General features: G+C 38.1%; 2 protein-coding genes across 4 annotated transcripts; both read left to right on the top strand.

Annotated features, from left to right (window-relative positions):
• Window positions 1–19,520: 19,520 nt before the first annotated feature.
• Window positions 19,521–58,704, top strand: SLC17A6 (solute carrier family 17 member 6). 3 transcript variants are annotated; one of them, XM_004585449.3, is made up of 12 exons: window positions 19,521–19,762; window positions 22,379–22,631; window positions 24,129–24,247; window positions 40,700–40,814; window positions 41,377–41,464; window positions 42,507–42,593; window positions 45,272–45,414; window positions 49,538–49,687; window positions 56,162–56,294; window positions 56,675–56,785; window positions 57,458–57,585; window positions 58,262–58,704. In XM_004585449.3, exons 1-12 carry the CDS (start codon window positions 19,677–19,679, stop codon window positions 58,595–58,597), a joined length of 1,749 nt encoding a protein of 582 aa, XP_004585506.1. In that variant the 5' UTR covers window positions 19,521–19,676; the 3' UTR covers window positions 58,598–58,704. The 3 variants fall into 3 exon arrangements, with proteins under 3 accessions (XP_004585506.1, XP_058518456.1, XP_058518457.1); XM_058662473.1 differs by having other exon boundaries at window positions 19,686–19,762; window positions 49,541–49,687; window positions 58,262–58,597; XM_058662474.1 differs by lacking the exon at window positions 49,538–49,687 and having other exon boundaries at window positions 19,686–19,762; window positions 58,262–58,597.
• Window positions 58,705–87,493: 28,789 nt separating this feature from the next.
• On the top strand, window positions 87,494–88,153 carry LOC131479988 (transforming acidic coiled-coil-containing protein 3-like). The gene has a single exon (XM_058662278.1). It carries the CDS (start codon window positions 87,758–87,760, stop codon window positions 88,151–88,153), a length of 396 nt encoding a protein of 131 aa, XP_058518261.1. The 5' UTR covers window positions 87,494–87,757.
• Window positions 88,154–121,896: the final 33,743 nt, after the last annotated feature.

The raw sequence follows: 121,896 nt of genomic DNA, 5'->3' as shown, positions 1-121,896 counted from the left end.
TGCCATGTAATTCATATTTTTTATGTTGCTATTGCTCTGTAAAAATATGTAAGAAATGTTTTCCTATCATATATAAAGAAAATGGGACTCACAGACACGAAGCAACTTTCCAAGTATATAACATTAGACTGATGGTGCCTTTCTAAAGCTGCTCAAAATGAATATAACTGTGCAGATTGGTAGTATACATTTTTTTTTTTTTTGGAATTTCAACTGCAATGCCCATTATTTGTAAAGGCTACCCTGGAAGATTTGTATTAAATGTTGACATGTTATTCAAACACAGTGAATTTGTATTCCCACAGTGTATAAGCCACAGGAGGGATACTAGAGAAAGTTGAGGGAAAACAAAGGTACAGAAAAGGGTAGCTCCACATTGCTGCTGCTTGTGGACACATTTCTGTTTTGTCAGCTGCAAGTCCACCTGGTAAGCCTTTCCAAAGGAGGAATTTCCCAGAAGCCCATATTTACCATAAATGAGTTTATGGTCAAACCGGAGAATGAATTGCCAAGATTCCTAACCCTCTGATAAAAGGCCACATGGAGAGGAATGCATCCTAAATGGCCGTGGAGGAGTCAGTCAAGAAGTTCTGCAGCAATATTCCTAAGTGAACTTTTCTACATTGACATAATTTTGGTGTTGTTTCTTTTCTTCCATCAAGGTGTTATACACGGATGATCAATAATGGAATTCAGTCAAATTTTTAAAGTCTCCTTATATTTCAAGAATAGACTGCTAAACACATCTTCAATAAACTGCCACAGCCCCTGGGGTATGAGGGTATGAAGATGGGGTATGAGGAATTTATGGTGTAGCAAAATTTTTAAAATATTTGCTTTAAATAAATAAATTGTTATAGAGTTACAAAGAAGAGTGATTCCTCAAAATGTATGTAATATTTGTATCTACGTTGCAAGGTTTTAGGTAAACTCAACATTTTATTTTTTTGTACCACTGTTTCAGCTTTTAGGTTAAGCAAGAAAGATTTTTAAAGTTTCTATTATTTATTTTAAAAAAAGATCTGTTCATTTGTATTTGAAAGGAATATATAGAGAGAGGAAGGGAGAGGCAGTGACAGAGATCTACTTTCTGGTTCTCTCCAAATGACCACAAGGGCCAGACCTGGGCTGGTCCAAAGCTGGGAGCCAGAGCACCCCCAGGGTTGTTCACACCGGCCACCAACATTTATTTATCAACTCATTCACTGACTGACATTACATTGATTTCACATCTCAGTTACACTGAATACTGTTGCAGTGAAAGTTGAAGCACGGTTAGCTCTTCAGAGTGCTGATTTCATCACATATCTTGAAGTGGTAATGTTGAGTCTTGCGGTTGCATGGTTAATCATGTGTGTGTGTGTGTGTGTGTGTGTATGTATGTGTGTGTGTGAGTGCTTTATCAACAACAGCAAATAAGACTTCCATTTTTTCCACATTCTCACCAATAGCTGCTATTGTTATACCTTTCAATAACAGCTATTCTTATTGGAGTGAGAAAATATGTTTTGATCTACATTTCCCTTATGGCTAGTGGTAATAGGGGTTTTTACACATATTTGTTGGCCATATTATTTCTTCTTCATAGATCCTTTACTCATTTTTAAAGTTGTGTTGGATGTTACTTAGTGTGGTTTTATTAGTTCCTTAAATAAGCAAGATATTAATCTCTTCTTAGATGAATACTTCAAAATATTTCTCCCACTCTAGCAGTTAACTCTTCATTTTATTGGTTATTTCCATTGCTGCAAAAAAGATTCTTTGATATATTCCATTTGTCTATTTTTACAATTGTTATTTATACTCTTTGAGATATTTTTAAGGTTGCTGCATATTAACAGTGCCATGAAGTGTTTCCCTTTAGATTCTTCTAAGAATTTCACAGTTTCAGGTGTTACATTTAGGCCTTCAGTTGATGTTGACTTAATTTTTTTCACAGAATGAGAACTGGAGGGAGCACATCTTGTTTTAGTGTTTAAGAATGTGGTTTCCTCAGCACTGTTTATTGAAGAGACTTTACCATTTTTGTCAAAGTTGGTTGTGGATTGATGAATTCATTTTACTCTGTTCCACAGTAAATGTATTTATTTTGCATGTATTTTTTTATCTGCACGTATCATGGCATTTCAGTTGAAATATCTCTATAAAATGTTTTGAAATGCAGTTGTTATCGTTCAAGTTTGCTTTGGCTATGAAGGGTGCTTGGTACTTCAGTAGCAGTATTAGAATTCATTTCTTTTTAGTTTTGTGAAGAATTACCTGGAATTTTGGTGGTGATTTCCTGGAATTTCTAAATTGCTTTGATAGTACGAACATTTTAAACAATACTGATTCTTCTAATCCATGAACACCACAGGCATTTTCTGTATATCTTACTCACTTTCTAGCTTAAATGTTCTGTAATTTTCATTGTAAATAATCTTCTAATCCTTGATTACATTTATTCCAAGGTATTTCATATTATGTATAGCTATTTTCAATGAGATTTATCTTCTTTTTTCTAAAAACCTCATTATTTGTGTATAAAAGTGTTAGCAATTCGTACACATTGATGTTGTATCCTGTAACTTCATCAAATTCTTCAGTTCTTGTTGTTGGAGTTTTTCAGTTTCTGTCTATATGGAATCAAGTCATCTATGAATAAGAATAGCTTGATTTCTTTCTTTCCTATTTATATGCCTTTGATTTATTTTCTTTGTTTGGTTACTGTAGATAAAACTAGCATTACTGTGCCAAATGAGAGTGTAGACATCCCTGTTTGATTTCAGATCTTACAAGAAATTCTTTCAGAATTTATCTATTCAATAAGATGTCTACTGTGAGATTTTCATGTGTAACTTTAAAGTTGTTGCCTATGTAGTATCTATACCAACACTATTGAGATAATTTTTTAATTCTGCTGACATGTCTTTAATTAATTGTGTTTATTAATTTATATATGTTCAATCACTAACAATTTATCTCTCACATAGGAATCGGTCCGATGTTATCAAGGTGAATCAACTTTTTCACCAATTTGCTGGTATTTTGTTGTCAATTTCTGCAACTTCGTTTATCACAAATATTGGTCTATGGTAGGTGTCATTTTTCTTATGGTTTGGTTTTGAAAGCAAGTTAATTCTGATCTTATAGAATGAGTCTGCAAGGGTTGTCTCTCTTAAATTTTTTTGGAATAATTTGAAAAGAATTGATATTAGTTATCCTATAAATATTTGATAGACTTTTCCATGAAGATATCCATTCTTGGCTTTTCTTCACCAGAGTGCTTCCAATTATTGTCACGTCTTAACTTCAGATGAAACACTCTTCCTAATAGGTAAGTTAAAATGGGAAGGATGAGGACTCTTGGTGCACAGAGACCCAATATGGTTCCAAACTTGTATCCCACACAACGCTGAAATGTAACTCTGGACAGATCTTCTAACCTCTCTTCTCTTCAAGATTATCACTGGTGACTAAGGGCTTTGCATTAAATGATCGTTAAGTTCTAAAATTATGTAGTTTAGCAAATTACCTTTTTTTCAAAAAAGATTTATTTATTTTATTACAAAGTCAGATATACAGAGAGGAGGAGAGACAGAGAGGAAGATCTTCCGTCCGATGATTCACTCCCCAAGTGAGCCGCAATGGCCGATGCGCATTGATCCGAAGCCAGGAACCAGGAACCTCTTCCGGGTTTCCCACGCGGGTGCAAGGTCCCAAAGCTTTGGGCCGTCCTCGACTGCTTTCCCAGGCCACAAGCAGGGAGCTGGATGGGAAGTGAAGCTGCTGGGATTAGAACTTGCGTACATATGGGATCCCGGAGCGTTCAAGGCGAGGACTTTAGCAGCTAGGCCACATCGCCGGGCCCTGCAAATTAACTTTTAAAAAAAGATTTATTTACTTTTATTAGAAGGGAGGATATACAGAAAGAAGGAGGTACAGAGAGAAAGAGCTTCTATCCACTGGTTCACTCCCCAAGTAGCTGCAATGGCCAGAACTGAGCTGATCTGAAGTCAGGAGCTTCTCCCCGGTCTCCCTCATGGATGCAGGGACCCAAGGCTTTGGGCCATCCTCCACTGCTTTCGCAGGTCACAGGCAAGGTGCTGGATTGGATGGGAATCAGAGCAGCAGGGACACACAAGTCAGTGCCCATAAGGAAACCCAGTGGGTGCAAGGTGAAGAGTTTAGCCACTAGGTTACCACACTGGGCCAACAAGTTACCATTTTTTAAACTGTATTTAAGGAAACAGAGAAGACTTCTACAAGGAAACTCACTGCCCTCCAAATATGATATTCAAAATATGTGTGACATGACTCAGTTTAAAAGGAGAGTAAGAGGGCCTGAATCGTGGCATGTTAATTCACCACCTGCAATGCTGGCATCCCATACAGACACTTATGTGTACCCCAACTACTCCACTTCCAATCTAGTATCCTGGGAAAGCAGTAGAAGATTGTCCAAGTCTTGGGCTCCTTCACCCTCAGGGGAGACTTGAATGAAGCTCCTGGCTCCTGACTTCAGCCTGCCCTAGCTCTCGTTGCTGTGGCCATTTGCAGAATGAACCCGAACATCGAAGATATTCTATCTCTCCCTCCCTCTCAATCTAACTCTGTGTTTCACAAAAGATCAATTAGTCTTTTTTTATATACTAGGAGAGGTACATTGCGAGTATAGTTTGAAACTAAGACCATGTGAGAGCAAAACTGTATCACACTAAGTTGTCTCTGCTACTATGAAGGTGATGCAGAGATAAAAATGATCCTCAATAGGCATACTTACTATAAAACACCAATTTACTCCTAGAGTAGTAAAGTGGTTTTTTTCTGTTTCAAAGCTGCCTTTTTCATGTTCACCCTAAAGTGATTTTTCCTAAGCAGCTAAGTTCTAATGAGTTTTCCATTTACCTTACACCCATATGCTGTTGCCTCAAGTCACACTTCACCTTCTCAGGACCTAGGCTGGCCTCTGCCTGACACTTCTCATTACCTTCATTTATCTGTTTCTATATGACCACCCTGAGGCTAGACACAAATTGGATTCTCAGAATTTCAAAAATTCTAGTTCTAAATGGGATTGTAGAGACTTTAATGGAGAAAATTATTTGAGGGCATTAGTGTTAAGCAGCGATTCCCTTGGGTTTCCCAGTTCCTTTAGTTAAAGAAAATCTCTAAGGAGGACAAGGTCACTGGAACCTATTGAATCATCACAATTTCCTTTGGCACAGGTTACATTTCTAGATTTGTCTAATGCTCTGTTTCATTTGTTCAGTATTAATTTATTGATTTAATTGACTTGAAACCTGGCACTGAAAAAATCTATTCTAATCATCATAGAATGATAAAGTTTGCTGTTGTCTGTACAGACACTCTTGGAACATTTACTACAAAAATTCATGCAGCCTTCTGAGAACCAAGTCACCTGTTGGTTACTGATCTCAAAGATGACCACTAGCCTCTCACAGGAATGATTCATGGGGTCATGTCTGATCTCCAAATCTACAGAGATCTTAAATAGATTGGAGGAAAAAAGGAATACACTGCCAGTTGAAATGTTTTAACCAAGAAGGAATTTCAGATTGTAAGGACTGGTCTAGGTACTGTGACTACTACTCTTCAACTTGAGGTTACAGCATACTCTGAAAATGCACAGGTGACTTCTATTCCTGTTCAGAAGTTCCTGAGTAATAACTTAGGTGCTCAGCCTGCCACTAAAAACTGATTTGGAGTTCCACTGCTCAGGCCATTGATGTAGTCTCAAACTGTCATTCCAAAGACCTGACCAAAAATAAACAATTTCTTTTGGAGAAAAACAAAGGCATCAGGCAATACCTTCATAGCAGAAAATTTTATAGGTATTGAGAAAAGAATTTTGAGCGTGATAGGCAGAATGTCTACCATTGAGGAGTATCCCCTTGTTGGCTTAGAAAGACAAGACACAAAAGAAACAGAGCACAAACTGATACCATGGTAAGCAGAATAACAGCACACCAAAGATTTTTTTTTTCTTTCCTAAATCCCTAGAACAAAGGAGAGAGGGTGGGGGAGTTGCTTGGCTTAGAAATAAAGACACAGGTTAAGACACTTGCATTCCAGTCCTTGCTCTGATCCTAACTTCCTTTGAACACAGACCCTGAGAAATACTGATGCAATTCCTGCCATTCAGGTGGCATTTCCCACCTTTTGACTTTAGGATTCAAGCCAACATAGGCTATTGAGGATTTTAGGGAATGACCAGTGGTTAGGGCACACGCATACACGTGTGTGTGTGTGTGTGTGTGTGTGTGTGTGTGTTGTCTTTCTACCCTGTCCATGCCACTAAAACAAATAAATTCTTTATAAAAAAAATACTAAAACCTTTGAATTTATGACCTTTTGTGGTAAAGGGGACTACACAAATATAACTAAAACTCTTGAGATATTTAATTTTCCTGGAATATATAGCTGGGCTTAGTATAATCATAATGGTTCTCACAGATGGAGTGAAGAAGCAAAGTCAGTAATGAAGAGTTAATAAAGAAAGCTGAGTTTGAGTGTTTTGATTGTTGGCTGGGACCTCAACCACAGAATGCAGTCAGCCACTACATGCTGGAACCAGAAAGGCTGCCCACTCGGATACTAAAGAAGAATGCAGTCTTGCTGACTCCGTACAGTCTGGTGAGATTTATATCATAAATATATATATATATATTATGTAGTGATGTGGCCTAGAATTAAGAAACAAAGGGTGAGTGTAGGGAGTATGATACTGACCCAACACAAAGGCCCTAACACACACATACAATATCTGGCTGTGTTTCATGGAAGAACAAGAATGAGACTATTTAGAGTGAACATGGAGAAAGGAACTATTTTATGTATATATTTAAAAGAAATAAAGATCCTTTATGCCCTTGCTCATTTCCCTTGATTGCCAGGGTGAAGATGGGAATGGGGAACTCAATCCCCAGTGTGGGTGGCAGAAATCCAACTATTCGAGCGACCATCATGGCATCCTAAGGTCGACATTGACAGCAAACAGAATTCAGGAACTTGAATTCAAGTATTCTGATATGGACTGTGCGTTTCTTAATCAGCATCTTAATTACTAGCCTAAAGCCTTTCCCAGAACACACTTCAAAGCTTTGCATATATATTGATCTAATTTTCGTCAAAATGAGGAAACAATGAATTTATAAGCTCGAATACCATTTTTTAGTGATGGATGCTGTTAAAATTTTTCTGCACCACAAAAGGAGAAACATAGGCCCTATTTCAAGCCTAACAAAGTCAGGTTAGTTTTGCTTTAAATATGAAATGGACACAAATTTTGAGTGAAGTACATATGTTTATGTCTATGTTCTAAGACTTCAGTAAAATGACAGGGAAGAAGTTCTTTAAAAGCTGTAAAGGGGAAAGAGACATGATAGCATTTAGAGAATGATGGCAAGATTTTAGCAGATGTACTGAAATAATAGACAACCAAAAATTGACTTCGATAATGGAGAGAGCGGAAACCCAAAAATCTTTTAGTGTTAAGTAGATTGATTCACACAGAAACACTGGAGGGTTTGCCAAACCCGGGAGTTACCAAGCATATAGGCCTGAGAAAACCATAAGAAGCTTCAACTTAGGTCCATTTCATATTATGACTTCAGGCAAATGGACCTCACCACTCACAGAAGAGGATGGAAATATACCTCGGTTGTTTGAATCATATAGATGCAGACCTCAAGGACAGTAGGCATTGCTGAAGTCTGGAGAGAAATCAGGAAAAAAATCACTTTGAATAGAGACTGGCAAGGCTCTACTCATGGTAACTTTCCTGCTCAATGTCTGACGTGCTGGTTGACAGCTGTTTAATGTTCTCCAGGAAAAAGATTGGAGGACTATCATGTAGGAAAGCTCATTAACTCAACAAAAAGGATATATGAAGGGTCTCCAAAATGCTCATGAAAATGTGTATTATTTTAAAATTTTATTTTCCCATGAATTTTGTGCAGCACTTTAATATTTGTTGCTATCAGATCTTCAACCAAGACTGAGAATAATATCAGCTGAAAACCCCATGCATGAGTAGAGCCTTACACTCAAATACATGGTCCATGAGATACTTTAAAAAGACCTGACAATTATCTAAGAAATAAACAAACAAGAAAATGAAAATTAATAGAAACAAGAAACACAAGAAAATGTGAAATAACGACAACTATGGACAACTACATTTTTATTTTCAGAAAAGTAATAGATGATAATTTTTCCTTAAATCAAGAATAACAAGCTGTCGGATGCATGCGGGAAGCCATGCAGTTGGGGCAGGTGGTGCACAGGTGTAAAGAGGATGGCTCCCCTTTTGGCAAAGCTACGAAGAGCTTCCAGCTGCATGGCAAGGCCTACGGAAAGACACCACATTGCTGCCTCTCCTATTGTATGGACACGCAATCACCTCTCTGCTATTTCATGGAATTCTCTTGAAGGTGTTGCTGTTTTTCTGCAGTGATTTCTGTAACTGGTACAATACCTAAAACCGATTTTATCAATCTTGTTATGATAAAAGGGTTTTTAGCATCTTGAGACAATGACATGCAGCTAAAGGCATAAAACAGTACAATTGAACCTTTGTTGTTTCCAAATGTCTTATTATGTACCAACCTTTGTCCTGGAACTTACCCTAAGATGCATAATGTTTTCCTTAAGAAAAGGCTTGATAATATCTTAGAAACAGCTGGCAATCATGAAGGTACAAAGAGTTTATTTACTGCACAGCCTCGAACTGCTACAACACATGGAATAAAGCAGTCACTTTGCCTTCCTACTGTGCAAAGCATAAAGTATATGGGGTACACTCTAAAAGGGAGATAAATGTTGTGAGCTCCTACAGGAAAATTATTTGAAACTTTTACCTTATATTGGCAATTATATTTAGGGAAAGAAAATAGTTGAAAAGATAAAAAGAAGCTTTTTGTAAAGTCCCTCCAGTCATAGAAGGGCCGTGCTGGCCTGATCCTTCCTACTGCCACAATGAAAGAACAAAAAACAACTGAATCACCACGAGGTAAAGGTGATGGTAGTTAGTGTATGATTGATTATAAGATTTAATAAGAATCTATGACATATGTTTTTATAAATTCCTTTCATTGTTAAGCTTTCTTTTAAATTTTGTATTCTTGATTTTTTAAGTAATATTAATTTAAATTTAGTGAAAATTGATTTTGGATATATGTAAATCACCTGTCAATATGTAACCACATGTGCTGCCAACTGTGAAGTTCCTGGCTTCCACCGGGTACCTGCAAGTTTGAATGAGTAGTGGCTTGCTGAAAATGTTTTTTTTTTTTTAAGTAAAATTATAATAATCTTATTAGAATTGTTTTCTTATCATTCTCTTAACCATGAAGTAAAGATAAAACAATTGGATGTTGTGCAAAAGCTTGTGATGATTTCTATATAAATAAAGAAGACAACTTTTCTGAGTTGTCCATTGTGAGCGTCATGCTGCAGTGGTCCACTTCTCTGCTTGCCTTTTATTCATGCGGATTTACACACCCTTCTTGAGCTCCAAATTCAGCTAGAGCTGGTTTCTGACAGTCAGAAAATCAGGAAAATTAAAGAAATAACAAATGCAATAGTTGAAGCTTTAAAATTAATTAATGCATTGAAATACAAAGGAAAGAAATCTATGAAAATGGCTAATATCCAACTAACAGTGTTTTAAAGCAGAACAGAGAAATTACAGAATAATGAATTATCAAGGCAGATTTAAAAAGCACATTTTTAGCCTCTGTGACAAGCACAAAGATAACAATGCCCCAGTTATTATGTAATAGGGGCCATATCACAATTTAAAAATTCCGATTTGTTTTTCTACATATGATTTTATTTTTCTGTTCATGATCTAAAATGAGGAAGAGACTGTAACATGCAGTTTCAGAGAAGGAATTTTAAAAAGCATATACAGTGACTCAGCAATCAGAATGATTATGCTAACCTGTAAAAAAAATACCAGGAGATGGAAAGAAATGAAAAATGTCACCAAAATTATCAGGTGTACTGTACTGAGAAATCACAGAGGCAAAGCTGTCAAATCAAACATGAATACAGCAGAAAATACATTTTAAGTATGTAAACTTTTAAATAATTCACCAGAAAGTACCCTGTTCAAGAAACATATGTGTGTGTGACTCAGCAAAGATATGGAATATCCAAAACAAGCATGGAGCACAGAAGGAAGGGGAAAGGGTGAGGGAAAGGTAGCCGCTGTGTAGAACTAGAGTATTAGATTCGACAGCAGCAGAGGGTGGAGAGCACCGAGGAAATATATCTAGTGACTAAAAATAAATTTATAGATCAACTGGTTTGATCATGTAAAGCAAACTTTTTAGTTCTGTTGGAGTATTTTGGGATGAGTTCAGACAAGAGCACAGAAAACGACAGCAACAAATCAAAAAGTGCTGCTCCAAATCCCAGGGAAAAGATAAATCTAAATATGACGGGAAATGATAGTAAAGGAGCCCTGTGATTGGCTGTAAACAATACATGAAGATTGCTTGGGTTGCAATTTTAATACTGAACTGAATTAAAATTTTGGAGAATTACTTCCCATTGTTATTATAGTCATTGTATAGACATAGAATTTTGAATGAAATAAAAATTGTAGGAGAATGAGGGTTAGGAAGAGGGGCAAGGATACTCCCTCCAAACCCACAATGGCCGGGATATAGCCAAGACAAAGATGGAAGTAAGGAACTCAATCCAGGTTTCCCATGAGGGTGGCAGAGATCCAATTACTTGAGCCACCACCATGCTCTCCTAGGATGCACCTTGACAGCACACAGATTCTAGAGGACAAATGCTGCAGCCAGGTGCTCTGACATGGGTGATGAGTTTCTTTAGCAGTGTATTAATTATATATGTCTATGTGCTTCTACTCTGGATTTGTAACTCACAATTAGCAAGAACAATGCGTAATAATCCAGTTCTTTTCCTTGGTACTTCAATTGTGTCTGTAATATTTTGTTAATTTAAAAAAATATGACAAACATATCAGCAATGTGATAGAAATAGCCTCAATTAATTTCTTTCTGCTCATAATATATATCCACAGATTTTAACTCAATTGTCTATCTCATTTTATCTTCTCTAAGGTAACTTAGCAAAGTTGTTGGCAAATGAAATAGTCAAAGGATTGTTGTAACAAATGTTTTTAAGGTTGGCTTTTGCCTAGCAGTTGAGATATGCACATGCTTTATGGGAGTGCCTGGGTTCAAGACCAGGCTCTAGTTCCTGACTCCAGCTTCCTGCTAATGAGAACTTGGAGTCGGCAGTGTGGTTCGTGGCAGCCATGAGGGAGACCTGGATTGTACGATCAGATCTGGCTTCAAACCAGCATGGCCCTATCTGTTGTGGGCATTTGGAGCGTGACCAGAGGATGGGATCTCTCTGTCTCTCTGTGACCCACATATAAATAAATAAAACTTTTAAACATAAATGAAGATTTACAATATGAACTTGTACATCAATTTAATAAAACAAATGTTAGATCTATTGTGGATTAGAGAACATTTTATAATTTCTTACAACTTCAGAATAATGGTTTAATTCACATCAATGTTGAAATTTTGCTTTCACATAATATGAGTAAGTTATTCTCTTCTCTCCCTATACCTTTCTTGATATCATGGACTCCTAAGAAGGACAGTAAGAAACTGAGCTCTACTCAATGTAACTGTATGTTTTGTGTGTCTGTTATTGTTTTAAAAACTATTTTAATCTGGAAAGCTTTCACTATAAGAATAATTCAAATGACCAAAAACAGAGGATTGCTCCTTCCAAGGCTCAACTTAATAGCATTAATTTCATCAGATCATTGATGCCTGCATCTATATGGCCAGAGATTTACAGATAGTGAGCATATTCAACCTTGGTCCACGTGTAAGACTGTTGTTTGATAATGTTTGCCTCCAATTTTTTTTATAAAGAATTTTTTTAATTGGAAAGGTGGCTATATAGAGAGGAGGAGAGACAGAGAGGGAGATCTTCCGTCCAATGGTTCACTCTAAAAGGGGCTGCAACGGCTGGAGCTGAGCCAAAGCCAGGAGCCAGGAGCTCTTCCAGGTCTCCCACGTGGGTGCAGGGTCCCAAGGCTTTGGGCTGTCCTCCACTGCTTTCCCAGGCTTGTAAGCTCCCTGCTGGATGGGAAGCGGGGTTGCTGGGATTAGATCCTACGTCCATGTGGGATCCCGGCGAGTTCAAGGCGAGGAGCTTAACCCCTATGCTATTGGGCCAGGCCTCCCTCCAATATTTTTTTCTTGTCTACTCCTTAAATGATTGTGCTTGGTTTTCTTTCTGATCTCTGATGTTGTAACAGTGATCAAAGAGAAGATCAGATCAGGAATAAAGGAAGCATGCTAAATTAAATCTGTCCACAGGCACAATTTATCAATCTCATTAGAGCTGATAATTTTTAGCTGATTTAAGCAAACTATCTGTAACTTGATTGTGGTTCTTGTGAATTGTCTGTGGGTCTGTCAATAATTTTCCTCACCCCTGAGAGTCTTAAGCATGATCATTATCAAGGAAAAAGACTGATTTCCCCCATTCTAAAAATCAGAGAACATGCAGATTATTATGATAGAAGATTCTGAACTGGGAACTCTTTAGGGAATGTATTATTCTGAATGACAGTCGCTCCACCATACTGCGGAACTTCAGAACTTGTTACAACTCATGTTCTGTGCTGATACAACGCCACACTATATTTTCAAGTAAAGAGTAGCTCTAAGTGTCTTAAATACTGATTAGAATGACTTCATTATATCAAACAAAGTAAAAAAGTCTATTCAGAAAAGAGGTGTCAATGTGTTTTGATCTGATTTTCTAAATGTTTGTTCGTAATGAGTGGCAGAAAGACTTGACACTTCATACTCAAAGAAGGGACCAGGTCATCACAGTTGTCATGATGGCAACATGGTGTTTTCATTACTAATACAATTCCGCAGGCAGATCCAAAGAAGTTGTGTAAGAAGGGAAACTCTTTTAACATTAAGAATGTGTTCCTAAGCATTCTAACTCAAAACGTACTCACACAGAGAGCAACAGTTGCGGACAGTTTGTTCCCACACACTTGGTTGTTTACTAATGCCTACAGCAGTGGGGCTCAGACCTTAACAAAGTCAGGATCTGGAGACACAATCCACGTCTCCCACATGTAAAGAAGGAATCCAGTTTCTTGAGCCGTCACTTTTGCCAACTTCACCTTTCCTGATGTGTAGTTGGCAAAAAGGCAGGACTAAAATCTGGGTACTCTGAAGAAGAATCTGGGTGCCACTCGCCAGGCACCCACGCTGTTGGCATGCTTTATAATCATGATTTACCAGTAACCCTGCCTTCTTTTTAACTAAATAAATACATTCACCAATTTAATATTAATATCATTGGAAACATGTTCACCCACTATGTTCAAATAACTTGGGCAATGTTTTTATACAGGTATTTTTGTTCAAAGAAATTTTTTTCCTTCATTTACCACCAGAGGGCAGAAGCTAGAAAGTAGTTAATTCCACTGTAACTTTTTTTGGTGATCTTTTTCAATTTCTCCAAAATTATGAATAGAGAATATTAGCAGCAGCAAGATAACTTTGAGTTTAAATAACAAATCCTGTTATCAAGCTGCATATGCATGTTTTCTTTGAGAACTGTGGAAATCCCCTACGCTCTGCCTACAACAATTTAAGTGACTTTAAAAATCAATGTGAAGTTAAACAGCAAATATCTATCTTGCTTCTAGCTGAGTACTAGATTTCAATATTGCTAAATGCCTACTTTAAAGAGAGGTCTGTGATGACAGACACAGGGAAGTAGAACAGAAGTAGTAGCCTAGGAGGGTGAGAATAACAATGCTTTCTTTGCAGTCACAGGAAGAGAAATGATAACCTCGCAACCTATTTTAATTGGTAAGAATATCAAAATAGGGCATATTTTGTGTCATTCAATCTATTTATTCATTTATAAATTTCTTGAGCAATGATTATCTTTAAAGTGATCTTTCTCATACTGCAATGTGTATTTTTTTATTCTTTCTGAAAATTTTAGTTTGCTTTTTCTATCCTTATTTTCTTCTGTATTTAATATTGTTGAAAATTTTAAAAATCAATTGTTTCAAAGTCTTTCTGTAATATGCCACATTATTGTAGATGTATAGTGTAGAATTCAAAATTCTTTCCTAATATTAGAAAATATAATTTAGTACTATTACCAAAAACTGGTATTTCTGAAATTGGTGTCCATGAACTTTAAAGTCTATATTTTCCAAACAGGCAGTGGTATGTATTGAACAAGGACTCTTCTTCCTTGAGTACTGAGGAAAAGAACTGGATTATTACACATTGTTCTTGCTAATTGTGAATTACAAATCCAGAATAGTGCACAAACATATATAAGCATATACATATCATTTGATAATTAAAGTATGTACTTAAGGCAACAACGTAAATTTATTTAAAATTCCCTGTGTCCAGGTTTCTAATGAGACAAATAATATAGAAATCAAGAGGTATTTTACACTAGGCTAATTAGTATAGCAGTGTAGAGTAATAGGTGATGGACACAGACATTTTTCTTAAGAATTAAATTGATTTTTTTTCTTTTTCTCAAACTCTCAAGAAACTATATAACCATTAGTGATGTGTGTGGCTAAAGCTGCAAAGTGAAATGAAATAGAGCTAGTATAAGCCTTGTGTACTTGAAAGCCTTTGATAAGAAAAAAAATGAATCTTAAAGCTTATTTATATATATATATAGCTGAAAGATGTGTGTAATTATTAGAGTGAAAGTTTACTTAAGACTTAAAAGTCAAATAAAGCCTTATTATAAAAAAAAAGCTCTTAAAATCACTTTTCTTTAAAGGGACATATCCTTTTCACTTCTAGCATAAAAAGGTTTAAGACTGTTCTGAGTTAATTCTTGAAAGGGACCTAACCCACAGTAGATGCAAATATATGTCAAGTAAACACAAAATAACTGCCAGGAAATATTTCAAGTGAAATTAGTCATGTTGTACATTTGTGGAAATAAATGTCCTAGAAATAATTTATAAATAACCTTAAATATGACATCTTAAGTATCAGATTGGAGCAAATCTTACCAAACCTATTATCATTTTTAAATGTTTGTAAGATTATCACAATCTATTCTATCGGTATGAGAGATGAAACTGTTTTTCCAATGTTGTTACCACATCATTTTTAAATATTCATACAGCAAAGATTCCTCATAGTTAGATTTCACTTTGCTAAGAGGTTCTCATACAATCAACTCAATATATATAAAAATTGTAATACTCAGGCAACTCTAAACGTATTTCTCACAAGGAACTTCATATTTTGAAATCTAAATTTTTAAAGAAATGCCAGGGGAAAAAAAGGGGGGGGGGGTAGGGGGAGGAAGCAAGGATAAACTAATTTTAACTGAGTTCAGAATTGCTCTGTAAATCTTAACATATCCTTCCACTAGAGGGCAACATTTGCAAGACATTTAAATTATCTCAAAAGCATTTCCTCAAACTGGATATAAAGAAATGTAAATGCATTATGTTATTAGGTAGATATCTAAATAATACTATCAAGAATAGTATCTAAAATAGTACTGTCAGTAATAAAATTATTTAAATCCTGCAATGTAAAATTAGATGCATCCATCTACTCAGAGTAAAATGTGAATAGTGAACACACTGTTTAAATATATAAGGAAGCAACATTTTCAGAACACAACTTTTTTTACACATCTCTCTTCAGATAATTTACCGTTTAGCTCAACTATGATGAAAATATTAAGGTGGGACAAACAATGAAATGTGGTCTTGTAAAAGCAAAGTAATGAAAAAATATGAAAACATGTTAAGTGGAAGAAATAAACAGAGTATCTACCATAAACCTTCATTTGAGTTAATAAGAACATAAAAGTTTATTAATGCCATGTGAATGAGCCACACTAAAACAGATACTACTCACTAGAAGCCTGAGCCAAATCCAAGTATACTGAGTTTACATTTCTGGGTGGGGAACCTTTTTTCTGCTAAGGGCCGTGTGAGTATTTATAACATTATTCACAGGACATACAAAGCTATCAACTTAAAAATTAGCCTGTTACTTAGGAGTCCTGCCTGCAATTGCCTTAGCAAGGTCAGATCAAATGATTTAGGGAGCCTTATATGATCTCTGGGCTGGATGATTCCCCACTACTGCATATTGCAAACTAAGGTCCATGGACCAACAATCAAGGAAACAAAACAGAATTGTTGAATTTTTGTCTCCACTCTCTACCTTATAGAACCAGAATCTGTATTTTGACTACGTCTCAAATTGAAAAATGACTTTAGCCCACACAGCTTTTTCAATACTGTTTGCGGGACTTAAGACAATTCTAGTATCTCTTTCTTCCTTAATAAATTAGAAGTAAGGCTATTTTAGACTGTTTAAAGAGTAATTATGAGGAATAGATAATCATGCTAATGAAATCCATTCACAAATTGTACTTTAGAAGAGAGACAATTCTTTCCCTACAGAAAAGCTTGTTTAATGATGTGATTTGAAGCACTGTTTAAAGTGGATGTATGATATTTGAAGCAAGTGAGTGTATCCAGAGGAAAAAAACTTTCTTTGATATCCCTAGATTAGTCCCTAAATTATTCATAATTTGCTTGGAATTACATGAAAATAAAATTGAATATGAGCCTCACAAAGGTAAGTCTTGTATTTCTGGAATTCGGGTTAGTAAATGACATCTAATGGTATGTTTGTTACTGGGAGAGGCTCTTCAGTTAAGGATAACCTAAATGACATTCTCAAGTGGCTTACTAATAGTTCTTGTAATTTTCCATGTATACAATGTTTCCCTTACTTACCACTCTACTAAATATATCCCCTCTGGATGGATTGCCCTCTGTGTACCGCTACTCCTCCCTCTCCATTTCCACAGGGCTGCCATCCTCCTCACGTGACTATGTCTTTCTGAAGCATTAGGACAGACAAGGAGCACCACCTCCTGAGATACTTCCTGTACACTCTCACTTAGTGACTGGGTTCTTTAACTCAATTTCACCCGTGATTATCAATAATTGCATTTATGTGTCTATCTCTCATGTAGCCTGTGAGATATTTCAGGGGGCTTTCCTAGACATGGTATGTTTCTTAACTCTCAATGAATACTTTTAGAATGGATAGATCAATATCAGAGCTACTCTAATTTAAACACTCAACCTGTATTTCAACAGAATGAGGGAAAGAGCTAGATGGCATTTATTTCATTAAAGGTGAATACAATTATCCTTTTCCAGAAATGATGCCTTTGTGCTGAATTTATAATTGCCTAAATATGGATGCTGGTACACTGGTAGTTTAGATCACTTGTAATTTATGAAAAAATTTGAGTAAGAATGCTTAGAAAAATCATTTTTATGTCACTACCGTTATTTTATTGACATTTATTGTAATTTCAATTTTTGCACAATGTTTCAGAATTTCAAAGTCATGGATATTTAAATGAATGAATTGTCATTAGTTCAGTCAGTAAAGATTGTAAATATCTCAGTACTTTGAAAGCATCAAGGTAATGATAGTTTGGATCTTTTATTTTCAAGGAAGTAGTTTAATGATTTCCCCCTCCCTTTGGAAATAGATATTACTTAGTGGAACTCTAGTGTTTTAAAAATTAGGTACACTATTTCATTAAAGATACATATTTTATCATATATTTATCAAGACTGGGGAAATACATATGTCTCCACCATATTTTCCATCAAAACTCAAAATGACACATAATTTGACAGGTTGAACAATGAAAAATCACCTTAGCTACTTTTGATTTTTTAACTACCCATTCAGGGAATACACATGCATGATATTATGTCAAATATTCAACGACTATTCTTGCATGAATCTTTATGTACATCTATACTCCTGAATTTTAGTTCAGGGACCCTAACTGAAATCCCTATATTGGCTTAAATGACACTCAAGATTTTGACCTTGAAATGTATTTCAAGGTCAATCTGTTTTATAAGCATTTGCCTGCATTGCATCTAGGAGATTTATAATCCATAGGAAAGTGTTAATAATTTACATTAATATGCATTGTCTTATTGCTTTGCTTAAAATTGATTCATTGTTATTTTACCGATGTATGCAAAATTGAAAGTTTCACATGAATGTTTCACAAATTAGGCTTTAGAAGAAGGCTATACAGAAAAAAACTGTTATATTTCAATACAACAAAAATATATTAAAATTAATCCTAAAAGCATCATCAAATATAATTTGTTGACAGACACAATCCAAAGCACATTTTGCGACAATGTGTTGATGTTTTAATAGTGTAATATAAATTACACTATTCCTACATCACTAAGCGAAGAAGAAATTTCTAATAAATTTATTTAACCAGATCTAATGTTACAGCTACTTTTTCTCTCCTGTTTTTTCTCCCACTTCTCTTTCTTACCTCTCCCTCGACTTTCTAACTATTTATCATATATTTATACAAACACATAGAAATGCAATTATGTACTTTTGCGTGCATTTCTATTTGTATGCGTATTTGATAATCTAGCAAACGTATGTGCCAAAATGCCACAAACCTATATAAATATGTGGTAAATCTTCCTTCTGTGAAATACTGTAAAAGCTGGCTTCAGTGTGTATGGCAAAAGGCAGCAACCTGGAAGTAACTTGTCAATTTTTAATAATGTCTTTCTTCATTGCAGAGCCAAATGCAGCATTCTTCCTGCGAATTGTGGAAATGATGACATCTCCCACTTGGTTTCCATAGCATCCATTCCCGAGGAGCCCCCCGAGTGGTCTTTGCTCAAGGCGGTCCACCCTTAGCTCCCCTAGAAAGTTGCCAACGCTTCCTTTTTTCCTGAAAGTTACTCTGTCCGTGGTGCTGAATCGTTTGCGGAGACCCGCCCAGTCAGCAGCTGTCAGCAGCACAGGAGAAAAGAAAAAAAAGAAAAAGAAAAAAATCTTTCCTGCTGCTGCCCAAATCAGAACTGTGCATCTATTATTTACTCACGCTTTCAAAAAGCAGCAAACCTTCTCCATCTTAATTCAGCTACCGCACAGCAGATTTACGCCGGCGCGATGGGAAAAGAGCATGGGCAAAGGAAAGCTAATAGTGGGATTGCTCACCTGAGACCTGAGATGCTCCCGTGAGTTTTGAAAGTGTTCTGCTCCTTAGAGCAAAGGCACCATTTTAAAATGTAGTATTCTTTTCATTTTGTTCTCTCACATGGTTTCTGTGATGTCTCTGGCTTCTCCATGAAAACAGCAGGAGATTAGATAGCAACAAGCTTTTAAAAACAGGAATTTGCATTGTTTTTCAGTGAATTGGCTTCCAGCACAAGGACTCATCTGCACCCGCCCAAATACCATGGCACTGCGGGCTCCCTTTGCCACCGGATCCTCCCCTTCCAATGAGACTTTCTGACTGTGTCTACCAACTCTCCTATTAGGAAACCCGTGGGTTGTATGCAGCTATTCTGTTGTATTCTCCTTCTCACTCTCCCTCCCTTCTCTCACTCTCACTCTTGCTGGAGGCACACCAATACCAGTCTGCGGAGAAGAAAAAGCTCAGAACTACCTTAAGGAATTAAGACAACATGCGCAATCCTTGCCTTTCATAGTGATCACTATTTAAACCTGCCAAAAGCACCAGCCTTTGCAAGGATGGAGTCTGTAAAACAAAGGATTTTGGCCCCTGGAAAAGAGGGGCTAAAGAATTTTGCTGGAAAATCCCTCGGCCAGATCTACAGGTAAGAGAAAGCAAACCCATGCTTACCTGGGGCTCAGCATTAGACATTTCCATTTACTCTGGTTATTTACAGAAACTGAAATATGGTCAGAAAGGCTTTCTACTGCTCATTGCCAGATTAGGGCTGCTGTGGAAGCCTTCTTATTAATGCAAGGATTTTGTATTAAGTGAAACTGCTGTCTTTGTGTTTTGTGTTTATGTCTGAGATTTTTTATTTCTTTGTTTAACTACCTGCAGATTCTCATTCTTCCCTGCTTATGACTTATCTTTTTTATAAAATAAGCAGATCTGTTCAAAAAGCATTGCTTTGGGGGCTTATGAAAACCTCAGATTAAATTGCCCTAATGTAGACAAATGCATAAAAAACAAACCCTTTAAACAATTAAGCAATAAATTACAAAGAGAAATTTAGTTCTAGCTTCAAAATCATACTGGAGAATTCCCATTGGAAGCTTTCTTATATAGTGAATGGAAATGAATCAAAATATATCAATAATTGATAACTGAAATATCTCTTCTAGGAACCCAAAACAATGTATATGTATTTTTTAAAATTATTTGCTGTTTCATAGAAATCAAATTTTCTTGGATGAGAAATGTCAAAGTGATTTTAAGGACAGCCATAATGGCAACCAGCAAACATTGCTTTTAAAGTACTAGAAATGGTTTTAGTGTTTATCCTTTCATATTCAACATACAAATTATGCACAACTTTAAATACTTTAAAGCATGCTGCATGAAAAAGATTCTTTTTTTCTTAATATATTAGCAAATTCAAAGAGAAAGGGCAGGTGCCAGATGACAAGTGATTTTAAGTGAACACTAATGTTCACATTTGGAAAGCGGAAGACTTTGTAAATGTGTGAGAACTGTAAAGGAATCAACTAATATGCTCCCCAGATTTCCACATTTCTTGGAATCTGGCGGGTCTCATGTAGGTTCCATCATGCTCCTATGCGGCAGGAGACACTGCAAGGGCCCTGCAGTCCTGCAGCCATCCTGGAAAGTGCTGCTTTTGTTGCACCCAACTGCCACTAGGTACAGTTCACCTGCAGAGTTCAACTTTCTATAGATGAGCATATAAATCTAATATTTTAAGTGACATTTGTTTAAAAAAATTTCCCCTAGAATAAATTATTAGTATTTTTTAAAGCATCTGGATTGTACTCTGGCTACAATCATTAACCTAACAAGAGATGACCTAAGCATCAGGTGAGAATTTGTAGAATTTGACATTCTTCTCCAGCAACTTCAAATTGCCTGGCAGCATCTCCTTCAGCTGTGCGTTCTCAGCACTGTTCTACAAATTCATTTCGCTCCACTCTTGTGTGATAACAAGAAAAAGTGTATATACATGACTTAAAGGTGCATAGATTAACAGAAATAAAGAAAGCCCTGGATGCACTGGAAAATACCTACAAATGGAAATGCCATTTACGTTCTTTTGTTTGGTTATGGAAAGCACCAGTCCCAGGGGATCATGGAGATGCTACCTTTCGCGTTCTTATTTCTTGAACAGAAATCTCAGGGTTAGGGGTTGGCTAACGACACTACCACTTTCAAATACAAGCGCTCCACCACTCCCTGATTCCCTTTCCTTTCCCCACTTCCTCACGGGGGAGACGGGGAGGCCGGAGGAAGCCTGGCAAAGATTTGAGTCAGATGGGTGAAAGCGTGTAATATCGTTGTTGTTAAAAGGGAGATCTTCAACATTGATGTGAAACATATTTCAAAGCTGATTCGAGAGCGCATTTGTATGTTTGGGAATCTCCATTTACATCTTTGGAAATGGGCCCATAAAATTTTTCGCTGCCTGTAGCTGCGAGTAATGACGCAAAATTGTGAATAATTAATTATTCATGCTCTAGCTGTAGGGAGCCTAGGTGTCGGCCATATGCTGCGGAGGCCTTTGTTTCCTTCTTGAGTTAAAAGACGGGGGCAATGTGTAACTGGGGTGTGAGCACTGAGCTGGCACCCTGCGGCTGCAGGAAGGAGAGGCCAAGCAATTGACAAACTCGGAGAGCTTTCTCGGTCCTTCTCCAAAGGGTCAGGGGCCCAGAGCCGCGATTTAGTCACCAAGGGATTGAGCTGGGCGAGGGCAGGAGACAAGATCCCCAGAGTCTTCAACCCGGAAAGGTTAAACTTGGTTAAGAAGGAATGCGGGTGAGAGTTGAGTGTCAGGATAAGATCTAAGGTCTCAGGTGCGACACTGCTGGAGTTGAGGGCAGGTGTGGAGGAGGCTTCATTCCAGAGACCACTCCCCTAGCAAACTTAAGCCCCCCCCCCGGGACAGTTAGGCCGAATGGTCAGTGTGTCTGAATCAAGAGGTTTGGGTAGAATGGGATGGGAGGGGCGGGATTCGGACTGAAAGGAATTACATTTTTTTAGGCCTGAAGGTATTGAAGTTGAAGGGACATAGCCGCGGAGTGGGGAGGCTGGCTGAATTTGGAGAGCAAGGAGGGTTCCTCAGGCTTGGTGGTGGCCCACCACCCTAACCTTAGGGACGCGGAGAGGGCCCTCCCGCTACCCTGGTGAGCTGTGTGAGAGAGGAGTGGGCAGCAGCCTGGAGCTCCTAACCCGAGCTCCCTTGCCTCCCCTCCCTCGCTCTGCCGCGCAGGGTGCTGGAGAAGAAGCAGGAAGCCGGCGAGACCATTGAGCTGACAGAGGATGGGAAGCCGCTGGAGGTGCCAGAGAAGAAGGCGCCCCTGTGCGACTGCACGTGCTTCGGCCTTCCACGTCGTTACATCATCGCCATCATGAGCGGCCTGGGCTTCTGCATCTCCTTCGGCATACGCTGCAATCTTGGCGTGGCCATCGTGGACATGGTCAACAACAGCACCATCCACCGCGGGGGCAAGGTCATCAAGGAGGTGGGCAGCGCTGGGGCCGACCTGGCTCCCGCTCATGGCCTTAGGTCCTTGCCAAGCTACGATCCCTGTTTTCTTTCCCCAACTCCCACTGAAAAACGATGCTCCCGTGCCCGCCTAAGCGCTGCCCCTGGGGTGAGGGTGGGGTGGCAGTATCAACACCCTTTGCTCTGTGGTGTGGGTCCTCCCTTCCTAGCTGCAGATTGGAGAATAGCCCCTAGTCATTAAGGCCTCCCCAACCCCACCTTTTTTTTTCTTAAATGAAAAATGACTAGTAACAAGAAGTCGCTAGCTATTGTCCACTATTTCTAAATAGCAGTATTTTCCCTTTGCAAGGAGGAGTCGAGTAGCCTGTTACTTACGGCTTCCCCTCACTTCCTTCGATCCTCAACAAACACTCTTAATAAATATAATGAAACAAAATCGAAAACTGAAATTCCATTAGCTGTGTTCAAGGATACGGGCGGGGTTCTGAGGATCCGCCTTTAGGAGAGTCGATCCCGCCCAGCCAGGGAGAGTCGCAGGGCCACTGTGAGTCCTGTCCTCACCCTCACCCCCTCTGCCGGTGCCTGTTTAGGTGTCAGCCAGTGATGTCCAGAGCAGAGAGGGCTACTTCAAGGTCACTGGAATCCTTTATTCAGGACATAATAGTACAACATTAGGGGTTGATGGCCATAAATCAAGCTGAGCAAAAACTGGGAGGAGACAGTAGGTTCACTCTGCGGATGGGAAGCGTTTTCCAGGACTGTCTGCAAAATACATTGGGCTTCAACTTTATAGTTAAAGGGAAACTAAAAGGTCCCCCTGTCCTGCAGCCAGAGTAATCCTGATCTGAAAGTTCGCATTCAACAGATCTGCACCTTCTCCAGCAGCCCAGAGGACCGAAAGGCAAATTCCTCCCTTTCACTTGTTAAACCACCCGGAGGGACTACAGCCACTCTCCCAAAGTCGCTGGGTCACTCCAACACTTTCTGACCCAGCCCCATCCCCACCTTGCCAGCACGACAGTGCTCCCGGCCCTTCCGTGTCCTTTTCTGGCTGTGCCAGAATTTTCCTATTTAGGTCGGGAAGGTTTGGTTCCGTTTCCTAAATTGCCCCGCTACATCGCCCTCACTGAGATCTGCCAAGACACCCTGGACCATAGTCTCTAATCCCACACCCATTAACGAATTTTTTTTTTTTTTAACGGGGTGGGGGTTGAGGGGAGAGCTCGAATGCCCAGTATTCCTGCTATTCGGCAGTAATCCAAGCTGCACGACCGGAGCCAGGAAGCAAAAGCGGGGTCCCAGTCTCGCCGTTGCTCACAATCTATTTCGTTAATGCGCGTGGTTTCCTAAGACGAGGCAATCTGGTTAGGAAATGAAAGTTGAGTACCCATCCCCAGAATGCAGAGTGCCCAGCGCGTTGAGGTCCCGGGGTTCAATTCGATGAAAATGCGTCCTCCAACACGGACTCCTCTTTCTCTCTCTATCCATTTTTTCTCCCTACCTCCCCCCATAGAAAGCCAAATTCAACTGGGACCCAGAAACCGTGGGGATGATCCACGGTTCCTTCTTTTGGGGCTACATCATCACTCAGATTCCTGGAGGCTACATCGCGTCTCGGCTGGCGGCCAACAGGTAAGGCGCCCGGCGGGGCCGGGACTTGGGGCGCAGCGTTTGCACCCAGAAAGGCTGGGGAGATCCTGGGTGGGGCCGTCTAGTTCCCACCCGCGCCCTCGGGGCCAGGCTGGTCCGCCTCCCAGCATGAGGTGTACAGGAATTACGCCCTCTCGGGAGGGCTGCAGCGACCACACCGTCGGTGTCGCCGCAGAGGCTGAGTCGGCTTCTGGTGAACTAGCCGGAGAAGAGTTGGAGCTAGGTCTGGATGAGCCCAGCAGGGACCATGAAAAGGGGTGCAAGACAGGGGTGGGGAGCATCACGTGCCTGGCTCCAGTCCCCACGCCCAGCGGGTGCCCCGGCTCCCTGTGGAGCTCAACTCCGGTTTGGAAGGCACTCCAGGCTTGGCGCCAGAACCCGCCCTGATGGTGCTGTGGGTCGGACGGGCTCATTTCTATGGAGGATGCCGGGATCTGAGGCGCGAGAGTCCGACTCCACCTGTTAATGAGCTCAGCTCCTTAGGGGCGGGGTGAGAGGAGGCTCCAGCTGCGTCCAGCCGCCTGAGGCCTCGCCGCGGCGGGTCCAGAGTTCCGGAGGCTGTTCGCAGCAGCACCCTGGGGCTGAGGCAAAAGGACTGGTGGGATTGGGGGGCACAGCTTGGTCTGCCCACAGTGAGCGGCTACCTCGTCTGTGTCGCTGCGACTATTCTGATTATAACGAGCAAACAAAAAAGCAAATGCTGTTTGAGTTGTGGACTTGACATTGAACGCGTAACTCGCCCTGCATCACATCTACCCTGCTTCAAGTATTTGTACCTGGAGCCGCACCCCACGCCCTCCATGCCAACCACATTTTAGAGGAAGGAGTCGGTAGCCCCAAGCAACTCCTAGGTCGTGGTTTTCTCCCTGTGTAACTCCTCCCCACCCTGCTCCCTGCCACCGCCCCCAGAGCCCTGTTCCCTACAACGCCATCTCTAGAGGTGGCTTACTGCGCGAGATGTCTCAGGAAGAATTACTGGACATTTTATTTTACTTTTAATCTTATGCTGGTTTTGGATAGTTCTTAGAAACGCCAAGAGTGTGATAGGTTTGGAACCATGCCTTTGGAATATTTTTAGCTGACAGCGAGAGTGATTAGTTCTGAGAGCCAGCAGGAGATAAATATTCTTTCCTAAAAGGAATCCATTTCAGTTAATATAATTAGTTATGCAGAGAATTTAATTTTACTGACTGGACAAAAGAAATAGATGTCAAAAAATTTGGAGGCAATATTCTGCTAAATGTTACTAATTATGAATATATTACGTTTTTGGCTTTGAATCCCCAATTTATCATTATTTCATTGTTTTCCCCTAAAAAACTATCCTCTCAAACAAGATAAACTTCCCAGAAAAAAAAATTTTAAATGCCAAATGTGATTATATAAGAAATATTTTACCTCAGGAGGAAAAAAAATCACCAATTCACAAAAAAAAAATGGAAATGATAGAAGAAATTAAATGTCATGTCATATAATGGTTGTACCTTAGAGGTTTTTATGGGGATCAAGTTGTCCAGCTTGCCAGAAATTAAATCCTTACCTTTTTCCTGCAGGGCAAAAACACTCGGGATGCTTGACTTTCCTTTGTAAACTAGGTGATCAATAGGCAGGCTGTTCTGATCACACACACCCAAAGAGCAAGGTCAATGTTATCATTTATTATCAGGTTTAGTAATGAATAGATTGATGATGATTCAGGCTCTAATTATTTCAACAGCTTTTTTTCTCAAAGAAATAACTTCCGGATTTTAGAATTCTTGTTTGGGCCCAAATTGATTCATGTTTATAAATGACTCTTCAAAAGGGATACTTTTATATTTTCAGGTGCAGTATCTTGTGTCCCACAAGACTGAGCAAATTAATTTCAAATCTATGATAACATTTTATGAACATATGGAAATTATAGAGGCTGTTTTTTTAATCACAGATGAGTGCTTTGACACAGTTGCTTCATTTGCTTCACAAGAACAATACAATTTTAAGTAACTTAATTAGCTACACCTATTGTTAGCATGTTGGTGAATGTCCAACTAATCCTACAAAGTTACATATACTTTTACATTGGAAGGCTTTTTATAAATACAAAATCAGAGAGATTTTTGGAATTGGTTTGAAAGATGCGTATTTTCTATTGTGATCATTTTAAGAAAATATTGAAAGCAATGCGGTAAAGCCAGTCTCCCTACAAATACCTTTGCCCGTGGAAAGAAGTTTCTCCAAAAGGATCGTTTAATACTAGAATGAGATTTCCTTTGGGTGGGATACTAGGGACAGATTTTTTTCTTTTTCCTCTCTATGTATAGTGAAATTCAGTTTGAAGTGTTTGCCATTACTGTTTGGGCAGAGCTCCAGGAGAGGAGCTGAGGTGTATGAAGAAGGCACCTCCTTAGAGAAGAGCTCCCTGCTACATACACCTCCTGACAAATTTCTCAAGGAAAAAATAACAGTGATCTTGCTCCTCTAGTTCATGGATGTAACAAAGTCTCATTCTCATTCAGACTCTGGGTACAGAAAGAGCTCCCACTCTAAATGTTTTTGCTTTCCTGCTCAGGGAGAGGAGGCACAGGATGAGTCTGTAGGGAATCAGCTCAGTCCCAGAGGAAGGTCCTGGCCTCATTGTTTCCTTTGTCGGCACTTAATTGGTGAAGACCCATGGCTGGGATAGTCAGCTCCACCGATGACTGAGAGGGGAACTCAAAGGATTCCTGAAGGAATTCCTTTCTAAATCTGTGATGTTTGAAGATAGCAACATTTAATGTTATGATTATATATGTAAGAAAAGTAATTGTATCTTCAAATAATTCAGGGCATGAGGTCATACTAATTTCTTTGTCTTTTCAGGGGAAAATGGTAAGTTTGGGCTTTGTCCTACATTTAAATTGCTTAGAGAAATTGGACAAAAGTTTAACAGGCGAAAAAGCAGGCTTGGGTCTATATAGGTATAGATATAGACATAGATACAGATACAGATATAGATATAGCTTTGTTTTGTTTTGTTTTGTAAAAGACATAACTAAAGAAAGTCAAATACTCCAAAGGAGATTTGGCCAACATTTGGTCAACATTCCATTTTGAATGTATTATCCTGTATCCACAGATACTGTATAGAGGAGACCATAATATTTAAGCCTTATTTAGAGATTTTTGCACTCCTCTGTTACCCTGATTTCTTAGCCTTGCACAGTGTATGTTACCTCCTGCTATGTAAATGTCGCACCTATTTATCTGTTTGATGTCATCTATCTCCACTACAATATAAGATTTATGAGTGTAGGTAGTTTTGTCCACATTTTTCTCACAGCTTCATCATTATTTACAAAAGTGCTTGGAATACTATAAATACTTCAAGAAAAACAGGTATTGCAACAAGGTGGTTTGAACTTAAAAAACAAGCAAGCAAGCAAACAAAAAGCCAGTGAATAGATGATCTGAAGCCAAACTTGTAGGTCCATACTCCTGAAGGTGCTGCTTAACTGAATCTTTGTGAGCCACAGTATGTATTTCTTTGAAAAGAGATTGATGATCTTGATTAGAACTCAGGAGACTGATAACACATGATCACATGCTACCTTCACAGAGTCATTTCACATCTCTCATACTGTGTACTTCATTGCTGAGGTCATGCTCGGCAGCAGGCTGAACCATCTGCAATCTCAGCGGATGACTACAATCTATCATGCCCCAAATCCTGCAGAGAAATACATGAATTAGAGATAGAAGTCTTTAGCACACCCAGGGGACCCCTATATTCTTTTTTGGCAACACAAACTATATTTTTGTGCATATGCTAGACCACAACATAGATCATTGCATTTTTTTTTGTGAAAAAGACAAAAAGACTCTATACTTGATCTTGGTTAGGACAAATAGAGTGGTATTCTTCAAAGAAAAAACAATCATGCCAGTTGGGACTATCTCTTCGCACTCAGCTTCTTGGGCAATTTACCCTTTTAGAAGACTGAAACAGGTTTGAATGTTACTGAGGGGGTTTAAATGTGCTGTCTGCAAAAGTGAAGAATTCTTCCTGGGTGTTTGGCTGACACAACTTAATTCACATCATTATGTAGGAGAGAACCCAATATATACAAAAAATGAAGAGACCAAAATGCATGGCTTTAAACTGTTGAGTAATGTGTGTTTATATTTAGAGAAATTAAATTGGCATTATTTTTAGGCAAAATTCTAGATTTCCCAATTATGAAAAAAGTCTGTTGTTAGAATGTTTTTCAGAAACAGAGGAAATATTTTAAATATAAGAGATACATGTTTCAAGCTGAAAAGGGGGCAATTTCACTGGTGGAATTCTTGTTACATCATTGAAAGAAAACAAAAAAAAAATTTTCTTTTTTATTGCAATAAGCCTTGAAATGAACTCATTATCTCTGCCACCATGCATTCACACAAATTTGGTTCTCGCTCTTTCTCAATTGTTCTTGCTCTCTACCTATCTAACTAACCTGTCACTTTCTTTTCCCTGCTTACTTATCCATTAAAAACTCCACTGCAACGAGGGGTTCTTAACTCTTTCTGTGAGAAGTATTTGCAAATTTCCTTTTGTATGAGAAAATAATTCTAACAGTGTGAAGCCTCCTATAACAGCCCACCATTCTGCTGTGGTGGAAATGGTTTATAAATACACAATCTTCTGGGGTAAGAAGTGACTATCTCACCTCGCTGCTTTTCCAATATCTGGCTGCCTTTCTCTATTATGGCCCTATAGGTTAGGTATCTGGGGGAAATGCAGCTTTTCTTTTTCTGACAAAAGAAAATACTCCTTGCCAGGAGATGAATAGATGGACTGGAGGTGGAGAGAGGTCTCCAAGGGCTTGCATGTGCTTGGCTACAAGAGCCTTTCTCTTTTCATTCTCCAATCCCTGCTTGCCTTGTAGCTCTGGCTTTTCTTGCTGCTGCAGCAGCATGCAGCAACCGCAGTGCAGAGGCAGCTTCCACAGGGGAGGGATTTGATTTCGAGGGAGGAGAGTCAGGTGGGCAGCTGGTGGAGTGATTCTCCTATTGCCATATGCCATTCATTGGGGCTGTCTAATTTCTCTGTCGTGAGTGATGAAGTCATTTCTACAACTTAATGATGCATCAGGGGACCCAGAGAGCTGGTTTGTGCCTGTGTTCTCCCTTTATAATACTGGAGCAGGGGCATCAGATGTGACAAAGGGAGGTGCCCATATCCCGATCTGATTAGATTAAATAGATTAAACAGGCTGAATCAGTCCACTGTAGACCCTGCAGAAGAAGATTAGTCTCCCACCTGGGGTGAGAGACACTAGTCCCCTGTTAAGTGACAAGCCACTTCCCAAATGGAAATTGATTGATTGATTAATTGATTTAGCAAAAATGAGTATCAACTCTAGAAGTGATAAGTTGCTGGTGATGCTGGCAAGAATTTCTAGACAAATCTCTCTGGGGTGGATGCATCATCTAGGATCTTTGTGGCTTCTGGTCATAGAAATGCATGTAACTGGGAATTTTACAGTTACACAGAATATAAATTGGCAAATTTGCATTGTAAATTTTCAGTTTTTTCATTTGCTTTTCCAAAATTTTTGGTTTTGGTGATACAAACAATCCTGCTACACACGCATACCAATGTATTTCAAGGGATTACAAAAGCTTATTATTTCATGATGTACAGGAGATGAAAGGAAATTGCATGAATGTATAACGAGCAGAGGAAAAACAAATAGGAACTGACTTCAACTTGAAAATAATCACAGCAAATTCATTTTAGCATGCTATTATTTTCCTCAGAGGAAACTGTGAGAAAAGCAAATTTAAGTGGATTTCTATGGGTTTGCCATTCTGGAAAGCAACTTTAGTAAGCACTCATTTTATTTCACAAAGATTTTAATATAGTTCTTTGAAAAATCACCAGTATCCACCAGTTTCTAATCTTTTTATTAAGTAACAATACATTTAGGATAGTATAAATTACTTTGTACATTTCTTTGCCTTTTTCCTCCAGTTAAGTTATTGATAGTCTATTTCTACTTACATTGACATCATAAATGAGTTTTTAAATTAGCATTTTGGCTGCTAATTATAAGGACTTCAAACAAAAATGGAATACTATTTTGAGTGAGATTCAGCTTACACCCTGGAACTTAAAGTTCAACAATTTAAGACCTACGTGATCTGATTATTTTATCTTTGAAATGGTGTGTTCAGTTTATTGCTGAAAATATTTGTGTGATGTGCTAGAATCCTTCATGGAGAGCATACTGAATACTATTATGTATCAATATTATAGTTTAGCACTGTATCAATAATTTCTATCCTGTATTACATACTACCAATGTTAAATATAATTTATATATTGGTGATATAAATATACTAGATGATCTTATCAATAACTTACCTTACAATTGGTAAAATGAGAGGATCCAAAAAATGTGCAAGTATTTATTTGGAAAAAATTACTCATTTCTAGAAAAAAGCCTTTCTTTACAATGTCCAGTATTTGTTTTGTTATTGATTACTCACTTTTATGCAGAAAACATGATGATCAAACTGTAAGTGAGCCTCTTTATTGAAATGTCTTATAATGCAAAAAGAGAAAAACAAAACAACAAAGCATAAAATATAAACAAGAAATCAAATAATAATTTTGGAAATATACAACTTATTAATGGCACTGAAAAACCACAGTCACTCAAATATTCTCAAATATATTATATTATTTCTTATATTATCAAATACAATAGTCAATTTGTGGAGAAACTTATGCATTGAAAATATTCCTAGAAAAATTTATAATGAGATATCGAAGACATTGTAGAATAAACCTTAAAAAAATCACAATGTTTACTTTAGGTGGAATAAAGTCGGTAGAGATAGAACTGCTTAATTCATGTCATGAATAAGGGGGCTATTTCTCCTGCCCTGAAGCTCAAAAAGCCCAGCCTTCAGTACAGGGTGGAGAAAACCAAAGCCAACTCACCTGAATTTAATGGCAGAAGAGAATCTGCCTATGTGAAAAGGAAAGCAGTGGCTTATTATCAAAAGAGCTTTGCAATCAATGTAGAGCAAAATGTTGAGCAATGAAGTTTCTATTTGTCTCTAAATGGCAGGATCTGAATTATAAATCATCTTCATAATTGTCCTAGCTTTCCATTTGAGGAGGCAGATGGAATTAGAATCTAAAAGAATAATACTTTATGTTTACCATCTTTCATCCTCACAGTGGCACAGTCAGGTTGTAATTCTGATACTTCTTTTACTCATGGGAGGATGGAAGATTGAATAGCAGAGGTATTTTTTTTTTCTATTAGCAGATGGTGAGAGGCGGAGCTGGGTTATCCACTCTAGAATATCTGATTTCAAATGATAAACAAATTCTCATGTTAAATAACTCTCTCTCTCCCTCTCTCTCTCATTCACTCTCTTTACACTTTGTGTGTGTGGGGGGGGTGGAGCAACAGAAAGAGAGAAAGAGATTGAGAGAGAGAGAGCGAGAGAGAGAGAGAGAGATCTGTTTAACAATACTGTAATCCCTATAGTACACACTTATGGACTAGGTCTACAAGAAAAAAACATGGCTGCAGAATAGTTTTTAAATTGATCTAATTACATAGTTTTGCTGGCCAGATGAATCTCTTGGTCAGGAAATGAACTCGAAAATTCTGTAGTGATGGATATTACCTACAGACAAATAGTGCTTTGAAACCGAATCATGTGTGTGCAACTTCAGCTTAGAGATAGGGACAATAACGTTTACTTGAACATTAAATGCTTTCTGGTATATATTCTCATGTTTTTAGAAATATAAAAATTATACTCGGCGTCTGTGTCTTTGTTTTCTAGCATCAAGCCAAACAAAAACATTGATTGTAAATAAGCACAACAACATGACACACACACACACACACACACACACACACACACACCACTAAGCCATTGATAAATGCTGAGGAGCTTTATGCGGGCACTGTCACTGCTGAGGCAATGCCACTTACTTCAATTTTGCAAGCAGAGCTTCTACAATATCAGTTTCAGAGGCTGATGAGGATGCTGTATTAGACAGGTAGTGTTATGACATTTGCTTTCAGGAGACTCCAATATTTGGAGGATTCAAAGAAGAGGCTAGACTGCACCATATACTTCAACTCACCAGCTACCTTTAGCAAGGACTGATCCACAGGTGTACTCTAAACTGCCAATTATGAACCTAACATCCTAAAAGGGAAGTACTCTAATTAGCAGTTTGTTCCTTTAGTGGCTCAAGAACAAATAGTCCATTTATTGAGTAGGATACTGAGACAAATAAAATTCAGGGGAAAAAAGATTTGTTAATATTTGTGAATCCCTTAGAAAAAAGTTATTATTGCCCTCTTCTGAAGGTTTGTGCACACAAGGAATCACATGCAGACTTCCTAAGAATATGTCATGTACAAAACGTTCCACTAGTGCCATGGCACTTCAAGTGATAAAAATCTGGGCTTTTTCTCCAAGAGATACAAGTAAAAGAAGGGATAGGAAATACATAAACTCTTAGGATTTTGAATGAAGAGAGAATCATCTAATCAACCGAGCTGATTTATAAAGATGTTCTTCACTGCTTTAGGAATATCTGAGAGATGAGTTTGTAAAAATAATTGAATGTGGAGGGCTATGGGATAAAGGATGAGAAGGATCCTGCAGAGAAAGTCATACACTTCCTTTTTGCTTCCTATTGGATGTTTTATATGGACTGCTCTGTATGACTTCAGAATGGGAGATAGAGTTTCCATTAATATTTTCATGCACTAGGCACTGTTAGAATTTCAGAATGCCATGGAATATCTTGACATTGGCCATCACAAAAATGGAATTACCTTATCATGGCAAAATCATTCTGCAACAAGAGAATGAGGAATAATAACCATCTAAAATTTTCCCAGATACCATGAAATTTCTCTAATAGAAGTTATGGTGTTTAAATGGCATTTACTATGGACCATACACGGTCACCTTTCATAATTCATTAAATCTTTGTAATATTCCTTTGTAGTATCTAAACACATGCCCATCATTAGATAGAGAAAATAAGGCTAAGAAAATTGAAGTACCAATGACTTGAGCAAGATCATATACCCAGTGAGTAATAGTCCATTCAAACAGCAGTTAAGAATTTGAATTCTCATGAAACTACATTCTTAGCTAGTATTATGTTATAGCATACAAATGTCTCCTAGGAACGATGACGGCTCTTCAGTCACTCTGCTGTATGAGGGTACTCAACTAGGCCAGAGAGGGTCATTTGTGTTGTCAATCTAATGATTTGACTTCAATGTGTGTGTGCTTAAAGATTTATTTATTTTTATTGGAAAATTCAGATATATAGACAGAAGGAGATATAGAGAGGAAGATCTTCCATCCGTTGATTCACTGTCCATGTGCCTATAATGACCAGAGCTGAGCTGATTCAAAGCCAGGAGCTTCCCCCTGGTCTCCCATGTGGGTGCAGGTTCCCAAGGTTTTGGACTATCCATTGCTGCTTTCCCAAGCCACAAGCAGCGAGCTGGATGGCAAGTGGCCCCACTGGGATTGGAACTGGCGCCCACATGGTATCCGTGCATGTGCAAGGTGAGGATCTTACTACTAGGCTACCATGTCGGGCCCTCAATTTGTGCCTTTTAAAGAATGACTTTCTTCCGAGCAGGTTTTGTCATCTCCCTTTCTGCCTCATTTATACAATGAAAAGTTAAGCTACATCTCCTACTCTGCACAGCTGTTTATTGCAGGTTGGCTTTTTTCTCCCCTACATTCATCCATTGTTTGATGGTCCAGGCAAAATAACTTGCATGCTGTTGATAAACCAGTTATTCCCAAAGATGGATCAAACAGCATCAGTACTTACCTGGGAAACTTGTCAGCAATAGACAACCTCAGGTCCCACATAAATCTACCAAATCAGAAACTGATAACCACCGATTTTTATGCCAACAAGCCTCTGAATTACATTTGGTGTCCATGTAGAACTCACTATGCCAGAATGCTTCACATTTTTGAACTTCTTTTCCATACTTATTTCTACTCCTCCTCTAATTTTAATCTAGACTTAATCATTTTAATCTAGACTTAGGCAAAACTACTCATGTAAGCTTCTCTATGGAATTTCAAGTGAGTGGTTGTTTTAGTTTTTCAAAACTTTTCTGCTTCTGTTGGCACTGTTAGTACTAGAATTAAGGCTCTTGCTTACAACCAGGCTGAGTAAACATGAGCCATATTTGTTATTTTACCACTTAAACAACCATGGCAAGCTATATAAATTCATTGGGACTTGGTCATTCAAAGTGTAAATTGGGGACAGTGAGTGGTAGCTATCTAATAGTGCATTAAAGTGAACATCTAGAGAGGAGCACAGTGTTGCAGTAAGTAGGGATGCACTTGTCATGCCCACATCGAGAGCTGGTTTGATTTCCTACTATTTTGTATTTGATCCGGTTCTCTGCTAAGGTGCCAAGGCAACAGCAGATGGTTGCTTACCATATTGAGCCATTTTCACCCACATGGGAGATCCAGGTGAAGTTCCTGGATTCTGACTAGCCTAGCCTGCCCTACTGTGGCTACCTGGGGAGTGAACAGCAAGATGGAAGATCTCTGTGTCTAACTGTTGCTCTCCCTGTCTCTGTCCCTGCCACCCTACCTTTCAAAACTAAGCAAGCAAGTTTTCTTTTTAATGAGAATCCAGAAGTGATGTGAATAAAGAACTCAGAAATTGCTAACTACCACAGCTTATTTCTTACTGGCCCACATTTATTTTTTTATGAATTTACTTTCATGAGCACAAGACTAAGCTTCTTAATGGGTGTATTATTTGCTTGACCCCCATAATAGTCATAGATAATATATTAATGTAATCATTGCATACTTTCTGGTATTCTTCAAAAGCTTAGGATGAGTGAGAACACTCACCTGGACAATTTATGCGTAATAAAAGTCTATTTTTAAGATTTATGGATTTTTGTCTGAAAGGCAGATTTTACAGAGAGAGAAGGAGAGATTGAGAGGGAGGTTTCTCATTTGAGAGTTTACTCCCAAAATGAGCACAATGGTCAGCGCTAAGCTGATACAAGCCAGGAACCAGGAACTTATTCCAGGCCAGAGGCCCAAAGGCTTGGGCCATCCTCTGCTTCTTCCCCCGGTCCTTAGCAGAGAGGTGAATGGGAAACAGAGCAGCTGGGATATGAACTGGTGCCTGAGACAGAGGATTGAGCCATGGTGTCAGCCCCAATTTACCTGTAATAAACAGCTTCCAAGTTTATTAATATTTTAATTTTGGAGAAAAAGAAAGAACAGTGAGTTCAATAAGCTGCTCAAGGTCACATCATAACTGGCAGAGATAAATTTTGAACTCATTGTCTCTTTCTATAATTGATTCTCATAACTATTAACCGCTGTTGCCTTTTTTATGTGTAGGGAATCAGAAACCTAGAAAGGTTAAGTAAATTATCATTCATATGGTCTCTAATAACAAGGACAGATTCCTACAAAATTTTCTGCACATACTTGTATTAATCTTACCTTCTTCTGACAGTGTCAGAAACTTTCTCCTTGCTCTCTAATGAAGTCTTCAAATTGCCTGAACTTGCACACACCTTGAACGCCTGACTTTCTGACTACAGAGATAATGACCCCTTTATGTCAGTAAGTGTCATATTTGCTTTGGAACATACAAGGATGTTTCAAAGATTTTATGCCAAATGAAATTTCAAATGAGTTTTTATGGTGAAAACATGTTTTCACTCATATAATTTTTTGTAACTTGTATTTTCAATTGATTCAGAAAATTACACCAAAATGAACATATGCTTCTAATTTCGTTTTTCATGAAATTTTTGAAGAACCATAATAATTGTCACCCATTCTTTATTACCACCTCAAATTCCATCAGTTCTAAGATTTTGACGACTTCAAACTCCCTTCCACATATATTTCTTCAACCTATTCTCATTTATATCACACTCTGCACTATTTCTCTGACTCACCTGCACTGCCACATCCAGCATTTTCCATAATATACATGATTCAACCTCTCCAATTTCTGAAACTTTATAAGTTTCTTACATTTAGCATTTATTTCTTCCTCTGTACATTCATCTTTGATGGCCCAAATAAGTATTTCTATAAAGTTTATTGCCTGGTCAGCTCTGCAGAATTGCCCCTCCCCCTTTGCTTCCTATTTGTTTCCTTTACACTTATCATTTATTCATTTAAGAAGCAAAAGGGAAGAGAATTAGAAGCCAAGATAGAGATAAAGATCTCTACTTTGTTTTTAAATGTCACAGCAACATGGGTTGGGCTCAAGTACAGGTCCTGCATAAGTGTGGCTAGCCATCACTTACTGCTTCCCATTATATGCATGAACAAGAAGCTGGAAACAGTTTCAAGCCAAGGTACATGCGGGCATCTTAACAAGTCGCTCACGCACTACACCTTGCATTAGGCTTGCTGTATTTGCATTTCTGCCATATTCTTGTAAAATGAGAGCAAAATCTAGTTTAGGAGTGCTGTGAGAATTCAATCAGCAAACACAGGTAGAAGTAAAGCAGCTGCTCTGTAATGATAACCTCCTCCTCAGCGAAACATTCTATCCTGTGCACTGTAGCACTCAGAGTGGGCATTTGCTAGGGCGAATGACATAGTGCTTGGGTCAGATGACCCCTGATGTCAGAGTGCCTGGTTTTAGGTCCTGGATACACTTCCAAGTGTAGCTTTCTGTTAGTTTACACTGTGGGAACAGGTGATGGTTCAAGTGTTGCTTGCGTGCCTACCACCCGTGTGAGACTCTGACAGCAGTCTGGCTTCCTGGGCATACATTCGCAGACTGAACCAGTAAAAGGAAGCCCTCCCCTCTCCTCCTTACTTTCTAATGAATAAAAGTAAATAATAAATCAAAAATAAGTAAACCATATTCTCACAAAGAAAGTGTTATTGTATGAGTGGCTATTGAATGGAGAGGCTGCCCCAGTTTCTGTTGTATGACAGAGAAAAATGTAAAGTTCTGCCCCCATTAAGGGCAATAATTTTTATAATAAAACTCCAACTACTAGACTATCAATATGCATAACAATTATATTAAATTAGAGATGATGTGGTTATGTAAACTCTTGATGGATTTTGTTTTCACCCAGAAAGTCAGTGGATTTTAAGATGCCATGACCTCCCGTCAGGGAGTCATGGTGAGGCTAAGACCCAGGAGCACTCAAGATTCAGCTTCACCTGTAATGCACCACCATGCACCATGGCACAAGGAAGGTATAGCTGCTTGTGGTGCAATTGGTGTTATATTGTTTTGCAAGAAGTGCTAAAGACCACGCTTTTCCATGATGCCCCAAAACATGGAATCCATTAAGCTGTCAATTCCTAGACATACAACAAGCCTTTCTTTTTGTGCTGGCATCCAAATGTGATGAGCCTATGTAATTCAAATCAGGGAAGCCCTTAGTGCTGAACACCAAATCTACTTCATTAAGGCTGGTAACACCAAGTAATTTGGATGATCAGTAATGAAACTGACCAAGCTGGGAAACTCCATAAAGTAATTGATTGCAGTTGGGTAGTGGCTGAGGACCAAGGCAAAGAATCACAGGCAACAATGTCATGAAACAAACAAACAAAAAAAAACCTCAAATACAAGAAATGAGTTAATCAAAATGTGGCACATGCACACAGAGACACAAGATGCAATGATAACTAATAGGAAAAAGGAGGTGGTTCCTGGAATCAGGAATTGAAAATTAAAAGAATATAGACAATGTCATGATATATAATTCCGAAGACTATTCAGGACAAATGTGAAATGTCAGTATTGCAAATAATCATCTGACATTTTCTGAATAGCAGTTTGATTACATGTAACTTCATAAAATTTATTATTTAAATATATTTATGGTTATAATTGTGGCCTTGATTACTAAGTACATATTGTATATGTAATGATATGTGAAACCACAGGCTTTGAAGTAAGACCTGGTTCTAAAAAAAGTCCTTTCTACTTAGGACTGGGCATACATGGAACGGATGATTAACTAACAGATAGCTTAGGCTTAGTTTCCTCATCAATACTGCGGGCATAAGAATACTTGGCATCACTGAGTTCCTAGGTGGTTATAGAGTATATGAGAGTTGTGAAATATGTTTAGCAACTGAAATATGCGCTCACTAACTTTAGCTCTGATTGTAGTGGGCACTCATCACATAGGTCATAATAGGTCAGCTGTACTGGTGGATCATTTTGTCTCCCAAAGGGACAGGTAGAAATTGCTGGAGAAATTTTTAGTTGTCTTCACTTGTTTTCATTGGTGTGCTACTGGTAATGAGGAGATAAAAGCCAGAGCTCTTGTTAGGAATCATATGATACACCAGACAGTGCCTCACAGTAATGTATTACCCAGCCCCAAATGTTAGCTGGATCAAAGTTGAGAAACCCAAAACTAAAGAATGGGTCAAAAACCACCCCCTCATCAATTTATCTACAGACAAAGGTATTTACAAGCTGTGCCAAGAGGGAGATAAAGCAATGATAGAAATTTAAATCCATATAAAATTCACATGTTATGTTTCCAAAATAGTCATAAGAGAAGTAGCACCTGTTAGATACACCTTGGGGAGGAGACAGAAAGGAATGGAGAGAGTGTGGAGGATGGGCACAAAAGACCAGGAGCCAGGAACTTCTCGGTTTCCCACGCAGGTGTAGGATGCCAAGGCTTTGGTCCATCCTTTATTGTTTTCCCAGGCCACAAGCAGTGAACTGGATGGGAAGTGGAGCAGCCAGGATTAGAATGGGCACCCATATGGGATCAAGGTGCATGCAAATTGAGACTTTAGCCACTAAGCTATTCCACCAGGCCCATACACACAAGTTTTTGAATAAGAGTATGGAAAATAGAAAAAAACTATTTTGCTTCAATGCTTCGTAAAGCCATACACCCAAGTTCAGTAGTTCAAAAATAAGGCCCAGTGTTCTTTTTTAAATCTCAGTATTTAGCCATCACATTTACATGTGCCTCAGAAAAATTAGAGCTTCTGTGAGGTGGCTGACCATTGTTGGATTACGTCTTGATAAAACCTGCTCCAGTTCAACAGATTAAAGACATTTCTGCAAGAGAATCTGTCTATAAGGATACTTTGTTAAGAGAGTGTTTTCTTCCTTAGCATTAACTTATGGAAGTTTATTTTTAATGATATAATTTAGTGAGATGTTCACATCAATTAAGACTTCGGGGTCATAAACTATCAGTTTCTTTCTAAATGTAGTTTGTAAACACAGTATTTGAATTGCACCTCAAAACAATCTGCTCACACAACAAGCATGAAGAGAATAATTTGAAGCAGATATGGTAACTATAGCTATTTGCGTGACAAAAACCTGTGCTGTGGGATATAACCATGCGAATCTCTGTGACATTTAAAATCAAGGCCATATAAAAATCTGTATGAATATGAAGCTCCTCAAATAAAGGATGTAAAAGGTAAGATTCAGCTTCAGCACGGTGGCCTAGCGGCTAAAGTCCTCGCCTTGAACGCCCCGGGATCCCATATGGGAGCCGGTTCGGTTCTAATCCCTGCAGCCCCACTTCCCATGCAGCTCCCTGCTTGTGGCCTGAGAAGGCAGTCAAAAATGACCAAAGCCTTGGGACCCTGCACTGGTGTGGGAGACCTAAAGGAAGTTCCTGGATCCTGGCTTCAGATCAGTGCAGTACCGGCCATTGCTGCTGTCTCTTGGGGAGTGAATCATCAGACGGAAGATCTTCCTCTCTGTCTCTCCTCCTATCTGTATATCTGACTTTGTAATAAAAATAAAATAATTTTTTTAAAAATGTAAGTTTCAATCCACTTAGATATTCATTATTTTTTTTAACAACTCGTCAGTGAGTAGCAACTGTATGTCAGACTCTGTGCTAAGTGCTTCTAGCAGTGTATTGCTAAGTAGTTTATGGTAGAATGAGATGTGAGCTCCAAATGCAGTGATTCATTAAATATTTTCAATTTATAACGTACTTATATGAATAAAATAAATATAGATAAATGTAATCAGACCAGGGATGGTCTCCCCAAGAAACTGTTGAATTTATCTGGACAATAAGATGCTGGACTCTATGCATAGTACATGCTTGCAATGAAGGAATCATGACTGGATTTGAACTGTAATACTGCAACAATGTGGAGGAATCCAGCATGGGGGCGGGTATCGGGAGGGGTTGGGGGAATCCCAGAGCCTATGAAACTGTGTCATAAAACAAAATTAAATAAAATAATGAAAAAACATATATAGTTCTTAAATAACTGAAATCTTTATTTCAATAGCTAGGCCATCGAGTCTACACGTCCATATTTCTAGAAAAAAATAATGTATCAGAAAAGTATAGTTGCTGATTATTTTAACTATACAAATTGGGCTGTATATATTTCAATAATGCTACCATGTTTCAATTTTAGGGTTTTTGGAGCTGCCATACTTCTCACCTCTACCCTCAATATGCTAATTCCATCGGCAGCCAGAGTGCACTATGGATGTGTCATCTTTGTGAGAATCTTGCAAGGACTTGTAGAGGTATGGAACTACAGAATGCTATGGTTTCAAGATTGGCATGTCATTGAGAAACTCCTGCTTCTCTTAAGAAATAAGCCTGCACTATTGGTTTGCATTTATGTAATAACAATATAAAAATGAATATTACAGAGACTAGACAATCTGTTGTTTTACCTAAGAATTATACTAAACTATGTCCACCTGCTGTTTTCTAAATTAGACAGGATTAAAGATATTTTAATTGCTTGTAGAAAAGAAAAGCAGCACTGTTTTTCATGTGTTATGATACAAGTTTTGAACCCATGTTTTTCTTGTGATAATCCTGAATTAATATATTGAACATTTTGTGGCAAGTCTGTATTAGTCTGGAATTACTATTTTTCTATGGAAATATTCTTTGGGTCAGGTACTTAGCTCTTTTTTCCATAAACTTGCAGCCTTTTAAAATGAAATTCCAGGGAATTGGTGAGGGCCCTTCCCTGTTAACTTGTTGATTATCCTGCAGGAAACAGCGTTAGGGAAGGGAGTGTGCTTATTTTCCACTGATGCGGGATAATGTTGTTAAATACTGTCCCCATCACAGGGTGTCACCTACCCAGCATGTCATGGCATTTGGAGTAAGTGGGCTCCTCCTCTAGAAAGGAGTAGATTGGCAACCACCTCCTTTTGCGGTGAGTACTGTGTTCAGGTGTAGCTATGATGGGTAAAATCTAAGAAAAACTTGGGTAAAGATTGAAGCTGATAAATTTACTTACTCTTTGGTCGAAGATGAGGAAAAATTTTAAAACACCATTAGAATTCCTTTTGCTCTCATTGGAGTCCTTAAATCTTATATTTCTTTTTGTGTTTTGTTTTTATAAAATGATCCATTTTATATTTTTGTATTTAAAGCACAGTGCCAGAACAGAAAAATTATTGCCTAAAGATGTTGCCAATTTTTCTATGTATACTTCATTGTTTTCACAATAACATTTCAAGTTTTAAAATAAGTCATACAGCCCTACACAAAAGTAAACTGGCATGACTCTTCTACAAGATGTTTACTCCAAGTGTGAAGAATATGTTCACACTATCTGGTTGGTGCGTACACACTCTTGTCCCAGCCAGGTAAATATACACACAGGCACACATCAGCCTGCGTGACTCTTAGTATTTATTTTTTAAAAACTTATTTAATTTTTTTGGAAAACCAGATATACAGAGAGGAGAAGAGACAGAGAGGAAGATCTTCCATCCTATGGTTCACTCCCCAAATGGGCGCAACGGCTGCAGCTCATGCTGAGCCAGAGCAGGAGCCTGGAGCCTCTTCTGAGTCTCCCACGTGGGTGTAGGGTCCAAAAGCTTTTGGCTGTCCTCGACTGCTGTCCCAAACCACAGGCAGGGAGCTGGATGGGCAGCGGGGTCTGCCAAAATTAGAACCTGTGCCTATAGGGGATCCTGGCGCGTTCAAGGAGAGGATTTAGCTGCTAGGCTACTGCGTCAGGCCCAGACTTACTATTTCTAAAACTCGGGCGTGTGTTGGGTAGGTTGATGTGATCACTTGTGTAGTCCTGCGTTGTTTTACATGTTTAGCTATGTCGATGTTTTTTATGGGTGATAGATGTAGTTGTGACTATAGATGCAGGTGTGTTTGCATGAATCAGTCGAAGAATTTGTGAGGAAGTCAAGAGGTTTCAATGACTTTCCTATCTTTCTTCTTCCTTTCTACTTTAGGTTCCTATGCTGGAGCTGTAATAGCAATGCCTTTAGCTGGCATCCTTGTACAGTATACTGGCTGGTCTTCAGTGTTTTATGTATATGGTACGTAGCATTCCTCTACAGTAGGTTAAAGTGAGATGTGCATTGGCTGAATGAAAAAGTATTGCAGACTTTGGGATACATCTGTATCTACTTATTTTCTTTTATTAATAATCCTTCCCTCATCTGGGAACAAGCAAACCGTTTTTATTCTGTGTTACTTTCCCTACATTGGTACTTTTTATTTTAAAAAGATGCCACAGCATGATGGAAACATTGCACAGCATGAAATATTTTATATGTCCTTGATTATGAAGAAAAGCTAATTAGCTCTAATTAAAGGCTTCTGAAGATGAGGATATACACAATGCCCACCTCCCTCTTTCTTTGTCTTTCTTGGGGGTCTCACTTCTCAAGACTGGGTAGGACTGAAATATGAAAAACAGCTATAGTTTCATGATTCAGTTTTGTGGTGAAATATCAGAGTTAGATGTTGCAGCAACACATCTTATGCCTCTTTTTTTTCCAGAATTAAAGACAGTTTTGACCCCATATGAAAATAGCGTCTATATATCCTTTCTGTTTGTTTTCTAACAAGAATATAAAAGTTCTGAGGACTTTAAAGTCTAAAAGACACCTTTCAAAAATTTTTAAGAGGCACCTTTAATCATGAGAAACTGAGAAATGTAAGAGGCTGGATTCTGGTTCTAACTGGTAATGACACTAATTAATATCATCTTTGGGCATAGGCACATAAATCGAAAAGATAATGAAGTCATGCCATAAAACAGTATCTGGCTGCTTCCACATTTGCTCCAATCCATTTTCATTTTTAACAGTTCTAGAAGCAAATTCCTCTGTTTGTAGATATTGCATGGCTATTTTGTTGTAGGAACTCCTTACCTGATTCAAACCTTAAGACTGAGTTTTGGATCCGTGAAGGTCTGAAACTGTAAGCCATCAGTGTATTTACATATTGTTTTTCAAGAAAGATCTTAGGAAAATTTAATCTCTATCTCTAACTAGGTTTTCAAAAGCTCCACATGCAATTCAGAGAAATTTAAGAGCAGTTGTTTATGAGGTGTGTTTAGAACAAGTTAGATATGGTGAAATGCTAAGACCTTGGTGCTGATGTGCTAAACACTAGAGCCCTTGTCAGTAGCATAGTTGAAGATATAACATAATTTTAAAACAAGAATATGAAACAAGCATTTATAAAAAACAATCCCATTATTTTAACATACCTCTCATTTCATATTTTGCATTGAATAATGCAAAATGTAAATATTGGGCAATATGAAAATAGCGTATCATTGTGTTTTTGCTTCGTGCATACATAACATAAATTAGGTCTTTAGGCTGGCATTCAGAACTCAATTTTATAAATTAATGAGGTATAATATATGTCATAAGTTTAAATAATGACAATTCATTTAAAAAAACCAATTTGTACAGACTGCAATGTTAGATTAATTCAGGCAATGGTAATGACAGTTGTTAATAAATTAGAAGAGTTCTCCTCTGTGTATTTTGGACCACCCACTATGCAAGTTAATTTCCACGTTATAATTTTTTTCTTTATATGAAATCCCAGGAAAAAGAATTGGTATCCCATATTATACTCATTTAGAAAGATTAAGTTACTGCTTCAGCCATATTAAACCTACTGAGCTTTACAGCCAGGCTTTCAGTCTGTGAGATCCCTATTCTGTACTCACTATGCTATCATGTCTATCAACACCATTTGAGACCATGTTGTTTACTGCTGTATTCAGTAACTAAGAGGAATACAACACAACTGAAGGTTAGGTGCAGTATTAAGGAGCGACTTTAAAAGATAGAATTTGTCAAAAAAGCATTACAGAGATCGGGGCATTTGGATTACCACTCTAGGTAAAAACAGAAAAAAAGGTGGAAGGGGATGAAATGTTCAACTGCTAGGAAACCAGAAAAAGTAACTTGAAATTTTTTTTATTATTAATGCTTTCAGATTTACATTGTGCAATTAGGACATGTTTAGTGGTGTGAATACAAAGAAAAAGACTTGCAAGCAGTTTTTGGCGTTCAGTTAATAAATTTTATCTGCCTAAAGGATGACCAGTAAGCAATGAATAGAATGTGTTGAGAACAATATGTTATATGGTTACACAAAGTATTAAATGCTACCGAGTTAGTTGCAAGAATCTATTATTCATGTAAAGTAGCCACTCAGCTAAAATGGTTGTGTGGATTTTACTTAATAGTCTGTTCACTTGATGTGGACATGTTAACAAAAGAGGGAATCATTTTCTTTTGAATCTGGAAACAAAATATCTTTTGTAAATGCTAGGCTGGTGAGTAACAAATGAGTTCATTCCCAGAAAATTCTCTTAGGGCATGAAATTTGTTATGTTCATATATTTGCATAAACTAGGAATCACAGTAAATCTTTGTTGGATGTATGCATACCACCTCAACTCCATTATTCAATCACTATTGTGAATTATTTTTTTGATCATTACTCTTTAACAGAGACAAAGAGATAAAACCACAGGATCAGACTTCCGTGAGATGGAAGTCTAGCATCGAAGGACAAGGAGAAATGGATAAAATCAGTTGGATAAAACCTAAGTTCGAATTCTGCATTCCACACAACACATTTCTCATGAGACTGTTTTAGTTTTATCTGAACACAGAACTATTCAATGGAAGTATTTGCGATGGCTTTCTTTAACTTCTATGCTTTGAACTGTTGCTTGCAGGAAGCTTTGGGATGGTCTGGTACATGTTTTGGCTTTTGGTGTCTTATGAGAGCCCTGCAAAACATCCTACTATCACAGATGAAGAACGTAGGTACATAGAAGAAAGCATTGGAGAGAGTGCAAATCTTTTAGGTGCAATGGAAGTAAGAACTTTATTATGGTGTATATTCTTATTCTTTCCCCTCATTTCTCTACCTTTGATGAACCAAATTGTTTTACAAGTTCATATTCGACAAAACTAATTTGGTATTGATCATGACTTTTTGTCCATCCATATCCCCAGACTTTCTTAGGTATGATTTCTGTTTCATTTGTAATTTAATGACTCTTTTATCCTATCTTAAGGACCTTAAGATGTACACAGTATTATAGCCATGACTTCAAAACCAATCAAGATTTTAAAACACTTTAATGTGGTCCATGATTGAAATGGATATACTCTCTATTTGTTAATTTTAAAATGCAGGAAATTTTAAGTCAGTCAGTAAAAGGACTATTTAGTCCTTATTATGTCCTCTGAATGTAGGTTTATATATGCATACTAAATTCACTACACTTTAGGAAATACTGAACCTAGAATGTGAACAGTAAGCTGTAAGAGAAATATTATTAATTTAATATCTTATTATTAAAATGTCATCATGTTTAAGAATTAGTGTAATGAACCAAGTATTATAAAGAATAGTATAAAGCTTTTTGCCAGTGATTGGAGTACTTATTTATCTAGAGACAGAAAGCTAAAGTTTATTTTGATACAGCAAACAATTTTACTGCATCTGTCATTGATAAATGATACCTAGTAATGAATAAGCAACCGTATTACTTTTAAAATATGGTTAATAAAAGTGGAATATTTAGACAGGTTCAGTAATCAGTCTGAATTGATTTTGTGCTGAAAGGGCCCTGTACTAGGTGAGGAACCAACATCCTCACAAATTAAATGTCCGCTCTTCTCTTGCATGCTCTCTCTCCCCATTCTAAGCATCTACTTCACTTGTTAATGAAAGACAGTTTTTAACACTTCATCCTAGGTGGAAGAATCTGTTACATGTTGTCACGAGCATGTTTTACCCTTTCATGAATATGAAAAAAAAATCCCAAGAATGAGTGTTTGATGCAGTGGTTAAATTGCCAGTTGGGACCCACTTCAAAGAGTCTGGGGTTGACCCCCAGGTCTGCTTCGGATTCTGGGTTCCTACGAATGCACAATCTTGGAGGAAGCAGGTGACAGCTCTAGTACTTGGGTTCCTGTCAGCCATGTGGGAGATCCAGCACATAGGGATTTTTTCTGTCTCACTATACCTGTTGAATTTTTTATTGTGAGCAAATTTAGCCTATGGTAAAGCAGAAAGAGTAGCATCAGATTGTTTTTTGTTTTGTTTTTGTTTATTTGTTCATTTGGGTTTTTTTAAAGATTTATTTTATTTTTATTTCGAAATCAGATATACTGAGAGGAGGAGAGATAGAGAGGAAGTGGAGCTGCTGGGATTAGAACCAGCGGCCATATGGGATCAAGGCGAGCACCTTAGCCACTAGGCCACGCTGCCAAGCCCTGTTCATTTGTTTTTGCAGCCAGAAAATTTCAGAGAGGAGGCCCTTCAAAACTGCAGCAAGGGGATACCCAGAGGAGTGTACCCCACATCATCCTGAGGCAGGGCGAGCTGTGAGTTCTAAGGAAGTAGCACTCTGCTCAAATGAAGAGCCCAAAGCATTTATTAGCAGAACTTGGAGAGTGTGGCAGCTGTCCTCAAGCAAACAGTGAGAGAAAGTAGTATCTCACTCAGATATCTCTGCAGAGGAAAAGGGCTTGAAATGCAGTTTACGTAAGAGTTGAAGGAGTCTGATTCAAGGCCAGTGTCAGTTTCTTTCAGAGTTTAAGGCAAGTGTCTAGACACTTTAATCAGCTCCCAAAAGTGTTCAAGCCTTAAACTTAGGGCTCTAGAGCAAAATACACTATCTGTATGACTCAACTTTTCCGTGAGAACACAGAAAGGGGACCAGACTGGAGTCCCACAGAGGAACATCCCTAACCACACCCTCCCCAGAGTTGCAGCAATGCAGATAATAATGAAGCTGCTTGATTCCAGACATAATGAAGACCACGTTTTTCAGTTGCTGTAATGCCTCTTAAATCCTGCTATTCATTTACAATATCTAAATACACAAACTGTAAAATGCATGAGTGGACGTGAATGGCTTCATGAAATTTTGTAAAATAAGCACACCTGTGAACTAAAATCTATCAGTGTCTGCTCAACATACTTCTAGCTTCCGAAGGTTTGTAAAGACATGTAATTAGTTACTTTTCTCTGACATTTAATGGTTTGCTCTTTTACCTAAGGAACAAAGTTCCTAAGAGAGCTGATCCTGGAATATTTTCTTAGCAAGGGGATGCTGTTTACTTCTAAAAAGATTTTGAAATTATTTCTTACACAAACATAATTTAGGCAATCCTGCTATCTGTGAAATAAGTATATTCATCTGGCTCTATTTTCCTAGATTGTATTAACTCTTTTAAAATCTACTTTTTAAAAACTCATTAGATGAAGGTATCACTGGAAATTTTGAATCATAATTTCAGCATTTATTACAAAATACTGGGACAGGTATTGGTTTACTTGTTTTGTGTTTAAATTTTTTAAAAAGAATTATTTTTATTTGAAATTCAGATATACAGAGAGAGAAGATAAAGATATTCTGTCCACTGGTTCATTCTGAAGAGGACAAAACAGCTGGAGCTAAGCGGATCCAAAGCCAGGAATTTCTTACAGGTCTCCCAGGCTAGTGCAGGGACCCAAGGCTGTGGGCTGTGCCCTGCTGCTTACCCAGTCCTCAAGCAGGGAGCTGAATGGAAAGAGGAACAGCCAGAATTCAAACTGGCACCCATATGGGATTCCGGTGCACACAAGGCGAGGGCTTCAGCCACAAGGCTAAGGCGTGGCACCTTGCTTTTTTAACTTTACAAATTATGTGTGTTTAACAATGTAGCATCCTAATATGTAACATTTAAAGAGTTGTTGAAAAACCTTAATATCAGTGACATCAATACTAGCAATTATGATGTTTCATGTCCAGTGGTAATGACTTAACCTGCTTTAAAAAAAAAGTTTGCTTCCTTTTTTGATAATTTTGGTGGTTCAAAGATTCCAACTTCAAACACTCATTAACTGAAGTAAGTGCAGTCTAATGTTTCTTTGCCAAACAGTATTCCAGTGTTCCATGTAACAAATGGAGAAACTAAAACAAAAGATATCATTTTAAATTCTAAAAATGTAGGTCTTGGGGAAGAATTCTTGTTGTGTGCTTGATTTAATTGTGAAGGATATCGAGAACAAAGCCAATCATAATTGGATCATTAATTTTTTAAAAGATTCATTTAATTTTTATTTGAAAGAGAGGAGAGACAGAGAAAAATCTCCCATCAATTGATTTACTCCCCGAGTGAGTACAAAAGGCCAGAGCGGAGCCTATCTGAAGCCAGGAGCCAGAGGCCTCCTTGGGTTCTCTTACAAAAGCAGGAGTCCAAGCAGCTGAGCTATCCTTTGAAGTGAGACTTGAACCAGTGCCCATATGGGATGTCAGCACCAAACATGGAAGCTTAGTATACTATGACATGACACCAGTCCTGATTATTAATTTTGAATGCCTTTCATATCTTATATATTGAGATATTTTGAGCTTGGATTGTGTTGAGTGGCAAATGATTTCATAGAGCTGTGTAACTTATGACATTATAGAACCTTGTACTTCAGGTCATGGCAGTTATATTGATCTCTATTACCTATCAATGGAATTTACTGTTCGTAGTGGAAAATCGATCGCTGGTGTGGGTAAAATCATATAGTCTGTGCTCTTGTCATTTTTTCCAGTTACATTGATGTTCTAATGCTTCAAATAGTTTGGATATCACAAGACCACTGTTTTTGCTATGACTTTCATTTGGGAAAACAAACAAAAACAGCCCCAAACCTTAGAAACCAAAACCTACAACCTTAGAATTAGTTTTTCTTAAAAATAAAAACGTAATTTTGTATATGTAAAGCTGGAACAATCTAATCAGATAAGAGGCTTTCATGTCTTATGTTTTTCTCTTTCAATTCTTTTACCTGTAGCTAAGATTATCCGGGTTATTATAATCACCGATTTGCTAACTGCTACGCTATTATACTCCATCATGCTCATCCTGAAGATGCGAAACATCATATATTCTTGTTTAAGTTGAAAAGCATTTAAGTGGTCAGAATAATTCTTTTTTTGGAATTTCAGAAGTTCAAGACTCCATGGAGGAAATTTTTTACATCTATGCCAGTGTATGCAATAATCGTTGCAAATTTCTGCAGAAGCTGGACTTTTTATCTATTGCTTATTAGTCAGCCAGCATATTTTGAGGAAGTCTTTGGATTTGAAATTAGCAAGGTATGTACAAATTATTTTGTATTCAAATGAATAGTAAATCATATTGTCAAGGTTTTATCTCCTTAATTTTCATAAGTTATACATACATAAATTTCAAAACCAACTGCTGAGGCATAGATGTTAACTAAATGTCTCTAGTGGTGGAAATTCAGGCAGTGCAGAGCTGATCTCTGCCTGCATGATGCTTACATCATGAAGCCCTTTTCATATAAATAAACAGAACTTCCTTTGAATTTAAGATCAGAATTTATTACAGTGTGTTCAACAGAAAAGTATTCTATTTAAATGGAATCATACTTAAATAATTAAAACTATAATCTAGTTCTTTAATATTCTCAAAAGTGTGATCAGCGAAACTTTGTTTTGCCAAAATTTTTTTTAATGAATCCTGTCCTGTATTTTTATTCAGTTTTTTTAGTTGTTTTTTTTAATTTTTTTTTTTTTTTTTTACAATCTTGACATAATTAGGGTACAAAGGTTCAAGCGCTACAGGAAGATGGGAAAGACAATTAGTTCCGTATTGTTTCCTTAATATATCTGATGTCAAAGGGGATTTTAAGGGAGAAGCCCCACCCAGTCTCCCACCCACCCCAGGTCCCGGATGTGGGGCATGCTCCAAGGGCCTTGCTCAAGTGGTTTTGATAGTTCAACAGTTATGAATTGCTGCCACTCCAAGCATAATGAGGTCGTTGAAGAATCCACTGATTGACATAGTCCATCATAGAGTCTCTGTTTGCCCAATATTTTCATTGCCAACATATAGCTGAGGTGGTTGGTTGACTTTTTCTGTCCTCTGTCTTTTGAGAGTTAGGGTTCTGAGTCTGGAAGCTCGATTGGGGGGATCCCCAAAGAGACTTTGTCTGAGGTGTTCCCGGACCAGATTCTTGTATGTGCTAGCAAGCACAGGGCGCGGCACAGTCCATCACCCCGATCAGCTGGTGGTTGCAATTGCTGGGTCAGTTCTGTTTCCAGCGCTGTCTTCCAAGAAAACCAATGAGTGTTGCCGTCCATCCTGATTCTGCCTAGCACACACTCGGCTCTCACATAAACCAGTGGGAGCTGCAGCGTAGTTGTAGTGACCCACAATAACCCCACCAGGCTCGCCCCCTATCCTGGTTTGCCAGTATGTGCAGCGGACTAGTCCAGTCTGCCCCACATCCGCTTCTGCTCTCATACATGTCAATGGAAATTAAAACCTTGTTCCATCTAACCAGCTCAACTATCCAGCCTTCACAAATGTTGTTGTGTGTCTCTTTGTCTAGCCACTCCAGTCCCTGCCCTAGTTTTCATGCCCTCCCATGGGGGTGGTAACCCAAGAGGGAGGAGCCCACTATTTCCCTCCCAAGCCATTCCCACTCCCGGATTATGCACTCTCCAGGTGGTTCTGTGGTTTAACTTGACGGAATTAGTCCCCAGTGCCAGCCTCTGCCAGCTGATGCTGTGGCTAAGTCCCAACAACCCTCACCCACTCCAATTGTAGATTGTACCAGTAGGAATAATCAGCCCAGCCTGGTTTTTCCCTGATCTGGGCCACATGAGGCACACAGGTGTTGTAGCCCTGCCTAGTCTGGTCTGTCCCCATCCCAGCTCATGCTCTCCAGTGGGAGTAGCTGTTCAGCAAGGGAACCATCCCTTATTCCCCTTGCCGGTTCTGCCCCCTCCCTTCCTGGTTCTCACATGTGCTGGTTGAGTACTGCGGTCACATCTGGCACAGGCAACCTCACCTTGGCATTCTGTGTTGTGTACTGCTTTTGCCGTGACCGAACCTGGCTTGACCCACACTCTGTTCTGGTGTTCCGATTTGCCAGTGGATGACGTTAACTGATTCAGCCTGGTCTGCCCCTGACCCGTGACAAATGTATGCCAGTGGGACACTTTCCATGACCTCTTGGCTGTTTCCTTCCATGCTTCCTGCGGTTACCTGCAGGGTCTGTGTCCTGTCAGAGGAGTTGCCCAGGCTCCTCCATCAGAACCCCTCCAAGTGCCAGATTTTGGGCATACCAGGGTAGCCATGAGCCAGCACTACTTAGTTCACCTCCTGTCCTAGCAGAAATAGTGGCCTTTAACCCATTCTGGTTCTTGCTGTTGGATGTATTAATTTTCTTTTACATAGGACTTTAAATTTAGCTTTTTCATGTTCATAAGCATCATGTTTGGTTGATCAGCTGAGAAACTATCATCATTTCCATTTAACTGATGGGGAAATAGAAACTAGAAAAAGTATTGAAGTTCTTTAAAGCTGCACTAATAATTAGTGATAGCAACAAGCTCAGGCTGAAATCTTTTGATTTCTGGTGAATTCTCTTTACTATGTCATTCAGATTCCGGTAAACCATATATCCATTCAAGCACTTAGAAGTGTTTGTTGAATGCCATCCCTGCGCCAAACCCTTCTTGAATCTTGAATATGCTCATCTGTGCTGGCAACAGTCTTGCCATTTGTTCTCATGTCATTATATAAGTCCATCTGGCTGGCTATTCATATTATGTCTCTGCTTGAAAGACTATCTGAGGTCTGGGAATGAAGAAAACCTGAGTTTAGGAGTAGCTATTCTGAGAGCTCTTTTGTTACCCCCGTTTCTAAGGAAACTGCTTCCTCTGTCAGGAGAAGAATTACTGTTTTAGACAGGGCTCTTCCCTCTGGAGCAGATAAAACATTTCAGGGGAGCCTTTGGGAGTGCTCAGACGTGCAACACTTCCCAACAAAGGCTGCTGGAGGTGTGAGTCCATTTTCATAATCTAGGACAAATATGACACTGGGAGGCTATTAATAGTGTCTGATCTCACTGGGGAGAGTAAGGGAAACAACTGACGCTAATAAAGTTGCATGGCCATAATTGAAATAGACTAAAAACAATACCGTTTTGTAAAAATGAATATGATAGTTGAATAGATTGATTTGTATGATTCACCTGCTACGTATTTAACTAAAATTGTGGTTAAACTTTGCACACATATATTGCTTTGAATACTTTGTTTAGACTGCTAAAATAATCAGCTGTTTTATCTAAAAAATGTGTAAAGGCAGTGATGATAAAAGTAGACTTTGGGCTTTGAGTCTAGGGTAAGATGGTTTTGAATTCAAGCCTCACGCTGGAGTTCTAGGATGTAATCTTGGGAATTTTTGAATAATTGTTGTTCTCCATGTCTTTCCTTATAAACAATGGTTAATACTATGTTTCAGAAGTACAGCAAATTCAAATGAAATAAAATATCTGTAGGGAAAGTTATTGTCCCAAATTTTGCTTAAGTAGTATATCCTACACATAAATCCAAAGCCACTGCGTTTATTATTTCCTTACAGATATACTGACTCAATGAAAACAGATCTAAAAAATATGTATTCTGTATCTTTATCTGTATCTTTATCCACAGTTGTAATTACATCTGATTATACCCATATCTGTACCTATATGTGTACTTATCTATAATTTTAACATATACTTACATAATTTTACATATACTTACATAATTTATAAGTATTTAGTAAGGATTTAACTATTTAAAAGGCAGAGTTACAGAGAAAGAGAGAGAGGCAGAGAGAAGAGAAAAAAGAGAAGGGATAGGGGACTGAAAGATCTTTCCTCTGCTGTTTCTTTCCCAAAATGTCTGCAAGACTCAGGATTGTGCCAACCTGAAAGTGGGAGCCATACTGGTCTCCCATATAGGTACAAGGGCTCAACTACTTGGGTTACTCTACTGCTTTTCCATGCACATTAGCAGGTAGCTCTATAGAAAGTAGAGCAGCCAGGACTTCAATCCGTGCCCATTTGGGATGCTGATGCTACATACAGTGGTTTAATCCAGTATGCCACAGTGTAAGCCCTAAACGTTCGAGTAAAATAAAATTTTAAAAATATATGTTTACTTCAGTGGAGTGAAATTCCAAAACCATGCAAAATTTTCTCATGTGCATTTTCCATGACCATCCAGAAGACCACTTGAATATATAGGTTTTAATATTTTTCTTGTGCCAAAATGAGCATATTTTAATTCTCCATAAAATGTTTAGGATAACCCCCCCAAACACACATATATACATATATATGTGTATACAATCTATGTTATGTATTTAAATATCAATTATATTAGTATGATTATCTAAGGTATGTGTTAGAAGTAAAGTGTTTACTGAAATCCCAGGGTCACAGGTAAACATTTTCAGGACCTTGAGAATGGAATATCGGGGGAGATCAGTGCTAGAATTAGCCACATCTTGGAAAGTCAGTTGTAGGGATCAGGCTAATTAGAGCATCCACTCCCTCTTTTCAGTTTCTTCTTTAGAAAAAGAGCAGAGCAGGATTGTTGCTCTTTCCTAGTATGCCACTTGCCAGTTTTTGAACAGAATTTCAATCATTTAGATATATTATTCATTTTTGATTCAGAGAAGGAAGGAGGAAAATTGGACTAGTTTTAATGATCTGAGATTTCTTTTTGTAATTATTATTTTATTTTGCTAATCTTTACATAGTTGATTAGGGCACAAGGGGTCAAGGGATACAGGAAAGTGGGTAAGACCATTATTTCCACGTTTTTTTCCTTCTGTATCTGGGGTAAGGGGGAAGATAAAGGGAGAAGCCCCACCCAGCCTCCCATCCATCCCAGTGCCCCTGATGAGGGGCATGCTCTGAGAGCACTGCTCAAATGGTTTTGAGAGTTTGACAGTTCTGAATTGTTGCCAGTCTCGCCATTCCAAGCACAATGAAATCTCTCCACAATCCATTGATTGACATAGTGCACCTTAGAGTCTTCGTTTGCCCAGATTTTCGCTGCCAACACATGGCTGGGGTAGATGATTGATTTGTTCTGTCCTCCATCGTCTGTTGTGGTACTAGGTATCCTCTGCAGGTTCCAATGGACTGCCATAGCCTCCCTGTGCACCTGGATATGCTGTCCATTGCTCCGTCTGAGCCTCTGAGGAGGCTCAGTTTAAAACATGTACTCCACGGTCAGACCATGGAACCTATACTTTTTCTTCATGGTTGGGGCTCTGAAATCAGCAGTTCAGTTGGAGGGATCCCCAAAGAAACTTTGTCTGAGGTGATCCCAGACCTGATTCTTGTGTACATGCCTGTAGAGGGTCTGGCACAGTTCGTTGCCCCAGTCAGCTTATGTTCATGCTGGTGATTGCAATTGCTGGGTCAATTCTGTTTCCATTCCTGTCTTCTACATGAACCAATGAGTGTTGGAGTTCAGCCTGATCCTGCCCACCACACACTTGGGCCTCATGCAGACCAGTGTGGGAATTGAAGCCTAGTTGGAGCAACCCACAAAAAACCCAACCAGGCTCTCCCCGTGTCCTTGTTTCTGTGCTTGCCAGTATGTGCAGCAGACTGGTCCAGGCTGTCCCACATCCTATTCAGCTCTCATACATGTCAATGGACATTGAAGCCTAGTTCAACCCAACCAGCTCCACTATCCAGCCCACACACATGTTGGTGGGTGTCCTTCTGTCCAGCCACGCCTGCCCCAGTCCTGTTTTTCATGCTTTTCAGTGGGAGTGGTAACCCAAGAGGGAGGAGCCCACTATTTCCCTACTGGGCCCACTCTCTGATCCGGAATTTCAATGACAAATTACTTAGCTACACACTGGAAACATTTAGCCTACTATTGCAAAATTTAAATTAAGTCACAAAGTGGCATGTTATTATCATAATTAATGATCCTCTAAGAAGCTATTTGTTAAAGATTCATTTATTTATTTGAAAGGCAGGTTTACAGAGAGAGACACAAAGAAACACAAAGAGAGATGTCTTCCATCCTCTGGTTCACTCCCAAAATGATCTCAATGGCCAGAGCTGGACCAGTTCAAAACCAGGATCCAGGAGTTTTTACCAGGCTTCCCATGCAGTTATAGGGACTCAGGAACTTGAGCCATCTTTTCCTGAGGAAGCTATTTTATATTATTAAAATTTTATTTATTTGAGAATAAGACACACAGAAAGCAAGAGCTAGAGAGGGACAGAAAGGCGGTGAGACAGGGAAGGAGACAGAAAAAAAAAAGAATATTTGTTGCTCCTTTCCAAAATGATCACAATCATCTGTTAGGGCTGTAACTGGGAACAGGGAATTCAATCCAGTTCTTCCACAGGATCAATAGGAGCTCAGTTATTGATTCATCACCTCTGCCTCCTGGGGTCTGCATTGGCAGGAAGCTAGAGTCACCAGCTAGAACTGCAGGTCAAACCCAGGAACCATGACGGGGGACACTGAGGTTTTAATCACTAGACTAACTGAAATCATTTCCTTTTGCTAGTGGGCAAAAATGTCTCAAAGAGAATTTACTTAGATGTTATCATTGGTTCTGAGGAAGTGAGTGCTTATTTTAGCAATTAGAAAGTGGTCATTTGGAGACTATTTTTTCCTGCTCTTACTGATAAAGAATTGATGACTGATTCATAAAATGAAGGCCATTAAATTACTAATGTTATTTCTGGTCATGTATATTTTCTTCTCCTTTTTGTTTTCCAACAGGTTGGCATGCTGTCTGCTGTGCCACACTTAGTAATGACAATTATCGTGCCTATTGGAGGGCAAATTGCAGATTTTTTGAGAAGCAAGCAAATCCTTTCAACTACAATGGTGAGAAAGATTATGAATTGTGGTGGTGAGTACCTAAGCTTTATCAATTCTTATTGATAAAAATGGATAACTTTTTGTAAATCATATCAAAATGCATTTTTATATAAATAACAAGTGCATTTATACCTTTGTTGTTCATTTAAAAGCATTTTTGACCTTTCCACAAGCTATTTATGAATTCTAATTGTAAATAACTGCATAGATATGTCAGTATATATTGTAGTTATTTTAACTCATATTATTTTGAAACCAGATTATTTTGGCATTTTGTTAAAATACAAGGAAGGATATACTCAAATATAAATTACCAATGCTTAATCATTTTTTAAAAGAGTAGCTAAGGTGCTATTTCTAGGTTAATTTGAAATAATACTAATTTCTAATGTATTTCATTTGCTTTTGAAGGTTTTGGCATGGAAGCCACATTGCTTCTAGTTGTTGGCTATTCTCATACTAGAGGTGTAGCAATCTCTTTCTTGGTCCTTGCAGTGGGATTCAGTGGATTTGCTATATCTGGTAACATACATCTTGTTTCTTTGTATTTGTGACACCCTGATTTGGACTAGTAACAAATAGTGTACACACAGTCACTATATGTAAATATATGCTAAACTAAATATATAAAGATAAATATCTGTATCCATACTTCTATATCTATATGGATACTCTCCAGCCAATAAGTAATGGGTTTCTCAAAACTTATAATATCTCTGATACCCTTGATGTGACAAATGCACTCTCACATGTGAACTTGAGAGGTCAAATAGGTTAAAGATGAAAAAAAAACATACATTTTACTAAAATGTTTCAGTGCAAAATGAATTTTGAAGTTCAGTTGTCCACAAAGTTCTTCAAGTACTCTGATATATAAGCCCACATGTAACAAGCCTTTAACAAATACACATTTTATATGATGAAGTTAAAATAGTCCCACTAAAAATAAAAGTAATGTTTAGAAAGCACAGTTTTTATTTGTTACTACTCAGTTCACCTACCCATCATTTATCTTTGTGGGTATTGCTAAAATGAGCATCACAATTCGGTATTAGACAGTCAATTGTATCATTCCATTATTTCTGAGGTAAATTATTAAAATGCATTTATCAAGCATGCTGCACCGTGATATCTATGGATATTTAATTCTCAGAGATTTGTGACTGTTTGAGTCACAGGTTGTGTGTATTTCAGGTTTCAATGTTAACCATTTGGATATTGCTCCAAGATATGCAAGCATCTTAATGGGTATTTCCAATGGTGTTGGCACATTGTCCGGCATGGTTTGCCCTATCATCGTTGGTGCAATGACCAAGAATAAGGTAAGAGGGAGCAAAACATACATTTGACTGTGGAAGATATTCTTACCTGGCTGCCAAAGGTTAAAATGTTCTTGTTGGCATTAAATTTATGGCTTAGGCAGTAGACATTTCTGTAGGAAGATAATTAAAGCTCAGGAAAAAAATTTTCAGGGAAGTCCAAGTCTATAGGTGATGAGCACTATGCTTCTCAACAGTTTTCCTGACATTCCTGGTGCAATTGAACCTTCCTCCCAGAACTCATACAGACGCTTTCTCGGCATTAGTTACAAACCTCATATTAGCCGCATTTGGAGTTGTCCTTTGAAGAGTATGATGGCAGTGATTTGTCCTCAAATGCATCTGTAGTGAGGGTTTCAAAAGTATGGTTTACTAGAAGAAAATAAACAATGGAATTGGGTGAAAACATAAATAAATCAATGTAAATAAAAAAGAGTATGGATATTTGTAAAGTTTGAAGGTCATAGACATATTTAGAATTTTATTTCAGCGCTTTTAAATTTAAAAAAATTTAGATAATGAAAGTATTATACAAGCTTTCTATCAGAGTATTTTCTTCATGTACACAGGGCATGAATTTTCCCTGTAAGAGACTTATAGGTTTTTAAGTAAAGATCAGAGATTAAGATGACAGACTGTAAGTCATATATTCTCACAGTGCCACTTTTTGTCACTACAGTCACGTGAAGAGTGGCAATATGTCTTTCTCATCGCTGCCCTGGTTCACTATGGTGGAGTTATATTTTATGCGATATTTGCCTCTGGAGAGAAGCAACCCTGGGCAGATCCTGAGGAAACAAGTGAAGAAAAATGTGGATTTATCCATGAAGATGAACTTGATGAAGAAACAGGGGACATTACTCAAAATTATATAAATTATGGTACCACCAAATATTATGGGGCCACCACACAGGCGAATGGAGGTTGGCCCAATGGTTGGGAAAAGAAAGAAGAATTTGTACAGGAAGAGGTACAAGACTCTTATACCTATAAGGACCGAGATGATTATTCATAACAAAACTAATTGCTGGATTTATTTTTGGTGTTTGTGATTAAATTAATTGTGATTGCACAAGAGTTTCAAAAATGTGGTATAAACATATACACATATCAACCAAGCAAATTTTGCTGTAAAAAAATGAAATCAAAACAAACTCATGAAGTTACCATCAAGTGCAATCTGTAGATTTTGTGGTTTCATCTTTTCCAGATCATTCACTCTTGCATTTGTAATTAAGGTTTGACTAATCAAAATTGTAGAAAGAAGTAGCTATTCACTGTGTTCATATGAGTTAAAACCCATCACCATTCAATAAAGCACAACCAGAAAAGTTGGCACGTCTCATCCTACACAGGTTAAGAGGCCAAAGTTACTCGATTATGTAAAAATGCACTTATATATTTGTTACACTATATTGCAAGATATCACAAAGTCCTGTTTTTAAAATGAGGGCAAAATTATCAAGTTGGTTGCATTATTCTGTTGGCAAGAGTTATAAAATGTGAATCATGAAGTTATCTCTTAAATAAAGAAGTATATCGCAGAGTAACAGCTAGCAGATTGTATTAAGTAATTATGATGATAACATAATGTGGGATGTTTTGTTGTTACTCAAAAGGAACATGTTCCAATGTTTTATATGAAATGCTTGGACCCAAACAATTCTCCAAAAGAGAACTTATGAGATGAGGGGTATGCTTCATGTTCTTCCACTCCTTTACCTCACAGTATAAAACACTTCACATTTCAATAAAATACAACTTTTCATGTAGCGTATCACATAACTTTTTTGCAAAAATTAAGAAGAAATAGACTTCGGTGTATTTTTTATTACAACTTTGTACTGGTTGTAACTTGCATTAGGAAAAAAAGATATATACACCTTAAAGAATCTAATGAAAATTTAATATGGATATAAAGCCCTTAAAATGCAATATTAACAAAAAATAGAAAATGATTTAGCTATCTTTATTCTTTAGAATTAAATACTATATGAAACTTGTGCCACAGAGCTATATATATAATACGAAGAGATAAACTTAATAGAGATATTGTAAGTAGGAAATTTTATTATTTAAATTCTCATTTAAGAGATTTGTTTTAAATATATAGGACAGTAGATTATATTGAAATTATAACTATCTATCTATATCTATGTATCTTCTACATTTCCATGCACAGGAACATAATAAATAACCTTCACAACAAACCAAAAATAGCATACACCTAATGTTGGGTTAGGGGACTGTAATTTCTACTTTCATAGAGTCGTAGAATTTTAGATGGGGAAGAGGCATTTTGCTTGTCGTTTCTTGATATAATTCAACAGGAAATGCAACATTTGTGTACCAAGCAATAAGTGCAGAACATAACATTTCCTGTCTGTATATTACCTTCATTTTGCTTGTGGTAGCTGTTTGAGTGATTGGAATGAATTTTTCTTTAAAGAAGTTATCATCAGACCTCCTTATAATGCTCTACAATTATAGTAATGCATTTCTCAACTCAACTGAAAAGATTCTTGGTGTATTTGTCTATTCTGGATATTTTATCTGTTCATTGTACTGTGCTAGGGACTGGGGGCCCTGTTACTGCAAATATAAAGCATAATGTTTGTTTTAGAAAATGCAAACCATCCTTGATCTTAAGAAAATAAAATTACCAATTGCTTTGTGTCTCAAAGTGATGTAATATGATCATAGCTTCCGTTGTGTTGAATGAACAGATGTGGACTGTCATTTTGTTGCAGCAAAAAAGTGTTAATAAAATGCTCTATTTATCCTTTCTAAAAAAATGATTATGCTCATGTGAACTTTCTTGATTAAGTTTGTATCTTTAAGGATAGGTGGATTCCCAAATGAACACTAATATGATCTCAGCAATACAATCTGTTCAGATCTTTTGAGAGTTAATAAACGATTAGGGTGCTGTTAGATCATCTGGGCTGTGTAGGAACAGAATTTTAAATCAAGAACTAGGTCTCTGAGTCAAGCTCTATTTTTCAGTAAAAATTTTCTTATCATCACTGCCAGGTGTTACAAAGATTTTGTATGAAGTTCCAAATCTGTCTAGTGAATTCTGCTACCTAATTTCCATTGCCTTCATATCCTGTACTAGGTATGTTTCAGACATACTTTTTATGGTATCCCATGTAAGTTCACTGTCACCACCCAAAGTAAGCATTGCTTTTATTCTTAGCTTACAAATGATGACATGGACGCTCAGAACATTAAAGTCTTTTCTAGGCAAATAGGGTAAGGGCACCACATTTCAGTCAAACCAATCAGTTGTGAGTAAGGTTTATCAAAGCAGCCAATGAATTGACTTTGTGATTGGAAAGGTGATAATTTAGCTCATATTCTGTTACACAGATATGTGGAAAGGAATGGCATATTCTACACACACACACACACACAATCTGTATCATAGAATCTGAAAATCATAGAACTTCACTGTTGAAAAAAAATCAACAAAATGATTTGGGCATTCATTTAACAAATGAAAACACTAAAAGTCAATAAGGGAAATGACATGATGAAAAGCATTGTTGTGAGTTAAAAAGAAAATTATTATGATTTTCTTTTTATGAAGGTTTTTATTTCTTTTTGTTAGAAAGACAGATTTACAGAGAGAAGGAGAAAAAGAGAGAAAGATCTTCCATCTACTGCTTCACTTCCAAAGTGACCACAGCAGCTGGAGCTGAGCTGATATGAAGCCAGAAGTCAGGAGATTCCTCTGGGTCTCCCAAGTGAGTGCAGGGTCCCGAGGCTTTCAGCTGTCCTTGACTGCTTTCCCAGGCAACAATAAGGGAGCTGGATGGGAAGTGGAGCAGCTGGAATATGAACCCGCACCCATGTGGGATACCAGTGTATGTGAGGCAAGGGCTTTTCACCACTAGGCTACTATGCCCGGGCCTATGATTTTCTTTTTTAACTTCATTTTTTTATTTAAGCAATTAATTAGAGGATACAGCTTAATCCACTACCAACCTTCCTGTCACTCACATAAACTCAGAAGGGGTGTGTGGTGGGAGGTGAGGGAATGTGGTTTCTTTTCTTCCATGCTTCTTCATAAGAACAATGGCTTGAGGCCCTGCCTGATTCCTAAGGAGCTCCCAATATTGTCTCTGAACAAGTTGATGACAGATGTGAAAATATCTTGAAATTCACACTGTAAATTCCTCCAATGTTGTAATATAGAATTTTGTAGTTTCCTTAAGAAAACATTTATAATTGTATTTCTATATATTTATACTCCATTTTTCTTACCTCAATAAGAGAAACTAAACACCTTTTTCTCCTATTTATCATATACTGCTTTGCTTTCCTCCCCATCATTATATAGATCTATTACAAAGTGCTTTCCCAGCCATCACCCCATTTAATCCTTATATCTACCATGTAAAATTGAAAGGCCATAGATCTGTATTAGTACTTTCACTTTCCAAGTAAGGAGATTGAGTCCAAGAGACTGTAATTAGTTTTCTAAAATTTCCCAGGCAAGGATGGAACTAAAATCATCCACTAATTTATTTCTCAAGTGCCCATAGTGATTGCAGCTGAAACAGGATTGCTCCCCAGGAGTTGAGGATGTCATTCAAGTTTCCCAGGTAGATGACAGGAACTCAGTTGAGCTATCATTTGAGTCTCCCAGGATCTGCCTTAGCAGGAAGTTGGAGTCAGGACCAGGTCTGAAACCCAAGAATTTTGATGTGGGACACTGGTACATTAATCGCTGGGACCTGCTCCTTCACATTACTATTATTGAGTAATTCTGCTTCTAGAGAGCATTACTGAAACTGATTCTTCTGGAGTCCTCTTATTTACTCAGCAAGTGTTTCACTGAACACCTACACCATGTGAGGCACTGCGCAGTGAAAAGATAGAACCAGTGCTACATCCTTCCCCTGGCCTGAAGCTGCGCTGTGAGCTGTGTGATGTGACTGAGAGAAGCTCCAGCAGGTAGCGCCTTCATTAACAACCTCAAAACTCCAAAAGTGGGTTGTTTTCAAGGTGTTCTGCTGTTTTCTTGGTTTCAAGAGAGAAGGCATTTTTTTAGCCTTAGAGAGCCACGTGCTGCACGGGGTGGAGACCTTGTGAGAAATGTGTCTAAAGATGATTCAACCTCCAGGTCCCTTTTCCAACATTTATTCTGATTTCTTTCTGTTGTATTCTTTCCCTGGGCTTCTCATGACCTGTGTATTTTCCGGTTTCTTTTTGTCCTTCATCTACCTACACTGCCTCCCTTAGTTTTAATACAAACAGTGGCTACTGAGATTTAATTCTTGTCGTGATTTAATTCACAGTGTTTGTTCTTTTTCTCTCCTTCCTCATTCAAGACATAAAACTTAAATGTTCATTTGACTGCTGTCAGAAATGATTTATTTATGAAGTTCATCTAATACATCCCTTCAAATGGTCAAGTTTCTCCTATTTCTTCTGATTGCAGTCAGGCTCCTAAAAATTGCAGGATCCTGGCATATATTCCTGTCTATTGCCCAAATGCAGAAGCCTTTTAATGAATGAAATCCTTGGCTCTCAACATGAGAAGTGAATATGAAAAAAAATTTCGTTAAACCATGTTCAAAGACACATTTTATTACTTTGCTGAGCATGCATTAGCTAATTTTTTCTTCCATTATTGAGATTCCAAGGGATGTTGTGCATGCTACCTTAGCACGGAATCAATCATCACCTATGAGAACACGAAGAATCCAACACGTTTCTGTCTCCTTTTCTGGGAAATGTAAAATTTGATTTTTACCTCTATCGCTGCTTTACTCTCCCTGTCTCTCTTTTTTTCACTCTCTCTGTCTCATTTATCTCTCATCCATACACACACACACACACACACACACACACACACACACACATTGTGATATATATGAGGGGGCTTCAGAAGTAATGTAAATAAATAATATTAAATTTTAGTATGATTTTTCCATGAATTCTTAAAGCCTTGTTATATTTTAGCTCATTTAATTTTTGCAGTAGTCCTTTGCTGGTAATTAAATTTTATGATTTTTAAATAAAAGAACTTAAGCACAGAGAAGGTAAGGGACTCTGGTCCCAGTTCCTATACTCTCTAACTATGTATTTCATTTCTTACAGACAATTGACTGATAGTGGGAAGTTCCTTCAATATTTTCTGAGCTTCAGTGTTTGTTTTGAAGAGTTCATGGTTTCATTTTTAAATTTTCATTTATATAGGAGACTTAAGAAGAGACAGATCTTACTGGAATGGACTTGAAGCCAGAAGGAACATAATTCATCTTTCAAGGGAAATGCAGCTTCAGCCCTCGTCTGCTAAATGTGCATGTACAGGAAACTGGAATTGGGAGTACATTTCAGTCTTAAATACTACCATCTAGGATGTTGCAACTGGCTAATCCTTCACCCAGCAGTCCTGGTATTCCATATAGATGCAGATTTGTGTTCAGGCTCTTCACTTTTGGTCTTTTCACTTTCCCTGGGCACTACTAATGGCCTGGAAAAGTAATGGAGGATGGCCCAGTTCTCAAGCCCCTGCATGCACATGGGAGACTGGGAGCTCTTGGCTTCCAACTTCGGACCAGCCCAGTTCCGATCATTACAGACATTTGAGGAGTGAATTATCACATGGAAGATCTCTCTTACTGTCTCTTGCTCCAAGACTTTCGAAGTAATATAAATAAATCCTTTTTTAAAAAAAATCCAGCCATTCCGACATGGGGTACTGGTATCTAAACTGTGATCTTAGCTACAAGATCTGCTACACGAACTTCTGTTTTTTTTTCATCTAAATATTCTAAGATTTAATTTTAGCTAATTTTGTGATTAAACCCAGTTTAATCACATAAAACGAGCAGCATATTGCTTTGGGTCTTAGTACATTTCTGTATACCCTTTCTCATGATACTAAGTTAAAATGGAAATTAATTCCTTAAGTGTGGACTTTAATATACCAGGTCTGTCAGAATGGGTCATTTTGGAAATTGACACAGATATTTGCTTTCATTGATAACTAAATAACTCATATTGATTATCTATATCGCTTTTTTATTTATCATTGACGCATTGCGTGACCTAAAACTGTGCAAAACATTAGATACTATAGTTTGTGTTTCAAACGTATAATATGTATTTACAAAAATGTCAAAAGATGAATGTCACAGAGTAGGAATAGAGACAGACTAGAAGGGTACACATGAAAGTGCCCATAGAATGAAGAGAAAGCTCTTGGGAAAACAGTTTTGAATTTGGCATTTTTTTAACAGCCACAATAATTTATTTACAATTCAATTCTTTATAAGATATTTACAAGACAACCAATTTTACACATCAGAAATGTTATCAAAAGTATGACTTACAACACAGACAACAATGTGAAATGGGCATAAAACAAAGCTGAAGTAGACAAACAAATTTGGCATTTTTTGTATTTGAAAGAAGAACTGAAACAAATATGATAAAATGTTGATATCTTGTTTCAATTCATATATAGATTTTATTACACTTTATACTTCCATATTTTAAAATATCTTATATTTAGATAACCTGGACATATGGATTTCCCCCTGGAGTATAGTCTTTTTATTGTTGTTTTATTTAAAAATTTTTGTTTTGACAGAGGGAAGAGACACAGAGAGAGATTTCTCCCTTCTGCTACTAACATAACTGCAATGACCCATGTTGGGCCAGGTGGAAGCCAGGAGCTGGGAGCTTCATCTAGGTTTCCCAGGTGGGTGGCGGGGACCTACGACTCGGGCCATCTCCCACCGGTTTTTGTAGTCCATTAACAGCAAGCAGTAAGGATGGGAACCAGTGCCAATAAGCACTGCCAGCACCACAGGTACCAATTTACCCTCTCTTCCACAATGCTGTCCTCCAGAGCAGTTTTATTGCACTGCAGGTTACTCCCCCTCCCCCATCTGATCTCTGAGCTGCCAATGAAGACATTGAAATAATTTTGAAGATGATTGACAGTTTTCTGAAGCCCAGATCTTGATGAAACAGCTTTGGGTTGATATTTCTATTTTATAAAGTCAAGGTGAAGGAGGCATTATACACTTTTATGAACAGGTTTATGAATCTAAATGAAGTTCTGTTGCACAGAGCCAGCAAAAAATGTGTATGGGAATAAATGTCACAGATGAAAACTATCTTTCTGACAGATCTCATCAGGTCCTGTTTGACTGCTTCTCAAAGACTGAACAAAAAAGAATGTGGGAAGGCACATCTATTTCCACAGAATCAAGGTAATGCTTGGTACGTTTCTGTCATTCTCAGGATACATGAATTCCCTATTTCAGCTGCTTAAGGACCATAGAAAAGGCAGAACTTTAGGATTTTTCAGCTCAAAATCTTCCCTTCTCTCTCATGCATGCAAGGCAAGTACTGACCAATTTCTGGGTCCCTGCTTTTCTAGATGGAAAAGAGAGGAACCAGTTGACTTTAGCTGTTGATAAAAGGAAATTTAAAATCTAGTATGTAAAGTTTCTGAGCTACAGAATTCTCTGACTTTAGTCTCTCTGAAAAATTGCTGAATTTTTCAAGATCATATTAAAGTTTTATAATTTTTTGCAATTCTTTTAAATACTGTACTAAATGCATTTCCTTACCTATATTTTGACCTGTTTTAAAATTAGTCATTTATTTCAGCAACTAACAGGTTGAACATTACTTGAGAGGCTCTGTTCCTTTTGGAAGGTGTGTCTATGTGCCTGACTCTTTGGGGAAGATCTTACACATTTTTACAAAATTTTGAATTTTAGAATTTTGTGAAACCCTCTGTTAATTAAACATCCTGCAGTGAATTGGATGCTTGTGTGAAAAATCACAGGCCTAAGTTCTGTTAAGGGATCACATTAGTTTAATGTACTATATTATGCAGTCCTGCAGTCCTGAATTCTTAACAAGGATGGAAATGTTAAAACTTCATTTCATAGATATGGAGGCCAAAGTCACTCAGTGGCAGGGCAGTAAGTCAAATCAACATCTTGGGACTAATAACAGTGTTTTGGGGATTACGGAAAATTACTTTCGTTGAATAAGTCACTTTGTTGTACACCTGTTTTTTGAGAATATAAATGTGGCAAATACTAGAAATAAACAGGGAAAGAAAACTAAGTGGACTCTGTCTTCTTAAAACACTTAAGGAAGCATTGGTAATATAAAGAAATGAGCAGGTACATCAGTTCCGATTGTCATCAATGATGTGGTAGATAAGTGATTGCTAAATGGAGCATGTGACCTCATCTATGGGAAAACTCCCACACGGTTGGGACATGTAACCTAAGGTCTCAAGGACTAAATATGTGCTCTCTTAATGGGAAAAGTGTGCCAGAAAGATAAATAAACATACTTAAAAACACCAATGTGAGATGATAAGCATTGAAAAATTTTAGTGTAAACTCTGCTCAGATATTACTAAGGCTGTGTATAGAGCAAGTGAGATTTATTTGACCCATAGAAATGGTAATTGATTAAACCTAAATGTAGAATGCTAAAATATTTTTTGCAAAAACTTCATTATTTGCTCATCTCTTTATTCAATGTCTATTAAGCTGAGCACTAGCCTGTTACTGTATTGTGAGAATACAAAAGTAAAAACCCATGATCTCTACCCTATAGGTACTCACAATTCAGTGGAAAAGGCTATGAACTGCGGTAGGAAAAGAATCTCATCAGAGTAAAGCAAAGGAAGGTTCATGGATACAGAATCTTATTTGGGTTGAAAATTCAGCATATCAATAAATTAACATCATTCCTGATATAAATTGACCACATTGCAGTTTTCAAAGCATGATTACCTACTGTTTGGCACAGCACACATTTACATATTTGGAAATTTAACCTGTCTCTCACATGCTCATAGAAATCATGAGGCAGATTTTGGGTGTTGGTTCCCATATTACATCCAAGACCTGATGCAGATTAGGAAGTCATCAAATACTTAATGGGTGGAAGAATGTATGTGATATTGATTTGCATAATAAAGTATGATGGTAGCAGAATGAAAATATCTTCCTCATTAAATTTCTTCTAAAATAATGCAGATCTGAGAGACACAGAAGATGATGAACAAGATAGAAAGGAAACAGAAGCAGATGCATGACTTTCTTGTTATTTCTATTTCTAATATCCATTGGAAGTGGAGAAATGTCATTGAGGCAGAGGCCACATCATGAACAAGCTGAGGCAGTGTCAACCATCCTTTGGAGAAGACTTTGGTAGTGTGATTGCTGTCTCAAGTGTGTGCAGAAGCAGACACCAGCTTAGTGCCAGACAAAATGGTGAAGACTGATCTAGTTATTGAAGGGCTTTTCCATGAAACTTAAGGTCAACAACCAGGTTTTATACAATGCAGAACAGGAGTGAAGAGGCCATGGAAGCAGGTTCTGCAGAACAGTGTCAAGGACCACATGGAGAGGGAAGACAGTGCATCCTGAGGATGCTGGTGTCCTTCCAGATGTCAAGGCAAACACTCAATATATTCACTACTTCATGCCTACCCACTTATAAGACAAAACCCAGAGCTTTATGTGATATATAAAATGTCACAAAAGCAAGATTCATGTGTATTGCATCTTACGTAATGTTTTCAAGGCAGAGTTATCCACTTGTCCCTGACTTCTATAACTCTGGACACCAAGACTCAAATACATAATATTTGTTAGGAAAGTACTTTTCATTTTCTCTCCAAAATCCAATCTCAAACACCAAGGTCACATGTAAGAAGAGAATGTGCAAATATTAACATTGGTTTTTCTCTACTTTTAAGAGACGCTAAGGGACAAACCAGTCTTAATCTCTTTTTTCCTTCTAAAATCAATGCATTGAATCTAAGCAGCATTAGACCCTTACTAATGGTACATCCAAATTAAGGTTCTGATACATTCCCATTATTTTTGTGTACCCTTTTCAGTTTATTTATTTGTTTTCTCTTGACAGCACATACTTCTCCATGACACACCAAAACATATATGAAGATTTGGTGACTGGAGAGCTCTCAAGGTCAAATTTTCATTTTTCATCAGTAATACTACATGTCATTGTTGTCTAAAGTAAATATTTATTCACAAACCACAGAAAGTCCTGGGTGATCCCCAATATTCTTCTCATAAGAGCTTGTTAAATGGCATGAGTGGACTATTAAACTCAACGTTACTTCTTTGGCTACTTATGAGCTTACTATTTAGTTTCTTTAATGTTCAGTACTCTCATCTGCATGCATGACTAAACTGAACTAAAAGTTCAATGAGATTATTTAAATTTCAAGCTTTGTACCTATTCTTTTTATGGAAAAAAGATATTTATTTTCAGAGCCAGCATTATAGTACCACAGGTTAAGCTGCTGCTTGGAACACCAGTATCCGTATGGGAGCCTGTTTGTGTCTCAGCTGCTCCACTACAGATCCAGCTCCTTGCTAACACACCTGGGGAAGCAGTAGAGGACTGCCCACATAGCTGGACACCTGAAACTCATGTGGGAGCCTTGTATGGAATTCCTGACTCTTGGCTTCTATGATTTCAGCCATTTGGGGAGTGAACCAAAAAATAGAAGTTCTCTCTTTCTGTCTCTCTGTCTCTCTCTCTGCCTTTGCCTTCTCCCTAACTCTACCTTTCAAATTTACTTGAGATTTATTTATTTTGCTGTAAAGGCAGAGTTGCAGATGCAGAAAGAGATGCACATACTGCACACACAGGGGAAGAGAGAGATTGTCCACCAACTGGTTCACTCCCCGAATGGCTGGAGCAGCCTGGATCTGCATTTGGTCTCCCTGTTGGATGCAAAGATCCAAGTACTAGGTCCATCTCAAGAATATCAACAGGGAGCTGAATCAGAAGTGAATATACCATGACAATAATCAGCATCCATATAGGTTGCCAGGGTGGCAAGTAGCAGCTTAACTTGCTGCATCCCAGTATTGTAACTCTTTCTAAAATACTGAACAAGGGCCCAGCGGCGTGGCCTAGCTGCGAAAGTCCTCGCCTTGAAAGCCCCGGGATCCCATATGGGTGCCGGTTCTAATCCCTGCAGTTCCACTTCCCATCCAGCTCCCTGCCTGTGGCCTGGGAAAGCAGTTGAGGACGGCCCAATGCATTGGGACCCTGCACCCGTGTGGGAGACCCGGAAGAGGTTCCTGGTTCCCGGCTTCAGATCGGCGCGCATCAGCCCGTTGCGGCTCACTTGGGGAGTGAATCATAGGATGGAAGATTTTCCTCTTTGTCTCTCCTCCTCTCTGTATATCTGGCTGTAATAAAATAAATAAATCTTTAAAAAAATAAAATAAAATACTAAACAAATGCAGGGATGTTCAACATTTCCATTTGATTGAAAGTTTAAGATTTCTTAAGCCCTTCATATAAGTGAAAAATATTTAATGGGATGAACATCTTAGACTACTAATGAGTACAATTATATTACATATATTGTAAGTTTCCAGATTGCCTCTTAATGTTTTTCTTTACTTTGTCCTCATCCAAATGTTTTGAGATAGAAAGTAAAGAAATTATTATTACATGTTCAAAATTAAAAAAAAAAAGATTCAGAGAGATTCCTGAAATTTTCACTCTGGGTATGAATAGCCAGATTAGTGCTCAATCAGATGTAGCACAGTGCTCCCTCTCAGATGGCACAGATCCACATGAAATGAAACTCTAGAACAGTGTTACCTGAAAAGAGATATTCTCTTGGAAATGTGGGATGAGCAGGAAGTCTCCTTAAGGAGATAGGACACTGACAGGCCTGTGAATGCTAGGAAAGTGTGTATGTGGAGAGGAAAAAATCTCCATTAAGAGGAAGGGAAAGGATCTGGAACACTGTGCTTCTCTCTGCTCACTGATAGAAAGTGACTACTTTTATTCTATTTATTACCTTGTTATTTTCACTCAAGTCTGTGCTCTCCAGAAAGCCCACTGAAGGTGAAATCATGTCATATTTCCTGCGGTGCCAAAAATCATGCGTCCCACCTGGTAAATGTACATTTGAACAGATGGAAATAGTGCCCAGTTCAAAATCTAAAAGCTATGGTTGTCTTCAAAAAGCATCATAAACTGGATGTTTCAGAACAACAGACATATTATCTCACAATTCTGGAGATCAGATAGCTGGCATGAGTGTACCAGGAAGGTCATGTTCCTGCACTGAGTTCTAGGAAGAAACTGTTTTGGGCCTCTATTCTCATTTTCAGAAGTTCTTTGTCCACGGCAGCCTAACACCAATATTAACATGATATTATGCTTGTGCAAGTATCTGTTCACAAGACTTTCTGTTGATAAAAATAGTCTTGATCCCCTTATTTTAACTTTGAAGTTTGCAATCTGAGTAGAGCTTAAGGACATTAACAGATGAATTGTTGGAAAATGTAATTCAGCACATAACAATCTGCTTCTGATCTCAGGAGAATGTACCAATCTCTCAGTCCATTATTATTATTATTTTCATGATTATCAGCATCTTTCATTATTATTAAATTGACAGCTACTTCTAATAAGTTTACTCAACTTCTAAAAAGGTAGATTTGTTTATTTATTTATGAGACTGACTTAAAGAAAAGGAGACTCACACAGAGCAAGCGAGAGATTTCCATATGTTGGGGACTCCCCAAATGGAATCAACAGACAAGGTTGGGCTAGGCTGAAATTAGGATCCAGGAATTCTGCTTAGACCATCTTTCACCACTTTTCTAGGTACATTAATAGATAGATGGAAAGGAAGTGGAGCAACCAGACCTGAGACCAGTGGCCCTGATGACATTGCGATACAATTCTACTTCTCAGTTTTTAAGATCTTGTTAAATAATTTCCCCCAATTTATTGTGCTAATAATATCCCCGAGTTGATTTAGTGTGGCACTGGCTTCCTGGAATTTTGTCCCAGATCAAAAGGAATGTGTCGTGTGGTTTCCCATTAACAGCAACTTGAATGTGGAAAGTGAAATAGGGTCTAGCAATGGAAAACAGAACACAAATTTCAGGCAGTGGAGAAAGACATCAAGGAAACACAGTGCTGTCATTCTGCTGACAAGAAGTCTGTCTGAAACAACATGTTGTTGATTCTTTCTAGGATCAGATGGCAAAGTTCTATATCAAAGGGCAAGAAATAATATGAGCACAGGAGACAAGGACATCAAACAAGTGTACTTGGCTGTGTGATGGTATCTTAAATCAGTCAAGTGACTGATTTCCACTTGCCATTGTGTATATTAATCTGTGTTTAACATCTTTCACAAATTTCAGTGAAGGTCATCAGCTTAAAAACATCATTCACTGCAGGAAACAGAGGCATCATTGAAGTAATGTCTTTGGAACCAACAACTGCATGCTCTTACACCTCAATGTGAGATTGATGAAATCTGTGAAACGGAAATGTTTCTGAACTGCAGATAGAACCAGACTCTCCTGAAGTCACTCTGCTTCTGCATTCGAAGTTGTCTTGACAGTTAAACTTAGAAGTCTCCACATATTTCCACATTCATATTTCCTCAGTGGGAGCTTTTCTTGGGATTTCATATCCATCAGATCACTGGAAGAGTCTGTGCTCTCTCGGGTGTTGGAGAGGTGATGCACCCACTGTTCTGCCTGTGTTACTATTGGAGTTCCACAAAGGACCTCATGTTCCACCACAATGACTCTCAAATGGTCACACTTATGCAAGGATGCATGCAGAGTTTGGTTCTTTCCCTCCATCATATTTATTTTCCATGCACTTGTTGGATATGTGTCACATTTAATTTTTGCCCCCAAAGAAAGTTGTTTTAATTCAACTTTCCATGAACTGTTCAAAATACACTGATATAACAACCAATCTGTTACAAAAAGAAGCAGGTGTGGTTTAGAGGGAACATTGCTCATTTCTGGGTGAAGTTGGCTTGCTCCAGAGTACATTACTTGGTAGGACTTTTGCTCCAGGTGGCTCTCTTAAACTCGACACTTTTTGTAAGATACACAGTACATGATGCTGACAAAAAAAAAATAACCCAGTGCTCAGGATATAGACTTGCTTAATGTGAAAGCAAGACCAAAACATGAGGGCTTACTTGGCTTTTCCAGAATCAAGGTTTACCTTTCTCACATCTAAAAGGGAATCCAAAGCATGACAGCACCAAGCATTGCAGCTGGTTCATTTTGTTGCCCTCCTATGTTGGGCGTATTACTCTCATTCCCATGTTTATCGATGGATCTCCTCTACTTCTACATTCTCCTCTACACAAACTGGAATGATTCAGAATTCTAACACACTGCTCTGTTCATACTGCATTTGTCCATACACATCTTCAAAGAAGGCCAGAAAGCACAGCCTTATCTGAGCAACCAAATATGCAGTTAAAACTTCTCTTATTTGATTAAACAGAGAGAGAGAGAGAGAGAGAGAGAGAGAGAGAGAGAAAGAAAGAAACAATGGGCATAATGTTAATCAGAATCATGTCACCTATAGAGAAGGACATAGGGTAATCAGAGAACATCAGTGACCAGAAGAGCCAGGTAAGTCAAATCTGAATAAAATAGAGATGGAAAAAATAACATGGGATCTGTGTGTTATAAATAATTTATTTTAAATATAGTGTTAAAATGATCTCCTGTTACAAAATTAATGAACCATTCACAATGTGTATTACATATGTTTCAAACTCCAGAGTAAGTGAAGGCAATTTTGCCAAGTGATAAATCGAGTCACTAGACTACATTGAGTGTTATCTTGAATTCAAGAAAAATTACTTACTGTGCAGGCAGAGCTTTGGACAGGTAGAGGAGCTGACTCCACTGTGGTCAAAATGTCTGAAGGAAATGTCACTAGCTAAAAATAAATAATGGAAAAATAAATAATAGAAAAGGAAGTAAAGAAAATCAGCAAGGAAAATATTTCAATTCTAAGAATGCTGCTTCCCAACCTCAGTAGCCTTGCTTCAAACCTTCTCATCCGGGTAACACGTTCTTTCCAGACAAAACCTTGAGCAGTAAGTGGCGAATAAATTTGTGAGGATAATGCAGTGCTTTTGGGCTAAGGTTTTTCCTGGATGCTTTGAGATTCTTCTTTGGAAGCCCTGGGTTTTGTATCTTAATACGGACATCTACAGGATTGAGATTAGTTTCCTCCTTATCTTCATCCACCTTGACAGTGCCACACTAATCCAAATGTCATCCATCCAGGTCTGCCATTCTGTGCTACAAATCCCCACTCTTTCCCATGCCATTTTGCACTCCTAACTTATTTTACTGTGACCTTTTTGATAAGCTCAAGAACCACAGAAGTACGTGTTCTTCAAACATGAGAGAAGAGTATGTATTTAAAAGAAAGTTTTGATTAAGCTAGATGGTTTAAATTTCAGTCATTTTTCAAACCAATGTTATATGAATATCTTTGTGTATAAAACCATGACCTGGAGAAATGTATAAATGATCTTTTAGCTCACATTATGTTTGGGTATTCCCTACAAAAGGCAACTGGAAATGAGAAACATGACCCATATTGGAACAGAGGCTATTTTCTAGCTAAAAGTTTCCATCAATTTCTCCAAGGTTACACTGGTAAGTGCTGTTCAGATTTATGCATTAAGTACCTCCTAATGAAAATGAGACAACCCAAAACTTAAGTGCATAATCTCTATGTGAAACAGATCTATTTTCCTGTAACATCTCAGTCTCTAAAAGGTTGGGTAATTTGAGTAAAGAACTTGTTTGGTGCCTGAATTCTCAACTACAGAGCAGGAATAAAACTACATCATTAGATGGGAAGATTTAAAAAAAAGCATGTGGGCCCAGCATGGTTGCCTAAAGGCTAAAGTCCTTGCCTTGCACATGCCAGGATCCAATATGAGTGCCGATTCTTATCCCTCCTGCCCCACTTCCCATCCAGCTTCCTGCTTGTGGCCTGGAAAAGCAGTAGAGGATGGCCCATGGGACCCTGCACCCATGTGGAAGACCTGGAAGAGGTTCCGGGCTCCTGGCTTCAGATCCGCTCAGCTCTGGCTGTTGTGGCCACTTGGGGAGTGAATGAGTGGATGAAAGATCTTCCTTTGTCTCGCCTCCTCACTGTATGTCTGACTTTGCAATAAAAATGAAATAAATCTTTTAAAAAAAGTATATGTTTGAAATTCAGGGTCAGGGCTTGGGATATAAGTATGTACTCAATAAGTAAATGAAGATTATTAGTATAAAAATGTTATATGTGTTAAAGATTCAATGATATATGATATGATCGTTGGTTTTGAGGATGTTTAAAGTATTTATATTTATTTTTACAGATTTGATATTTATATATCACATATATATTTGATATTTACTATTCTGCTATATATCATAAATGCTATATGTCAAACATATATATATGTGATAATTTTTTAAAAATAGGCTTATTGTTTAAGGCATTAAACAAAATGAGATGAGGATTGGAAACAAAGAACAGAAAAATGTCAATAAACACAGAGTTCAAAAGAAATATACAAAGCTAATATCTGAAAATATAATTCAAATGGAGAATAGTACTTTAATAAACTTGCCTGTTGAACATACAGCCAAACAAGAGGACATGACATTTTAGACTGTGTTGTTACACTACTCAGGCCTTTTTCCTCCATTTTGGTTTGTGCAGAGGGAGAAAAACAGTGAATAGGGGACAACAGAGGAATAGGCTCCTCTGACTTCCTCTGCTGAAGCCATTGCTGCAGTCAAGCAGGCTTTCCCATGCTGAGCCTCCTCCCACACCTTCAGGTTCAGTTATGACTGTAGTTGTCTTCCCCAGTTCACTTCAGTGTTCCTCAGTTTGTTCTTTTTGTCTCCATAAAGTTACAAATCCAGGCATATTTCACGATCTGCTGGGGATTTTTTTAAAGCAAGTTTACATCTTCTAGTTAGTCTCATGTAAATGGATTAAACCATTATGATTTTCATTAGTTTAGTATACAACTACATGATGAAAGTCCATCATTTAAAAGATATGTTTGTTTTTATTTGAAAGGGGGAGTTCCCAAAAGAGAAGGAGAGATACAGAGAACTTCCATTCATCGGTTCACTGCCCAAGTGGCTGTAATGGGCTGATCTAATACCAGGAACCAGGAGCTTCTTCCTGATACCTCATAAGGGTGCAAGAGCTCTCCTCTGCTGCCTTCCCAGGTCATTAGCAGGGAGTGGGATTGGAAGCAGAGCAGCTGGCGCTGGAACTAGTGCCCCTGTGAGATGCTGGCACTGCAGGTTGAGGCTTGTTGTGTATGTTGCACCATGGCACCTGCCCTCTGTAAACATGCATTTTCAGTGTAGACATATATATCAAATATAAAACGTTTAAAATGCCAAACTGATCATTTGATTGTAGTTTTTTTATTTATTAAAGCAAATTTTCCCCCAAAGTTCAAAGAACAAATATATTACTGAGTCAAATTATTATTGATAGTGTCTGCATAACAGGGGGAAAAAGTGTGAATGTGAGAAAAATGCCATACCCAGACTGAGGTTTGGCCTCAGCAATGTTGCTATTTTTTCATATTTTTAAAAAGATTTATTTATTTTTATTGGAAAGGCAGATTTACAAAGAGAAGAAGATAGAGAAAAAACTGTCCACTGGTTCACTCTGCAAGCAGCTACAATGGCAGGAGTCGAGGCAATCTCACATGGGTGCAGGGTCCCAAGGTTTTGTACCATCCTCAACTGCTCTCTCTGGCCACAAGTAGTGAGTTGGATGGGAATTTGAGCTACTGCAGTACCAACTGGCACTCAAATGGATTCAAAGGCAGGCAAGATTGAGGATTTAGCCAGGAAAAACTGCAAGATATATGATCCTGCCTTGGAATACAAATATCAGGAGTTGCCAATGCCCATACAGTGGATAACATTCCCAGGCACACTCAGAAAACATGACTCGTAGCTCATCCAAGCCAACAGAGGATATCGAGTACCTCATAAAAAAAAAAATAGAAAGCAGAACAGGTTTTACAGGTCTCCTGGGCAGGCAATGCAACAAATGTCTAGGTCTGTGGACACACTGAAGTAGATCTGGTCAGCCAATAGACCTTAGAAATATTTTCTCAACCCTGGCGCAAAGAAGTGATGATGTCTCAGAACTGTCAAAATCACCCAAGTAGCAACTTTGGAACATTCTTTCCCATATTGAGGTCTCTAAAGGGGAAAATGATGTGAGGGGTAAAATGTGGGTGAGGCGGGGAATCCCTACACCTACAAAACTGTATCATGGAAAATAATAACAATAAAAAATGTTGAAGGAAAAAATCAGAGCTATCTTAGCAAATCTACTGCACATGTCTATTACCCTCCTTCTGAGACCTGCAACTGATGGTGATGGAAATCTTGTAATGCATTGCGTCTCATTGTCTGGACAAATGTTAAGGCCTCATATATCTAATAAAAATTCATTGACAATGCAATTCATATAGCTGAACCCAATGATGAAGGAAGTATGAACTTCAGAATATAGTGGAATTTAGCATGTATGCAGGAAAGGATGAAGAATAATATACAATAATTCAGTCTTTCAATCTTACAGTTTTTGCAAGCTTTATACAAATAATTCAAGAAAGATAAGAGGCCAACATTGGGGTGTAATGTGTTAAGCTGCCTCCAAGCCAGATCATTGTTCCATATGGACAAAAGTTCAATTCCTAGATGCTCCATCTCTGTTATAGCTCTCTGGTTAAGTCCTTGGGACAGCAGAAGAAGTTGACCCAGGTACTTGGATTGTTGTACCACATAGGAGACCCAGATGAACCTTCTCCCCATGCTTTCAGTGTGACCCAGCTCTGGCTGTTGTGGTCACTTGAAAAATGAACCAGTGGATGGAAAGATCTCTCTCTCTCTCTCCCTCTCTCTCTCTCTCTCTGTCTCTCTCTCTCTCTCTGTCTCTCTCTCTCTCTCTGTCTCTCTCTCTCTCTGTGTGTGTGTGTGTGTGTGTTTCTGTTTGCAACTGCCTCTCAAATAAATACTTTAAAAAGCCAAATTATGAATCCTACAACAAATTTCTTCCTGCAAAGAATTTCTGAATTTTCAAGGATCGGTTGACAAGTTAGGTAAAACATTGTACATCAAGTTAAAATGTGGTATTAGGCCTTGGCTTCAATTAACTTTATTAACAAGTTTTAAATAAAAAGGAAAGCAACTGATTGATGCTTGAAAATGGTCATTCTGGCTACTAGAAAGGAGAGAGGAGCAGAAATAATTTTTATAGTGCAGCTTCAGCATTGGAATAACACTGCAGGTAGAGAATGGGAGGATAATGAAGACACACATACATATATAACACACACATGTAATACAGATTGTACTTAATTTAGGGTAGCTTGGCTTATGATGTTTTACATTAATGGTGTGAAAGAGATCCATGTTCATCAGAAATCATGCTGTGAAATTTTCTTTTCCTGGGCTACTGATATATGGTATGATAAATTCTCCCATGATGTTGGGTAGCCAGAGCAAGCTGCAGCCCCTAATTCACCATGTGATCAGGAGAGCAAATAACTGATGCTTCACAGCACTCTATGTTGCTAAGTATTGAAGTTTGATTGATTAGGAGCATTAGATGCAATTTTGAGCTACATGATTTGGAACTAGCAGTGACTAAAGCAGGATGTAAATCTGTCCTAGATCAAGCAGCAGATGAGTAAAAAAATGTATAATATTTCATGAAATAATTAGGAATAGAGAGCAAAAGTTGATGCATAGGACCATGACTTTTTAAATGTGCTGTGCTTTTAGGCAACATTTTTACCTGCCAGATAAACACCTTAGTACACTGAGCAGTTCATATTCTTCTTATGTGAAGTATGTGCAAAAAGTGAATGATTGTTGGGTGGTGATCACAATAATTTAGTTTTCCCTGTGACTGAGCGTCCGGGAAACAAACCGTGTATCATACCATCTTCTGTAGCTAGCTTATATGCTTAGTCTTAGGTAAGAGAAATTTACACCAATTTTTTAATGTACCAGTGGCTCATCCTTTTTTAATCATTATATAGTATTTCTCTGTATTGATTGTTTTTTGAGTTTATCTGCTCTGTTATCTGTGAATATATGTATTTTTACCAATTTGGAGGAATTTGGATGATTCAAGGAGTTCTTTTATTATGGCTGCAATTTTTATGGACATTCGTATTGGAAATATCTTCATCCTGTTTATGACTTCAATACAATTTTTAAATCTGGCTTAAATGAAATAAAATATTTTATTGATGCATTGAAAAATGATAATATTTAAATGTCCATTCCGTTCAAACAACTCTGTAAATAGGATGGAAAATTAGTTATAATATCTTCAGATTTTTCTAAACATTAGTAAGCTTGTTTTACACAAAAATTCAAAGAATTTAGAAAAGAAAAACTAAGGCAAATTTAGAAGAAGGAAACTGGAGCTTGGACACAAGCAGATGCAAATATTTTTAATAAAGATAGAGTAGTTACGACAGAGTAATGATGACACAGCAATAGACATAATAATAAAACAGAGCAGAATATTTAATAACATCAATATCTATACAGTCACCTGGTTTATTATAAATTCACCAACTTCCATTCAGGAGAGAAAAGATTGTCTTTTCATCAAGAAAATCTGATCAAATTGCCTATCATACTGGAAAATATCATGAAATAAAATTTCCAGAAAATATATCTCAACAGAAAATATACCTTACACTGGATATCAAAATAAGTTAATCTAGAGCAACACATTTCTCCATTGGACATATTCTGCTTGAAAAAAATTAACCGAAATTTGTGATAACAGAGTCAAGTGCTAGAGATTTCAGTTATAAAAGACCAAGTTCTGCAGAAGTAAAGTGCAAGGACTGATATTTAAATATATTGCATTGTATGTTTAAGTTGTTAAGGGGATAGATCTCAAATTAAAACTTCATAACAAACACACATATACAATGCAGCTTTGTACAGGTTAACTTGTTGGAATGTGGTGATGATATTACAGCATATACAAATAGAAAAATATGAAATTGCACACCTAAAACACTAATTTAATGTTAATTATATCTCAGGAAAGTTACTAAATTGTTTCAAAAGCATAATTATCTGCAAAGGCTAGTGACATGGCATAAGCTTCTGCCTGCAGCACTGGTATTCCAGGTGGATACTGGTTCCAGTCCTGGCTACTCTACCTCTAATCCAGCTCCCTGCTAATAGCCTGGGAAATCAGCAAATCATGGCCTGAGTCCTTGTGTCCTGCCCCAATGTGGGAGACCCAGAAGAATCTCCTGGCTTTAGTTTCTGGCTTCAGACTGACCCATTTCCAGTCACTGTAGTCGTTTGGAGAGTGAACCACCAAATGCCTTTCCTTCTCTCTGTTTTGTAATTCTACCTTTCAAATAAATAAATAAATAAATAAATAAATAAATCTGTCTTTTCAATAAAATTACTTTCACATTTCTGGCAAAAGAAATCATTTAGATAAAGGTCCGTTATTGATATGGGAATGCTTAAGGGTGAAATATTTGATGGAAAGATTATTATTGCCTTCTGATAGTCTGTGCTTATTTTTATGTCCTTTTTTTTTAGTTTTTAAGATTTATTCTATTTATTTGAAAAGCAATGTTAGAGGAAAAGACAGACATTTGGAAATCTTCCACTAGCCAGTTTTCTATCCAAACAGACACAACATCCAGGGCTGGGCCAGGCCAAGTCCAGAAGTCCGGAACTTCTCCCAGGAACTTCTCCCAGGTCTCCCATGTGGATGCCAGGGGCAAAAGTACTTGGGCCATGTTTTGTTGCTCTTCCAGGTGCACCAACACTGAGCAAGGTCAGAAATGGTGCAGCTGGTTCTGGTACTAACTTCCTTACAGGAAACTGACACTGAGGCTTTGCTTGCTATACTACAACATCAGCCCCAATCTCTGGTTTGAAAGCAGAGAGAAAAAAAAAGTAGGTAGAGATTCTTAAAATCTTTCTTTTTTGTTTATTTTTTGAAGCCAGAAATATATAAGGTAGATATCAAAAAGCACAGCTACAATTCTGAGCAATATCCAAGGGGACAAGAGATTCCAGGAACCCTGATGCAATGGAAAAACCCCAATCAATTGTCGGCTTAAATCCAATGATATGTAAAAGACTCAAAGAAGGCAAATGTTATCAGATGAAATCATCCAAATCAAACATAAACACGCATTCATCTTTTATATTGAAAATAGTCCCTTTTCCCGCCCAGCGCAGTGCCTAGCGGCTAAAGTCCTTGCTTTGAACGTGCCAGGATCCCATATGGGCGCCAGTTCTAATCCCGGCAGCTCCAATTCCCATCCAGCTTCCTGCTTGTGACCTGGGAGAGCAGTCGAGGACGGCCCAAAGCCTTGGGACCCTGCACCTGCATGGGAGACCCGGAAGAATTTCCTGGCTCATCTTGATGAACATAGATGCAAAGATCTTCAATAAAATATTAGCCAACAGGATCCAACAATACATTAGGCAGATTATTCACCCGGACCAGGTGGGATTCATCCCAGGTATGCAAGGATGGTTCAACATTCACAAAACAATAAATGTGATACATCACATCAACAAATTGACTCATAAAAACCATATGATCCTCTCAATAGATGCAGAGAAGGCATTTGATAAAATCCAACACCACTTCATGTTAAAAACCCTAAATAAGATAGCCATAGAAAGAACATTCTACAACATAATCAAAGCAATTTATGATAAACCCAATGCCAATATCATACTAAATGGGGAAAGACTAGAAGCCTTCCCGTTAAAATCTGAAACTAGACAGGGATGTCCACTCTCACCGCTTCTCTTCAATATAGTTTTGGAAGTTCTTGCCAGAGCTATTAGACAAGAAAAAGCAATTAAAGGAATACAAATTGGAAATGAGGAATTAAAATTATCGCTATTCGCAGATGACATGATTCTCTATATAGGAGAACCAAAAGACTCAGTCAAAAGACTATTGGAACTCATAAGAGACTTTTGCAAAGTAGCAGGATACAAAATTAATGAACACAAATCAATGGCATTCGTGTATACAAATAATTCTGCCACTGAGGAAGAAATTGTAAGTACAGTTCCCTTTAAAATAGAGGAAAAGAATCCATTAAATACCTAGGAATTAAGTTAACTAAAGATGTGAAAGACCTCTACGATGAAAACTATAATCATTTAAAAAAGAAATAGAAGAAGATCTTGAAAAATGGAGAACCTTACCATGTTCTTGGATTGGCAGGACCAACAGCATCAAAATGGCCATATTACCGAAAGCAATATATAGATTCAATGCAATCCCAATCAAAATCCCAGCAATATTCTTCTCAGAAATAGAAAAGATGATACAGAAGTTCATCCGGAACCACAAAAGACCACGAATAGCTAAAGCTGTCTTGAAAAACAGAAATCAAACCGGAGGAATCACAATTCCAGACCTCAAGACATACTATAGAGCAGTGGTTATCAAAACAGTCTGGTACTGGTACAGAAACAGAGAAGAAGATCAGTGGAACAGAATAGAAATACCAGAAGGGGATCCACACATGTATAGTCAACTAATCTTTGACAAGAAAACAGAAAACAATCCAGGTAAAAAACCTGGTCTATTCAATAAAAACTGTTGGGACAACTGGATAGCAGCTTGCAGAATAAAGAAGCAGGACTCGTACCTGTCGCACTATACAAAAATCAGCTCTAATTGGCTCAAGGACTTAAATTTACACCCAGAAACTATTAAACTACTAAAGAAAAACATAGGAAGCACACTCCAAGATATAGGAACAGGGAAAGACTTTTTAGAAAAGACGCCTAAAGCAACGGCGATCAAATCCAAAATGAACAAATGGGACTATATGAAACTAAAAAGTTTCTTTACAGCAAAAGAAACAATTAAAAAAGTGAAGAAACAACCTACAGAATGGGAAAAAATTTTTGCATTCTACACAAGTGACAGGGGACTAATATCTAGGATCTACAAAGAGCTTCAGAAACCCAAGGATAGTGAAAAAATAAACCCTGTAGCAAAATGGGCAAAGGAAATGAACAGACGTTTCTCAAAAGAACAGATACAAATAGCTAATAAATATATGAAAAGATGCTCAGGCTCTCTAGCCATCAGAGAGAAACAAATGAAAACCACCTTGAGGTACCACCTAACTCCTGTGAGACCGGCCTACATTCAGAATTCGAAAAACAACACATGCTGGCGTGGATGTGGGGAAAAAGGTACCCTCCTTCACTGCTGGTGGGAGTGTAGGCTAGTACAATCATTGTGGAAATCCATATGGAGAGTGCTTGGAAAATTGCAAATAAACCTGCCATATGACCCAGCAATCCCGCTCTTAGGAATATACCCAACAGAAGTGAAATCTGCATACGAGAAGGGGATCTGTAATCCTATATTCACAGCAGCACAATCCACAATAGCAATGTCATGGAAACAAACCAGATGTGCGTCTAAGGAAGAACGGTTAAAAAAACTGTGGTACATCTATTCAATGGAATATTATTCAGCTGTCAAGAAGAACGATATTATTCTATTCAAAACCAGGTGGTCCCAACTAGAAACTATTATGCTCAGCGAAATGAGTCAATCACAAAAGAATAAATACCATATATTCTCTCTCATATAAGAAAGCCAACATGGAAAGGTAGAGTTCATCAAGTGCCCATGGAGTTCTGATCTAAATATAGATTGCTGCAAATCAGGTCCCACGGCAAGAGATGGTGAAAATTCTCTGTTCTAGGCATGTTGGCATTTCATGGATGAAGTAACAGCAGAATATATTTAGCATGTTGTGAACATGAATATGGCAAATTGGCAGTTTCTGTCAGTTGCTGGCAATAGTTTAGAGTGATGACAAATATTATTTTGATTTTTTTGTTATTTAGTTATGAGGAAAGTGTATGGTAAACAGTCCATTTGATGGTTTACTAATTTCCTTGTTGTTGAGAAGTCCGAGTTGATTATGATTTAATTTGATAGCAATTTGTGTGCTGTGAATTGCATTAAGAGTTATGTAGGGCAGAGATGATGCTTACTAAATGTACAAAATGGATTGATGAGATTAGCCAGTTAAATCCTTTCACCAGTAAGGCACTCAACAGCCCATGAGATATTTATTAAAAATGTCAAGTAAATCCTCTTATTTTTGTATCATAGTGTCAAATAGCAGTAAAATAAACATGTTAAGATCCTTAATCTATTGCTATGTTTCACTGTAAAATTTACCTTTGTTAAAATTTGCTTCTGTTCAAATTTGTTGAGATCGCACGTAAAAGTATCCTAATATTACTTTGGCTGGTATTTTCTAATTACTGTATAATATTTTGGGAATGTAAATTTTATTTGAATATCAACTACAGTTAAGCATGTGCCGTTTGTTTTTCTTGCTCAGGTTTTGTAATTTGATCGAATGTTTTTATTATGGTTTAATAAATGTTTGCTTTATTAAAAAAAAAAAAAGAATTTCCTGGCTCCTGGCATTGGATCAGTGCAGCTCCGGCCAATGTAGTCATTTGGGGAGTGAATCATCGGACGGAAGATCCTCCTCTCTGTCTCTCTTCCTCTCTGTATATCTGACTTTACAATAAAAATAAATAAATCTTTAAAAAAAGAAAAGAAAAAAGACAATAGTTCCTTTTCCATAATGTAAGCAGCATGCCTAAATTTGAAAAGGACAAAGTCATATCTTAACTGCAGAAATAAAACTAGACTCACTTCAATGAACTTCACATTTTCTAAGATGTTGGCACCTTAAATTTTGGCAGCCTGAGCAGTTCACTTTTGCCTTCAGACAAATGTGCTTCTGTTTTTCATTTAGTTGTTCCCGGTATGACAAAGGCAAAAATGGAATACTCCCTAGCCTGTTTTCTTAAATACTATCAGCTTAGTATGTGAGGAGCTAGAGTGGCAAGGATCAATTATGAGAGAGTAACGTTTTATAGAGTAGGCAGGGAAGTCCTGCTTTTTGTAGAAGATCCAGGTGATTCTCAACTGTGTACTTACAGTTAAAGCCCTGTGTAAGAAATCAGATGATGCCCTGGGTAAACTTTACCCAAATCCCAATGGAGTCAGAGCAGACTTATTAAGGCTTTGTTTCTTTCAGATCTAATCATAATCCCTTTATCCATGTACAATGATTGCAAGGATCCTTCTGAAAATGAGTACATAAAAGGCTTCAAGGTAGCATAGTATTTGGGTTACAATCTGGATTATATCATTTGGCTTCAATCCAACCAATTATTTTAGATAGAATTTTGTTGTCTGTGTTGAGCAACAACCTAATTGTCACTGTTGAATGTAATATAATAAACTATTTATTTCCTTGTTTATAGTCTACCCCTCTTGTGTGAATGCAGTTATATGTGCCAGATATTTCTATTTACTTTACTGAACAAGCTCTAGCATTTAGAATAATTGCTAAAACATAGTTGATTGTCAGTATTGAATGATGTATCTGTATGTATTACTAATGTTCTAATCTTTTTGCTTAGTCCAGACGTTATTTCATCAATAATCAATTGAGTACCTGTGTGCCTAATTTGTACAGCAGGTGTAGCAAGCATCGAAACACTATGCTTGCTTTTTTTTTTTTAACTATTTATTTGTTTTTATTAGAAAGGCAAATAAGACTTACAGAGAGAAGCAGAGACAGGGAGAGAGACCTTCCATCCGTTGGTCCATTCCCCACATGGCTTAAAAGACTTGAGCTGAACTGATGCAAAATGGGGAGTCAGGAGCTTATTCTATGTTTCCTACATGGGTGTAGGTTCCCAAGGTTTTGGGCCATCATCATCCTCTGCTTTCTTCCCAGACCACAAGTAATGAGCTGGATGGGAAGTGGAACAGCCAAGACATGAATGATGGCTGAATGGGATCCTGGTGCTTGGAGTTGGAGGATTTAGGCATTGACCCTTGCTTGGCGTGGGGCCTGATTATCAGGCGTTCAACAGACAGCATTTCTGTCTTCCCAGTTTCTTTCATTATTGTTCCTATAGTGATCCTCCAGTTTGACTTTGCAGATTTGTGCCAAAATTGAGCGTTAACGATAACACAGAATTCTTTCTCCGTTGTTCTTTACCAAATTTCTTGCTGAAATTCACTACAACCACAGAACATTTGGAAGCAAGGTACCTGAACAACAAAATTTGCACCACATGACCTTACCATCTTAGACAAAACCGAAAGGATTGGAAAGGATATCTCACTCAGGGGAAATTCAGCATAGCACTCATTTTCTTTCCTTTTTTTCTCTTTAATTCCTTCTTGCTCCTCAATTTAGATTAAGTTATTTATATGGTGATAGGCACTAACATTAATGGAGTCAATGAAACTTATGGTTCCAGAGCTTAGAAAGGAAGCAGATTCTCAAAAGAGTTAATTGCAAAGATATGTAAAAATAATCTGAAATCACAGAGTATTTGGGGCCAGTAGAAGAGAAACAATGTCATAAAGATCGTGCCATATTTTTGATGAGTCACAGGTGAAATCTTTCGAAACTGTCCCTTCTTTCTACCTCTTTTTGCCACTTTCTTTACCCCACATTTTGTCAAGGCAGTGATCTGTTTCTAGTACTTAATTATTGAAACTCACCAATCAGATTCAAAACAGCTCAGTGACTAAGAATTTTAAGATGTTTTTAATGAAATATTTTTTGTTGTTACCTTAAGGGTACCCAGAAAGATACAGCTTGGGTTGATTATTTTGATTTTGTTCCTTATATGTAGGTATATATTTTGGAATGTTTTTGAAGTTTTTATAACTCTACCAAAATTTCTTACAGTTTATACCTCAACAGAACAGGGATATTTTAAATCATGGAATAACTGCAGAGAAACTGGAGCAATACTATTGTGAATAATTTTTGTTTTTCGTTTCGGATTTTGTTTGCCTTATGACTAAATTGTTAATATAGTAGTAAAGAAGCAACAGAGTTTGTGTGAGCTTTTTCCAAAGTTCAATACATTTGTCCAGATTTTAGGCTTCTCAAAATAAATGTTTTTCAGAAATGCAAAAAATAAAGCTGATTTTAAAAAGTGGTACAACTGGATATACTGTCTTCCATAATGTTGTTGCCAGCAATCAAATCACCACAACCTCCAAAACCAATCAGCCTTCTCTCCAGTTGATTCTGGTTTTGCTTGAGTGCTTAATTTTGGTTTTGCCCGGTGAATAATTGTTTTGAAAATCTTTTGGTTCTATTCGTGGAATCTCCAGTTTCGAAATCTGAATCAAATTTTGGACAGGAGTCCTAGCATCTTTAATGAGGTGGCACAACAAAGAGAGAGAAAGGGAGATAGGGAAAACGGGAGAAGAAGGCAAGAGAGAGGGGTAGGAATGACACAGGAAGAAGTAGACATGGAAAAGAGAGAAAACTGTGAATCTTATGTTTTCAGCATTATAATTATGGGTCTTTATAGGCCCCATTTTTTATTCTTGGGTGATTGTGAGATTGTTTCTGCTATCAGTATTGTAAACTCTGTTGCATCTACATTAGCTTTACTGGACTTCAGTTCTTAGCAAACAAATAATCGCTGATGATGACACCTGATGCCTCTGTTCCCCCAAGCCACAGAGGTTGTAGTAAATGCATACTTACCACAGGTCATAAAAATAGTCTTCAGGGATTTTGTTTAATTGACTTTAATTCTGAAATGCCTAGGAATGACTATTCTCTAAAATGAATCAACTCATTATTGTAAATTACAAAAAGAACAATGGTGTAGAGTATAAGTTGTGCTTAGTCACAGGAAATACATTCTTAAGATACCAGAGCAAAGAGTGTTAAAAATGTCGTGAGCATGTCAGTGGGAAGAAAGAAAGAGCATAGCTCCCCTCCCAAAGAAACCCGGGTAGACTCTATTCCTTCTGATTGTCAGAGCTGCTGTTGAATTTGTTTGCAATCGCCAGCAGAGTGCAGGAATACATATAAGGATGAATTATTGATTTTCACTTGCATTATGATTGGAACAGTTTCGCAGCTTATTTTCAAGTGCCTGTGGGGCCCGTTGTGGACGTGCTGCAGTATAGCCAGCAGGAACTGGATGCTGCGGTGGAAGCGGCACACAGGGAGAGCCAGGAACTGAGGCGCAGGTGTGAGGAGCTGCAAGCCAAGAACCTGGAGATGGGGAAGATCATGGATGGGTTTGAGGCAATGGTCTACCAGGCAATGGAGGAGGGGCAGAAGCAGAAGGAGCTCGCCTAGGCTGAGGTGCAGAAGGTTCTGAAGGAGAAGGCCTTGCTCACAGCCGACCTGAGCTCCATGGAAAAGTCCTTCTCCGACCTCTTCAGGTGCTTTGAAAAGCAGAAGGAGGCGATCGAGGGCTACCACAAGAACGAGGAGGTGCTGAAAAAGTGCGTGCAGGATTACCTGGCGAGGATCGAGAAGGAGGCGCAGAGCTACCAGGCGCTGAAGGCCCAGGCCAGTGAGAAGCTGCAGCTGGTCAATGAGGAGCTGGCGCAGGTGTGCAGCAAGGCCCAGGCAGAGGCCCTGGCCTTCCAGGCCAGCCTGCGCAAGGCCCAGATGCAGATCGAGTCCCTGGAGAAGGCTGTGGAGCAGAAGGGGCGAGAGAACGAGGAGCTGACCCGCATCTACGTCGGCCTCATCTCCAAGATGGAGAAGATCTCGGGTGCTGCTGCTGGGCAGGATGCTGAATAAAGCTCCCTGAAGTCACAAAACAAACAAACAAACAAACAAACAAAAAATACTCTTTTTATTTTCATGGCAATAAATGCAAACATCGGTTTAATTTATCTCTTCAAGTGAGTGAGTCCATGATAAATTGTGTTTAGAAGAAAACTAACACATTACTCATTAAAATCAGCAAATGAAGAGCTATTGATTGAATAGATTCTTCCAACATGTCACAACTTAAAAATAATATTTTCCAGTGAAACAAATAAAAAAATGATTTATAGAACATGAACAAAACTTGTAGAATATTTAAAATACAATAAATCTTTTAAAATTGACAATAAACAAACCTCCTGGAAAATATTATTGACAGTGATTGAGGGATATATTTTTTTCATTGAAATTCTACTTGCATCATTATGAGAATTTTGGCTTAATGATATTAAACTCTTTGCTTCTGTGACCTCTCCCCGTTTCACCATTCCTGTCACGTAAGAAAAAAGCGACATCCCACAGTGTCCTCAGCTAAGCTGCGATACTCTAAAAGCACTCACCCTACCTACCTTTTTGTCTGCGGTATCCTCTGTAGTGCTGAAGAGCTCTTGTACCTTCCTTCTACTGCTTAGGAGACAATACTTTCAAAGAGTAACTAGGATAGCTATTGGCCACAAAGTAGACCCCTCAGGGTTGGGCAGCTGTTTGAAACCTTCTGGTCCCAACCTGCAGGAGGATTTGATCTTTGGGGATTTTATTTAATGAGGATGCTGAAAGGCTTACAGCTTTAGAAATTCACCTGTCCAAAATAGGCACATTTTTACCAGAGTGCTAAATCAAAACTATTTCAGTATGCTCTCCCTAGAAAAAAGACATGCTTTCTTTTTCATCCAGCTGAGAGATGAGGCTCACCAACTTGGAAACACACACTTAGAGAAAGGCTAATATCTGACAACTCATTTTATCAGCAATGCCAGCAACTCTCTTTTTTCTGGGATGAAAGGATTAATTGGATACAGACCACACTTAATAAAAAAATCTGTCTATTCAAATGTAAGTCCTACTGGTAAAGTAAGTGCGTGATCAAATTCATCACACCCTAATACAATAAAGATGGTATGCAATTTGTTTATATCTTCACTGTGCAGGCTAAAATGAATGATTCAAAAGTATAGCTATCTTCTGAAGTGATACACAGTATGAAAAGGTATAAATAATGAGGGATGCTATAAAACATGGTTAGCCTTTTTTATGATCAACGTTAAGTTATTATGAGGTTAAAATGTACCAATGTAACTAACCAATACTTTATGTAATACTTTATGATAATCATAAAGCAAAACTTTGGAAGAGATAAAAATGTAGAATATCAAAGTGTAAGACTGCAGAAAGAATTCTGATCACCAGAAAGAGAAAAAAGAAATCAACAGTAAGTGAAGAGTCAAAAGTAAAGGCTGGAAGCCAAATTCCATACAAATGGAATACAAAAATGGAGCAGGCCTAGATACGTTTACAGTTGAAAATACAATTGAAAGTTGTACAAGAAGAAAGCACACAGAAATTAAATATGTAATGCAATAACCAATGGATTAAAGATTGAGAAATTTTAAAAATCTTAAGACAAAAATAGAAAGAATATATCAAATCTTAAGAAATTCAGAAAAAGTAGTTTTAAGAGGGAGTTTGTAGCAATAAATGTCAAAACACACACACCAAGGGAGAAGGAAGATGCAGAGAAGGTGAAGCATTTCAAATAGAGTCTGATTGTGCAACTTCAAAAAACTAGAAAATGAACAAACTAAATCCAAAAGGAAATAATAAATATCAGAACAAAAACGTGAGCAGAAAAAATTAGAAAAGAACAATGTAATTAATAATTGGATTTTTGGAAAAAATGTGCAAAACTGGACAAATCTTTAGCTAGACTAACAAAAAGTATAGACAATGTAAGATCAGAAATGGAGGAGAAAATATTAATCTTTATATCACATCAAAACAAAGAATCGTGGATAGTTGTTATAGCTAATATATTTCAGCAAATGATATAGCCCTTAAAATTTTTTCTTAAACGTGTAAAATCTGCCAAATATGAATTTTGAAGACACAGAAAATCTGAATAGAACAAGAATGAGTTAAGAGACTGAGACAGTAATAGAATTTCCCAACAAAGACAAGCACAGGACATAGTGGCTTCAATGCTTGTTTCTAGAAAACATTTAAATAAATAACATCAATCCTCCTAAAATGATTCTAAATAATTAAATCAGTAATACATAAGGTATTTTCTGTGAGGAGTGTTACTCCAGTATCAAAGCCAAGGATTTTACAGGAAAAAAAATTAAAGGTTAATATCTCTGATGGACATTGATGAAAAAATCTGCAACAAAATGGAAGCAAACTGAATTCCTCAGCACTTTGGGAATGTCATTCACCCTGACCAAATAGGATTTCTACGGGTGACTTACACTATTTTCCTTTGTAGGAAAGTCTCATCAAGTGCCATGAAGGAAGTTCCATGTTCTGAATTCATTTGTTGTATAAGAATGGGAGTGGCTTATTTAGTTGTATGATTTTAGCTATAGAAGCAGGTCTGCATTTTTCTCTTATAAATATATCACTTTATTCCTTCTGTTAATTATATATGCATGAACAATGACCTGCTTCTTACCAGGAGCTGTGTCTAGTATGAAATAGTTTGCAAACTTAACGCACATGTAGATTAGGCAAACACTGAGAACATAAAGTGGTAAATATTACAATAAAGAAAAATGCAAAGACAATGGAGTATAGAGCAAAAACTTTAACCTGATTATTGGGGATGCAGAACTGGGGCAAAGAAAGATTGCTGAAGAAATGGTGTTAGAGTGACACCTGAAGATCCTGCATGTGTTAGCTGTGGTGGGACAGGAGGAAAGAAAAGGTAAGAACAGAGTGGGCAGGGGGGATGCTTGAAGGCAGAGATGGCACATGGGAGCTGCCTCCATCATTTACTATTGGTTTGACCTTGGTCAGCCACTTAATCCACTTTGAACCTCAGTTTATGTAGAAAAATGTGAATAATAATAATACTCAATCTCTCATTAATGAAAGTGAGACACTATTTGAAAAATTATGTCATTGTTACCGAATGACAGAAATTCAATGTCAGCAATGTGCTGAAGTTCATTAGAATGTGCTGGAAGACTTTTTCGGATGCAGGCACCTGGCTAAGTCTCAAGATCAAGCGAAATCAGGTATTCAAATGACAAAAACATTACTGCTTCTCCCACGTGAGAATGTTACATCTTACATGAGATGTTACTTCTCTCCCACTGAATGCCAGCTTTTTATATATAATGCATTATCATGACATTTCTTAGGTTTGTGTATTTGGACATAAATTACTCAAATACAGTTGGCTTGGCATTCCCCCAGTGCTGGTGCCGAATTCCTCAGAAAAAGAGACCCAGCCCATTCCAACTGCTGCCAAAGAGTAGGGTGACAGTATATACTCACACAAATGGCTTCTGGAGTGTCTTTGATGGTGGAGGTAGAGATTCCAGGAGGGGAAGAAATTTGAAGTGTTCGTAATTCTTTACTGTGTGCTCACTGTGGTAGCACATATCCATAATTTTTGGTTGTAAGAATTAAAGTTGTATATCTTTACTGCCTATCGACTGTATATCATGTACCATGTGAAAGATCAGATGCAATATAGAATTAAATTTTAATCTGGTGTCATTTTCATATCACAGATGATGAAACTGATCTATAAAGGGGTCACTTGTTTAAGCACCACATAGATATTAAGGTGAGAATCCAAGTTTGTCTGACCCAGCGTTTGGCCTAATGGCCATTATGGGCATGTCATTTAATATCATCTTTCTGTCATACACCACATTTCCACTTCCCTTCACTGACTGGAAAAATCTGAACGTTGGTGAGGTGGAGAACAATTTGTTCCTCTCTCCCACTCCGAGTTCAGGCCAGTCAGACGTTGCAGGTATTCTCCCTTCAACGGCAGAGCCAGAGCTGATGGTAAAGACAGGAATTCTTTAGATGTTGTAGGTCACACAACTTTGATCCTCTTCTGTTTCCCATTTCTATATTATTCTTCTCTTTCCAACAGAGTACAAAATAACATGTCTTTAATGTTAAAAACTGACATAACCTGTGGCGGTGTTAGTACTCACCTAAACCTATAGATCTTGCTAGAATTGAAAGGGAAATGTTTCCATGATTCTAAAAATGGAAGTGAAGAGATTCTGGTAACAATTTTTAAAAAGATTTATTGTATTATCTAAAGGCAAAGTTGCAGACAAAGGGGGACACAGAGAGAGTCTGATAACAAAATGTTTCAAAGGTGCATCAGTAACTGTAAACTTATCACAGATTAAGGAAAGAGCCAAAAATGACTTGACTCTAGATTTCCTGGTTAGCGTTTCCCAATAGTTGGTTGTACTGCCTCCTGATGTTCCTTGAGATTCTAAATGAATCAAAACCTTCAGTTCAGTCTCCTTATTGAATCTGCAGGACACATTTATTTGTGAATGTTTTAGTAGAATGCAGATGGATGCATGTACGGTTTTGCTGTGAAGGGAATGGGGAGATTTAGGATTGAGTATTATTGCAAATATATTCGTTGCTGCATTATTTTTTCTGTGAACAATTATAAAGTTAGAAAGAATTGTAGTTAAGATGGTAGTGCTACACTGTTCACTTCATTTTATGTGAAGTTCTTCAACATTCTTGAGCAAACATGGCATAATATCCCGATTTTCTTAAAGCTTGTTGTAAATAAAATGATATTTGCTTGGAAATCAATTGTCATAATTAAAGCATTTACCATTTGGTTTAGAATAAAGAAAAAAGAGGAAATGGAATGTATTTCTGATCTCAAACTACAAAATTCAATGTTGCTTCTAACTTATGAACACTTTATTTTGTGTTCACAAATGATAATGTGCCATGACCACAAAATATCATACTGTGAAGTTGGAACTTTTCTAGAATTACACCAAATTGGAAGGCAGGGCCTAAGAATCACCTCTCTTCAACTGAAAACAGAACTTTTCTGTTTAATACTTAGAATTCTTAGCATAATGAATTTTAACACTAAAGCTGACATATAATTTATGCTAAAATTTTAGCTCAAAGACAGAACAAGTAATTTTTTTAGATTTAACTTCCTTCACAAGTAAGCTGGGAAAAACGAAAATAATAGTATTTTTTCCAGATATTATAAAATAATAAGGTGTTAAAAAAGAGGTAGACTTACCCAGATGCTGGTAAATACTGTATCTCAAGGCTACTTTTATACATATTATTCCAAAGATTGTCACCTATTATTTTTTAATTATTTCATTTATATAAAGACAATAAAGTTCACTTATTTTACAGTACAGATTAATAGCATAGGTATTCTTCCCACCTTACCCTTCTTCCCACACACTTGCCTCCTTCCTCTTAGTATGCTTTAATATTTTTACAATGGCAAATTTTGATATCATTTCACAATGATAGGCTAAACACTACAACAGGCAAATATTTCAACAAGATCATGTAGGAAACAACAAACCTGCTTCTCCTGAAGAGTAAAGACAAATGCTGTAAACAATAGCCAAATCTCAAAGTGTCAATCTCACTGATACAAATTTCATCTTGTTGTACTCTTTTTATTATTTACCACCAATCAGAGAAACATAGGATATTTTTCTTTTGGAGACTGGTTTATTTTTGTAAGTATAATGGTTTCCAGTTGCATCCACTTTTTTTAGAGACAGGATTTTATTCTCTTTCATAGCTCAGTATTATTCCACAATGTTTATACATCACATTTTCTCTGTCGAGTCATCTGTTGATGAACATCCGAGTTGATTGAATATTGAACTGCAAAAGCATGATTATACAAATAACTCTTGCTTGATGATATCTTTCCATTAAAATGTTCTCCCTAAATGACTTTGAGTTTCATAATGTCTGGATACACTTCCAGTTACAGATTAAGTGAAGAGAAAACAAGAAAGAGGGAGAGAGAGATGGACTTTAAAGAATTGACCACATGCTGGAAACCCAGAGAATGTATGTGGCAGTATCTTAATTCTTAAAAATTGACTTTTTGACATATTATTATTGTTTTATCCCTTTCCCAAAATCTTGAGGAACACTGGTTTTTCTACCTAATGAACAATTCTTTATTACTTATTTACAATAAGTTTAGTCTATGAGAGGGTTAAGCTTGTGATTATAAACAAAATTACAAGCATATAATTTGGAAAATTAAAAATAAGAAAAGGAAGATGGACGTTGGGAAGTATCCTTATATTTTTAGAAGACTATACATGAAATATATCAAAATGTCTTCATTTTTGTAAGTTAAAAATTCAAGTGGCAGGATCTTCTTATTTTGTTACACACACACACACACACACACACACACACACACAGATGTGCTAGATCTTTTTTACTCTTTGTCCACAAATATGCATCCAATGTTTTACATATTGTGAGCAACACAACAATGAATGTGGAAATACAGATATCCCTTTCGAGTATTCATTTTATTTTCTTTGGTTACATATGCAGAGGAGAAATTGCCAGATCATGTGGCAGTTTCACATTTAATTTTATGAGAAATGTTCATATTGTATGTTTGCTGTAATGGCTCTACCAGTTTAGACTTCCACCAACAGTTTCGGAAGATTAGTTTTTTCACCCATATTTTTCAACTCTTATATTTTACTGTCCTTATGTAGACAAATATCCTTTAAAAATGAGGTTTTGATTAATGATTCTTTGATGATTAGTGATTCTAAATAGTTTTTGTTCACTATTTGGAAAAGTAAAAGACCCCAAAATTCCCTCCAAACAATCATGTAACAGTAAAACAGTCTGGCATCACGCTTTCTCATTTCAAATTATACTACAAAGCTGCAGCAATAAAAATAGTAAGGTATAAAATAAGAGACAGTCTGATGTAAAGAATAGGGATCCCCAAAATAAACTCAAGTGCATAAGAACACTTACAAGAAGATACATCAAAAAGTTAACGGAAAATAAAATTAAAACAGAAGTTTATTTTTCTACATGGCAGTGATCAGAGTTGAAGAGAGAGTAGCCACACAATCAAGAAAAGGAGTCAGATGTGATAGCATTAAACTCTTAAAAAGGGCAATGGCGTTAGAATATTCCTCCTGGCTAAGCAGAAAGGAATGCTGACCATGTCTCACTAGGCCACTTTTATATATCTGAAGGTGCACTGTCAGCATTTATTCTGACTTTATTCATTCAGAACCATCAGGAGATCCCTGTGGAACAGGAGGTGGGTGGACAGCAGACTCATTTTCATTACTAACGGTAATCTTTTTCAACTAAAACTGATTATCATAATAGTTAAATTACAACCACGAGTATTCTTACGGCAATATCTAAAGTTGTGTCTGACTAAATAACTGGGCACCACAACCTTGGTAAATTGACACAGGATTAGTCATTATAGAGGAAATATTTGATAAAGTGAGGTTCAGTAGTAATTATATTTTTTACTTCATCATATCATTAGTGTCTATAATATTACCTGATAGTTGAAAAGTATTTTTTCTCAAAAAATGAATATACTAAGAAATGGCAGAATGAATGAATGAAAAACAATATCTTGCAGTTGCTAGTAAACAATTGACATGAATTCTGAAAAATGATTAGCAAAGCTGGGTCAATGAGGCAAACCAGATGGTATGTCAAATAATGCCAAATGGTGTCTAATGTGCATCTTGTATTTTTCTCTTTGTTAATGAGCTAATTTTTTGGATTTATTTATCTCTACTGGAAAGGCAGATATACAGAGAAGAGGAAAGGCTGAAAGAAAGAGCGTCCATCTGCTGATTTATTCCCCACATGGCCACAACAACTGGAGCTGAGCTGATCCAAAGCCAGGAGCCAGGAGCTTCCTCTGGTTTTCCTATGCAGGTGTAGGGTCCCAAAGCTTTCAGCCATCCTCTACTGCCTTCCCAGTCCACAGACAGGAAGCAGGATGGGAAGTGGGGCCACTGGGACACAAACTGGCACCCTTATGGGATTCCGGTACATGCAAGGCAAAAACTTATGCCACTAGGCCACCATGTTGGCTCATATGAGCTAATCTTAACACTTAGTCATGAAATAATCATTGGAGTGCAAGGAATGAGTGGTTACTATCACAGTCTGAATAGCTGCAACACTTGCTGAGAGAAAAATATCATTAGTATGATCCAATACTTTTATATTTTTATTTAATATTCTGTTGTTAAAATAAAAGTAGATTGTGCAGATTGCAGCAAAAATATTTCCTCTAATTTTTATTTTGTGCAAAACAAGACAGCATTTAGTCAAAAATGCTTATCTTTCTCATCTTTTCTATGTTTCAGGAAATCAGTTGTATTTTCACCTTCCTCTCACTGCTGCCTAGTTTTTAATTCAAACAGTGTCCTTTTGTCATCAGAGAATAATAAATAAGTGGGAGGTGGCAGGCAGAAGAATTACGTACTAAAATTCAATAAACCCTTCTATTTTGGACTTGCCAGCAGAGGGACAAGGCAAAATGAATAAAAATAAGTACACTTTCCATTTCTTCCATGATTATATGCAATGTTTGTGGTAACACCAGGGATCAAATCATTCTGCTTTCCTGTGGTTTTAATAAAACAAGCTTCTTCAGAGGTTAGAGGTGAAAATATATTTATTTGCATCCTAGTTCTAATATCTGTTTAGTATCTTGCTTCAAAATGGTTCTTCCTAGGAACAGGTGGATTCCCATTACCCCGCCAATCACATTTGTTCCTTCAGCAGTATCAGACAGGTGTTTTTGATCCCCTCTTGTGAGTGCTCTGTGTTTCTGACTTGTTCCTTGCATAGCTCATTCATTGGCCCAACCAAGTATTGTGAAGTTTCACTGGTCATAACAACTAAGGCAAGCAACGGGCTGCCCATCTCTGGACCAGGTCTCCTCTCCCAGAGTCTTGTCACTATTTGAATGGGACATGATTAAGTCTTACAAGCGGCAAGTGGAGGAACTATGATGCCAGTAAGTCATTCTTTAAGAATAAAATACTTAAACACTCATCAATGATTTTTTTTGAGTTAGTTCAAAGTTTATGAATAATTTTACAGGTAACTTTGTCTATTTTCTCATTTTATACAGGAGTTAAAATGTTTCTGTTGCTGTATTTTCTAAAACACTGATTTATTTAATACTGATCAATCACTCAAAATGTGCTAGGCATGATGTGTGCTGTGAGGATACAGCTCACACAGTTGCTGAGGTTTTTATTAGTGACACCAGTCCTAAACCAAAAAGAGCTTTTGATTTTAGAATAAAATGTTATACTAAAGTACTATAAAGGGAAAGTGCAATAAAACATATGAGTATGTAGCAGAGGATCTCATTATTTGGTGGTTGCAAGAAACTGAGAAGGCCTTCCAACAAATTGACTTTAATGATAAGAGTAGAATTGGTATGGTTTATTAAAGAGAGAGATCACTATGTGCCTCAGTTTTCTCATCTATAATACAGGGAACTGGACTTAATTACCTTCCAGCTATAAAATTAAATCTTTCGTGAAATTTAGAGATAGGAGACTAAAGTTTCACTAGAAAACAGATGCGGCCAGTAAATAGCAAGTAGTTGTTTTTTTTTTTTTTTTTCTGCATTCCTATGGCATGTTTATTTTATAGCTCAGTAAGAAAATATACTTACAACTGATGCTTAGGCACCAATCTTTTCCCAATATGTTCAGTTCAAATTCACTACCTTTGGCTGAGCTGTCCTTGGATTTTCATTACATCTTTTAATCAAAATCTCAAGCATAGGCCATATAATAGCTCCAGATTTCTTTTGATATACACAAAGGAACTGAGGGGCCTATTTCCTTTTCCACATACAGTCATCTCTAATAGAAACTATGTTTCAAATCATGTATTGCTTTCATGAATTAGTGCAGTATAAATGTTCTATGTCAACATTTAAAAGACTGTTAAAAATGAGATGTGCAAATCGTGTAATTAAACTCTAGATTCACTGTCCTTGGAAATATTAGCACCTTAATCTCCATCTGAGCAAAACTACGTAATTTTAATTTGAACTTAATTTTAAGGAAAAGAATTCGGTGTATTAGTTGTTTCAGAGGCAAGTGACAGGATGGGACACAGTGACTGCAAACACGCAGGTGTGGAAACTGGAATCTTTTTGAACTAGTTTAGGGCAATCTGCCTTCCAAAGTGAGAAACGATGTTTGAGGCAAGTATTGGCTCAAATCCCAAAGTTTCTTCCCTGTGTATTTTCTGATGTTTGATATTTTCCACAGCTTGTCTTTAAAAAGGAGTTATTGAGGAACAAGCATGTGGGAAAATGAAGAGATGGAAATTTATGTTTTCTTTTACTGTTTCATTCCTCCCCACCCTCAAATCATGACATTCGTGGTTGTAATTTAATGGCTTGGAATATAATGGTCATATGTCTGCTAAAGTATATGTCATTCACATAACATAATTTTACATATACATTACGACATCACACACACACACACATACGCATCCACAAATGTACACTGAACTTGAAATCCAAGCGAGAATTCTTGGTGTTCTCTCAAATAAAGCCGCAAAGAAACAATATATTTAGCTCATAGAAGCCTTTTAAATTCCATAACTCTTCACAAACATAAGTTAGTTTAAGTATCTACTTTTCAAGAATTAACTGCTACAACAAATTTTAGAGATTGTAATGTTAAGATATAAAAGACAACTTTCATAGTGTGCATGCACACACATACACATATTTAAAGTAAGGACTGTAATTCAGAACATGCTGAGATTAATAAAGTTTTTTGTTTTGTTTTATTTTGTTTTTAGAACAGTTCATTGCTAACTTCTTGTCACTCAAAATTGATCAAGAAGAACTGGGCTCTAGTGGTAAAAGTTGATTTAGTATTTGTGATGCCACAAAAGGGAATAAAAAAACTTCTCACCTGTTAAAAGGTCTGAGTACATACAAGACTCCTAAAATTTTGACCCTGTATTTCACAACATGTTTTAGCTTCTGTGAGGACATCCTAAAATCTCTCAGAAATGTGATCACAAATAAGTCTAAAACCCTAAGTTAAAGTTTAAACCAAGCTCTCAAAGTACCAGCAGCATGTTTACGTAATCGATTTACTCAAACACTTACTAAAAAGGGTATTTGAGGTAGCTTAATAAAAACATAGATACAACACTAATATCGTGCAAATAATCACAATGTAAACAGAAGCATGTCTTCATGTTAAAAATTTAGTGCATCCATTTTACTGCATCATCTCAATCTTTCACTCACTGCATCAGTCCCACTAGTGTCCTGGAAAAATCAATCAAGAAAAACTCTTTTTTTTCTTTTACCATTTTTTTAAATTATATTTTTGACAATCTTTACATAGTTAATTAGGGTAAAAAGGTTCAAGCGCTACAGGAAAGTGGGTAAGACTATGATTTCCACATTGCTTCCTTCATGTATCTGAGGTAAAGGGGAATTTTAAGGGAGAAGCCCCACCCAGTCTCCCACCCACCCCAGGTCCCGGATGTGGGGCATGCTCCAAGGGTCTTGCTCAAGTGGTTTTGAGAGTTCACCAGCTATGAATTGCTGCCAATCTCGCCACCACTCCAAACATGATGAGGTCGTTGAAGAATCCACTGATTGACATAGTCCATCATAGAGTCTCCGTTTGCCCAGATTTTCACTGCCAACATATGGCTTATGTGGTTGATTGGCTTGTTCTGTCCTCTGTCTTTTGATGGTTAGGGTTCTGAGTCTGGCACTTCTATTGGGGGGATCCCCAAAGAGACTTTGTGTGAGGTGTTCCCAGACCTGATTCTTGTATGTACTAGCAAGCACAGGGCCCGGCACAGTCCTTTGCCCCGATCAGCTGGTGGTTGCAATTGCTGGGTCAGTTCTGTTTCCAGCGCTGTCTTCCACTGGAACCAATGGGTGTTGTAGTCCATCCTGGTTCTGCCCAGCACACACTCGGCCCTCACATAAACCAGTGGGAGCTGCAGCGTAGTTGTAGTGACCCACAATAACCCCACCAGGCTCGCCCCCTATCCTGGCTTGCCAGTATGTGCAGCAGACTAGTCCAGTCTGCCCCACATCCCATTCTGCTCTCATACATGTCAGTGGACATTGAAGCCTGGTTCAACCCAACGAACCTGACTCTCCAGCCCACACACATGCTGTCGGGTGCCTTTTTGTCTAGTCACTCAGCCCCTATCCTGGTTTTTGTGCCCTTCTATGGGGGTGGTAACCCAAAAGGGAGGAGCCCACTATTTCCTTTCTAGGCCACTCCCACTCCCAGATCATGCACTCTCCAGGTGGTTCTGCAGTTTAACTTGACAGAATTAGCCCCCTATGCCAGCATCTGCCAGTTGATATTGCGGCAAAGCCCAACCAACCCTCACCCACTCTGATTAATGCTTGCACCAATAGAAACAGTCAGCCCAGCCTGGCTTTTCCCTGATCTAGCTCACATGAGGCACACAGGTGCTGTAGCCCTGCCTAGTCTGGTCTGCACCCATCCCAGCTCACAGTGGATTGGGAGTAGGCATCCATTAGGGGAGTACCCCCATATTCCCCCTGCCGGTTCTGCCCACTCCCTTCCTGGTTCTCACGTGTGCTGGTTGTGCACTGTGGTCACATCCGGTAAGGATAGCCTCACCTTGGCATCTGTAATGTGCACTGGGAAAAACTCTTTTTAAAAAAAGATTTATTTTACCTTTTTTTTAAAAATAAAAGATAATCTTATTTGAAAAGGTTACAGAGAACAAAACACATCTCCCATCCATTGGTTCACTCTCCAAAGAGTCCTTATGGACAGAGCTGGGGAGGTTCAAAGCTGGGAGCTAGGAGCCTTTTCAGGTTCTCCAAAGTGGATACAGGAACCCAAGGACTAGGGCCATCCTCCACTGTTTCCCCACACCTTTAGCAGGAAGTTGGATAACAAGCTGGACAGCTGGAACTAGAACCAACTCTCATATAAGATACTGACACCACAGGTAGAAAATTAGCTTGCTATGCCACCTCGTGGGTCCTAAGAATAACATTAAGCAAGAACATTGGCAAGCGTACAGGGTCAGGTTTTGTCTTGTCTTAGTGAACTGACCCAAGCAGACAGTACCGGAGCTGTTTTTCTGGCAGTTAACTATAAAGTCTTAGCTTGGCTTACCCTTTCTTGGTGACGTGTCAGGCACTAAGCCCTTTGTCAAATTTAACCATGTTCTGCCCCACACTTTTGAGGGTCATCTTGCCTGACAGAATTGCTTGAAATAATCAAAATTAATTCCTGATAGTATTTTAATAGGTTCTTTTAACATTGTTGCTCCCCTCTCAAAATATTTTCACAATTGCCCAAAGGCCAAAAAGAAAAATCTGCCCTGATGGTTGGTATCACCCAGTGTTCGTCTACACAGCCCTGGCTAGGACGATGGGTCAATCAGTTGTTATGGCAGAGTGTTAAAGACCATATTTTTAGAGAAGCAGTGTGTGTAATTCTACTTATAATCTTTCGTACTTTCATCTATTATTAAGCACCTCCCAGAAAATGTACTAGGCACTGGAAGTATAAAAATGATAGAAATTTAAACCTGACATTGAAGATTCAAGGTTAGTAGTGGAGGTGGGAAATAAATAGGTCTTAAATCTATGTGATAAGTGCTAAAGTTGGAGCATATAGCAGAACATAGAGGAAAGTGCTTGAGCTTGCATATGATTGCAGGAGACTTTTCAGAGGAGATATGTATTTCAGAGGAGGTATATCTGTGTTTTGAAAGAAGAGTCAGACTGACAAAGTGAAAGTTTCTTCAATAGAAGGTAGTGCTGAGGTCAAGGCAGAGGTTAAATCAATTTGGGAAAGTATATATCTGGACAGAGATATGACAGTTAAAAGCTGGGGCCTGGATGCTAATGCTTAGTAACTACAGATGATAGGGATTGTGAGTGATGGTTTGTTAATCTGTGCTTTGGTTTCTTCACCTGGAAGACAAGAATAACAATACCAAAGTTGTCCTTAGTCAGTAGATTTCCTGGTATAACTAAAACAATGACCAGTATATTATAAAGATTCACTTGTATTAGTTGTTTAGACCCACTAGGACTGACTACAGGAGGTAGGAAGGGCAAGGATTGGACTGGAAGTCCCAGCGATTAGCAGGGACTTTTGCAGTAGAGGGCCTCTGCAGCTTTGCTCAAAAGCTTGGCCATCCACCCGGAGCAGGTAGATGCTGGATAATCTCAACTAGAGTCCTGTGGTTGATCTTTGTCATGGTTGTCATAGTGTTCCCCTTAATCAACCGAGGGGGGACTGCTTACAGAAAATCTCATGTAGCACACGCATACATAGGGGCTTAGCATCCTTAATTTGACATAGTCCTTTTAGTGTTTAAACTGAAATCCTTAGGTAAGTGGTGTTACAACAGCTCCAAAAATTAGAATGGGAACAAAGACAAAATCTTAAAACTTTAGTTGAAATAAATGGACATTCAAGATGAGTGATGTGAATCAGGTGATAAAAGGTCCTTTAGTTACTAAACTTAAAAAATATGTGCGGTGGAAATGTCTCAAGGTGTCTTTGTGGTACATACTTGAAAAGACATCAGAGCATGTAACATCCCTTCCTGATTACTAATATAGCACACTTTCTCTCATTAAGACCTTATTGATTATTGCTGAACCAGTAATACATTATTGCTAATGAACTCAGAGAAATCACAAGAAAAATAATTGGTAAGCTAGAATTTTCCAGCTCACATTTTCAGTTATGCGTGCTACGCACTAAATCCTGTGTGCAGTAAGAACTACTTTAAAAAAATGGGTCATGCTGTGGATTCTATTTTAAAGCAGGCCTTCCATTTTGCTTAGCACTGCAATTGCATGATTTGATATTCCTATGTGTCTTCATTTTTCATGGCTACATACAGTTTTTACCACTCAGCTGGAGTGTAATTTCTTCAACCCTTGGATGTTTATGTAAATTCTAATGTTTCACTGTTACAAAACACAGTGTAAAATCAAAAGTTGTGCCATTTATCTTCTCCAGATTCGTTAATTTACACGACAGTTTTTAGTGAACTGTTTCTGCAAGCCTTGATTGAATAGCTCTCCTTGGTCAGGTCTGAAGACTCTGGGAGCCTTCCTTGGCTGTGAGATACCTGGTCTGTGATGCTGCAGAGCCCTCACAAGCTTCCTGACAGCAGCCAGGTTCTTGCGGAAAGATCAAGGACAAATTGGTGCGAATGAGGTGACAGCCATCCCTTGCTGTTCTGGGGCCTGGATGCAGGACCACAGAGAAGGCCTGTGGTTTTAAGAGACTTCAGTTAGAGCAAAACCTGCATGGGAGCCATGTCTCTCATCACTCATGGATTTCCATTTTAAACCAATGCTCTCCCGTTTGAAATTCTATCATCATACAACAAGAACAAAATGACAGTCTTCAGTCTTAATGGAGGCCCAGGACAGGAAAGCATCCTTGAATCTTCCTTAATATCATTATGTTTTTAATGGAAACTCATTTTCGTTTCTTTCAGTAAAACATAAATAATTAAAGTGCATTTCTTTTCCAAACGTTGTGGATTCTCTGGAAGAGAAAATAATTATCCAGATGATTCAGGGATCTTCCCACTATTTAACTTTGTACTCTTTCCTTTGGTCACAATGTATTTAGTCATAATCTTCACATACAGATAATAATTATATGGACACAAATATTTTATGAAATGCATTGGGCCAGGTGATGTAATTTTTAAATGCATGTTATCTTTTCACTTTATTAAAAATAATTATTAGAAATATAATATTGTATGTGCAAATTGTGTTGTTTCACTTGTAAAGGGGAAAAGCTTATTTTTCTCTGTACAACTTGTTTTGCATATGACCAGCACTGACTGAAAGGCATATGTAACTGCAGACACTGTTGCTTTTTTTGAGGGGGTGGAGGTAGAGGAGAAAATGAAAATAAAAGTATTTAAATACAAAAAAATTATTGTCATTGTCAAAGAAAAACCAAAAAGTCACCTGTAATTCTACCACCCAAGAGATAGATATTGTTAGCATTTTCCTTTTTGCATGCATTCAAGTAACATAAAAATAGGATCATATTGATCTGTTCATTATCTATATCCAAATGATCTAGCTATAAGGCACTTAAAAATCTATTGAAGAATTGTGTCTTCTCTCATTTCTTTTGTAGGATCCCTGTATCTCACTGTATTTATTCTGGTGTTTTCAAAATGATTGTATGCACTGCTGCTGGAAGAATTTTTATAGGTATACAGCATGTTCAAACATCTAATTATTTGTTTTTGAAAAACTTGCCTTCAAGAAAATGATACCAATTTACTTATCAACCTTATAAGACTGAGACAGTTTTATCACCATTAACGGTTTATGTATATTGCAAATTATTCCAATATCAGTGTCAGTACATTAAGCTTGGATTTAATTTTTGCAGCCTTTCAATTTATTCTGTTGTACTTGCTTGGAAGGAAAAAAAGATCAGATTTATTGACATTTGGGGCTGGAGAGGGAGAATGTAGTGGTGGAGAGACTGCTTGAAATGCATTTTTCTCTCTCTCTTTTTTTTAATTCAGGAAGCAGTGAATTGCACAAAGAACAATAGTTAGGAAACAGAGCCCTCAGAGGACTGCATTAACTTGTGCAGTAACAAGTTCAGGGATGCTGGGTGTCTCAGCTGTTCAATAACAAGAGAGACATAGAAAGGCAGGTTGCCATGGAGATGCACGGCCGCACGTGCCACGCAGGGGAGGGCGGGGCGGAGGTGACCCTCACCAAGGAAAGCGGTGGCTGAGGTGACCCCGCCTCGCCTTTGGACGTGCCCCAAATGCAGGCGTTCTCGTGTCCCTCGGGCTCACCAGGCCCTAGGAGGGGCGTCCTACTGATGGCTGTGGGCAGGTCGCCTGCAGTGGCCATGCTAGCAGCCATTTTAGCGTCTGTGTTTCTAGGCTCCTTCCTGGGTTAGGTCTCAGGGGATTCGGATCAGTCCTGGGCTCCGCGGTGGGATGCGTGCACGCCCCGCAGTGTGGACGCACCTCACAGTGTGGACTGGCCCCGCGCGCCCTTGGCCTTTCGGCCCTCCGGCGCCTGGCGCGGGCGGGGATGGGTTTCTTGGTCGTTTGTCCCATGTTGAGAGGGGGTGTGGAGATTGAATTCCCAGTTGTCCCAGTAGAGATTTCACAGCTGGCTCTGGCTGCGTGTGCGCTACATTAAAGGAGTCGCAGATGCGATTTCCCCAAAGAGAAGGTTGCAGTCTTGCTGAACTTGGCAATGGCCTTTTCATATCATTTGCATTTTGCTGCAGTGTTTTCTGAGGGCGAGCAGATGCAAGCTGGCCTGGAATTAAAGCTGGTAATTTACACCTTCTTAAACACTCCAAAGAGATACGAATTCAGGGTATTTGCAAAGAAAATAAAATCCTTAACACATGTCTTTTCATTTGACTTTCTGGCTGTAGGGAGATGCAAAGCCGAGTACCGGTAATAATTTACTTTATTAAATTTAGTTGCAGAGTCTGCTTTGGGCATTTTATATTCCACCTGATGGATGGGGTGACAGGAAACCGCGTCGTTTTGCTGGTCTGCACTGAGATTTTGTGTCTGCCTTATGACATTCAATCTAGCCCAGAACAGCTCTGAATTTTTGACAACGGAAAGCAGCAACTTCTGTAATTATAGCCACATCGTTGATTTGAATTTTACGGAGGGTAGAAGCTGAAGCAAAAAGGATCATTCAGTTGAACCATGATGGAGTCTGAAGATCTGAAATGGATGATAAAGCAAAAATATTCCTACTGTCTTCCGCCGGGGACAAAGCCCATTAATAATTCTCACAGCTGAGAAGTCCAAGAGACAAGAAAAGTTCGTTGAGAACATCTTGTGCAGAATTGTTTTGTCATATAGATGAAGAAATATGATTTGAAGCAATTAATTTCCCAAGATCAGGAAGGCATAAGAATGAATACAGATCTGCTTTTGTAGTTTAACCATGGTAAGTCAAGAACGCACTTTATGGAGTTACTGAATCAATGAGTCTCAAATTGTTGACCTCAGTTGCCTCAAGTTATAAGCAATTTAGATCCCAGCACTTTCATTTTTTGTGAATTATGTCCCTCAATATTTATTACATTAGAATTTAAAGCTAAAAATAAAAAATATATAAAATGGCAATAAAACAACAAGTAATGCATTTTTTAAAAGTAAGATGAGGGACATAGTTCTACATTTTCTGAAAATTGGCTTAGAACCCAATCTGTTTTAGTGTGTTGTTTAACTAAATGAATAGAGATTTGATCCTGCACAGCTGGGAGGCATGGTAAGAATGAAGAAAGAAAGACGTGATGGATGGAAGGTTAGTAAGACTCGTCTTGAGAAGTTTCAGGAGCTGTTGTGCCAATTTCCTCGGAGCTTTTTAACAACCGACTTGCCAGGGGGAAAAGCTTAATTTATAGAATTTTCCAATTTCTGCATACCAGTTTTCCCAGCTAGTTTTATAATTGAGTGTTAGGAAGAGATGGTAAGTAGCACATTAATATACAGTAGTTTGTTTCTGAGGTTTAACTATCTATTTGAAAAGTGGAGTTAGAAGAAGGAAAGACCAAGATCGTCCATCACTGATGCATTCAAATGACCACAGCTTGCCGAAGCTAGGAGCCGCAGGCTTCATCGGTGTCCTCCACAAGTACTTCTTTCTTTGCTGCTTTCCCAGGTGCACTAACAAGCAGCAGAGTAGAAACTGGAGACACCTGGCACATAGATGAGAGACCAGGAGGAAGCTCCTGGCTCCTGGCCTTGGTTGGACCCAGCCCTGGGCAGTGTAGCTATTCGGGGAATGAACCAGTAGGTAGAAGTTTTCTTCTGTTAACTTTACCTTCCAAATGAATAAATGAGCCTTAAAAAAAGATCAAATGAGAGGAATAATGTTTTAATTTAACTCAATAAGATTGTCAAGCATTTAGGCATTTAGGGTATGCTAATGAGACTCACATTAACCAGAATAGTCAGGCAAATAGCAGAGAGATGGAGTTGCTAAAAACACAGATATTTGGGAATCTCAGAGTGTTGTAATGGGAATAGCAAAACATTGGAATGGAAATATACATGTCACATTATAGACATATTCAGAGAGACTAAGGCCAGGAAAAGTTTTTAAAGGCAAAAGTGAGGAAAATTACCTCAGATATTGGTGGAGCAATATTTTTAACTCAGTAGTTAACAACCAGGGTGGTATCATTTTGAGGTTGAAGTTTCTGGGTGGATGTCCTTGGAGAGGTGCTTTTATATAAGGTTATGGTTGTCTCTGTGTAATGAATCAGTGGCATAGCAACCTAATCCTCCACCTGCGGTGCCAGCATCCCATAGGAAGACTGGTTCTCCTCCTAGCTGCTCCACTTCCGATCGAGCTTCCTACTAAAGGCCTAGGGAAGCAGAGGAAGATGACCCAGGTTTGGGCCCTCCATCCATATTGGAGACCTGGGAAAAGCTCTTAGCTCCCAGGTTAGACCTGATCCAACTCTGGCCATTTCAGATATTTGGGAAGCAAACCAGTGGGTAGAAGATCTCTCTTTGTAATGTTTTCTTTAAAGTAAAAATAAATAAATCTTCTTAAAAATGTTACAATTCTGGTACTTTCCTCTGACTCTTTCTCCTGGATTTATTGATTTTTGTTGAAGTAATTCCACTTTAATTTTGACCATTCTTGCAATTCTTTCAAAATAATGTATGTTAAAATGCAAAAATACAAGATTACCAATAATGCACAATAATCATTAGAATAATTTTTGGATGCAATAATTAGTGCTTCATATACACAAGCTACTCTAACAGGTAATTATAACCAGGGTGGCTTATAAACATTAATGACTCAGAATTCCAAGTCAAGACATCTTCAGATTCACTGTCTGGTCAAGATCTGTTACCAACTTTATAGATAGTGTCTTCTTTTTTGTCTTCATATAATAGAAAGTACAAGGCAGCTCTCTGGGGCTTCTCTCACATGGACATTCACCCTGCTCATGAAGATTCGCCCTCCTGAACTCATCAGCTCCTAATATTCCCCACTGCCTAATATTATAAAGTTGGTGGTTGTGTTTCAATATAGCAGTTTGGGAAATACAACATGCAGATATTAGGAGTTAGGATACTTCTAAACCTTAAATTATTAACTCAAAACTTGAGTTAGCTTCAAAACGTGCTTTCTTTAACATTTTCCTTATCTCTTTCACTCCCCATAGGATAATATATAGTTGAATTTCATCAAGATATTAGTGTTTCATATTTTGTAGTGGCTCTGTACAGTAATTCAGTATTTCTATCTGACAGCAGTAATCTGGATGTAATATTGCTCTAGAAGTTAAATACTATTATCTTTACCAACAGAAGTACATAAACCTTCATGATATATGTGTTCCAGCATCTCTGCCACAAATAGCAGAATTTATTTGGTTTTCAGGACACCCATTCTTTTTCTAACTTTAAAAACCGTGAAACTGCAAAAAGATGCATGCATGAAATATATATTGGTGTCGCAGAAAATTAATCATTCAATGCTTACTTATTGATCATGTGCTATGTGCTAGCAGCTTGGGAGCTTACCATCCTAAGTAGATACTCAGTCTCTAAGGCCAACATTGATCCAAAGCATTTCCCTGGGCACTAGAATGCATGAGAGATGGGCATTTCTCTGAACATTGCTTGGGTAAATTGAAGGAGGTATGGTGCCCCTTTCAGTTTCATTCCCCAAGCACCCAACTATGCTATGTGTGGGCACATTGCTGGACATACTCTGCGGTGATTCACAATTGTTTTGACTGCTGACTTGTAACACTTGAAATAGTTTTGTGGAAAAGTTTTCTTTGTTGGGTTAAGTGTCATTGTAAATAGACAGTACTTAAGTTTCAACAAACTTGAAAGATTCTTCCATCCTGATCTCTAAACACCTGGACACTGCAACTTTGTCATTGCTAGAAATGCTAGCTTATGCTTCCATTTGAGATGAACAGCTTGGGTGTCATCGTATGGTACAACTGGAGAAGATTTCTGACCTGTTTGAGGTAAAGGAAAAATACATTAGATTTTCAGAAAGTCAAAGCCCTCGGCTTTGCATGCTAAGCTCATTTCCTTCATGCTTTTCAGCACCAACTTAAATTTTAGAAAATACAGAAGCAATAAAAATTACAGCATGTGATTTTCAAGGCCATGAAAATACACATCTTTTTAATGGCTGTGAATGGAGGCACTAGGGCTCAGTTTTCAAGCAATTAGTTGAAACTCCAAATAAGTTTAATGAATAAATAACTTATGATTTAGAACTCAATAATTCAAGAATAGAATTCTACATTTTGGTAGAATTCTGTTATTGAATCTAAGATTTCTGTTCTAAAATAATTCTACGTAAAGGATAAAATGCTGTAAACGTTATGAATGCTAGAAGCCTATTGATATTAAAGCTAATTAATTGCTGCAACAATTGCTTGTTAAGTCTTCACAGTAGAGGGAATTTGATGGCACAACATAATTTTGAACATAAAATTTGAACTTGGAGTTGAATGTTTCCTCTTTGTTACTCACTAGATAAGTCATATGTGATTTATAATTTGACTTATTTTCTTATTCTTTATTTTTCTTTTTAAAATTATTATTATCATTCAATGATATAGTTCCATAGGCCCTAGGATTTCCTTTAACACCCTCCCCAAATCCCCATCATCCACTGTGTTTCCCTAAAATATTACAATAATATAGTTCTTCATAAACAGTCATATGTCCATCATTGCAGGCATGGGCAATAGCAGAGAGTCTAGCATCCTATTGTTAAGATATAATTAACAGTTTCATTGGGAATCCATCTTTCATTTGGTAATAGAGATGTATACTGCATTGTATCCTCACATCTGGATATGATAGTCTCTATTACACAGTTACATACATCCCCTTAAATGTAAAGCCATAGAACAAAATCAGCAGGGTGAATGAAAGAACTTAAAACACCATGAAGTTAAATAACATGCTACAAATGTGTTACTGAAGAAATGAAAATTAAGAATCTTCTTGAAAATGCTTCCTGTAAGATCTATGAGTCAGTGAAGAATTTAATGAGAAAGTGCTTTGAGGAGATGAAACTGAAGACAAAAACTTCAAAATCCACTAAGATACAGCTTTCTCTGATCTTTATTGGTGAAATGTGTCCCCTTTAGGTAACAAATACATGGGTTTTGTTTTTTTAATCCAGTCTATTAACCTATGACATTTAAATGACGAGTTAAGCCATATACAAGCAGGATAAATATGAATGGGTGGTCATTTGGTCCTGTCATTTAGCAGTGGGTTGTTCATTGATTTAGTCTTCTGTTGTTATTTTATTCGGATGTTCTTTACATTTTCCTTTGGTTTTGGTGGGTAATATTGCTCTTCTCTGTCAAGAGAACATCTTTAAGTATCATTTGTAGGGCAGGTCTTTTTATTTTTTTGTTGTGGAAGAATTGTATTTTGTTTTTAAAGACAAAGGAAAACTTTACTTGGTATGTTATTCTGGGCTGACAATTTTTTTTGCTGTTAGGATCTTGAATATGTTGCTCCATTCTCTTCTGGCTGTAGCATTTCCTGTGGGAAGTCAGCTGTGAGTCTGATTGCTGTTCCCATATGTGTCAGTTGATTTTTTTCACGTGCACATTTAAGGATCTCTTCCTTATATTCGACTGAAGGAATCTTCATTATCATGTGTAATGGTGAAGATCGCTTTTGGTCAATCTTGTTGGGAATTCTGTGTCCATCCTGGATTTTGTTTCACAATTCTTTCTCCATATTCGGGAAATTTTCCTTTATTATTACAATAAATACATCTTTAAACTCAGCTTCTCTTTGCATATTCTGGAACTCCCATAGCACTTATATTTAGCCTTTTAAGAGTGTCTCTTAATTATTGAATACTTTTTTTTTTAACTTGACCCAGCTTTGCTTCCAGCTTTTTTGTTTCTCCATTGTGATACGAAATACCTTCCAGGTCTGAGATTATTTGTTTTGCTTTCTTCATTCTATTATTGAGACTTTCCACTGAATTTTTAGTTTGCTCTATTGAGTACTTCATTTGGCTTGATTTTGTTTCAGTGTTGTTACTTTCAGTGTGACATACTCCCTTATATTCCTTGAATTCCTGTATGTGCTTCATTGTTGATAAGAAGCTTTATAATGAGTTTTCTAAATTCTGTTTCTCCTGTTTTGCCAATGTATTCCTCAGTAATCTCTGAGGTTGGCAAAGGTTTTTGCTCCTTTGCAAGGGATTCTTTGGTAATATTCATTGTTACTCTGTCTCTTCTTCTCTTCTTGGTCATTCTACTTCTGATTAGTGATTCTTCTCCTTAGGGAAGGTTTCTAAGCTGTATCACCCACATGTCTACAATTCAGTTTTACTTATTGCAGTTGGTACACTGTTCTTTATTTGCAGTCACTTGTGCCACTCCCTCCAGTGAGTTTCAGGCCTGGACTCTTACGTTAGACTTCCACCATGGTCTCCATTAGCCGCAGGTGCTGGCTCATGAGTCTACACCCCTTGTGATATGGTGCTGGGAATGCACCACTGTCTGTACAACCTTTCCCCCAGTTCCAGTTTGAGCAGTTCCCACGATTAGAGAGACACCAGGTTTCCTAAATAACTAGGTTGTTGTTGGTGGTGATCTTACCAGAACCTGTTGATCATTAGGTCTTACGGCCACATGAACCTATTTTCACTTGTATGGTGCCAAACGTGGTATTATTCTCCCTGTGTGACCAGTACAAGACACTGAGCTCAGTGAGTTTGTTCCCGGTTCAGCGCATGTACAACTCACTGCTGTCCCTGCAGTCCCAAAGCCTTTGCCACACTGTAAGAAATGATGTCTGATGTGCCACTGGTAGAATTCTTGATCCATCAGGTCTGGAGACTACTCAGACTCATATTGGGTGGAACCTGTAGGATGCTACATCATTGCAATTGATTGAGCCTGAATTAAGTTTGCTTCCAGCCTAATGCACACACAGCCCTCTCCCATAGCCTTTGCCTTCCTATTCAAAATGGTGCCTAATTTGGCTCTGGAGAGGGAACTGGCCCCTGAAATCCTCCCTGTTCCTGCACCACCTGTTTGGAATTTGCTGCTCTGTCTCTGTTCCTAGTCAAATCAAACAAATTAGCAGGATGGTCAGTCCTTTGTGTGGGTTTATCTCTTTAGCTCCTGGTGAACTCCCCTTCTCACCTGGTTGCTGGTGGATCTCTCACTGCTGGTGGAGTTCAGATTGCTGCTCAGTGAGTGTTGCTGGGGTTTCTGGTCACTGCAACAGCACACCATTTTCTCTACTGCTTTCCTACGTCCGTCAGTCTCCAGATGCACCTCTGCCATCAGTCTGTCCTTGCCTATTTCCTGTTAAGAATATCTTCCATCCATTGGTTCATTCCCCAAATGATCGCATTAGCCAAAGCAGAGCCATTCTGAACCCGGGATCCAGGAGCTTCTTCGGGGCTTCTCACATTTGTGCAAGGTCCCAAGGCTTTGGGTTATCCTCTGCTGCTTTCCCAGGCCACAAGATGAATGGGAATTGTGGAGTAGCCAGGGCACAAACGGGCTCCCATTGGAGATTCAGACACTTGCAAGGTGAAGAGTTAGCCATTGAGACATCATACTGGACCCTCATAATCTTCTTTAAGAGCCAGTTTCTGCATCTTTAAGGATTCATTCTTGAAAACAAATATATACCAAGTGTATAGTATATGTTATTCACTCTTTCAGGCACAGAGAATACCAATGAATAAGAAAGATCTCAATCATATTCTTATGGCTAATAATGTGATAGATGTAGAAAGGATAATAATTTAAAATACAGACATGAATATAAGCCTGTGGTAAGTGCTCCAGTCCAAAAGTCAAGTCCAGAATTCAGTCTGTGTCTCCCAGTTGGGTAACAAAGACCCTACTAGTTGAGCTATCACCCTCTGCCTTGCAAGATGTACATTAATAGGAAGCTCAACTCAGAAACTGAGCCAGGACTTGAAACCAGACATTCTGATTGTGATGTGGATGCTCTTTTGTAAACCACTACACCATATGCCTGTACTTTCCCTGCCTGTCACTGTATTTAATCCTTTGTAGTATTTTGTGGAGAAAGAATACGAATAATGCCCAGTTCTTTTTATCCGCAGATTCTACATCTTCAAATTCAACCAAGCAAGTATTTGAAAACTAGCATTAACTACTGAACATGCATATAGTTTTTTTTTCTTATAAATACTCTCCAAACAATACAATATAGCAACTGTTTACATAGCTTTTTCCTTGTATTAGGCTATATAACTAAGGATGACTCAAAGTATATAGGAAGGTGTATTTAATGTAAAAACATTTTACCCTTGTAAATAAGGAATTTTAGAAGCAATCTCCTATGAATACTAAGAGATTGTGGTAGTCGGAAATGTGGAGTACTATAACAGCACTTTCGTATTTTAAGACTGTTCTTTTATGGTATATCGAAAAACTGCCATGTGCCAATTTCTTAAACATCAATTGTTATGCAGAATCTAAAATCATGTCAATGAGTATTTCACACACTTACATTTAAAGCCTCAGTCCAAATGTAAGATAGATCTTATATTTCAATCTATGCATTCATGGCTTTATGATATCATATGTCAGTCATTTATAAAATGCTGATTTACTGAGCTTTCACAATTTTCACATATTGCCTTATTTATTATATAATGTGTCTTTAAAAATCACTTTCATCAACATAAACCACTGTTCTCATGAAACATTTATGAAAATATTGGTATGTTTTCAAGCTCATAGTGATATGTAAAAATTTTAACTTCAAAATTTTCATGATAAACTATTTTATTCTGCAAATATGATAGACACATTTTCTTTCTAGAAAATTTCTGCCAAATAGATAATTTCCCATTTGCTACTTTGAACAAAAGCACTGTCTCATTAAAAAAAGAAAAAAATGAATTCATTTTTTAATTCATTCACACAAGTTCTTCTCTTGGAGCTAGTCACTATACTTTTATGGGCAGCTGAAGTGCTTTATTTGCAATTCTCTTATCATCTTCAGAGCATGAAAAGATGCTCACTCAAGTTGGAAGTTTAATAAAAATGAATGCACTTTATCTTTTTATGGTAGATATTCTTAGTTTTTATTTTTATCCTTCTTTTTGTTTTGCATCCTGTAGTTTCATGACAGTGACAAGTCAGTGACTGCTTGTGTAATTTGATATTGATTTTTTCATTAATACCAAGACCCAAGTCTCATTCTGACCATTGCTTTATACCACTAGTACAACTGTCAATACACTGAAGAAAAGGCAATAACACTTTGGTGTTACATGGCAATATTACTATGTTCACAAATCCCATAATACAATCTTATGGATTCTTGCAGAGCTTCAGCACACACTTTAAAAATTGCTGTTAAAACAAAGGCAAGGCAAGTGAAAAGATTAAAGAGTTAGAAAGGGTTGACAGTGACTCAGTTACTTAATTTGGAAAAGTCTCAGGAAGTAGGTGAGACGTGAAGGATAAGAAAGAATTAAAGAGGGACCAGGTATTTGGCTTAGCATTTAAGAAGCCTACAGAACACATTATAGTAAGCTGGAATCCAGGCTTCAGCTCTGGATTGGAGATGAAGCACCTTTTTAAAAAATGTGTATACATTGGCCACTTATGCATTTTTCCTGGAATATAATTATCTATTTGAAACCAAGTCCATTCCTCTGCTGTTGTTTCTATCAACCTCGATATCAGTCCTTTTCCAGATGTGTATCGTCAGACTACCTTCTCCCAAGCAACACTAGCTTTCATTAATACATCATTTGAGGTCCAATAAAGTTACTGTCTTCTAAGAGGAAATTATTTGACAAGAACATATCACAGATTGAAAGATAAGATTGCAAAGCATTTTTAAAAAGTGATTAAATCCAATACCTCTAAATTCTACTTACATGCATAAAATTGATATTTTATTGTGAAAACTGAGTTGTATTGTACCATGTAACTCTGTAGGTACTCTATTGGGCCTCATTTGCAGAAGAAATCATTGCTCGCTCGTTAACTTAAATTGATGTCTATTTCCTTAGTAAGGTCAGCACTATTAGTCTGTTATTTGACATCACTTTTATGAGTTGTATTTTCTTGCATAATTTATTCTGATCATTAGTCTACTGTTTCTATTTCCTACTTGCACAGCAGCACAGTGACTTACAGTCAAGATTTCTGGGAAAATGGTGTATGCCAAGCAAAGTGCCAAGCATTGCATTCTATTTATGTGCATTGCAAAGAATACAAATACTGTTTTTTATTCCTACCCCGATTATGCCACCTTGTTCTAGCAATGAAAATGGATTTTTAAAAACCATTCTATTTCTCTGTGTTGAAACTGGTAAAAGAGCTCTTCCCTTGTCCTAATTAGCAGTACTGCAGGTATATTTCTCCTTTATTTCTCAATGTTGCTCTCAGAGCATAAGCTCTGTTTGAGAACACAATGTTTGCTCTGATCTGTTCATATATGAGCTATTTTCAAAAATGTAAGAAAAAGGAATATTGTAAAAGATACATGGCACATATGTTACTTTCCTTTTATCTTTTTTTCTTCCAAGAGAAATGTATCCTTTTATTTTGCTATGACTTTTTGCAATACCCTTACATATAGAATCTTTATAAATGAGTGAGTTCCTTGGAATATCCCATTAGTCATACCACCACTTTAAGTTTTCTTTACTTTCTTTTATTGGAAAGTCAGATATCCAGAGAAGAGGAGGAGAGACAGAGAGGTAGATCTTCCATCTGATGGTTCACTCCCCAAGGGACTACAATGGTCAGAGCTGTACCAATCCAAAACCAGGGGCCAGAAACTACCTTCAGGTCTCCCATATGGGTGCAGCATCCTAAGGCTTTGGGTTAGACATCAAAATATACCAGATTACATGAGGGTTGGCAGTGGTCCAGGCTGGACTAGGCTTCTGCACCCGACAGCAAGAGCTGAGACTGGGGACAGGCAAGAATGAGCCAGTCTATAGTATGTGCAAATGCTGAGCCTGGGTGTGAGCCATCTTAGAGTGAAATGCAGCACTGACTGGCACATGCACAAATATCTGGGGTTTGAAGTGGGCCTGGTAGGAGTACTTAAGGGATTCCCTTGTAAGGCCACTGCTTCCACTGGTAAGTGTAACAGCTAGAACTGGAGGCTGGCTGGTCTGTGGGCAAGTAAGGCTGGGATAGACTACCATACCTATTGGCACATAAGTGAGCCAGATTGAATGTGGGCCAGCCAGGCTAAGCAGCAGTACCTGCTGCCAAGCCCTGAAACTTGGTGAAGTCACGTCAGACTTAACTGCACACCTCCCGGCAGACACAAGTTCTAGGGGTGGGAGTGGTTCTGGTAAAAGAAATGTGGGCACTCCCCAGGTAGGCTGTATCTCTTGCTGATGAATGTAAGAGCTAGGAGTGGGGTGGGCTTGGCTGGATAAGGAAGTGGCACCTTTTGGCGTACATGGGGTCCAGGTGGGGGGTGAATCGGGCTGTTAGGCTGCAGCACCCATAGATGTGCATGAGAGCCAGATGGATGTGGGCTGCAGCAGACTAAGCCACAGCAGAGACTGGCACATACAAAAACCAGGACCAGGGGTGGTTCTACTGGGAATTATTTGGGGTCACAATGACTAGGCCACTGCACCCAATGTTATGTTTGTCGTAGGCTGGGCTGGGCCACAGCACCTGTCAATTCATGTGAGTTTTGACCTGGGGCAGAACTGACCAGGCAGATGCACCCACCAGCATGTGCATTGGCTGGTGCAGGTGGCAGAATGAACCTGACACTCTACTTTCTAGCATACACAAGAATCAAGTCTGAGGTTACCCTGGGAGAGGTTTCTTGGTGAACTCCTCAACTACACTGGACACAGACCTTATCACAGAAAAAATTCAAGGATATGTTGTCCGACTTTGGAGTGCATATATTGGGACTGGGCCTTTTCGGTTGCTGATGCCTGTACAGTGCAGTAGATGTCCAGACGCACAGGGTGGGGGGAACGGTAGCCGGCTCATCTGGGTGAGCAGAGGATTTTGATGAACTCTGCCTTGTCAGAGAATGGAAAGCAGACCTAGTTAAACCAGTCTCCTGGCCAAGCTTTGGTAGCATGTTCCTGGGTCTGTGGATGCACACTGTGGTGGGTTTGTTCAGCCAATAGAACAAGTGAAGCCAACTATGTCTCAGAACTGTCTTAAGTGACCCACTCAGAACATTGATCCCCATGCCAGGGTGTCTAATGACATCATTAAATGACCGTCCCCTGCTCACATCCCCTGGGGCTGATGAAATTTCATAGCAATGAGCAGCCCCTGCCCCTCCTTGTTTGAGGACATAGAAAAGTGTGCATCCTTCTCAACCATATAAACAATACTAAAAAGAAAATACGTTCTTTTAAGATTGATTTTGCTCAACCTTGTAAGATACTTTCAGGGCTGATCCCCTGGCACCATGAGTTCAGGCACTGTCTGACTCATACGGACACTGATTTGAGTCTTGGCTGCTCCACTTTCTATACAGCTCCCTGCTAATGTGCCTGGGAAAGCAACAGAGTGGCCCAAGTAGTTGAGCCTTTGCCCCCACTTGGGTTAACCCACTAGTTAAAGAGGTCATACTAGTGACTATCCCACTAGGGTGGGCTGTCATCCACTGTTCACGGAGGAGTACACAGACACAAGGAAGACACAAAAGCAAGGCCACCATATGAAGAAAAGATGGAAACTGCACTGATGGTGCTGCAAGCCTGCGAATGCTAAGAACTTGCAGCTAAACAGGATTCTTTCCAGAAATTTCAGGAAGATCATGACCCTGCTGACACCTTGATTTTGGAATTTAGATGTCCAAGACTATAATAAAAATGTTTGCTGCCTGTAAGTCACTCTATAGTAATTTAAGGTACAGCAGTCACAGAAAATTGAGATGGTTACCAGTGCATTTTTCCAGACTCCTTATTACCACATTCAGTGTCCTCCATGATCTGCACTTTCATGATGTAGCCAGATGCTGTTTGTAGGATTAGGCCTTTCGTCCATTGCTGGTGCTATTTTCTTAGACAATGTGTTTGTTTTCTCCTCCCTATGTTGTGAATTAACCCACTACTCCTTCTTCAAAGCTCTAATGAGTTCTGTATATTTATCATATAATTATTTGTTCATGTCCCTTTCTTTTATGATACCTTGCTGCTACCTCAACTGTATAGCATAGGCAGCTCCACTTAGTGTTATAGATATTTAGGCGCTAGGAATTAGGACCACATTCTTTCAGTGAACCACAGGTTTGGGTTTTCTTCTGTGTCAGTTCTTAGCACTGTGATCTCATAGGAGTGTGAAACTGATTCACTAAAGGGATGAATGAGTGAGTGAGTGAATGGAACTGGTGAGTACCCAGTTCTGCTCAGCATGGTCAGCAGGTAAGACCCTTGTTCAGTCCTACTACTTTCCTCCATCTTCCAGTTGGTTCCCCAAGGAAATCATTTGTTTTGCTTTCTCAGTAGTCATACTCTGTCCAATTCATTTTCTTTTATGAGTCCTTCTTATCCTAATTCCTCCACTTGTTTTGTGAGAAGCAACTCACAAGCTAGGTACTGTAGTTACTTGTGTTGCTGAAGCACAGAACTTTGATTGGAGAAGCTGCCCCTCCTTTTACAACAGACTAAGACAAGCCTGGAGGCTACCCAGTGTCCTTGGGTCTGGGCAGTACAACAGCGGTTTTCTGCAGAGACTTTTGGCTCAAAGAATCAAAGTCTGTTTGCCCTGGAGCTTATGTCGGATACACTTAAAGTGGTACTTGCAATTCCTAATCTCCACTGTGTCCATCGATACACTCCCCAGAATAGGATCCAAAATTATCCACGAGACAGGTGGCAGACCTAGGCCAGAATATTTTAAAATTAATCACACTCTAATTACACTTCATTACTTTTTAACTGAAGATCTTATTTCTCTCACATAAAAGACTCCTTGCAATTTGAATAACTTCCAAGGAACCATAGAAAAATCTGCATTTGCGGCTAGGTTTCAGAAGGACAAAAGGTACTAGTTAGGACCTTCCCAAGTTTGAGAGATTAACTGCCAACACAATGATTTGTGTTTCACTGAAGCTCAGAAACCAAATTTGGAGCTGTCACAAAAGGTAACTTAAAAAAAAATCTTTCTTGGAGCTTTTCTTGATCGATCAATTTCTGGCAATAGTCATCTAGCAGTTTATTTTTTCATAAAAAAAGAAAGAAACAACGAGTTTTTATTCTTTTCTTCTGATGCTGTGATTAAATCCAAATAATGTTTCAGCAGATCTTCACTCCCTTAACTTCAGGGCTATAACTTTGACTGTTGTGATCTTTGTGAGGGAGGGAAAAATTCTATCAGGGACTTCCATGCCAGTCAAAATAAATTGTTTCAGAGGAAAATAAGAACAGCTCTGCTGACCACATGGCTTCCTCACTTGTTTCAGGCTGAACCAGGAACCTTTCTGGGTTTCCCACGCAGGGTCAGGGTCCCAAGGCTTTGGGCCATCCTCGACTGCTTTCCCTGGCCACAAGCAGGGAGCTGGATGGGAAGCGGAGCTGCTGGGATTAGAACCGACGCTCATATGGGATCAAGACGAGGACTTTAGCTGCTAGGCCATGCCGCCAGGCCCATGTGCAGTTCTTCTTAAGGATATTTCTTTGTATTCACTTTCTGCAGCAATGAGATAGGTTAGGGTTGATATTCACTTGCCTCGTAAGGTGTTTCCACCTTTGCTCTCTAAGTCTCATGTGTTAAGTTGATCGTTAGCACAGCTTGTGAAACTGCTCCAAGTTGCCAAGCTCAAGGCAAGATTAAGAGGCACCATCTCCTGTATCTGCTATCAAGTGACAATTACAATGTGTATGACATTGCATATCCTTATTACTTGGAACTTTGTTTTATTATGTCATAAACTGAAGAGACTGTCCCATCGATGGTTTTCCTATGTGCTCTGTGGAACCCTATGACCCTAACAGTGTTCTATAGGATACACAAAATGTCTATGATCAAGTGGGAGTGGGAAATGCTTCTTAATATATCCCTCTTTTGAAAGTTTGTGTTATCTAAAATTATTTTTCAAATCTTAAAAATTCCATAATAAAGAAATGTGTGCAAAATCATACTTCTTAAAATTCACTAATCCATGTGTAAGTTGGAATGTACTAGGTTATCTTGTATCGTTTGAAAAAAAAACCTCCAAATCTCATTCTTGCTTGCTTAAAATAATAAATGTCCATCTATCTGTGTCCCTGTGCTTCTCTCTCCCTCTCTCTTCCTCCCTTCCACTCTCTGCCCACCCCTCTGTGTGTGTGTGTGTGTGTGTGTGTGTGTGTGTGTGTATGAGTGGATGAGTGCAAGAGTGCATGATGCCTGGTACTTAACCCTGGAGTGGAAATGGCTCAACTGCTAGAAAGAGAATTTGTTTGCTTTCCTGGACAAACTTGTGTCTGCTGCATTTTGAAGATGTGATAACATACACATGTGTATCTAATCAGTCTGAAGCCCCTTCTTACCACAAAACATCTCAACTACCAAGACTACATATAAAACATCCCCACAATCCTTCACACTTACTAACCGCTTATTTTCCTGCCTTGTTTTTAATCATTGTATTCATTTGAAAGGGAGGATGACAAACGGGCAAAGAGATGGGTGAAATGCAGAGACAGATAGGGAAGAGATGAGACAAAAAGACAAAGGGAATCTTCCGTTTGGTGGTTAGTTCCCCAAATGGCTACAGTGACCAGAGTTGAATCACTCCAAAGCCTGGAGTTCAGAGCTCTGTCCAGCTGGCAGAGGCACAGATACTTGCTGCTTTAGCAATATGCTACTTTGTTAGCACGTAAACAGGGAGTTGGATTTGAAGTAGATCAGCTGGAACTCAAACCTGGACTCCAATCGGAGTGCTGATGTGACAAGGAGCAGTTGTTTAACTCACTTACTGCAACACTGCGCAGCCACAGTCTTGTGATTTTTTCTTTGCCATAAAGTCTCCTGTTTTCTTGTGAAATAATGAGATGGCAATCTAGTAGAATCACAGGGCTTGTATTTAGCATGATGCGATTTTCTTCCTAGCATGTGATATAATTTATAATGTTTGAGTGAGCTATTGACTTGTCTTCAATAAGAGAGGTTCAATCAATCTCCAGTTCATTTTGGCCGGCTGCCTGGTGAGGACCTTAGTGGCCAGGGTGAGTTTTAATGTGTCCAAGAACAGCCTGAGGATATGATAAATTCATAACCTTCTACCTCCTTTCCCTCAATACACATACGAGTGGTTGATGTGTTTATGTAACATTCTGGGAATAGTGGCAGATTTATAAACATTTTGTAATGCAAAATGGAGTTGAGCACAGCACTGTGCACAGTCATGGTTTGTGAGTTGCTAATAGGTTATGAGTCTGGCTTAAATATACATCACGTCCTGAGAGATTAATCAGCTCCTTGAGCTGAGTGAACAAGGCTTAGCCTTCGGGGACATGAAATGCCTGTTTTGTAGAAAGGAATTATAATAAGGAGCACGTAGTCATTCTGGACCTTGAAGCTCTCAGCAGCCGCACATCTTTTGTTTCACGTTTGAATGAAAAGCATTTTTAAGAAGACACTGGTGCTAGCGTCATTCTGACTTTTGAGAAAAGGATAAAGTGGCTTTGATTCTATAAGAGATATTCAGTTATATAGCAA

This window comes from Ochotona princeps, chromosome 4 (assembly GCF_030435755.1).
Source record: "Ochotona princeps isolate mOchPri1 chromosome 4, mOchPri1.hap1, whole genome shotgun sequence".
Lineage (NCBI taxonomy): Eukaryota > Metazoa > Chordata > Mammalia > Lagomorpha > Ochotonidae > Ochotona > Ochotona princeps.
Note: the sequence above shows the minus strand (reverse complement) of the source record. Positions and strands in the feature narration are given on the sequence as shown.

Excerpts from the sequence above, each read along its gene's own strand:
- SLC17A6 (XM_004585449.3), top strand. The coding sequence starts at position 19,677 with ATGGAGTCTGTAAAACAAAGGATTTTGGCCCCTGGAAAAGAGGGGCTA. Across the intron at positions 40,815-41,376 it reads TCTTGCAAGGACTTGTAGAG|GGTGTCACCTACCCAGCATG; the intron begins GTATGGAACTAC and ends TCCCCATCACAG. Across the intron at positions 56,295-56,674 it reads AAAGATTATGAATTGTGGTG|GTTTTGGCATGGAAGCCACA; the intron begins GTGAGTACCTAA and ends TTGCTTTTGAAG.
- LOC131479988 (XM_058662278.1), top strand. The coding sequence starts at position 87,758 with ATGGAAAAGTCCTTCTCCGACCTCTTCAGGTGCTTTGAAAAGCAGAAG.